Consider the following 135400-nt stretch of genomic DNA (forward strand, 5'->3'; position numbering starts at 1 on the left):
TTTCAGCGTGATTGCACAGCATGTTAGCATGTTGGGAACTGTGCAGGATCCTATACCAGAGTCCGGACCACAGAATGCCACGGAGATGCAAATCTACACCGTTCTGAATGTTTGGGAGTGTCCTTGGAGATACAAAGTTAAAAATGTTCTTGTTCGGTAATAGTGAGCTGTTGCAGTTTCAGACAGTAAGTGCTGAAGGCAGGGGTTAAGGCTGGGTCAGCATCTACTGATGCAGAGGATTAGCTGTTCTTGCTTTGGAAACCTGTCAGAAAACATATATTCCTGGATGGTAGGGTGGAAACTTTACACTATCTTTTCAAGTGTGTATTTTCTCCAAAAAGGCCCAGGACCTCTTTCAGGAAGGCTTCAACTCCATCCGTTCCTACACTGAATGCGTTTTAAAGAATTTCCTGAGTCTCTTGCTCCTCTCTTGGTCAATAATACTCTACAGTCAGCAGTACTAAATGCTCTCAGAGAAGGCCACAGTTGAGGATGGATATTCTACCATGCCTTGGCCTAAAGCCAGTCTGCACTCAGTCTAGAACACTGGCTTTAAATCAGAGTGTTTGTGAGTGGCTTTTGTTGACTGGATTGGCTGTGGATCTGTTTGAGGACAGGGTTAGTGCCATGTGTCCAGATATGTAGCTTTTTCTTTTACTTGAGTTGTATGGGTAGTTTCAGAAAGGAAGAAGGAATTCTGCTGAGTAAGTTAAGGCCATTTTTCCTGGGCCAGCTGATATCTTGAAGGAAGTTTGTTGAATCACCTCAATACAGAGACAGGGACTGGGCTGAACAGATGAAGTGCATGGTCCAATGCTTCAGATTAGACCTAGGACCCCTCTGCACAGTGTGCACAAGCACTTTGTGAAGTGCCAGACACCTTGTGACATACATGACTGGTGAAGTGAGCTGCTCATTGGCTTGTAAAAGGGTTTCACATCAATGCACAAATGATACAGCATGTGATAAAAAGTGTAGAGACCCACTCAACCTGCAGCTTGCAAAGTTTATTTGCACATCTATGGAGGAAATTTCATACCTCCCACTGTGGACAAGCAAACAGATATTTGCAGATGCATATTCTTCAGTATCATGACTTTTTGGACATGAGTGCACATCAGAAAATGTACATATGAATACTTAAGGTAGACTTTTGGGCAATATTAGTTCTAAAGATCAAAGAAGGAAACAACACATGATCTGTGCTCCAACAACAAGGCACTGCACAGTGCAATGGGTTCACTCAGAGGCAATGTGAGAGCCATTCTGCCGAATGCAATGAATTTGATCCAGAATTGCTGAGAATAGAAATGTACCCATGAAATGCTTTCAGATGAAGAGCAACACGATACATTTTATGAATTAGATACCAAAGCAGAACACAGAGAAGAGATGAACAACACAAGGCTGCAGAGACTCTTCACACAAAACAAAAAAAATTCCTGAAGGTAAGAAAGTAAGAACAGGGAAACACTAAATAGATTTTTCTGGGATAATGCATAGTCCCCATCACTAGTAAGGTTTTTGAGAACAAGCTTAACAAACAATTGGTAAAGTGGATGATATCTGAAAACTATATTCATGTAACGGTTCATGCTTTGTGCAGAGGAGGAGACTAGTCTAGATGACCTCCGAGAGCTCTACCAACCCTATTTTTCAAGCCTGTAACAGTGTTTTCTTTACCACCCACCTTATCAGCACTATAATCAAGTCATGACTCAGATTTATTGGTGTAACTAATGTCAGTGAACAAAGCTGGCTGGCTGTGTAACAGTCCATTGAGTCGTTTCTGTTCAGCACAGATTTTTTACATAATTGGACCCAAATACACTGCTATAGAGAGGAGGTGGTCACTCACCTGCTCTGGGCTTGCCCAGTGAGCAGCACAGGTCTGTGGAGTGGATCAGATGTGAGTGCAAGGTTGCCTTTTTTCCTCTGTCCCATAAAAATCCTATTATGCCCTTGTCATTGTATCGAATTATTCTATGATACAGTACAAATGCAGGAAACCTTATCATTATTTTTTTTTATTGTTTAAATGTAATGGCCCAAGGTAGGACAGAGCCCTCCTGTGCTGCAAGGCAGTGGAAACATTCATCACAGAACAGCTCCTGTGCAAAATGTGCATCGGGATGTGGGAGGAAAATTTGCAGCATTCAAATGCATAACCTGTGGCAGGAAGCAATGCTGAGATAATTATATGTGCTTGATACTATTCCAAGATTAGGAGATTTAAGTATCTCCACTGCTACAAATTAAACAAGAGGGTTAAACTGGCCTGCCAGCTCCTGTTAGCCTGGATCCAGAAGAATAGTCCTTAGTACAGGCTCTGGCTTTGACCAGTTCACAAATTTAGATTTGTTTGAAGTAAAATATAAGTAGATAAAATGACTAAAATGGTTTTGAAGAGTGAATTGTTAGACCTTGAAGTGGAGATATGCAGCTATCACCCTTGTGAATTTGTTGGACTTTTGCCCTGGAAGTCTAATTACATCCATTTCTCATCAGCTTGGGCAGCTGAGTAATAGCTGCAGCATGTGCATAGCAGAAGGAGAGCATTCTGCAAACCTGTGGAAATTACTTCCACTGCAGTTAATGGGACTCTTCGTGTGAGTAACTCTTTACAGGATTAGATCTTTGGCTTTAGAGAAGAAACATCAAAATCCATCAGTTGTTGAAGAAAGGGGGAGAGCTAGAGGCTCTGATTACCTCTGACAGCTTTGACTCATTTCTGATCATAAGGGGAAAATGGTAGAAGGCTTAGTGAAGAAACAGAACTGCTGTTGGTGAGAAAACTTTGTACTGAACCTGCCAGTGGTTGGTTGCGATTGAAAGGACCTAAATGTGGGCAATGATAGCAACAAATGAAAAACATTTTATCAGGCCAGATAGTATTGAGTTGCTCTGCTCTGGGGTCAACATAATTTCCCATTTCTGAGTTATCTACTGGATAAAGTAATGCTTAACAGTTATAAGCTGCCTCAGCTGGAGCAGGGATAGTTCATATGCTTTGTGGTAATTTTAAATAACTTCTTAGGGAATGTTTTGTTTCATCTGTAACAGCTAGCTAGAGAGTTTCAGTGATTTATTTTCAATCACACCTTATCAGTTTAAGGTTTTAGGAAAGCTGTGAATGCTTTCTTCCTGGGGGTCCTGAGCCTTTTTTTTCTGTATTGTTGGTTTTGTTTGTTTGTTTGTTTGTGTTTGTTTTTGTGTGTTTTTTGTTTGTTTTGTGGCTCAGTGTCGTGGTTTAACCCCACTCATTTCCCAAGAGTAAAAGTGAGAAAACTTGCGGGCTGAGATAGAGGCAGTCTAACAGGGAAAGTAAAAGCCACATACAGAAAACAAAATAAGGAATTCATTCTCCTCTTCTCATAGGCAGGCAGGCATTCAGCTGCCTCCAGGAAAGCAGGAGTCCATTGCACAAAATGGGGAGTTGGGAAGCTAAATAACATCACTCTAAACATCCCCTCTGCCTTCTTCTTCTCTCAGCTTTATATGCTGAGCATAATGCCATGTGGGCATCCTTTGGGGTCGGCTGTCCCAGCTGTACCCCCTCCCAACTCTCTGTGCACTCCCAGCCTCCCCACTGCTTGGGTGGTGTGAGAAGCAGAACAGGCCTTGCTGCTGTGTAAGCAATGCTCAGCAATAACAGAAATATCTTTGCATTGTCATCTCTGTTTTCACCACAAATCCAGAACATAGCACCCTACTTGCAACTGTGAATAAAACTAACTCTGTCTTAGCCCAAACCAGCACTCTCAGGAGTACAGATCAGTTCTGTATAAATTCACTTTCATATTGGTCAGCTGGCATTTAGATGGCAAGCTGGCATCTGTCAGCAAGGGCAGTTAGGAGCATGATGCAAACTCAACATAGTCTAGCACTAAAGAAGTGGATGAGAAAAGAGGTTGCTACTTATTTATGTGGCTTGAAAGTTTTCAACTTCAAGGCTGGAATAGAATCTGAGGGGCTGTTACTCCAAACAGATGTAGTTGCATGACTGTTCAGTACAAAAGGGGAAAACCCCATTGTTGTCTGTGCTTACTTACTGGGATTTAAGGGTATGTGCTTGGATATCTCCCTGTTGTAGAGGAGGGAGAGGCTGGTGCATGCCCACCATTCTGGGAGCTGCCTGAGTATGCACCCAGACACAGAAGGAGATTTTGGCTTCTCTAGCCTAAAACGAAAAGCAGATTTCCCTCCTCTTCCTGTCTTGTACTACACGTAGGCTGCTAAGGCTGGGTAGTCTGATGCAACATACCTGATTAGAACAGCTGATTTACTATAGCAGTGGGGTGCAAGATGAACAACTTTCTGCACAGTCTAGAATTGAATGAGACTGGGACAAAGGAGGAAAAATACAAGATTGTAATTGCTTATTTTTCTTCAAGTAAAGTGTTATTGTTACCAATGTCATCAATTTAGCTGTTGGTCTCCCAACTGTTTTATATCATAGAACATTGGCTCCCAAGTAAAGGAAGCAAAAAATCATTGTACAACATTTTTATAAATGCATTAATCATTCTCATTCAGCAACATAGCAATTTAATAATTCCACGTGCTTGAAAACTGATGTTTTTATGGCAACATACATTTTTATAGTGATAAAATGTCCAAGTTTTAAAACTGAGCCATAATTTCGATATTAAATACAGGCTTTGTGAGCAGTACCGCGAATTGCCACACGATGGCAGGATGATGACATGTTAAAGCAAATATCCTCAAGCACGTTGTGGTAGTCATAGCAACTAGTTTGAAATGTAGTCTAAATATGTTTTGCAGAGAAAAATATTTTTCATTTTGCATTTGGAGGTGCAAGTGATGTTGCCTATTTTTTTTTTATTTTATTTTTTAGATAGTCTTAAAATAAGCTGCATGGTACAGGTCTGACATTCTATTTGATTGAAAAAAAACAGTTAACATGACACAAGGAGTTCTTGTCACAAGCCTTTCAATGGAAATCACAGAATATTAGTTTTCTGTTGACGTGGTTGTTTCTTTTGTTTCTTTGTTTGGGTTTGGGTTGTTGTTTGTTTCTGTTGGGTTTTTTTAGGTGGTGTGGGGTTTGTTTGTTTTTCTGTTTCTGTTAGGGTTTCTCTTTTTGCAGGTCCTTCTTTCCAGGAAGCCTTATCCTTATTATACTGCAGCAGACCTTTGCTTCTTCACATGAAACCAAAGAGCCTGAGTTCCTCATCAGTGAAGAGGAGCTGCGGATAGTGGTGAGAAGTATTTTTCATTTGCTCCTACTGAAACTGTCTTAGGCATCCAAAAAGTCTTTGAGCCAAATGTCAGTCAAAAGGCAACAGGTTTATCTTAGTTACACCCTCACTGAAAGAGGTGTACGTTTCTTACAGAGTACAAGCGGAAGAATTTCTTTACTCTGAGGGTGACTGAGCACTGGCACAGCCTTCCCAGAGAGGTTCTGGGAGGCTCCTTTCCTGGACACAATTCAAAAGCCATCTGAACACAGTCTTGAGTAGCTGTAAGGATCCTGTTTGAGCAGGAAGGTTGGATCAGATGATGTACTGTGATCCTTTCCAACCTTGAACATTCAGTGGTTGTGTAACATGAAAACAATTAACAAAATCTGGACTGGTTTTGATAATTTTGAAATAACCATGAAGAAATTAATACGCTAAGTCTTTGGTGTTTCTGAGTATTCAGACAGTGGCAAATTGCTTTCAGAAATTAGTTCTTAAAACAGCCCAAGAATTTGGTGAAAATCTTTATATTATGATGTTTGGTTTTCTGATGTTTGGTTTTATTCCATTCACACATCTGTCTGTCAGGAAAATAATCCAGATACTCTATTATCACAGCATAAAGTCAAGAAAGAACACCACCTAACTATGACTTGGGCCAAAAACAGTGGCAGGTTCTTCCGTGAAATCCTGGTGTCTCTGCTTTTGTTCTTGTGAGGATGTTTCAGGACTGAGATCTCACTCTGCAGAAGCTGAAGTTAGCAAGGAAGGATTCAGTTATACAGGATACATTCCCCAATGCAGGGGGAAAAAGTTTTAAACAAGCTTAAAAACTTTTGACTGTGGAAAATTCAGACACTTTGTGATATTGAAACATCTTGTAATCTCAGATTGCTGCAAACCTCACATTTCTAGTGTTTTCACTTGAAATGATTGGAAATCATGTAAGAATTGCCCCTCATCACCTGATACTGCTGATTCTAATCTTTTAAAAACCTGAAAATTTCTACATATCTCAGTATATTCAAAATGCTTTGGTCCATATTCAGTTTGAGAGGGGAAAAAAGGAAGATTTTGCTTATATCCTGTCCTCTGTCTCTCTTTGCCCAGCTGCACTAGCCTTTACCATGTAGGACTGTTATGCCAAACATTTATGCAGACAGATTATTCTTTCCCACATTGTCATGTTAACATTATTTTAGCAAAACCACACATTTTCTGAATATTGATTTTGACATTAAAATGTTATGATTTTGGGTCTAACTCTAACAGAAGAGACAAACAAATGAAAAACTCTCAGCCAGTGTGTGCAGAATGGCTGGAGGGAAATGAGGCATCTTGCTTTTTAATGGAAATCTTCAACTCCGTGTATTCAAAAAAAACTGTAACAGCCTTAAAACAGAGTTGTTTTGAGGTTTTGTTTTGAAGTTTGTGATTACCATCATATATATGCATAAAACATTTTTGTTATTCACATAGTAATTTGCATAAACACCAAGGCTTTATCTCAAAATGCTCATGAAGAAAGCTGTTATGTTGGGTCAACTGGAAGTTTTTCTCCGTTACTGTAGGGATTTCAGTTAATTAAATTCAAAGAATCTATTTGACTGCTAATGCCTATTATACTTCAGATAAGAAAAAAAAAAACAAAACATTTTTCATGAGTCTGTGAGGAGAGACACTGCTAATGTACCTCCTGAGCTGTAGTCACAATACACATTGAAACTTAGGAAGCATGGCCTGCCCAAAGGTTGACTTACTATTTTAGCAGGGCATACCCATCTGTAACGAATGGCTCTTCTGATGCATTTATTGTATAAAAATGAGCCATTTTTATACAACTTTTAATGCAATGGAAGTCTGACTATAATATTATACTCTGCGTGTGACTTACTTAGTATAGCGTAAAAAAAAGGAGGAGGATGCAGTTGCAGGGTCTTTAGCTAAATTATCATTCCAGAAATTTTCTGAGAGTCAGTAAGAAATTAAGAAAATTTTGTTGTTTGTTTGTTTCTTTGGTTTTTTATAAGTTTTGGGTTTTGTTTGGGTGTTTTTCATTTTTTTTTGTTTTGTTACTTGTGTTCTACTACTTTCTGATTGCCACTTTGGTTCTCCTAACTGAAAGAAAAGCCCTGGAGTGGCCACTTCCTGACTTATTTGTAACAATATAGGAATTCAGATGGAAAACTAGGTCAAAATCATGTAACAGCTGACCCAAGAATTTGAAACTGATATAGCCAGGAATCCCTAAATGTCTGTATAAATCAGAGCTGATTTATACAGGGGGACATAACCTACAAACAGTGGAGATGCTTTTACTCTATACTGTTGTTACTATATAAATGTGACCACTAAAGGTCCACATTTTCTCACAGGCATCTTCCATAAATCTCTTTGTGAGACTCCCCAAAATGGTCTAAGCTGTACTTTTTAAGACAAGACAGCTACTCCATTTAAGAAAGGAAGTACTAGAAATCGTATTCTTTAATATATTTAATAGTATTCACTCTACTGTCAATATATATCTTAGAATCATGGAATCACAGAATGAGGTCTCATGAGAGTGGAGTAGAGGGGGCAAACCACTGCTTCTTTTGATGCAGCCCAGGCTATGACTTGCTTTCTGGCTTGCAATCACAGATTACTAATTTAGGTCTAATTCTTCATCCAGCAGTATCTCAAAGTTCTCCTCTGCAGGACTGCTCTCAAAGATAATTCTATAATGTTTCAGGATTCTTACCATTCAGATATTGTTTTGCATTAGACATTCCACAAAAAATACACTAATATTTACCATTAAAACTAATTTTTATACAACTTTAAATCTTTTGCAAAGTGAATAATAATGCAAAAGGCACCCAGGGTCAGGGACTGAATATGTACAGATTTTATAGACCTGAGGACTTGAAAAGACTCAATTGCTGTCTTTGTTTCAAAGAGACAATTTGAGACATTGGGTAGGTGAAAGAAAAGAGTATAGATAGAGTAAAGGAAATGTGAGCTTGAAAGCCTGAGGAGGAGAGAAAATTGGAAGAGAAAAAAGATGATACAATCCAATTGAGCAGAAATAGAAAACAAAAAATCATCAAGAGACTTGCCTTTAAAAGAGACAGTAGAATGAAGATATATTTTATAGGATGCTATATTGGATAAAAGGAGGCCTAAAATGAAAAGATATGTGCAACAAAGGCATCCGTCAGATAAGTTTCTTCTCTTTCTTTTCCTGGCTGAGGGCTTTCAACCCTTTTTGCATTTGGTTGATTGCAAAGTATCAAAGATCTCAGAGGGTCACAGTCATCTTTGGCTTTTGTTGGTGAGAGGTCCTATTGCATGTTTCTCCTGCTACAATAAGACACCTTTCCCTCAAGAGGAGTAGGTGGAAAGCTATGCAGGCTCCTTTCTACCAGTACATGGTAGAAATACAAGAGCCAGAGTGTAGACTACTATGTATCCAGTGGGCCAAATGCACTCTGGAGTTATTGAAGTAGAGTTCAATTCTTACTCAAGAGACTAGGATTTTAGCCAATATAAAGTTTGATGCAATGTTGATGCTCTTCTTTTCTGCTATTTTGTGGTTTTATTTGGCAAACTTCAGCTTTTCTTTCTCCACTTTTCTACAACGTCACTAGATCTGATCTTCTGAAATGTTAAAATGTCAAAAGCCTTACATCTAAGTGATGCTCCAGACACAGATGTATCATAGTCCTTTAGAAAGCCAAGCCTGTTGGACACTGGTTCACTCTCAGTCAGATCCTCACAGAGTGGCTGCTCCCTGACATGGGCAGCAATGTGCTGGGGCTACTGCTGAGGAGACATTGCAGGGAGAGCCTGAGCTGTGGGCAAGGCACAAAATAAATAAATAGACTATTCCAAATCAGTTCTACTAATAACAAGAGGTTGTAAATTCTTTCCCTAATGAGAGTTTCCCTGCATTAGGAGGCAACCATGCAGGGACTGATGGATCCAGCACTCAGAAATTCATGTTCAAGGGCTACACTGGGGAGAGCAGTGTAGCTAGCAAAATATAAAGAGTTTTTGCTTTTTAAACCCATACTACAAAAAGTGAAGTCAACATAACCTGGCAACGAGCACTCATATCCCAGAAAGCCAACTGTATTCTGGGATGTATCAAAAGAAGCACGGCCAGCAGATCGAGGGTTGAGATTCTGCCCCTCTGCTCTTGTGAGACCCCACCTGGATGCATCTGGCTCTGGGGCACCCAACATAAGGACATGGACCTGTTGGAGCTGGTAGGCCACAAAAATTCTCTGAGGCCTGGAGAATCTGTCCTATGAAGACAGGCTAAGAGAGGGTTATTCAGCCTAGAGAGGAGAAGGCTCCAGAGGGAACATATAGCAGCCTCCAGTTCCAAAAGGGGGCTTACGAGAAACCTGTAGAGGGAGACTTTTTACAGGGGTGAGGGGTAATGGTTTTAAACTGAAAGAGATTAGGTTTAGACTAAATTGGAAGAAATTGTTTACTGAAAGGTGGTGAGGCACTGGAACAGGTTGCCCAGAGAAGTTGTGACTGCCCTATCCTTGCAAGTATCCAAGGCCAGGTTGGATGGGACTCTGAGCAACTGAATCTAAAGGAAAGTGTCCATGTCCGTGACAGAGAGGTTGGAAGTAGATGATCTTTAAGGTCCCTTCCAACCCAAGCCATTCTATGACACTAAGGTCCCTTTATGTTGAAGGAAGACTGGAATCTGGGCCAATGTAGCTGCAATCTTTCTGAGTTTGCTTCTAAAATCTTTGTCTCACCCTTCATCCTCTCAGTTTAATTATTGTAACCCTCTCTTTACCATGGCTGCTTTGTACTTTCACCAGCAATCTGCCTGGGTGCTGTTTTGTCCATGGCAGGTGCCTCTTTGGACAATAAGCTGAAGCTTGATTGAGCTGTACTTCACCTCCACCTCATTTCTGCTCTGCTGTCTCTCCCCTGACTGCTCAGTCACTGTGTTTTTGCACATTTGTAGGGGTGCTCAATGCTTTTTTCAGCACCTCTGTCCTCATTCTCTATCATGACCTCTTTTGTGTTTCTCTGTACTCCAGGATTGCTGAGACAGAAAGCCTAGGACTGACTATATGTCCTTCCCTCTTTTGCTGGGGGATTATTTATTCCAGGAAACCTGTTCTATTAGTCTCAACTATCCTTGTTCTGTTGTTTAGAACCAAGCACTTATCCAACAGTGTGAATTGCAATTATACATGAATTATACAATGTTTCTGCCCTGATTTTCTCTCATTTACGTAAATGTTAAGCTGTAAGCACATTTTGTCTTATAAACATTTTCCAAACTTAAAGATGGGTGCTTTTGAAAGCAATTGATGACTAAGGACACCAGAGTTTTGGAGAGAGATATTAGTGCCTGAATAAAATTTAAATTTTTTTAATATCTAGTCCTTACTTCATGGACATTCTGATTTTCTGCTGTGGCTTAGATTTGTGTTGATGTCTGGCTGGTAAAGGTGTGGGTAGTTAGAAAAGAGCATATGGACCATGTTGGTTCACAAACTTGAAATCCTGATGCAATTGTGATTTTTATTTCTGCTTGTATTACTCAGACCAACTTTTATGTAACGTAAATATGTCAGGACACGTATCTTGTCTGAGTAACAAATCATACCTCTGTGTAAGCATGGCTTCCTTTACTAAGCTGTGCATTACTACATATCCTAGAAAACTGTGTTTAAGCAGTTTAATTCCAGTATTTGAAATTCATTTTCAAACACTCATTTTCAAATCCTAAGATGGGCCAGTATTTTCCTTTCTTTCTTTAGGGAATACACATTTTATCTTACCCTTTTCTCTATTTAATAGAGCACACATTACTCTTCAAAATGTCTCATTTTTTCCTACAAAACTGAGATGATGATGCTGTTCATGGCATCCTTGAACCCATGAACATGCTGTTCATGGTCACAAAAACCAATACTGATGTAAGAAATGTGCTCAGACCTGGCCTACATGATGTTGCTATTTCATCTGAAGACATCTTTCTCTCCATGCCAGATAAACCCAGAGTTCTAACGCTCTTGCTTTCTTCAGCCTTTAGCTACTGCCTAACACTTATGAGTGAGATGTCTTTTGTATGTTGTCTGTGAAACCAGTTTGTGCAGCAATGGAACTCCTTTCAGAAGAGTGCTATATAAATTTAAGTCATTAATGTTGTCATTATCCAAGGACAGAAAAGGATGAAAATGTGCATATATATATATTTAGTGCTGGTGTAACTACACAATTCTTTAAACCTATTTAAATATTATAAGTTTGGTATAATGGTGTTTAGTTTTAAATTATTTAGTTTTAAACAAGAATAGATGCAGATGGTTTATGCTTCTATTAGTTCCATTTTAATACAGTGCTATTAAACTAAGTAAATTTTAGATTGGAAGGAGTGAAATAATAAGATGATTTTAAAAAGAACATAGAATAAAAAATGAAAATCATAGAATCGTAGAATGACCTGGGTTGGAAGGGACCTGCAGTTCCAACCTCCCTGCAGTGGACAGGGACACTTTTCACTAGAACAAACTGCTCAGAGCTCTATCCAACCTGGCCTTGAACGTCCCCCTCCATGAGGGGAAACAGGGGCAGTTACCAATCTCTTCCTCTTGTGACCGGTAACAGGATTCGAGGAAATGGCATTAAACTGAGTGGGGGAAGGTATAGGTTGGATATCAGAAAAAGGTTTTTCCCCCAGAGGGTAGTTGAGCAGTGGAATGGCTCCCCAGGGAAATGGTCAGCGCCAAGCCTGACAGAATTCAAGTGTTTGGACAACTCTCAGGCCCATGGTGTGATTCTTGGGGTGTTCTGTGCCGGGCCAGGAGTTGGACTCGATCCCTGTAAGTCCCTTCCAACTCAGCATATTCTATGATTCTATGATTCTATGATTCTACTTCCAGAGATGGGGCAATCACAACTTCTCTGGGCAACCTGTTCTAGTGCCTCACTACCCTCACAGTAAAGATTTGTTTCCTAATGTCTAATCTAAACCTACTCTCTTTCAGTTTGAAGCCATTCCCCCTTGTCCTGTCACTATATGGTCTTGTAAAATGTCCATCTCCATCTTTCTTGTAGGCTCCCATTAAGTACTAGAAGTCAAAAATTAGGTAACCCTGAAGCCTTCTCTTTTCAAGGCTGAATAATCCTAGATCTCTTAGCTTTCCTTATAGAAGAGGGGCTCCATCCCTCTAATCGACAGAGGAAGTGGCCCTCCTCTGAATAGTTTGGTGTCCTTTCTGTGCTGGGGACCTCACAGATGGAGGCAATGTTTCAGTTGTGGTGTCACCAGAGTATAGCAGAGGGCCAGAATCATCTCCCTTGCTCTGATGGTCGCATTGCTTTTTATGCAGCCCAGAACATGTTGGGCTTTCTGGGCTGCAAGCACACATTGCCAGCTTATGTCCAGTCTCTCATCCATCCCAAGTCCTTCTTGGCAAGGTTGGTTTCAATCTGTTCAGCCCTCATACTGGGAGTTGCCCCAACCAATAACTCTGGTTACATAGAGATACTACTTTCTTAAAGTAAAAAATAACATTAAAACTGTACCTGCCTCTAACTTTTTCATCTGCTTCTATTTTTTTTATCCTGAGATCCCAGAAGCTTGAAACCATAATAAAAACAGCTCATTAAAAATATGTCCAGTCCATCTACTTCTACAATAGGATTATTCATCACCACGTGTATTCCCCATCTGGTAGTAAATGGCCACCGTCTCACTTGCAAATTGTTCCACAGTTTAACCAGTCATACTATTGAGAAGATATGACTCCAACTCAATCCAAATTGTCTGCAATCATACTGCTTCCTTTCCCTTGTTATCCTGAGTAGTTCCTTCCCACCCATGTGTTTAACCTCTCCAAAATATTTGAGGATGGCAATCAGATCCTTCTGAGTCACTGCTTAGCTAAGCTGTATGCATTTTGAGCTTCCTTCTTTTCCCGTGTAAATCTTTTCAGACATTTAACCACTTTTCTCCTCTTTCTTGTGAAATTCTCAACATTTAATGAAGTCATTAGAAAAATTGCACTGGTTGGGCATGGGAATCACTGGGAGGTCTCACACAGTTGGTCTCTTCAGTGACCTGTGTTTGGCCAGAGCTATGCTATGAAGCTAGTGTTTTAGCTACAGAAAGAAGTAAAGTTGCAGCCCTGTTAAAAGCCAGTGCTTACATTCTTACTAGCTGCAGTATGGCCAGATTAAACCATTAAGGGTATCACAAACAGTGTACAGGAAATAATATGTTTTGCAGTCTTCAGTGGTTGAACCATAAATTTATTATATTACTGGTCTGGGGAACTGTGTGTGACTAGATACACAGGAAACTTTGCTAATTATAAATATTCTATGGAATGGAAAGTCAGTAGAATTTTTCCTTAGGAGAACTGATGTCAAACAACATTTTTGAAAAATATTTTGATCAGGGAACTCACTCTTGGCCAGAGAAGGATCCCAGGAAGCCAGGCAGCTGGTCAGCAGTTTTGACTGCTCCCTTCCCAGTGAGTCTTGTAACCAAAAAGCTGTCCATCCTGAGAGATAAGGAGCCTGGAAGATAAGACAGGTCACACCAGCCTCCCTGCCTGTTTTCGATCAACAATTTTGACAGGTCCCCAGAGAGTATTGTTATTAAATCGTCAGTATTAGCAGCCAGAAAATGTCTGTCAGAATATATTTTTAACAAGTTGAACTTTAATTCTTCAACTGTCCTTCACAGGCAATTTTTCATTCCTCTTTCCATCAAAATGTTTTCAATTTGACATGCCAAAATGATCCTTTCAAAAAAACCCCCCAAAACTAAAACTTGTAATATAGCAAATATAAAATCACTTATTACCTTTTGCATAAAATAGGTGATCTAACTGGTTTATTATCCACAATGATTATTTACCAAGTTATTGAAGCTGTATGAAGAGAAAGTATGAAACATTGAAATGATGACATGAAATGATAACACTGCCAAGACTGTGTCAGGTAAAGTAACTGCAGGAAACTGCTGTAGTGCACATTCAGACTGTCCAGCCTCACTATGTTTGCAAGGTAGAAGCACGAGACAAAGCACTTGGAGAAGCCAATAGCACAAATTAGCATGTCTATTAAATTGACCTACATTCCACAGCAGTCCTAGCTCTCATAAAAAGAGCAAATACCTTTTTTATTTCTGCTTTGCTTTTGTTAAGGAACAGCAGTGAAGTTCTTGTTCCTAGTTTTGCTCAGAATTTCTCACAGATCTAGGATGAGAGTCTTGCCCATGACTGTTTGGGACTAAGTGAAATTGGTGTCGTAAGAAGACAAGGGGAAGAGGACAATGTCCCAGTGTCATGGGGACAACACTTGCAAACAAAAGGATAGAAAAAATCTCCTATTTGTTTTCTTGGACATGTCTCAACAGAATTGAATTTTTCTTTTTAGAGTTGTATAATGAACATAACATTGATGAAATATTGTATCTGCAGCATACTGCTTATGTAGTAGTATATAGTTTTCATGCTTCTTTCCCCATATAGCTTAAAATATTGTGGCTCCTGTGCTGGTTTTCACTGCAATAGAGGCTACATCTGAGGCCATGGATAAGTCTATGCCAGACTAGGTACATCCCGAAGCACCTGTGGATGTGGTTATGTCTGTGCCACAGTAGATGTACCTCTGAAGGGATTGCAACCCAAGGATAAGTCCATGCTGATGAAGGAACATCTCGAAGCACCATGCTGCAACATGGATTTATCCATACCTTGAAGCATCAATGCCTGTGCTGGAGGTCATGCTGGAGCTCTTCAAAGCATTTGAGTTGCATGTTGCAGAAATTGCTATAGCAGGAACCACCTGGACCAATGGAGGACAAATCTTAGAAGAAGCAGTGCAAGTGCTGGTGGTGAACAAGGAGTTGGGGGGGACACGTCTGGAACAGCTGACTCCCACTGACCAAAGAGATATCCCATACCATATGATGCCATGCTCAGCAATAAAACTGGAGGAAGGAGAAGAGGGGACATTCAGAGTTCAAAGTATTTTGCCTTCCCAAGTCACAATTACACCTGATGGAACCTTGCTTTCCTGAAGATGGCTGAACACCTGCCTGCTGATGGGAAGTGATGAATGAATTCCTTGTTTTGCTTGACTTGTGTGCACAAATTTTGCTTTACCTATTAAACTGTCTTTACTTCAACCAACAAGTTTTCTCACTGTTGCTCTTCCAATTCTTTCCTCCATCCCACTGGGGAAAGGTGAGTGAGTGGCTGGGTGGTGCTTAGTTGCCAGCTGGAGTTAAAGCATGACAGCTCCACCTACTTCCATCATCCCAATTTAGAAACCTCTCTAATTAGGGAGAGTAGCAGGAAAAACTTGGAGTGTACTCAAGGGAGGGGACAGGTGTTGTTGGGCCAAAAGACAAGACTGAAGGATGTAGCTATAGAAAGATGACTGCATCTTGAGGCATGTAGTCACACCTAAAGCAGTGGGAAAAAAACAATGGGAGAAGGGACAAATGGAAAGAGAAGATCAGAAGTCCAACTCTGTGGGTGTCTGTGAGCCTCTGTAAGAGACTGCAGCCTAAGAAACTCTCCTTCAGAGCCTTTTCCAGACCATGTTGTGTTGTTACTGGATGATTTTGCATGTTTTATAATGCTTCAGTGAAGATGTGTCTATCTTGGCAAATAAAACTAATATTGAAAGTGCTGTCACAAGCACCAGTAAATTACCTGCTCTAAATCTTCATAGAGCCCTTTGCCCTAAGGAGCAGCAGTTTAAGGTTGTAGAAGAAGAGCTGGGTCTTGTTGTCAGCTGTGGGTGGGAACAGAAAGGAGAAATGCTCTGTCCATCAACTGAGCATGGCACTTAAAAAATCCAAGCAGGTCTACAAAGAAATATGTGTTTATACTGTATTCTCTTTCAAAGCAATATTTCCTGAATTAGCAGAACTTTCTGTGGGTCTGCATTATAGCTCAGTAATGGTCTTCAGCGCTGCAGCCATCACCCATAGGAAAGGGGTCTGGTTACGTGGAACAATTATTGTGAAAAAAGTTAGGAAACAGAGGTCCTGCCTTTGAGTGCTGCTTTGGTAACTATCTGTGGGGAGAGACCTACTCTGTTGGTTGGCTTTTACTTCCTTCTCCTTCTCCTTTTATTGGGACAAATGGCAGTCTGGTGGCAATACCCTTGAGAACAGCAACACAGTTAGGTCCTGCTGGCACGGTGGAAGTGGTAGGTTCTTCCAGAGTATGTGTATTGTAGAATCAGTGCTCTGAAAGCTGGCAGTTCTACCAAAACCGGGAATGTGAAGACTTTGGGGTTGTCCTGGTAGAAACTTAGGTTATTCTTGGCCTCAGGTTGTTCAGTTAGGTATGAACTGACTGGCTTTGAGCATATAGTAGCAGTCAGGGAGCCTGACCTTTTCCATTATTCCAGTTTCAAGTCCACAGACTTACTTCTGAATTCCTAAAGTTCAGTTTGTTACCTATGTTTGACTCAAAGTATGAAAATGATCTGGAAAGAAACAAGAGAGAGGCTAAAAATGTGGAAGGTAAAAATGTTCATACACAATTCCTAAAATCTGGCAAGTTTTAGGAAGGGAAATAGAAGACACATTGCTGTTTATTTTCTTCAGTGCATGTGATTTTTTTTATTTTTCTTTCTATGCTATAAGTAGGTGATATTGGTCCAATTCCTACAAAAATACTTATTTAGACATATTTTATCTTGTTTACTCACCTGGCACCACAATAACAGGTGCCCAGCTGTGAATGGACCTCAGGATGACACTTTCATTTCTAAACAGATGATTTCTAATTGGAATATCAATGAATGTTTTGTCCTCAGGGCAGAAATGCCATTTCCTAAGAACAGATACTTTCTGCTCACAAACTCTGGACATCTTTAAACTATTGACTCTCACTGCTATGAAACCACCTAACATACACACATCTCCCTAAACCAGTTGGAATTGGATTCAGATTAACAGATTCCTCCATTTATAAAAGTAGTGAATAAAAGTATGTTAAGGAAACCCTAATTTCAGAAACAGATGCATTCTATTCCTGAAGTTTCCTGTTTTTTTCTTTTCTGAATACACTTGAAGTTTTTGAGTGTCTAATGAACATAGGGAAAATTGGATATTAACTATAATCTGTATTTATTTTTGAGATACCTGATATAAAACTGCATAAATTTGTTTGTATCCACTAGAAAACTATCTTTCTTTTCCTTATACTTTTAGAACTTCATAGTTACTGAAGTATGTCTATACACTGAATAATCTAAGCAAGCCTTTCTCTTTTCTATGTTGATAAAATTATTCAAGAAATCTCAGCAACTATGTATGTAGATGGCTAAATGCTGACATTTAAACCACTGAAAATTATACAGCAACTACTAATATTAAAAAAAATTATAACTATGATGAATGAAGAGCTGTGAATTAACATTTAGAAATTCCACAAGCATGGGTTTTTATATGAATGAGTATAAAAGGTGAACTGAGATATTTTTAAAAGCTTTTATTTTACGTCAGCAGTGTGTCAAAAAGAAATTATTTTGAGCATGCCCTAATATCATAGTTGCAGTAATTAGCCCTTAGGTATGTAAAAGGGACTGAGGTGGGGGGTTTTTTTGTTTTTTTAATGGGAAAGTTTTCAGAGCTTCCTTTTTACTGACTCTAAACACATACCCTGAAGACAAGAGAAGGGAAGATCATGGCTCACTTAAATAATTTTATGAACCGCTCTGTTTCTTTAAGTTCTTTAATGAAAAAACTCAAAGCAAGGCTGTAATGTGCCACATAATTGTAAGTTTTTTGATGAGGTAATCATAGGTGGTTGTAGTAGAAAACCACATATTTGAAAGGGCAGAGGCAAAAACTATTCCTGAAGGTAGAAGTTAGAGAGGCTTATAAAAATACAAGCTACCATAAAATAACATTATGATAAAATAAAGTTAAAAATAAAAACCTAAATGAGTGAAGTTATATCTACTAATCCCATGCTAATTGTGATAGCTTCAAGCTTTGTTCTGGAGGTCTTGGTCACTGGCAGAAATATTTTGGTGAAGTAAAGGAATTTAGCTGCCTGAGGGATCAGTTGATGCAGGGGTAAGTCTAAAAGTCACTCAGACTTTGGGTGCTAGCTTAAATTCCAAGCAATACTTACACCAGCACATGGTTGTCTAGGGGACACCTTGGAGCAGACTGAGCTCCATGCTATAAAATATATATCACTACAACTGGGGTGAACGACAGTGAGTGGGTTCATTGAATTTGGAGGCATGTGCAACTGATGTGAACATAAAAGTGAAACCTGAAGGAGTCGTGTCCAGGTGCCAGTCCATCAGGCTGGTGAGTGTCCAAGAAGGGACACTCCCCGAGGCTGATGACACACGAAATGTAAGGGAAAAGAAGTCCAGAACACAAATTTTTGTCACCCTTTAAAGCTTAGCAATATCAAATGTTGTCAGTTGGTAGTTTGCTTAATGTCAGTGCAAAGGATAACCTGTTATAGGCTATTATTGAAGATTAACATAATCTTCCATCAAGGCAGGGGGGATGTGCTAGATGTGAGTTTTTCATTTTGAGGACTCAGTAAATTCTGTGAAAAAGAGTTCATTGGAAATATCCTTTTAGTTCAGCAATTATCTTTGTCTGAGCAATGACTCATTTGCTCTGCACTGAAACCCAACAGTATTAAGCATAGCTGTTCTCTTTCAAACTAGAAGTAGAATGTGGACAGGATCACTGGAGCTGCTTTCTTCCATTAAGGGCAAAAAAATGTCATAAATGGCTGCAAGTGTGCCATCTTCCTGTGCTACCATTGCCTATTGAAATATTTAATTTAACACATTTCTGAAGTATGCTGATTGTCTCTTACTGCTAGCTTACCATTCCTGCAGTTTATTTCCAATACCCCTCTTCAGATACATTGGGTTGCCTGTGATGTGATAATGTGTTTAGAAATGTGACTTTCCTTCTCCATGCTAGGCAAAGGGTGCTTTGCAAATTCATGTCCTAAAACAACACCACCTTTACGCCACATCAAGACCTCCTCTGTCAACAGGAAAAAAAGGGTGGCTGTAGTCAGAGACTTCTGATATGCAGACCAGATCCAATCACAGGGAAGTCTGCTGTCTCCCAGGGACTTGGTAAGGGACAATATCGGAAAACTCTCCAGTCTAGTATAGGGATTTAGAGAGGTAACAATGACTAGTAGTTTTTGCAGCAGGATGTACCATAGAAAATTACTGTGCTACAATTTAAAGAAATCAGCTAAGCAAAGTCAGGAAAAAACAAAAAAAGGGAGCTGAAACAGCTGAGCAGGCAACACCAGCTTGATGCATAACCAGGAGTATTGTCTTAAAGAAGTTCATAAGCCAGTCACTAAGAACTTTGAGGGTTCCAGCCACAGATGACCACCAGAGACCACCAGTGAAGTTCCTCAGAGACCTTATAAGGATATACATATAGGCTAATAAGTCTTGGGAAATGTCTTAAAAATGTAACAGGAATGTGGAAAACAAAAACGAACAATCATCTAATGCAGACACAAAAGCTGTGACTGAGAGGTCACGGTGTGCATTTTGGCAAACTGATTCCCAGGGCACCCAGCATGTTGAAATCATTCCAGCACACTGTAATAAGGAATGCCTGCCTGTTAAAACTCACAAAATGCATCTTCGAGGTTTCTTTTAAGTGCCACTTTTAGGCAGCATAGCAAGGCCCTTGGATTACTATCCACTATCAGTTGTTCAATCCGGCAGTGACAAAATAGCAAAGAGAAGTCCAAGAATCAAGGGGCAAACCAATAATGCCAGTGTCATTAGGGGAGTCTGATGTAGACCTCCCAGCCTAGAGTCAACCCTGAAATTATGCAGGATCTGCTGCTCAAACTGGATCCCTACAAATCTATGGGGCCTGATGGGATTCATTCCAGAATCCTCAAACAGCTAGCTGATGTCATTACAAAACCTCTCTCATTGACTTTTGAGTGGTCTTGAGAATCCAGAGAGGTCTCAGCTGACTGGAAGCTGGTGAACATTGTCCTGATTTTCAAGAAGGGCAAGAAGGAGGACCTTGGAAATTACAGGCCTGTCAGTCTTTCTTCAGTGATCGATAAAGTTACAGAGAAGATTATTCTGGGAGGTATTGAAAAACACCTAAATGACAACATTGTCATTGGTCACAGCCAGCACAGCTTCATGAGAGGAAAGGCCTGTTTATCCAACCTGATTTCCTTTTATGACAAGGTAACCCACCTGGTTGATCAAGGGAAGCCAGTTGATGTCATCTGTTTGGATTTCAGTAGAGCTTTCAATACTGTCTCTCACAGGATCCTTCTGGACAAAATGCCCAGCACAGCTGGACAAACACACCATGTGGTGGGTGAGCAATTGGCTCATGGGATGAGCACAGAGGGTAACAGTGAATGGGGTAACATCAGGCTGATGACCTGCCACTAGTGGGGTTCCACAGGGCTCCATCTTGGGGCCTGTGCTCTTCAACATCATAAATGACCTGGATGCAGGACTGGAAGAAATACTAAGTATGTTTGCAGATGACACAAAACTGGGAGGAGCTGTTGACTACCTCAAAGGCAGGGAGGTTCCACAGAGAGACCTTGACAAATTAGAGGACTGGGCAATCAAAAAACCATTCAACAAGGGAAAGTACTGGATTCTGCACCCAGGATGGGGCAACCCTGGATGTTCGTACAGACTGGGGAATGAGATACTGGAAAGCAGTACCATGGAAAGGGACCTTGGGGTCCTGGTCGACGACAAGTTGAATATGAGTCAGCAGTGCCCTGGCAGCCAGGGGGGCCAACCATGGCCTGGGAGACATCAGGCAAAGCATCACCAGCCAGTCAAGGAAGGGGATTGTCCTGCTTTGCTCTGCACTGGTGCAGCCTCACCTTGAATATTGTGTGCAGTTTTGGGCATTGCAATATAAGAAAGATATTAAGCTATTAGAGAGCATCCAAAGCTGGGCAATGAAGATGGTGAAGGGCCTTGAGGCTGAAGGCACTTGGAGAAGTTCAGCCTGGAGAAGAGGAGACTGAGGGGAGACTTCATTGCAGTTACAACTTCCTCATGAGGGGAAGAGGAGGGATAGACACTCATCTCTTCTCTGTGGTGACCAGTGACAGGACACAAGGGAATGGATTCAAGTTGTGTCGGGAAAGGTTTAGGTTAGATATTAGAAAATAGTTCTTCACCCAGAGGAGGGCTGAGCACCGTAGCAGGCTCCCCAGGGAAGTGGTCACAGCACCAAGCCTGATACGGTTAAGAAATATTTGAATAATTGTCTTGGGCACATGGTGTGACTCTTGGGGATGGTCCTGTACAGGGCCAGGAGTTGGACTCAATGATCCCCGTGAGTCCCTTCCAACTCAGCATATTCTGTGATTCTGTGCCTCTGTGTGTTCATCCTAGTACACAGCATTCTGTCCTAGTTTAGCAATGGCCTTTCATGAGTGGGGGAGCAGCAGAAGGGAAATAGAGCCATAACAACTGCTCTGGTCTGGTCAGCGAGAAGAGCAGAAGCAAGACCCAGTTCCCTGCATTTGGAATGTGTGGCATGTCTCCTTCAGATATTCTTCAGAAAGGGACTTATATCACGGGAATGACCCAAACACCTAAATGTTATCTGTGATAAAGGTGTTGTTCTAAGAAGACTCTGAAAGTAGTAGCCTTTGTTTGGAGATAGTGGGAATATTTGGGAGATGTGTGTTTCCACCTTTGTTTCCTTCCTTTCTAGCAAACAGCAACATTTTGTCAGCATTTAACATTTAGACAAGTAACACAGCAAAAGAGAGTTCATTTTCTCATTGTCTCTTGAGCCATTTACCTTCAGTTTCTTGCTGGTTCTTAAATGTCAGGTGCACAAAACATGCATATGTTTTTTGTATTTTTTTTTTTTTTAAGAATTGAGAATTTACAAACATAACTACCTCCTCTTCAGAAACCAAACCAAGCCAAGCCAGACCAAAACAAAGCTTCTTTTCCACACCAATCTTCCCCAAAACTAAGCTATCTGTTGTAGCAGTGGAAGCCACCATGGAAGAATGAATGCAGTTTGAGAGAAGAACTGAGAAAGAATTCAGTTCTATTTACTTCAGGAATGTTCACTAATATTTTGGAATCTTCTTGTGGGATATGATACCACAGGAAAGTTTCAGAAGAGCAATATCACAGTGTATATGCTGCCTGAGGGAAATAGTCTTTTAAACTAGATGCAATGGCTGTTAACATAGCTTTGCATAAAATGAGTGACTATTTCAGAAGTGAGCTGGAAAGCAGAACAATACCAATAAGAGCTGATCCTTTCACTGTTCTTGAAAACCATACCGGTAACTAAGAAGCTGTATAAACTTTTGAGGAATCCTGCCAAAAAAACATGATAAAGAATTCCTTTTCATTCATTGTTCTTGTTGGACAAGACAGGAGACAATAGATAAGGTGAGATCAAGTAATTATTAGCTATGCAGAATGAAAGGAATTGCTGGTTTATGCAACCAAACAAACACCTTAAAATAACAGTGTGCTAAACTTAAATTATTGCAAGGATCCAGAATCTTGTGAAAAGAATCTGGTGTATACTTAGATGATAATAGGGAAAGAACTCATTAGTAAAGAGCCTGTATGAGAAGCTACACTCAGGCTCAGTGAGGAGCTGGGAATTATTCAGAGAAACTGATCCTATGTATTCTGTAGAGCTATAGAAACAAATAGCTGTCAATCTAGTTCACTAAAGAAAATATGGATCTGTGGAGGGTGCGTAGAAACTGTGATTGTACTCTTTTATGGATAAAGGTTACTACTAAAGTTATGAAAAAGAGATCATTTTGAAAGACATTTTCTCTAATGTGTTGGAACAAAATTCGGGGCCTCTCTTAATTCTTATCATAAACTGAGTACCAAGAATAGAAATTTAACCTGACATGTTTTGAAAGTGATCGGATTTATAGGTCAGTAATTTAAAGGCTTAAAAACTAAGTCCCAAATGTTTAAAGGTATGAAGCTAGATACCTAAATGCCCTGGAGGATGTTGACTCTGTTGTTCAACTAAGATATATAAGCTCGTGTAAGCTTAGCTAAAATGTATACATTACATACATGTTCATACATTTTCTTTAAAGAAAAAGTCCTTCAGAGTGAACATTTTAAGATTTCAACTTCAATCTATAAGGTTGTGAAAGAAAAAAGAAGTAGTCATATCAGTATTCCTTAACTAAGAATTGTAATTTTATGCTTGTCCTGTTGTTCTGTGGCTGTTTTTTTATCTGCTTATCAAATAAAATAGCAGGTCACTTTGGGCAAAATTAAAGCTTGAAAGAGGTCAACCTCCTAGAAAGAATATCATAAAACTGTGGAATTTAGAGAGTGGAGGATTATTATGAATGATCTTAATTGAACAGATCATAGCAGTTACTGGGCTGGATTAACTACAGCTATCAGATTTTCTTCTGTGAATTGAAGGTATTTCTCAGTGCCTTCATATTTATTTAGGCAGTTCCCATGCATTTATTTCCATGAAGACTACCTGTGGTTGTCTGAGTGGGAAAAAAATATACATTGCTCACATGAACACTTGTGATGCTCCTACGTTTGCCTTATTGAATCCACACAGGACAGACTCTGCAGTAATAGGTAGAACTATGGTTTTCATGTTAGTGCAATTCCAGTTCCCAATGTCAATGAGTTTTAATGTCATATTGGAAGGCACAAAGAGGTGGCAAGCATTTCCAGTTCTATGTTTCTTTTCTGAGAACTGGGATCTCATTTTGAGACAAAAAGAAGCCAAAGTGGTTTAAGAAAGTCAGTCTGTGAACAATTGTTACTGTTCAACATATTTTCTCTCAGCTGCTGGTTGAGGTGTTGCTAGTTGCTCCCGCAGCAAAGTCCAAGGAAGCCTCCACACAGGTCACCATGGGCCCTGGAGCACCACTCTGCTTCTCTTGCAGGGACACATTCCACTGGACCAGGTTGCTCAAAGCCCCATACAACCTGGCCTTGAACACTTCCATTATGATCCAAATATCCCAGTCTCTTAATTCTATATTTAAATTTCTTATTTTTATATATCATACACCATATTTCATTGCTTCCATGCTGTGGCATTGCAAACTCTCTGTTTCTGTACTTTGATAATATTTTGGGGGAGCAATTTCAAAATGACCCTCAAGTCAATTTTATGAAATTACCCTTTATGGTTGTGTATTTTTTCAGTGAGTAGAAACACCTGCGTGAATTTATCTGGACTTTGGAAATGTGTATGAGGGGTAAAACACAAACCTGTGCATGTCTGTTTGGTGGTGTTATTTGTGCAGTTCCAGATGTTCAGAAAACTTTCTAGCTTTGTAAAATTCTGCCCTCATAAGTTTATTACTTTTACAGGTAATAATAAACTTACAATTTTAGCTGTTTTATGAATGAACTAAAATATTTGTAAACTATTGATGTACTATATACCACATCTTTCATGTTACTGTAGACCTTGTCCCTTTCACATCTCGCTCAATATTTTTAAGGGAGTGCAAAATAAATTTCCAGTAAACCTGGAAAGTGTTAACTCGTGAGAAGAATACTATGCTCTACTTTTTTGTCAGTGAGGTAGATAATTAACTGACTAAGTTTGGTACAAGTGGGAGATTAATAAAGAAAAAGAGGGGAAAAAGTACTTCAAAAAAGATTGAGAAACATTTCAGGTAGGGATTTGGTTCTGAGTGATGGAAGAGCTGCAAAATAGGTCATCTCAGACTGATATCAAGGGTAGTTTTTAGCTTTTCATATGTGTGATTAGCATCTGTGTTTCTTAACCAAATAATGAAAAAATTGGAAACTGTGTCAGAATTGAAGAAATAGCTTACTAAGTTATTTCTGGGACACTGCAGACATCAGAATAATATTGAGGTTAGAAATAGTTTTATGAAAGTCAGAGGTGTCTACATCTAAAATTTATATGTTTTACTTCCATTTTCATATGATCAAAATGGGGACTGTATAAGCAGAGCTGCATAGAACTAGTTTTTATTATTGACGTAAAATTATTTTGGTGACCTGAAAGATTTAAAGCAGGCATGTTTCAAGGTAAAAAATATTAGTTTAAAATGTCTTATAAGAAAAGACAAAAATATGTTAAAATTCAAATAAAGCTGTAAACTTAGAAGAGGGATCATGTTACTTAACTCAAGGGGAGTGTAAACAGACCCACACAACGCCATTGCACACCTTGGTGTACCCAGGACACCTGCACAGCTTTGGAAATGTTATGCAGGACTTACGGTAGGCCTTCAGTCTTCTGAGGGTGTAGCTGGAAGACAAATGACAGTGTCAAACGTGCTTGTAGATAGCCCTGCTGAGATAGCTGAATCCTTCCTTTGATACCGAAGAGTTAGAGGTCTCAGGCTGACATAGTCAGTCTCAGGCTCCCTTCAGGGTCAATAGGGAAAAATTGAGATATACAGAGGCCAGCTTTTCTAATCCTGAGGTAGGTCTGATGTATTTCTACCTGAAGCTGCCTGTTTGATGATAAGGAGAATTCTAGAGTGACTAACTCAGACATATGGAACTCCATTCATTTCTCTGCTCTGTATCAGAGTCCCAGTTCCATGTGAAGTGTCCCAGGGCTGCTACGTGATGCCCAACTACTTCCCTAGAAGGGTCCCTCCCTCAGTCCCACTAATCAGCTCCATGAAATGGCCTTGGCCCTATGGCAACTTTAAACCTTTAATTAATATACTGGCCCTAAGAGCTTCTTTTAACAAAAAGAAGTAGAAGAAGTTTTATAGAGAATTTTTATAGCCCTAATTCCTCACTCCCAACATAATTTATGCCCCTGCTCAAAAGAGACAGGGTCCAGAATGGAAGATATTGCAAAGACTTCTTGAAAAGGTGTAAAGTGAGCGAGAATTGGTTGATGCCCAAAATAGCCCTGGAGTTCAAAATGGGAGTAGTTTGCTTTAGTTGTGCTGAGTCACACAATTTATTAAATTGTGTCCCTTGTTAAAGCTTCATGAGACTCTAGAGGTACAACGCTAGCAAGTTGATCAGAGTTTTATATTTTATTATCACCTTAAAGAACAAAGCTGTCATGTCACTGAATACCTAAGCTGAACTCCATTTAGAATAGTAGGGGACATAGGAGGAAAGGAAAGGGTCAAACTTTTAGTGAGGGTGCTGACACTTGCAGAAAACAGCAGTGATCACAAATTTTACTTCGTGAAATGATTTTCCCCAGTCTCAGGCTGACTGTTGCAGATTATGGAAGGCTGGCTCCACACTGGGAGAAAACAAATGGTGAGAAAGATGTTAGCTCAGAAGAAGCAAGCCTAGTGAAGAAGGTGTTGTGAGTAATGTGATAGTGTGTGTCTTAGCTGAAGCTGTCAGCAAGGCCAGGGTACTGGAAACTGCACAATTCTGCGAAGTTTCATGCCATGTAAACCTTGTAAAGCTGTCACCCTGGTATGGCTGTTCACTTACTGGAAGGTAAATAGAGAACTGCAAATATTTCCTCCCATATAGTTAGATGTGCCTCCTTTCGAGTGCTTCCTGAGACTTTGGAGAGAGAAGGCATCATGGAGCAAATGGGTCAATATGATGAATGAACTGGGATGGCAGGCTTGATTTGGCTTATTGGCCATTCTTTATCCATGTCTGCACTAAACTACATCCACAAAGTTATCACAGCTCTTTTAGTTCTCCTGTTGAAAATCCTCCAATTCTCACCCTATGTTTAGGAGAAATTTATAGAGTTTATCACAAATGAATGTTTATCACAAATTCCAGATAATTTGCTTAGGAAGGGAGTATATGAAATTGCATAGAGACACTGTTTTGCTTAATGCCTCAATAGAGGAAGAAAGTATAAAGAAAGAAGAAGAAGAAAATACAAAAGATAAACTTTACATCAGATGATTTCTAATGTTTTAGTTTATTTCTTTATTGTCTTTCTCTCTTATGCAGAATCCTAGATGCAACTTCAGCAGAATACACACACTATCCTTTCAGGGACTAGTTGTGGCTGCACTACCTGTTTTTTCTTATTACCATGGCAGTTTCAACTATGGGAGGCACATATAAGCTTTCTCTGGGGAACTATAGCCAGGACCAAGTAATATACTAGAACACTGCTTTCAAAACAACACATTACATATTCATTGCCCTGATGGCACAAAATATATACACCAAAGAATAAAAACAAACCGATTAGAAGGACTGAGTCTTGGGCCTGATTTTTATTTTCAGCTTGTTCTGAAGGGAGAACTGGTAGGGAGAAAGCGATTGTGCAAATCATAGTTGGCTAAATATAATATTGGATTTAGTTCCATCCAATAGTCCTCAGCAGAAAAGAAGGGCACTTGCAGGTAAATGCTTTTGCTGCAACACAGATATCACACCCCCTAAGGCACAACACACAGTCACTCTGTGGAAATGATGCATGAAGTGTCTGGTTGGCTTGTCGAAGCTGAGAATGGCTGAAACATACTTAGAGCAGATGGTGTCTTTTGAAACTGCCAGCATGTAAGAAGTCTCTAGTGACCATACTGAGATTTTTCAAAATCCTCTGATTTAGTCAAATGTGAGTGGATTTCCATGGGATTAAAAAAGTGCACATTCCTGCCATCGTGATGATTCTTGTCAAATCTCAAGTACTTCATTCCACAGACCATCTTGATATTTTCAGTAAACACACATGAATTTTAAAAACTTTATAACATTAGCCTAACATATTTCTCTAGCTGCAGCAATAATTCCATTCTTTTAATGGAAACTTTTCCAACAAAATCAAGAGTGAGGCAGGACCAGATACAAAACTATCGAATCTGAGAAGTTAAAATGTTACAGGTTTACAACAGGAAGAAAGTCAGGTGAAAAAATAATATAACCAACTATGGGATTCATTATCAGCAGCATCTGTAAAAGTATTTCATAGCAGTTTTACAAATGTGTGGTGGTATAGTTTTTAATTAGGAAAATGAGTATATTTCAGCATCTGAGAAAACATAGGATATTAGATAACAACTGAAAATGTTTGAAATTTTGTGTGGATTAGCAAAATACAGGTGAGTTTATTACTCCTGGATTCCCTTCTTCAGCAAATTATTTCCATTAGGAGTGAGATCTGAAGTGTCCAGTAGCCACAAAAAACAATGATTGAGGCTCACTCAATATTCTTGCACATAAAACCTCTATGAGGTTCAATAATAGAAAAAATGTTCATATTATTGAAAAAAGTCACTTCCATCTCATTTGCAAAGTTCTTGATTGTTCTCCACTTAGGCTGTTAGTACGTTAACCTTGGATAACCCTTTGGGATTTAAAGCAAATTATATTCAAAAGTTAGCAAGAATAATTTCTGCTGGTATGAAATCAAGAAAATAATATAATGATTTGATTTAATCAAGAAGCAATATGTCTACCTACGCCACCTGCAGAGCATGAAATGTCTTTGTCTCACATCTCTTCAAGGTTTTCCTTTCATTGGCTGTTGATTACATGACCTCTGGCAATAAAGTATTTAATAGTATTATTTCCATCTGTCCACCTGGATCAGGTTTGTAGTGACGTGTTGGAGTTTGGGGTTTTTTTGGCCACAAACTAAATAATGACCTAATTTTTCATACAGTGTACACTAATTTTTTTATCTATTTGGAAAACTCAAATACAATTTAAATAATTGATCTTCTTTTATTTCTTTTACTGAAAGTGAACTTAAGGTAATAAAAAAATTGACTTTTACTTTCAAAAAAGCATTTTTAATTTCTTAAAAGTCAGAATAGGGTTTAATTTATATCTTCTTTTCTGTAAATTTGTTTTTAAGAAAAGAACCAAATCTTCTGAGTGATTCTGGAACACTACAAATTCAGAGATACAATGAGCCTCAAAAGATGATCTGTCCCACCTTTCTTCTCCAAGGACAGTTCAGTTATCTATAAATCAGTCACAGGCAGATGGTTGTGCAACGTTTTATTAAAAATACTGGTAATGGAGTTTTCACTGGCTTTGCAAGCCATAATTCCAGTATTTCACCATCGCAACATTTGGAAAGGTTTTCCTTGTGGTTTATCTAAATCCATTGATTGATATCAATTGATAAGCGCTGTAAGCCCCTAATAGCAAGGGCATTTTTTATAGTGTTTTCATTAATATGTTAGGTAGAAGAGAGTCCTGATAGTAGTAAAAAGGGTTTTCGGGAAGTTTTATTCCTCACGTCTTTTACTTGGAAAATGATCTTTTGTTAGTAGACTTGAACCTTATAAATTTTCACCTGTGAAGCTGTTTACACTGTGTTACTATGATAAGAATTGAAAGAAATAATGCACTTGTTTTTCATAGAGCTACATAGAATAGGTCAAGTGAAAATTCTGAGGTTTCATGACCCACATGTGACCCAGAGGTACCAACCATGTCCTCTATTGGTCATCTATCGGTCTTCTCTTTACTGTCCTGTGACTGTTGTGTGACCTTCAAAAATCACTCTTCTCTCCATCAAGGCAAGCGTTCCAGAAGCATTTAGATGATACTCTCAGGCACATGGTGTGACTCTTGGGGATGGCCCTATGCAGGGCTAAGGATTGAACTCAATGATCCTCATGGGTTCCCTTCCAACTTGGCATATTCTGTGATTCTGTAATTCTATGAAGGTCTCAGAGACTTGTGTAGCTAATCTGATAATATCAGGAAACATTATTTTTTTAAGTATTGAGATGAGAAATTTTATTTGGGACACTGTAATTATAACTGGTTTGGTTTCTCATTATTTATTAATATACAACATGGCTACTTGGTCAAAGCATTGTCTTTATTTCAGATTTTTTTTTTAGCATTAAACACTCGCCGAATTTTCATGACACTGGGGTTGCTTAGGTACTTGGATAACTTTACTGGACCAATCAATTTGACACTGACAATTTGTATGCATGTTTGACTCCAGCCAGCAACTAAGCACCACATAGCCTCTCACTCACTTACCCTTGGGGGAGAGAATTGGAAGATTGAAAGTGAGAAAACTCATGGGTTGAGATAACGACAGCTTAATAGGTAGGGCAACAGCCACATGCACAAACAAAGAAAAAACCAAAGAAAGATAAACACCATCACTCCAAAAATCCCCCCTTCCTTCGTCCCCCAGCTTTATATGCTCAGCATGCCACCATATAGTTTAGGATATCCCTTTGTTCAGTCGGGGTCAGCTGTACTGGCTGCATCCCCTCTCAACTCCTTGTTCGCCCCCAGCCTCTTCACTGGTGGTGCAGGATAAGAAGTAGAAAAGGCCCTGAATCTGTGTAAGAACTGCTCAGCAATAACGAAAACATCCCTGGATTATCAACTCTGTTTTCAACACAAATCCAAAACACAGCCCCATATTAGCTACTGTGAAGAAAATTAACTCTATGTTGGCCAACCCCAACGCAGTGCCTTATTGGTTTCTTAACTTTTAAGCTATGCTTCTTGGCCAAGTTAATCGATGGGGATTATGTATGTGGTCATAGGGCAAAGCTCATAAATTCCTGGTGGGGGTCCTTTAATCTGATTTCTGACATGTCCCTGAAACACTTCAAGTAGGCCTACTTTCTTCTCCTTAAACCTAAGAACTTCTGCTCAAAACATATTATTTTGTCCTAAAGTAACGTGTTTTATATTCAGATGAAGACAGATAGGTGGCACTAAATTATCTATTTTCCACCTCCTTTCTTCAAATACTCTGTTGCTTTGCACCTTGAAAGGCTCTGAGAAGTGGAGTGTTGACACAAAACCAGAATAATAGCTTTTGAGGATAATCATGCTATTTCTACCAATGCACACTTTCCTGGATTGTGCAGTTCTTAAGGGAAGAATTTCAGGAACAATATGAGGGTTTTTCCCCCCCAAAGACAGGTGATGTTATTAAAGAACAGAGAAGTTGCCATACAAAGCCATGTAAGTGCTGTAAGATGCAATTATTCTAATGTCAGTCATAGATGTTTCAAAGGAAAACATACAAGCTTTGTCATAAACAGAGGTGGTAAATTCCTCATTGTCCTGATCTAGAAGAATTAAAAGTTTTGTTTAAGACCTGCACCATGAAGATTTATATTTCTTCTAGAAGTGCATTGGTATGAGCTATTAAAACCCTAGAGTAAAAGTATCTCCTCATAACATTTTTGATTATGCCACAGTGGACAAAGTGATTTCCAAATACAGGAAAAAATGCATCTCTAAAGAACTCACATCCTCAGCTAATAAAAGAGATGATAAACAAAACATTTAAAATTTCTGTTGTCTGACCGAAAGTGAATCACTTTGAAAAGGTTGCAGTTATGTAGAGGAATGGGGGACAGGAACAGGCCAATACATTGACTCAGAAAATTCAAAATTAATCATTAGACTGGAAAACAGTAGAAATATGAAAGGTGAAATTGCAGAAGTTAATCTGACATGAAATTGCAGAAGTTAAAGCTCACTTGGTTGTTCTTGAAACAATTAAAAGGTGACCTTGAACATGTGCTCAGGTGAACTGGGAAGATAATTACTATGGATGATCGGAATGCCTGTTTTATATTTCCCCAGAACTGGTTATTATGTCCTTAAAACTGTGGTCGGCAGGAGAAAATTTGACAACAGGAGTCTAATGGTCTACCAGAGATCTGGAAACCAGAGGATGATTATGTGTAACCAGCAGACAGTGAAGCTCCTGCAGATTGACAGCAACGCAGTTAAGTGTCAGAATCTAGTCTGGTTTCTCTGTGTGAGCAATGTTGCTTAAAAAAATGTAATACAGGGATGGTTTGTAAGGAAGGAAATAGTTTGGTTTTTTCCCCTTTATGCTTGAAACAGAAAAAAGAATGATGGGTTGAAAGACAAAAGCAAAATGAGTAAAGTAAAACCACCAGTATAACTACATTTAAGAATACGTATTGTGTTCTTACATCTCCATGAGAAACCAGAAATAATTAATTCAAGTGAAGTGTGGGAGTATCATGAATTATCCAACATTTCACAACGGTAACTTTTGCTTTCCATTAATGACAGCTAACGTAGTTCTTGTCCACGAGGCTTTTCTTGTGGAATCAGGGTTGAGAGTATCATATAAAAGGTTGAAGAATGTGTTTTAAGAGAATAGATTTCAGTTAACTAATGTGATGCTAAATATTTTACATTACAGATTATGGGGAACGAGTCCCAAGTCAGTGGGATTTCACATGCCAAAGAGATCCACAAACAAAAACATTAGATTAGATAAGTCAAAATAACAGAAAACAGGAATATGCTAAATGTATTTTTGTGTTTTCTGAGCTTTCTTTAGCATATCAGATCTGCTGGCTGACCTTGCTTTGCACAAGTGGCCTTTGAACAAAGAGTTGGATTACAGATCTACTGGAATCTTTTCCAGCTTGAGGGATCTAAGAACTGATAAGTTAGAAATGTTCAAGAACTTTTCATATGTGCAACTTTACATCAGACAGAAATGTTGTCTTACATTATTTTGAAATGTCATTTTTCAATAAGATTCACAATGAAAATTGTGAACTCACACCCACTATTTAGTTTTTAACTTCAGATTTATGTAATCATGTACAAAATATGGATTATGATCAAGACCAGCTGGATCATGTGTTGCTTCCATATTCAACTAATATGCTTAGCATACAATCTACTTATGTCATTACATCTTTTAATTAATATTTCTATTTTTAGGGGGATCACAAATAATGTTTAAATGTTTCATTATCCATCAATGGCTTTATGGGATGATGTAACCCAGTGAAAAATGAAAACATAGGCAGATACAGTGATGGCTTTTATTCAGCTTTACTTGCATTCTGGCCGTTTCTGTAAAATTTCTGTTGAATAATGCTTCTGTCAGATACTACTTCTATGAAAGAATTTGGCAAGTACTACTCGCCGCTCAAACACAGCACCTTGGAGAGTATTCTGAATAATTTGTTGTAATACATTTTAAACTCAAAATCCAAAACAATTGTCAGGAAAGTTGATTTCTGCTTCTTAGTGTCTTAAAATCCCATAACTCTAAAAATTCTAGGAGAGCTCTGATATCTGAAACCTACAAATATAATTTCACCTTTTCTGCATTATCTTACCTTATTCTTCTGTTATGCCCAAAAGAATGCTAGTTCTGACTTCCATACTCACTGGGTATCTTAAAAGTATAGCTAATTTTGCCTTTGTGATGTCTGTATCTGCTCTCATTGACCCTAACTGGAGTTGCAACTTGTTTCTCATAGCAAAGATTTTAGCTTTTATGTTCCACGTCTTACTTCAAGTTTTTACAGTGACACATGTATATGTGCACAGTACCACTTTTTTGCCTCTTGGGAACTACCCTAATTGATTCTAACTGAAATTTTAACCCTTCTAAAGCTAAGTGAGTTCAGAGTTATTTTATTACAGTTCTGTTAGAGAGTAAGCAACTGCTAAAAGAATTGTTGAGAAATTAAAACAACCACAGTAATAGATAATTTTAGTTTCTTAATTACATAAATTACTTCTTGCCCCATTATTTTCAACACTACCTGTCTTTAGAACTTCACTTTTTATAATAACATCTAAAAAAAAAATCCAAAATTAAGAAATAAGAAATGTATTAAAATTCTTAAAATACTGTGGTTCATCCTTGTGGCAGCTCCTTTTTTGTGAGGAATCCTTATGGAGTTAAATGATTTTTCCGTGAAAGATGTTCCAGTCTCATATTCTTTTGATAATTTAATTTCTTTTTATGCAGTGCAGAAAAAATGAAGAAGTAGATATGTTTTCTTACTTGACTTTCTCTTCACAGCAGCTACTACTGCAACAGAGCTACTCCACTGGACATAATTGGGAGGGGGCAAATACGTCTCCACAAAGGGACTGCAAAGGAACCTGAAAAGCTTTTGTGATTCATCCTATTACCACTCTGAGGGGTGAAACTAGGTGTCCCAAAAGTTTCCAGTCCTTCTCAGCTCCAATAAGTCAACTTCTGGGAGCACAGAAAGCCCTCAGATTTATTCTAGTGATTCTTGCGTGTGGGTAGAAGTCAGCTTTGAAGGAAAACATAAATAAAAATTTGGGCTAAGAGTAAAGCAGAAAAAATCTTTATCAAGGTGTTTGTTTCATTGCTTTTCAGTAGCTTTAATTCTGGTTTTTTTCAGTATTCTATAACAAGCATTTGGCTCTATAGGAATTCTCTAATAGATGATAACTGGCACTGGTAAGACACGTTAATGAGTACAGTGAGTCAGACAGTTTCTACTGTTCTGTGTGCAAGTGACACCTACTGTTTTAGCAGTATCTATTTAACTATATTTTTATAGTGGTTTCAGTGCTTGAGGGGAAAAATTCTTGGAAGCAAGAGTTGCCTTTTATAGGCTTTAAAAAAAAACCCAACAAACCACTAAGATTCCAACACACACACACAGAGAGAGAGAGAAAGCAAAGAGAGAAAGAGGAAAATTTGATAGGAAGAAAAGCCTGACACAGAGGGTCATATGAAGAAATAAGAGACCATTGGATAACTCTTTCCCGGAGAGTGCCCAGGCCTCAAAAGCACCAATAAATCCTGAATTCTGTTCTGCACTTTTTGGCATAGCTTTCTGTGAAAGCTGGTGACTCTGCTTTATTCCTACTGCAGAATACTTCTTATCTGGGTGCTAAAGGTACTTAACAGAATGGTGAAACTGCATCTTGAAATTCCCTCGAGGAGAGGAAAGAAATGAGTCAGCCTTACACTTTTCTGAGAAGTTTGCTACAACCAGCAGACTATTATGTAAAAGAAAACCACGGATAGTTCACTGTTTTTAAAAAATATGGTATTTAACTTACACCTATATATTAATAATATGTTGTCTGTAGCAACATCATCCCTAACATCATCCTGGATTTATACACACATTTTGAATTAGAGTCCTTCTGGCTCAGGGTACTGGGTCTTTGGGCTCTTATGCTGATCTAACTTTCTCCTGATATATCATGTTCTGTGGGAAAATCTCTAAGGCAAGCTTCCCTCTTTGTACATTTTCCACACATTAGATACTGCAGCACCTGACCTAGAAATCTTTTTGTTCTTTAGTGGACCTAAGGGAGCTTGGAAGATTATCCACAGGGATGTGGAACAGGAGGGGAATGGAACAAAATGAATTATGACTGTGCCCATTTCCTGTATAGCATTACAATAACTGGAGTGTTGAGCTGGAATATACAGAACAGCCTCATCTGTCTCTATAATTGATATCTATTGAATTGTTTGAGACTGAACTTATATAGAATGAAACCCTGTGATCTTCTCCTATTTTGTATGCACCTTTATGAATGTTCAAAGACTGAAGCAACCAGGACTGAAGCTGCCCTGGACTGAGAACCAATCAGCATCTGCAATAATCTTGCAGAGAAAGGAAATAGTTCTGTAGCTATGACTCTAATTTTATCACATATCCAGCTGAAAAAGGGTGAGGGACTAACCTGAATCCTCCTCAAAGAGCAGTTTCTTTATGGAAAGAGTGACAATAGAATGCAAGAAGAGAAAGCCAAGAGTTATGTATGTGCAAGGTTAGAAACTTAACTTTTGATTTTCAGCACCATTTCAGAACTGAGACTCTTTTGCCTCATCGGATGTCCCTCTGGAAGGAACTCTGCATAGTCAGAAACACAATTTTTCAGATACTGTGGAATTCTTATGTTTGCTGAGGCATCATTTCTTTTTTGCTTGGGACAGCTTTGCTTGCTGACCAAAGGGATGATACTATGGTGAAGTGGACGTGTGGCTTTGTTCACCTGATTCTCAGGGAGCCCTAAAGCAAAGCAGAGCTCTTCAGCAGACTGCCATTTGTTTATTATTTTGCTTCACTGTGAGAAGACAGCTATTGCTGAACAAAAAACTTCTGGCTGCCTGCCTGCCTGCCTGATTTGCTGCCTGTTGTTACTCGCGGGGTAATAGACTTTGGGATAGGGTAATGGGGCTGCTGTTCTCCTTGGCAAGACAAATGACTTTGAAGGACAAGCTGATATCTGTGCTGCAATATTGATTTTTTTTTTCTGGTGTTCCATAACTGTGTCCAAAAGTATGCGCCATCCCATTACTGGGAAGGCTTCTAGCCCCATCTATTGTCAGCCTTGCTGGATACGCTTTGCAAGATTGCCATCAAACACAAATAATTTAGCCAAACTTCCCCCTGGGCTGAAGTTTACTATTGTGACACTGCTCAGGTTGATCATATTTTCTTTTAAATTTCAGACAAAATATTTAATATATTTTAGTGATTTAGAATTTTTTTTAAAAAATCAGATTTATCACAAGTGAAAAAAAAGGACTTCTATCTTCTTTCTGCCTCAGAACCAGGACATAATATTTGAGAAAGCAGTAGCTGCTTTGGAGGTCTCTCAGCCAGAACTATGCTTGAGCAGAAGCTACAAATAGAAACACAAGGATCTATGCTGTACAAAACCATTATTTTTCTTACTTGCTGTAACAGCAGCTTGGAGATGTATTAAACTGAGTGTCCTGGGACAATTGACAAATTTCTATTTGATCTCTGTGCCTGTATTGAGTCTGGCTGAGATGGAGTTCGTTTTCCCACAGCAGCCCTCACAGTGCTGTGCTTCACATCGGTAGCTAGAGAGGTGTTGATAGCACACCAGTGTTCTGACCACTGCTGAGCAGTGCTGGCACAGCATCAGTGCTGTCTCCCTAACATTCCACCCCACATCAGTAGGCTGGCAGTGGGCAAGACCTTGGGAGGGGCACACAGCTAGAACAGCTGACCCAAACTAACCAAAGAGATATTCCATACCAGATGATATTGGCTCAGATACAAAACCCAAGAAAAGGAGGAGGAAGGGGGAGGCATTTGTTATTTACAAAGTTTGCCTTCTGGAGCAACCACTACTCAAGCTGAAGCCCAGCTTCCTGGGAAGTGGTTGGACTTCTCTTGCTCATGGGAAACAGAGAATAAAATCTTTGTGTTTTTCCTTTGCTTGTGCATGCATAACCTTTGGTTTTTGCTCAACATACATGTTGTTTGCCATCTCATTTTCTCTCCCCATCCAGCTGAGAAGAGGGAGTGATATAGAGTGGCTTGATGAGACCTGCTGTCCAGCCAAGATCAACCCACCACAGCACCACAGGTCTTTGTCCTTAGTGGCATAGCATAACCAGAGTAACAACTCTTTCATCTGTCATCTCTCATCTCTTGAGGCTTTTTTTTTTTTGAAAATCCATTTATTTCTAGGAGAGAGGATCAGGAAGAGATGAGAGGAGAGTGGGTTTATATTACATTCTCTTACATAAGCATGAACACAGTGGGGCAAATTTTAATCCTGGTACTTCCTCAGCTTTTAATAACTGATTTGCAACATTCATAATGTGCTTTCAGTGTGGGGGGTTTTGTGTGAGTTTTGTGCAGGCAAACCCAGAGCATCACAGGAGCTAAGTATGTGCAAGGACAGCAACAATGCCCCATAGACCTAATATTTAACAAAACCCACAGCAGTGGCTAATGAAAAGGTGGGGAAATGCCTGTGCTATGGGAAGGAAAGTGGAATGTTCAGCTTTAGGGTACGATAGATTTTCTGTCAGGGATAAATAAAAGAAAATTGTTTACTCCTTATATTGTTTCTTTAGAAGTTAATTTTCTTTCAATTGTGGATTAATTTAAAAATGCCCTGAAAGTGTTGAAGAAAGAAGCTTCAACAGATAACAGTGACTGCTTAGGTAGAGATGCAGCGCTAATAAACTGGCTTGAGGCAGCCATGAGGTAAATTTTGAAGGTTTAAATAGGGATGTAAACAGTTGATTTGGGCTCCTATTCAATCAGCTCTGAAGGATTTCTTCACTGAAAGCAAACCTGCTCTCTGGAGGATGATGCGGCTCACTTATAGCTCCAACTACTCCGTAATTTTCCATACCAAACTTCTTAAACAGGAGCTTTGAACAGTCTACCTCCTCGGAGAAGATATCTTTCATGGCCCATTTAGCTATCTCTGAAAGATCATATGCCCTTAGTGAAATCAGCTACACTTCCTACTCCAGACCTGGATGAAAGTATGAACTTTCAGCAATTGTCAGAGGATTTTCTTTTATTCCTAAAGGCAAAAGGACCCAACACTTCAGCAGAGACCCTACTGATATGGACAGGGCTATAATTTTGCGTAGAGGTCCAATAAGTGGCCACGAAGCCAAATGTTACTGTCATTTTCACCATATACAGGATGCAATATATTTATAAGACCACATTCATCCTATCATGTGAAGTTAAAAAGCAAAATTCCAATCTATTTTGTCCATTTCTTTACTTTCGTATTTTCTTATTTTACACACCTCTAAATGTCTGATTTAAACCACTAAAATGCCTAAACTTCTAAATTCTTTGGTCTTAACTTTTGATATAGTTAATTTTTCTTACCTGTGATGTCTGAATGTGTGCTAGGCATATAACCAAAAGCTTGTCTCCCCTGTTTGTGACAAATGCAGCTTGGAGGACTGAGCTCATACCTCAGGCTATGAGATTTTTGTCACATCTACCAGGTGCAGTGGGAACAAAGTTAGAAATTCCCAAGGCAAGTAATGAAGTAATGTGTTGGTCTGGCAACAGAATGGCTGTTAGTCATGCAATGGAGATAATATAAGTATTGAAGTCAAGGTTTTTTGCTTTGAGTGGGACTAGGACAGCAGGTGTGGCACAGTACCATGAGGTGATTGTCAGATCAGTAACCTATGGGATGTGCTTTTGAGCCTGATGTGCCCCCATTTTGTCTGCAGGGAGCTCCGTGAGGAGGTGGGACTGCAAGTCCTCCTGCAACAGCACACCCCCAGTGCACAGGTGTCAAGGCTCATGTGTGGAGCGTGAGACTTGTAAATAGACATCCTGTGTTATCTTGCCACTTACCTTCACCCTATCTTACTACAGCTAATTCCTATGAGCTGAAAATCTGTCCATCTTTGTGTCTGACATGCAGGTCTCAGCTGGCTGGTGGGTCCTGGTGGGTCCCTGTGGTCCCCCGATGATGTGGGTGAGGCACATCATAGTCCCAGAGCAGTGAAGAAGCTGAAGTAGAGCTCTGAGGCAGAGGGGAGCAAGAGGGAAATCTGGCGCCTCTGATGAGTGTCATCACCTATGTCTTGACCTCAGTCTGCTTCTCCACAAGACATGTAGCTTGCTAGTAGAGGCATATAAAGCATCACAATATCAGCAGTGGTGTCCTCCTAAGCTGTTGGCTGGTGGTGCACACTGCATCACAAGGATATCCTGGGGACTGAAACAGGCTTGCAGGACTGCCCCTCTAATCCCAGTGCCTGTGTCAGACTGCCTGAGACTGCAGTTCTATATTGTTGCTTCATTATATATAATTTTCAGTCTTACAGCCCTGTTCCTGAATTCTGTTTTCCCTCTCTTTCTGCCACTGCAAAAGTCCACAAGACTTTTAATGGCACACAAACTCATTGTTTCTACTTCAAACTACACTGTAACTCCTCTTTCTGACTGATTGGTCTCTGAATTGGCAGAATCTCTCTCCCTGAGGGTGTTAGAGTGTTTGAGCAATCAGTGAACCAGACTATAGTATTGCTAATACAAAACCATGGTTGTAACACAGCACTTCATTGATCACCCACTGTTGGCCATACAATTCCCTTCCTCCTCCCTTTCCCACTGCTGTGGAGGGCACTGGGGCACAAGGACAAGCTGATGGGCTCCATGTCCCCTGAAAAGCCACCTACAGCTTTGAGAATGGAAGTTAGGTCTGCCATCACAGACTAGTGCTGCTCCTGTCACACACCATAGTATGGAGTAAAAGTTGGGGCTGAGAACTCAACATGAAGGGAGACACTGTTTGAACATTGAGTGGTTCTGGTTTTTGGTTTGGGCTGTGATGCTACTGATCTGATGTGAAATGTTGTACCTACACTGTGCATACAAAGACATATTATAAAACATCTTTACTTTAGAAGAGAGATGGAATTGTTAACCTGGAGAAGGGAAGGCTCTGGGAGCACCTTATTGTGGCCTTTCAGTTCCTAAAGAAAGATGGAGAGAGACTTTTTTACCATGTCTTTTAGTGACAGGACAAGGGGTAACAGTTCTAAACTAAAAGACAGTAGGTTTAGATTGGAGATAAGGAAGTAATTCTTTACTGGAAGAGTAATGAGGTACTGGAACAGGTTGTCCAGAGAAGCTGTGGATGTCCCATCTCTAGAAGTGTTCAAAGTCAGGTTGGATGCGGCTTTGAGCAACCTGGTGTGGTGGAAGGTGTCCTTGCCAATGGTAGGGGCTTAGGAACTAGAAGATCTTTAAGAACCCTTCCAACTCAAACAATTCTATGATTCTATGATAATAAAAAAAGCAACTTAGTTGACCTGTGTATCTGCTCAGGAAATGTCTTTTTCGAATTCTCTGCAACATTCTATCCACACTTTCTGAGTTCCAGATCCACTATAACCTGGGTTTGTTTTTTTTCCCTTTTAGGGCCTAGTACCTTCAGCTGGCACAATTTAAATCTTATTTTCTGTGAGACTTAATCAAATCAGAGCTTTTCATATCAAGGGCAAAGTGTGAGGGGAAGAAAGTTTGAAGAAGTCTGTGGATGTCTTGGAAGAAAAAAATTACTATAAAGATAAAATCTATTAAAAATAACCAGAAAAATCACAGTAACTTCTCATTACACTGACATGGTTTTAGGGTTGTGTTTCTAGAATTTACAGTTTGGTTTATGCTACTAACACAGACTCTTTTGGAATAAAGGGAGCAATGAGTCTTGGTCTTGGTTTGTTGTTGATAGCTTGGTTTGCTATTGATTGCCCTTGATGTTAAACCTTTATTTTCAAACTAGGTATTATACAGTATTATTCTAGGTATTATTCTTTGGCTCACTTGAATTAAAGCAGCATTTGTAGTCTGCCTGTCAGATAAAAATCCCCAAGGATTACTGAATATTTCCTTCAAAACACAGCCACAGTTAGGCTTGGGAGATGTGCTTTCTACAGGGAGTTGCCTGCCTCTGAAAACAGATCTGTTCTAGTCCTGGAGTGACTCTCTTAAAAAAATTGTATAATTATTTACATAAAACATCTTTCATACAAACTATTCCAGGATACTCTGCAGAATTAAAAGTACAATTATGTATAAGGAAGCTCTGCTGTCAGACAGTCTTGTACACCAGGTATTGATTTCACTGGTGAACAGTTTGAAGTCCAAAAAAAATCAATATGCAAGAAAGTTAAAAACACAAAGGTTTTGTGTCTGTCTACAAGATGGAAAGTTGGATGTTTCCTAAGCCCTGTGTTACAAAATAAAGACATGGTTTGTCACCAACAAGTTTTAGCAGTATGAATTTCAGATTATCACTAGTTTCTATAGCTCTTGTTCTCTCAATTCAGTGCAGTTCTCTCTTCCACCTGTCAGCATAATCATAGAATCATAGAATGGCTTGGGTAGGAAAGAACCTTAAAGATCATCTATTTCCAATTCCCCCACCATAGGCAGTAACAGTTTCCACTAGACCAGGTTGCTCAGAGCCCCGTCCAATATGACCTTGAACACTTCCAGGGATGAGGCATCTGCAGCTTCTCTGAGCAACCTGTTCCTGTGCCTCACCACCCTCACAGTAAATAATTCCTTCCTAACATGTAATCTAAACCCACCCTCTTTCAGTGTAAAGCCATTTCATAGTACACAATATCACAATACGTTACTGCTTAAAATTTTTTCTTACACTTGGTTACTTTACCTTCACTTCTCTCACTTCCCCTAGTAAGTTCCAATTTTGTTTCATTTCTGTAAAGGTCTGCTGTGTTCACACCTCTCAGCTCTTACTCAGGCTTTCTGCTCAAGACTTTTTATGCCATGACTTTTTTTGTAGTGTTCTCATAGTCCTGCTGTTGTGATGTTCCCTGTAATGTGTTGTTTGGTTGGGGCTTTTTTGGTTTTGGTGGGGGGTTTTTTATAACTGGAATTATTTACTAGGTAGGGCTAATAAATTTCAAAAATACTTTTCTATGAAGCATCCTTAATATCCAACATCCTAGAAAATGCATTCCAAATGAGGAAAGTAGGTTGCAAACTTGCCTTCAAACCAAGAATTCAGGCAATCTAGTTTCAGGTATCAAACCTGGGCAGTAATACTTAGATACCCCTTTGTACAGCAAGTAAAACCTCCATGGGGTCTTTCTGAGTCCTCAGTGGTTCCATGAGGAAATGTTATGAATTTAAACAGCTAAAGTTACATTTGAGTAATACCCTACAGCTCCTGTGCACTTCCAAAGGAAATGTTCCACAGTTTACAATGTTTACAGTCTACAGGGGAGTTTTTTGGTTACTGACAAAGAACACAGCAAAGACTACTTCTGCTCATGGCTATGCCATATCCTATTCATTTGGCCTCCTATTCTTTGGATTTCCCGTGAGTGTGATAGTGATTTAGAAATGTGCTGTAAAAATAAATTCAGTTATATATAGGAATGATCCTGTTTTAGAGTGAAGGAATCATAAATCAGATACACTGATAGCTATGGACTAGTTTAGAGACTGAAATCAAAGACTATCCTGCCTGCTGCAATATTATCTCCTTTTAATCAGTATTGCTGAAGAAGGAAGATACAATAAAATGGAGAATTTTTGCAATGACCACTTAAGGCATCAAATAAGTTTCATTAAAATCTATTCTCTGACATGTTTTTTTGTAACTGTATACTACGAGAGACTCACAATTAGGGTGTGACTGTCTTTTCAGTGTGACAGTATTTTAATAACCAATAGAAGAGCCACTGTCACCTAACAACAAATATATGGCCCAAGTATAGCCTTTACAGAACAGAGGCAATGTCAAACACAAAGGAAACCAATGAAATTCCATGCAGCTCTGCACAAAATAATAAACTGATCAGTAGATTAGATTTAGAAAAAAAACCCAAAACCATCCAAGACTAGGCAAAAGGTAAAGATATCGAATTTCAGCCTATCTTTAAAAATATTTCTTAATCTTTCACTTTCTTTCTCTTCCTGGAAGGAAATTAATTTTTTTCTCCAAGTAAATATTCATCTGGTGAGAATAGAACTTCATTGGTGATGGTGTGCTACAAGCTACCTTGGGTAAAAATGTTTTTGGAAGGGTTTAATGGGGACAGCTAACTGGAGATTATTTGCCTTGCCTCTTCTGAGGTCATGTAGATTAAGCTTTTTTTCCAGGCTTAATGTCACCTTTATGAAAGAAACATAAAACTTTGTTGAAGAGTATATTGTTCATCTTTGGGATAGCATAACATTTCTGGAAACATCAATGGGTTTTCAAAGGCCTTTAAGAGTCCTGCCATTCTTCAAGAAAACACTACTAAAGGCAGAAGCATGATCTTGTTCCAATACAGGAGGATAAAAAAATGTACTAGGAGATCAGGTTAGTTAAACTATGAGGTCTTCATTGACATCTAACCCAAGAAGAGAGAACAGAGAAAGTGGAAACTAGATCAGGTCACTAAGGATGGGTATAAAATGACAAAATAAGCAAGGTAGAAACAACATCAGAAGGACAAAGCACGAGTGAAGTGTCATGAGGAAACATCAGGAATGATATGGAATTCTCAGCACCTTCAATCAGTATATTAGAAGGAAGAGAAAGGCCAAATTCCAAACTTTTCTGCTCGCTAATGGACAGGAAAAGTGAATAGTTCAATAAGGCAAATTGTTATGTGGTTTTTGAGCCTATTGTCAGCAAAAAAGTCAACTGTGCCCTAATACAGCTATGGAAAAAAGCAGAGGTAAGGTCTCAGACTGCAATATGGAAAATACACACTAGAGAGTAAACAAGGTACATTAGATGTTTTCAACTCACCTCATCTGACAAACTTTTTGTTAAGATGCATGAAGACCTAAAGAAAGGAACCAGTAACAACTCTGTACCCGTGGGGAGAATGGATTATATCTTTAATGTAAGGAAGAAAAAAAGATCCAAGAAATAGTACAGTAATTGTTCTATTGTCAGTTTAACTTCAATCCCTGGGGAAAAAAAATAACAGAAAATTATATCATTAGAAAATTTGGAAAACTAACTCCAGGATGGGTAGCAGCAATAGACTCAGGTTTCTTGAGAGCAAATCATGCCAGACCACTAAAATTTTTTCTGTAGCAGCAGCTGGCTTTTTGGATAGAAGAACAAATATAAAATCAAATATTTAGTCTTCTGTATGATGATTGCCTAAGAAAGTTAATAATATCTGTCTCCTATTACAGCAACTGACAGACCTAACAGATTGGTGCGTTTGTTTCTAGTTAATTTATGCAGTTCTTTGAAAAGCAGCTGTTTGTCCATTTGATTTTCTTGGATTTTTAATCTTGCCCACAGAATGAAAAATGCACTATAAATTCAAACTAATAAAAGTAGTGATCTGAAAGCTTTGTAGGTATTTAAACCCATATTTTAAAAGTATTACAGGTAGTGGGACTGAGGCTAGATTTGGAGGGTGTACAACAGGTGAAAGAGCTCAGGATTGGTCTTAAGAAATACTGAACACGCTGCCAAAATCACATTTTCTTACAGTAGATTTTCTCACTTTAAAGTAAACTGGACCAAGGCCGCACCGCTCACCAAAATAAACACACAACAACAAATTACAAGCTCAAAGCAAAAGCTGAGATGAAAGGGATTTTGTATTAAAATAATTGGCCACACAGAAGTACAGACCTCAATATATGACTGCTTCAAACAATAGACAGTTAATATCAATACTTTAATGAGTATGCAACTGAAAACAAAAAATGTATGAGTGCTAGTTTCTGTGAGGCAAATGAAGAAGTTAATTGTCTTAAAACAGAACCTAAAAATTTAGTTGGAGCAGAAAGAAAAAGGAATTTTTCCTTCTGAAGAAACAAAAAGTCTTCAGTATCACAGTTGTCTGGATTCAAGATGCACATTTTTGGCCTTTATGGCCATTTCCTTTTTTAAACCGTATTGCTTATAGTTACCATGGCTACTGATCATGAACTGAAATCGCTGTGCAATGTAGTTTATTTCCAGCCATAATTGTGCTGAGGGTCTAGCAGTCAGTTCTCAGGAATTAAAGGAGACAGGTTCTAAGGCCAACGTGATGAAAGCCTTTAACCCCATGAGTGGTAAAATCTGCTGGGATTTATGGGCTGCTTGTTTTTGACTTACAAGGTGCATTAGTATATACGGCATCATTACAGATGTGGCCTATAGTGTAGTAAGTCTTATTATAAATTTCATCAGTTCATGGAGTTAAATTTGCTACTTTTGAAAACAAAAGGCAGAGAGCCAACTCCCATCCTTGAAATGCTCACCTCTTCAGTCCTAAAAAAAATTAAGTCATTTGCTTCCTGTTTTCCTGAGTACATCTATGTTTGAGTGGAAGTCCTTCATCTGTTTTGGCATTTGAACGGAATATTTTCTGTTTCCTCAAATATTAAATCTAACCTTCACATGAGTTGCACCTTGCTAAGCGAATCATACCAGCTCAATAGGAAATCTAGAAAAAAAGGAATGGACATGCTGGCAGACCAGTAATTTTTGTGTTTGAAGGAGGTAGAACTTTATTCTTAATTCTCATTATTTTACATTACACATGTGCAAATTATATCATTTTTCCTTATATATTGTTTGCAGTGGTAGAGGTAGGACCAGGTTCAACTTGAAATAGGGAAGACATTATTACTTAGTGGTACCCTATGACATTATTACTTAGTGCTGCCCTGTGACTTAAAACACCATAATAATTTCCTGTTTGCCTTTGTTTTGGTGATAGCAGCCCTATGCAACAGGCTTCACAGCATATCAGCTTGTGCTCTGCTCCGAGGATGAGTCAGGCTAAAATAAGTATTCTCTGGGACACCAGTGAGTCAATGATGTTCCTTCCAGCTAAGAAATGTGTCAATGCCCCACCATAACCTCTTAATACAGTGAGAGACACTCTCCTTCAAGTGTGATAAAATGCATGGGAGAACTGCCTATTAAAAAAAGCAGGATGTTACTTGCCTGGCCACCCACTGATGTGGGTGACACTCACAAGCTCCTGCTCAGCTGACTGAGTTCTGGAGCCATCTTTTTGTCTTTGTAGTGACCTTAGCATAACTCTCTGTTTCCTGGGGTCACTGTCCTACCACACAACATCTTTGGTTTAGTAGGGAGGAAATAACCTTCATTTGAAACCTGCTTCTCTCTAGAGAGTTGTTGTCTACCTTGAGGAGATAAAGGTTGTAAAAAACATGGAGACTGTAAGTTGAAAATTAATTTATATTTCACATTTTCTCATGGTTTTCTGTTTTTTTCCGGTGTTCACATTTGTGTCTGATAGAGTTTTTGCAAGTGATTGAAGAGATTTTGTTCTCCGGTATAGATCATTGCAAACAGAAGGGCTAATTCACAGAATTAACTAGACCCAGATTGTTCTCACTGAAGTACCTCTGTGCAATCTGACTGTGAGAAACTGAACAAAATAGTCAGTCAGAGTCACACTGTACAAATGTGAAGTCTAGATTTCCAAGCCCCAATGAACTAAATTTCAATACCACTTATCCACTACATCTCAGTGCGTCCTCATTACTGTAGGTTTGGTTCCCATAGTAAGCAGCCATACAGCAACCTCATGATTTCAGTACTGAAAAGGCAGACAGAATTCAGACTACTACTATACCCTATCCTTCTGGGGACAACTTGCAAACAGACTATTTATGCAATCCTGAACCTATTGCATCACCTTAACAATGAGGACATATACTGGTATAGGTGTCTAATACATATTCATGTAAGCATCTAAAAGCTGGATGCCTAACTCGGACCTAGTTACTTAAGGTTCTCTTTGCAGTTTCTGGAGTGGAAAAGTTACCTATGGAGCCACTGCACTCCAGGAAAGGCGTCTAAGACCGAGATCTGTTAGGCAGCTGAATTGTCACTCAGCTTCCTACAGAGTTCTCTTGTCATTCTCCATCTCTCCTGGACCTGTGCTGTTGTTGTGCTTTTCTGCACTGACTCTAACCCTCAGCAGGTTCACCCTCTTTGTTCATCCAAGAGCAGGTGTTCTGGTTTAGGTCTCTGCCATGCTCAGTCAAAATGCCTCACAGAAAGGACTCACAAGAGGTCAGAACAATACAAGCAGTGGGAGTATAAGGGTGGATATGTGAGGGGATGGGACCCTACAAGTAGCCCACAGTTAGTTTGGCTTCCTGCATTTTGGATAGGCAGGTGCTGGGCCCATATTAAGGAGTAGATCAAACTTTTTTCTGTCACATCCACAAATTGGCCCAAAGCCTATATCTTTGTACAAGCTTGTGTCCAAAGTCTGTGAAGGTGCTAGGTAGATTTAGGCTTTTATCTCAAGTTGTGCACTCAGAATACAATTATATTCCCTGAGTATTTTCACTTACCACTGACTGTAGTTCTCCTGGGAAACAGGCCACCTGAAGAGGACTTATTTAACTTCTTCAAGCAGTCCTCAGAGAACTGCTGGAAATCCAAGTTAATTCATTTAGCTTGTCTTTCCTCTGTTCTGAAACTCCAGTGCCACTCACTGTTATAGAGAAATCCTCTTGTCTCTATGAACCTTCTTCCTGTTCCTCTGTGCTGTGATCACACCAAATATTTCCAAACTGGTTATAAAAATCATCTATTTTAGCATATGTGGGCATCTTGCTCTACATTTCTCCTAAAAGTTTTCATAGCCTGTGTTCAAGTGTCTCGTACATCACTAGTTCTCTGCATGTTCTCTTCTATTCCTGGGGGATTTTAAATGCCTGCTTTTGTAACACTTCTCTCATGGAAAGCAACATTTACACAAGATTGACTGTTTCTCTACAGATTCATTGAAAGGAAAACGGACAACCCTCCAAACTGAGGTCAACTCATGGTCAAAGGTCTGCAGAGGACCTTCTGGTAGATTTGGAAGCTTGTTGCTGTGATACCTGACTGCCTGCCTACCTACCCATCACCTGCTGTACAAGAGGTCAGAACTGAAATTAACCCAATGCTTTGCTTGAAATGACACTGGGCCAAATGCCATCTTCATCTACCTTGCATAAGCCTAAAGCAACTTAAGAAACAAAGAGCACACTTCTAGCTGAGAGAGAGCAAAATTCTCATCCTTCACTGAAAACAAAATGTTATATGTCTAAAGAACCTTTTATAATAACTGTGAAGGAAGCAGCTAATACTACACACTAGAGAAATAAGTTACAGTAAAAGAGGTTCCTTATATATAAAAGAGGTGCCTTTCTAACTACCTCATAGTAATGTAGTCAAGTTCAGTTCGAGTGTGGATCTAGCAGTCCTGCCAAAATGGAGAATAAAAGGTAATTTCTCTGCTTTTTTTTCCACTAGTCACTTTGAGATTGCAATTTTTAAGCTAATTATTCGATGACAGGGATCAAAGGCAAATCAGTTAAGTCACTTCCCAAAGACAGCTTTTGATAATGCTCTTTTCTGCATTCTTCTCTGATTAAAAATATTAATAAATTTGATCATCTAAAGAGAAAGAGATGGGAATGGGTGGGGAATTGAAAAGTATTTTAATGCAGATTGGGTTTTGTTTATGTAGATTGAGCATAATTATGAAAAATAACTTGTTTTATTTTATAGAAGAGATCCTAGACACCCTACAGATAACACATTTCTAATGCTAATATAGGCAGCTTTCAGTCTCCCTTCTCTGGACTAAAAGCCAGGGTGATATGACACTCCTCCAATGTATAAGTTTGAACAGTTGATTCATGGGATCATAGAATCCCCATGATTCTGTTTCATTCTAGAGATTGGGTGGGACCTCTGGAGGTCATTTGTTTGACCACATGCTTAAAGCAGAGCCTTGTCCAGCAGAACTTTGAATACTTCCAAACTTGGAGATTCTACAGGCTGGACAACATTCTACTGTGCTGGACAACATGTTCCAGCACTGAACTACATATATTTTCTTGCATCTAATTGTAAATACTCTTGTTGGACCTGTGCCTGTTGCCCTTGGTCTTTTGCCGCTTGCCTCTGTGAAGAGTCAGGCCAATTTCCTTTACAGCAAAGTTGGAATTTACTTTCACAGGACAGCTAATCCTTGTCCCTGTTCTCAGGAGAACTAAGAACCCTAATATTCTCCCCAGCAAAGGTTTCCTAAGATTATCTTTAAAACCTCCAGTAATGAAGATACCACAACTTAGGTAGCTTATTGATGCTTATTGATCTCTGTGCTTAGGAACACACTCCATAACAGCTAAACTATATCTTGTCCAGCAGAAACTTAATTATTATTATTTCCTTTCACTCCCTCAAAATGGAAAGTCACATATCGCTATCCTCTCACTATATTTTCAATATTGGAATTTTTATCATGTTCTCCCATTCTTCTTTTTTATTCCAAAAATAAACTGAATTACCTCTGCATTGATGGATAGATCATATTTTCTAAATCTCTCAGTATTTTTGTTATTCTTCTTAGTGTGGCTGCATCTCTCGTAAAGTTTAGTGCCTCAAGCTATATGGAGACAAAAAGATTAATTGCTTCATAAGTTCTGCAGAAGACAGTTCTGTTCATTTGGGATAGTGATTTGCTTTGTTTGTAACATTGCATTGTAGTTCTGTCATGCAGTTTAGAGTCCACAACAGACTTTAATACTCCAAGGTACTGTTTTACTTATCTATCTTTTTTTTGGTCTTTTTTTTTTTTTTTCTAATATATATATTTATGTAGTTGCCTTTTTCTTCCTATGGGTTGGTCCTTGATGTTCAATAATTTTTAGATTGGGGTTGGTTTTTTTTGTTATTGTTTTCAAACCCTTTTTTTTCGCTCTAAAGTAATTATCTTGAATTCTAATCCTGTCCTCAGTGGTGTTTAGTCTGCTTTGTGCATTGTTGTCTACACACTTTGTAAGATATTCTGTTCCATCAACCTTTCCATTAATCAAAATATTCATTGGCACCTGGGTGAGTGCCCTGTTAGATCTCACTTGAAATGCTGTGCCAATTTGGTGTGATCTACTAATATTTACTCTGGTATATTTTGCTGCAAAGCCACCTTTTGACAATTTTATCTAGATCATTTTCTCCCATTTTCTTGAAATGATGTTAGAGAATGTGAGCACCTAAAGCAATATTTGGTGGAAACTGAGACCCTGAGCTCCAAAACATCAGTTTAAACCATCCTCTTTAGTAAACACTCTGAGAGTACAATGTTCCCTAACCCCTAGATCTTCCCATTTCCAAACACACTCTGTGTAGGTGAGAGCCAGCTCGTGTTTAGATCCATACAGGATCTTGAAGCTATACACAGGGATTCTGGCCATACATTCACACACACAGGGATTCCCACTTTCTGAGAGGCCTATTGAGACGGGAGCACATGTCAACAAAATCTTGCCACAAGACATTTTTCTTTTCATCAGCATAGCTATATCCCTTCCCTGCACAGCAACAGCTTTGTTACAAACACTCTTCTTTAAGCCTCCCTGTGTCTTCTCTATGGATTTGCCAACAGACCAGTGTCGACTCTGTAGGTGATTTTCTTACACCTCTAGACAATACAGGTATGCCAGCAAAATCCTGTGGCGGAGGCCTGGCTTCAATTTCTTCAGTTTCAAACAATGTGTTTGCTTTTAAAAGCCTCCTCCCTTCCCCTCAGCTCTAAATTTACACTTGTCATTTGAGTGGTGACTCATACCCTTCTGACTCAGCCGCATCTAATCAGTGGCCTATTGAAAAAAAATATTTTTCTCTGACTTTGAAAAGCCGTGTGTCAGTTTGCACACTAACAGCCAACATGAAGAACAATCTAGACCAGACAGTCAGCCCCACACCTAGGCTCCAAATAAATAGTGCCCAACTGCATATTTGCTCCAAGCTTGTCCAATTCAAATAGTTTTGCATCCCTGAAAAGAGCTTTTTTATCTTTCAGTGACAGCAAGGAAAAATGATGCTGTCATTTTTCTTGCTGAGGGCTTCCTCCATACCAAGCCAATAGATTCAAAGAAGCGAGAATGCAGTGCAGATTTGGTAGTGGAGTCCTGTCCAAACACTGGCAATCTCTTCTTTATTTGTGTGCAGATGAAGTCTAAGTGTGTCTACACTAGCATTTTAGTTCAGATCAAGGCTAGGTATTTTAAATCAATGTCCTCTTATACTTCCCATGTTTTGTTTCACATCACAGAGCACTCATGGAAGACAGAAACTGGATTCTGTCTGGCTAAAACCAGAAGGGAAGATAAACTCTAGGTGTGCATCTATTTCACTACAGCTGCTAATGGGTATACACCCCAGAAGAACAAGTTAGAGACCCCCCTGAAACACATGCCACGTTCGTACAAAGTGTTTCCTCAACAGATCCATATATGTTGGGCTGGAGTAGTTGCCAGAGGAGACATTGGCTCTGTCAGTTGTGCTACAATTCTTCCCACCCAACTCCAAGTTCCTTAGGCGTGGTTACTGCCTCATCCTAGCAGTGTGTTTCTGCTGTTTTCCTAGCAATACACTGGTGCCTTGCTGAGCAAGTCCTCTCCAGGAGCTAAGTCATAGAAAAGTTACTATTTTGGGAAGGTAATTTCCTCTAAGGATTTTAAAACACCTATGTCAAGGTTAATCACTCTCTTGAGGTCCTCTGTATTTCCTCTGACTTTTCTTTGTGTTCTGGAACTGATTGTGATTCAAGATGAAATGCTCTTTTAACATTCTCATGTTATCCTGCCTTTCACAGACTTACAGTTCTGGTGGGGCTTTTCCTTCCTCCCGCTTATTTGTATGTTGAAAACCGAGTGATGTTCTGTAATCACTGAGATTTTCTTTCATTCAGCAACTAAATTGCAACCACTCAGCCTTGTATAATGAAAAAATCCCTACCATAACATTTATTCAGTTTTGGCAACTCTTTATACCAGATTCTTACAGCTAACTTCACTTATCCTATACAATGCTTCAGGAGCTGAGGCACCTAACTTAGAGCAGTAGATTTCAAACCCTAGGCTGCCAGATTTCTATTCGCTCAGGAACACCTAGAAAAGAACTAAAACTTGAAAACTCATTCTGCTAAAAGTGCTTGAAACATAAAACTTTTCCCTTTGGGCCATTAAAGTAGACAAAAAGAACTGTTCTTATTTAATGGCAGATAATAACTAAAAAAGCACTTGTGTATCCTTTTTCTTAGGTAGCATAGTCTAAAATACATGTTGCAGCTTTACAAAATAAAAAAGTTCAAATTAACCAGAAAGGAAATAGCTTCATTGAAATATCTATTTCACAGTATGCTCATTTAAAAGGGTAGAAAGAGATTGTAATAGTTTTTATGCCAGCATGGAAATATGTCACAATCATCAGAATTACTTTAAACTGCATCCTTAATTATGAAGAGTGGCCAACGATGGCTGCCTGTTGCCATATTCATAATTTCACAATCCTCACAGATTTCTGTAATGCAACTTTGTGGAATTTATGAAATATGACAAGAGAGAAAGGATTGGTAGAAAGGAGCCCATTCAATGTAGGTGTGTCATTTAGACTGTGCAACAACGAAAGAACAATTTAGTTTCTGCCTAAGGAGGATGGCAGTATAAGTCTCTAGAAATTCTGTAGGCACTTGACAGCATCCAGATTTCCTGCTCACAAAAAAATCTAATAAACCAAAGAAAGACAGTGATAATGTCAATCACAAGCAACGACTGATATAATTTCTACGTGTCATTGGCAGCACACCATAAAATGCAGCAGACTAAAAATAATTGAAAAGTTCTCAATAATTCAAACTAATAACCTAAATTGTTGTTAGAAGAAAACAAAATATTAATTAGTTTCTTTTTTTTTCCTGATGAAAACTCCTTGTCTTAAAAGTCTGAGATCTTTTTACTTGATGACTTGCTTCAAAGATTAGCACAAACAAAACAACATCTGAAAATGAAGAATATATGAAGGAAAATTCTATATTGATGTTATTCTCATTCTAAATTCAGAAGGATGAATTCCAGAATTTATATTCAGAAGGATGAGTCCCAGAATTTTAAAAGCCTTCTGAAAGTTCATAATTACTTATTTCAGTAGAAAAATTCTTTTCACAAGTTATTATTAATATCTTTAAAATTAACAAGAAAAATAATAAAAATAAGGAAGCGCAGACATCAAGAGAGATTAATTAGAGATATAGAGCCATGTCTCACAGTTTCAGGGTTCTTTTTTTTTAATATATTCTTGTTTAGAATTTTAAATTTCAAAAATCTTTATGCAGACAAGTTTTGTGTTGAGCTTTGAAGTTTTTTCTTACAGTTCAGCTTGTCCTTTGTCTTTTACTTTTGAAAACTGAAACTTTTTCCTGCCTACAGAACCTCCAGGAATACTTCAGCAAATGATAATTTTGACACATGTTCTTTCTTATGAATATACATGTGTTTTTGCTTCTCTAACACCATTATTACCATTGCCTCAAATTCAGTGCTTTCAAAAAAAAAGTTTTTTGACAGTGTACAACACTCACTGGCTAGTACTGAGTTATAAAGAACTTCAAGAGAGCGAGTCTTTCCACTTTTCTTATGGGAAACTGAGAAAATGAAGCAAACAAAGGTTGATACACTTACGAAAATCTCAAGGATCTAAAGATGAATTTTCCATCCTTGAAATTCTCCAAAATTTGTCGGTTGAAATTATCTCTGGAGTCCTGTTCAAGCTTCAGTTACTGTAATATTTTATTTTTTTTTTTCCTAGAGGATAAAAATTCTGAAAAACATATTTTTCCTTCTCAGACTGCAGCAAGCTCTGGAGACATATGCAAACCTCATTAGAAGAAAAATAAGCCTTTTCCGTCAGCTTCTTACCTGTCAGCATGTCCTAGAGGTGTGCAATTCTCCCTGATTATTTCCCTGGGAACCTCAATTTTATTTGGCCTATAATATACAGGATAAATGAACCTATAGCCTTACCTCACATGGGTTTGATGAGAGTGAAGAGACTGCAGGTTATGAAGTAATATGGCAATAAGGTTAGCTCAATAACCATGTAATGCCATCACATATCCTGAGTTGCTGCAATAAAAACATACCTACTTATTCACTCAGATATTTCTGAATGAGGTATTATCCCAGGTACAGTGGGAATTGCATCTCACATCATGAGCATTTTCCCAGTGATGGGCTTCACTTCCTTCACCTGTCTGAAGGCAGAATCCTGTAATTTGACTACTGAGAAAAGATGAATGTGTTATCTTGGTTTTCAGTCATGTGGAATGATTCAAGGCAGTTTCTTCAAACAATTCTTGTTTGCTCAGTCAAAGGTATGTAGCAGATATAGGGTAGTGGAAGGTTTATGTGTCTGAGTTTTATGCTGAAAACTTCTTCAACTCAAGGTGGGGACTGATACAACTGCCTAGGCCATCCTTTACAGCCTACATCTCTGTCAGTCTGTTCTTCCCAAACAGACCAGTAGGCTAATTCTCTTATCTGCCCTCCCGGAGAAGTCCATTAGCTCTTTAATATTCATTTTATTAGGTCTAAGCCATATTACTTTCCTAGTACCTGGTAAAAAAAAAAGGTTTCCAATGAATGTTCCACCTGTGGTTGTCTTTCTCTCTTGGAACTGTTTACCTTATGACTATAATTTTTCTTCTTTTTGTTTGCTTTAGAGCTCCTTTATTTTGACATTCATGTGACAGAATAATAGCAAGTGATGGAATAAATTTGGTTATACATATTACTCATAGAAATGATATAGATATAAGACTGTAGACTGCAATTGTTTCTTGAGTGATGAGAGGGCATGCTGTGGTTAAAACCTAATGTGCTGATAAATAAATTGCAACTGTCATACTTTGATGCTGTTCAGATATTGGCAGCATCTTCCAAAAGGCTATTTTCAACAAGTCATTGAAAGGGGAGAATTTTAATGGATCACCGCAAATCAGATGGAAATGGATTTGGTTGATTCAAATACAGAGGGTATGAGAACAGAGTGTACATTACAGACACTTCAGTCAGATAATCAACCTTTACACCAAAGTGCAAAGGATACTAAAAACTCACATAAAGCCCAGAACTTCTAAAGGTAGGCAGTATAGCTGAGAAATGGTGATGTTGCACAAAGAACAGTGAGACAGGATAATACTGCAGAGACACATATTAGTGGGACCTGTATCTGATGACATGTCTACTCCAACAGTGCAAGTTACCTCTGCAGAAAAATAAAAACATAAGGTGAGAGGGAGAGGAAGAGGAAGAGAAAATGTAGGAGGGAAATATTTTCCTTGTGTCCACCCAGGAAGAGTAGAGTCTCAGGAAACTATTCTTCTCTGGGGAGGCAGTGGCTGTCCAGTGCAGCAGATAGTAGGGATGTAGACAAGGACACTGATGCTTTTTGTCATGTTTTTTCCCTAACACTATATACTTTTCGTTGTAAGCCACTCATAGCCCCCATTGTTTCCACTTATAGTGCTATTAGCTCTGAGTGGAGTATATATAATAGGGTGCAAAGTTAGCATGTTGGTTAGTGTGCACATAAATGATTAGATAATATTGTTTGATTGTTTAAATTGCTGCTCTACACTTTGTTATTCAATGTTTAGTTTTCTCAAATAATAGCTAAGGTCTACAAAACAGAGGTGAGAAGTGAGGATAAAGAGAGGCAAAGTGGTAGTTGCTTCCCATGAGAACTCACCCTGACAACACTATTGGGGTTTTGAGATGCAGGGCCACAAGGACAATGCAAGAATAAAAGCAGAAAAGTCCCGCTACTGAGACTCTTAAAAATGCATGTGAAAAAGTACAGTTAAGAATAGTGTAAGGCACTGTGCAAAAGCCAAAGCCATTTTTTCATACATTTCTCACGTTTACTCGTGAAATATCAGCTAACTCAATAAACATTCCTATTCCAGTTTTACCAGGACTTCAAAAATTATTTTTATCACTTGACAGCTATCATTAGCAGCTTCTCTAAATGGCCATTTCAGCCCCAGGTGAATGCACAATTTTATATAGGTAGATGCACAATCTTATATTTGCTATGGTGCCTATAAAAAAATTGCAAACATATTACTTCCACAGCATTTTTTTCTGAGTTGTTTTAACCAATTATTTCCTAGTCACCAGGTGCCTGTTTACTGTAGCCTGTTGCTGTTGAGTTTCTTTTTCTAAACTTAGAAGGCCCTTAAAGCAAGGAATACCTTCTTACTGTGTATTTGCAGAGTACGAGCCCACCTGAGGAAGCAGGCAATACCACAGTACAAATAACAAACAATAAAATATTTCACTTGTTGTCACAACATTTATGACAGTTAGTGCAAAGCAGTCCAAGTTTACATGTTATCAGCTGTTCTGTACCCTCTTCATTAACACTAGTCATGGATGAGCACTGGACTAGTGGGTCTTCTCTGCACAGAGCAAGAGCAAATTGCACCACCAAAGCACAAGAAATGCCTTTGCATTCTTTGTGGGCCATCATTTCATCATGTCAAATAATCTCAATGAAAACTGATTAGTAGACACATATTTGTGAGAGACATAGTGTTAAAAACTGATGGGAAGACTGAAATTTTAATTAAAAAAAAAAAAAAAGATCAAAACCCAAAAACTTGAGGTTCTCTCTGAGATTCCTCTTGAAAGGAATAAAACTTCTGTATAACTTGTCATTCTGTGCCAGAGCTAAAATATTGGATATGATTTTCATACAAATGTGACCTTTCATGACATGATTTTTGAAGAGTTTGACATCTGAAAAAGAATGAGGTTCAAGCGGAAAATGGTGAAAGTGGCCACAAATGAATATTTGTTAAAAGGTTTTACCTTAATGGACTGTAATGAATATAAAGATATGCAAAACTATTAGACGAACAAATCCAGTTGAGATGAATTAGAATAAATTAAAATATTGCTCGACATTGTAATTAACCTTTCAAAATTGCAAGAGTTATCATTTAGTTTGATAATATTCAACTCTAGCCCTGAAAACCAGCAAGTGCTAAATTTTACACTCAAAATTTTTCAAATTTCATAAATTTAGAGGAATTCCTCTGACTTAGTAGAGTCCACATGGAAATTGGTGTAGGAGTCTCACTTACGCTGTCTCTTCCCTAAATTCCCTCTAGTGCAATCACTATAACTCCAGAAACAGCCCACGTTTTCCTGTTTATGCTTTTTTCAAAAAGCCCAGTCATTTAAAAGCCTAATCATTTTCCAAGCTGGTTGTTACTACCGGTAGCAAAATTGCATGTTTGCTGTGCATAAAAGCAGAAAACCCAAACCTAGCCTTCTTTCATAACTAGGTTTTTAGAAAGAAAAAAAGTCTTACACCCTGCAATCAAGGCTGAATATTATATAAAGACTAAGTACTTCCACAAACTAAGGAAGAGGAGATGAATGGGACACTCTAGAGAATTTTATCTCAAAAGATCCTATAGCACTTTCTATATCAAGATAGTATATTTCAAAGCATTTTAAAAGGGTTCATCTGATGAGCCTGGTGAGAATAATTCACATGTGTACATCAGGAACGGGGGGAGATATGCATTAACTTCAAAACTAAACTTTACAATTCATATGCAGAACTTCAAAACTACAGTAATTAGCCACTAAATCATATTATGCTCACAAAATGCTGTAGTTCAATTTTAAATGACTTTGTCCCTTGGACTTGCTCTACATCTGCAACTGGGTGCAGTCTCTTCCATGCCCCCCAAACACCCCTAGGTTACAATCTTGTTACTCTAATTCCTCTGCACTGGATTTTTTTCCGTTTGACTCTCTGGCTCTTGCAATCCTTTCCCTGTGAGGGTGCCATGGTCTAACCACAGCTGGAGATGAAAATACCATGCAGCCACTCACTCACTTTCTCACCAACAGGACTGGGGAGAGAACTGGAAGAGTAAAAGCTGGAAAACTCATGGGTTGAGATAAAGACAGTTTAATAGAGAAAGCAAAAGCCATGTACACAAACAAAGAAAAGCAAATAATTAATTCACTGCTTCCCATGGGCAGGCAGGTGTTCAGCCACCCCTGGGAGACCAGGGCCCAATCACACCTAACAATTACTTGGGAAGACAAATGGCATCACTCTAAATGTCCCCCTTTCCTCACTCTTCCCCCTGGCTTTATATCCTGAGCATGATGTCATATGGTATGGAATATCTCTTTGGCCAGTTTGTGTCACCTGTCCTGGCTGTGTCTCCTCCCAGCTTCCCACGCACTCCCAGCCTCCTTGCTGGTGTGGTAGTACAAAAGCAGAAAAGGCCTTGGCTCTGTGTAAGCACTGCTCAGCAATGACAAAAGCGTCTCTGTATTATCAACCCTGTGTTCAGCACAAATCTAAAACACAGCCTCTTACCAGCTACTGTGAAGAAAGTTAACTCTTCTCCAGCCAAAATCAGCACAGAGGGGTACATCACTTTGCCATAGTCAAGTAAAGCTTCTCAGTCTTCCCTTCTGGGGCAGCAGTGATTACAGACTTGCAAGCTTGAAGAAGGGTGGTTGTCTCTGAGCTTTGTAGCACCGTGCCACAAGCAGCCAATGAAGGGCAGGGTAAACTGCATCCAGTCACTGCAGCCCAGAGATGGCCTGTGCTCCTTACAGAAGATGCCTGCAGGATTTCCCTATTAGTCAAATTTCAGTGATGCTCTATTGATACCTGGAAAATTTAACGTATTGTGAATTGAGAAAATTTCTGGTGAAAACAGGAAGACAACTGACAGCAGAAGACTCCTTCTACAAAGACATTTAAAATTTCTGCTCAAGCTAGAAATGATCTGTTAAACATTGGCAAGATTTCTTCATTCACAGCATCAAAAACTTAATGGGGTTAGAAGGGATCTTTCAAGATCATATTGTTCAAATCCCATGCTCAAGCAGAATCAGCTAGAGAAGTTGTCCAGAACTATATCCACCTGGGTTTGGAATATCTTCATGAATGGGACCTCCACAACATCTTTCACAGTAAATGAATGTTTTTGTATGTACAGATGGAGTTTCATGTTTCAGTTTTGTGCCCATCAGTTTCTTGTCCTATCACTGGGCACTAGTGAAAATAGCTTGACTCCCTCTTCTTCATTCTCTCCAATCAGAGATGTCTACACATAGATAAGACCTAGTCTGGGCCTTCTCTTTTTCCAGTTGAATAATCTCAGCTTTCTCAGCCTGTTCTTGTGTGCAAGATATTCCCTAATCATCTTAGTGGCCTTTCTTTGGACTCATAAGTCCATGTCTCTTCTCAATTCCATGTCCACTCTCTCTGGAGTGCCAGGACTAGACCTGGCACTCCAAATGTCTCTCATCAGTGCAGAACAGAGAAGAAGAATCACCTCCCTCCACCTGCTGGCAATTTACCTTCTAATGCAGCCCAGGATGGCGTAGACTGCCTTTGCTGCAGGGGCACATTGCTGGCACATGGTCAGTTGGTTGTCCACCATGACCCCTAGGTCCTTCTTTTAGAGCTGCTTCCCAGCCAGTCATTGCTCAACCTCTTCTGGTGCCTGGGGTTACTCCTCCCTTGATGCAGGACTTTGCATTTCCTTTTACTGAAACTCATAATATTCCTGTCAGCCCATTTCTCCATCCTATCCAGGTCCCACTGAATGGCAGCCCACTCAGTTGGTCTATCATCCACTCTTCCCAGTTTTGTTTTTTGTTGTTCATTAAGCAGCAAACAGGAAGCTTCTCCATCAGAAATGGTCAGACTATGTCAGGTGAAACTTAAAAGAAGAAAAAGGTTGTTCAGAAACAAAGAGACAGCATGGAAAACTTCCACCCAAACCATTAATAGTCTGCAAAGCAGCTGAAAATACAACAGGAAATATCAGAATCACCATTATTACCACTGGAGCTATCAGCTCCATTTGTCATATCCTGATTGTCGCCACTGGCAGAAGCAGCCAAACCAGAACTCAGCACACCACCACACTGTGTTCCACCAGTCACTTAACACTGAGCCTGAATAAAACGGGAATGACATAATCGAAATGTGCAGCATGTTGGAACAGATAGTCTTTTTGTCCAGACATTTCTTATCTTTGATGGTTTTCCCTCTTCTCTCACTATCTATTTTTTAACACAGAAGGCAACAAGACATCTGAAAATTTAATGTAATATTATGACATGCCATGTATATATAGAGTGCCCCAAAATATTAAAAGGACACATTCATTCACACTTATCAGCTCTGCCTTGCTAATTTTAAGTCTTCAATCAATGAGGTAATTTATCCCTCTCTAAAGAGGCTACTCTTATAAGAAATTTTTAGAATCATAGGATCATACGATCATCTAGGTTAGAAAAGACCATTAAGATCATAGAGTCCAGCCATTAACCCAGTACTGTCAAGTCTACCACCAAACTGTGTCACTAAGCACCACATCTACATTTCTTTTAAATACCTCCAGGAACAGTGACTCCACTACTTCTCTGGGAAACCTGTTCCAGTATTTGACTACCCTTTCCCTGAAAGAAACCTTCCAAATATCCAATATAAACCTCCCTCAGTGCAACTTGAAGCCATTTAATCTCATACTATGGTTCACTGTTCAGAGAAGGAAGGACAATAAGGCGATTCTTAATGAAACATGGATGTACTTCATTCAGCAGCTGAACTTTGAACAAAACAAACCAGAAGGTTGAAAAAGGTGGGCAGGAAACTTAAAGAAGTGCCGAGTCGCCTTTGAGATGTGACTTAAAATGGAGTAATGGCACCACAGCTGATCAGACTGCTGTGAAGTACTGCCTTGTGTTGGAGAACCCCAAGAGACTTCTGACTAAAGCAGACAAAGACAGGGTAGAACATTTTCATCAAAATGCTTGCAGTTTATTATGCTTTAAAGAGAAATCTCCTACTTTGCTGTTGGGCATACAAGCCTTGCAAACAAACAAACAAAATCAGATCAAACGTTAGATCGCTCTTCACTTGCTCCCAAACAGACTCTTAAAATCTGCTGATAAACATCAAAGGAGAAACTGATTTATTTTTTGCTCAAGTAGAGTGTCTGGAGCTTGTGTTTTGCTAAGGAGTCTCAACTGAAGCATAGCAAATTGTGAGGAAATGATACCTCTTTTACGTGGCACTGATTATTTGTGTCTGTGTGTGTACACATGCTGCTCCTGCTCTCTGTCAGCTGGTTTGAGGGTGTTCTGTGAGCCCCTTCATCTGCCTTATAAAACAGAAAAACCCTATTTGAGCTGAAAGAAGGATTAGATTATGTCTTTCCCTTGGCAAGTCTGTCAGCAACAGCAGCATAAAGGTAGGAATACAAACCCAGGAATGTCTGTTTTCTTCCAAAAAACCATTGTGGAAGTATGAAAAAAAATGTAAAGTTGGGAAAAGAAAAAAAAACAATGGGAAAGCTTGTATTACACCACTGTCTGTCCATTATCTGTTCCCGTAGAGACAGATCTGACAGACTAGACAAGGCCCTGTGAGGAGACTAAATAAATAGTGAGGGTCACAACAGTGGGTCCTTTATTTGCAGAACAAAGCTATGAAATGATGGAGTCCTGGCTTCCTTGCATGGTTAAACTGTTTTAAAGATTTTTTTTTCTTGATGTAGGTAAACAGTCTCATCTAATGGTGACATTAATAAAGTAGGTATGTTAAGGGCTGGACACTATATTGACAAAACCAAGACTGCAGGGCTGGAATCCTACTACCGGAAAGATAAAATCATTTCCATGGTAACACTGAATAAATTGTTCCATGAAAAAAGAAAGAGGAAAGGATTGTGACTCAAACTAGAACTGCTCAATCCAACTCCTAAGTGAAAAACAAAACAAAACAACAACATTTTAAGCAGGAGAAGACAGAAATATAGCATACGCAAAGTGTCTTAATAACCTTCCTCCAGAAAACTTACTACTTTCCTGTGCCTGTAGTAGCCAAGTTTTCTTTTTTTGAGACTTCTTGAGTCTTTGGGTAAATCAGTAATCTTTCCTCTTCCTCTTCTATTATATAATATTTGAGAAGGTAGGTTTTGGGGTTTTTTTGGGGTGGATGGCGGGGATGTTTAAAGGAATATCCCAGGCTGGGACCCTAAGTAGAGTATATGTCATATCTCATTGGCTTTAAAATGACAGCCATCCAAAACAAACAACTTATGACACTAGCACTGACCCACTGCAGTGGTCACTTCAGCTGCCTCTGAATTCATTTCAGCTATCAGTGTTCAGCACTGCCATAACGAGGAGCAAGTGGAGAAAAAAAATGCTAATGTGGCCTTTTTAGAGATGAACTTTCACTTAGATCCACAAAACACGTTTTTGTCCTGCTGATCTCTTCTTATTGTCTCTCAAAAGTAATATCTTTGGGTTAAGAATAGTCAAGTGTTTTCCCACATATGTTATCAGCATGAATTAAAAGAAAAGATTAAAAGAAAAGGAAAAAATAAATAGTTTAAACTTTCTAAATACCTTTTACATACTGAATATGTTCAAATATGGTGGGGGTAGAGAGAAATGAAAGGCAAGGAATGTATAATTTCTTCTGCCTAAGTACACTATTTTGTCCTAAAACCTGTGTTCTCACATATAGCTAAATAGTAACTTCATAAATAGTTTTCTTTCCTCAGGTGTGTCTGACCTGGCCTGGATTTTCAGATGAGTTCATGTGACAGCAGCAGTGCTGTGGTGCCACATGGTGCCTCATAGCCTGCCATCCTGGATGGATAAATCTCTTTGTATACGATGGGAACAGTTCATACAGGTTTAGTGACCACACAATATTTGTTTTAGGTGAAAGCCATGATTTCTGAGTTGTTTGCACTGTCTAATCCTCCATTCTGTATCCTTTCCCTTGTTGTGCTCTGGCTGAGCACATCTTAGCACTGCAATGACCGTGCTGTCACTGAATTTTATGTTCCTTTGCAGAAGCTTTGTGTGTTCACTAGGATACTGTAGCCTGCATTGTATATTTGGTCTTCAGTTTGCTTTTATGTGAATGCTGTTGCTTTGTCTTACCAACCATTTATTTTTAATTAGTATTACATTATTTTGTAGTTCTTCCTATGAGTCACTGCTTGTTTTCGCGGTATGGTACATTTTCACTTGGCTTTTCTTGTCTGCAAACTTTGATATAATGATTTCCCTAGCCATAGCTATCACAAATGACTCCATATATTGAGTAACAACCATTATAAGTTGGGGTTTTTTTCCCTCAAAATCTTCCTTTAAATATAATTTCCTGGTTTGTATTTGTGCATTTTGCACATACTTGGTGCTATCTTTCCTTGTAAATTTTTGATCTTTTCTACTTAGAGTGTTATTTTTCTCTACATCTGTAAGAGAGTTTATTCACTAGGTTTGTTCATATCTGTAACCTTAGAGAGTCTGTATGTTCTCCATACTTTCACATACAAAGTCTTTGTCCCTTGTTCCTAGTCCCTTATGAAGTATTTAATCTCCCAAGGTCTAGGAGCTGCACGAATTGGTGACTAGTGGGGTTTGATAATGGGAGGATATAGCATTTCCATAGATCCTCGATTACATATGTCAATGCAATCAAGCACTGGGTCCTTACTCTGCTGTCCATATAATGCAATGTGGGTAGAGCATCTGACAGTGCAGTTGATCTCACTCTGTTTCCTTCTTTTCTCCTGACCTCTTTCCATTTCCATTTGTATGCATGTGAAATTGTGTACAATTTCTAACTATATCCCTATTTGGGGTCATCTAATCAGGATACACCAGCATAATAATTATTTATCTTTCCTTTGTTTTTTTGCATTTGTCTACATTTTTCCCCCCATTCTCTTCAGCCTCTGATTGTAGATCTTGGAAATCCTGATAAATTGCTGTTTCTGAAATAATTTTCAGGATTTTAATTCTTCAAGTGCAGAAAGAGTTCAAGAGGCATTGGCACAATACTCTTCTGCACATGGTGTGACTCTTGGGGAGGGTTCTGTGCAGCACCAGGAGTTGGACTCAATGATCCTTGTGGGTCCCTTCCAAATCAGCATATTCTGTGATTCTGTGATTCTGTGATTCTGTGATTCTGTGAAAGATATACAACATTTAGCCCTTGTGCAACACTCTAGATGTGTTTTCACAGTAAGCAGCTGCTGAAAGCACTTACTGTTCAGTGCTGCTAAATTAAAACACCAACCACAAACACCTTGGCAAACCTTGAGATCCATAAACCTGACATCAACTCGTAGCAATCAAGTGCTCTTGAACCTTTCTTGCTAGAGTTTATGTAACTATAGTATACATTAGCTTTGTCCATAAAGCATGTAAGCTTAGGTACAGCCTCTCTCTAAAAGATTTATGCTATAACTTTAGAGGTAGAAAGCTTCTGAAATGGCTGCACAAATGTCAGTCTGGGTCTGACTTCACAGACCTGCATACAGACTTGCACAGTTCAAAAATTAGTGCTTTAGAGCATAGGGTCCCTGTTGTGGAGGAGTGGAGAAGCTAAGAGTACTATCCTCTTTCACGGGTTACAAGTGGGAGGAAGTGCTTCACAGCATACAGCATTACCTTTTTAAAAGGCATTTTGTTTCATCAAACAATTAAATTTTTAAGAATAACTTGATTCCCTACTCAGAGGTTTACCTTAAAATTATGAAATTATTTTGATGAGGATATACATTCCTTGTTGGAGTTCAAGTTAAAAATAAAACCTCACCCTTCAGTTAACTTCTCAAATTATTAGATTATTTAACATATTGTTCGAAGCTGCTGCACTATACTGCAAGGGTCAATAATTGGAATGGGCTACCCAGGGAGGTGGTGGATTCATCATCCCTGAAGATATTTAAGAAGAGACTGGATGTGGCACTTACTGCCATGGTCTAGTTGACAAGGTGGTGTTGGGTCATGGGTTGGACTAGATGATCTTAGAGGTCTTTTCCAACCTAGTTGATTCTGCGATTCCATGTGATTCTGTGATGTTGTAATTTCAAAGTCTTCCAGAAGTAGCTGCAATTTCTCAAATGATCAAGCAGTTTAGGAGCTTGGATCCCACTGTCAGAGGCAACAGACACATTGGAGCCTTAGTTCCTTGATTTACAATGCTGTAATGCTCTTTGCTACCTAAACCATCCTTATGGATGAAGCTTAAGCTCCTACATCTTTAGAGACTATTACACTAAATCAATCTGTACATGCTTTTCCCTTAGTTGTTGGGAGTCCTGGTAGAAGTTTGGCAGCCTGTCAGAGACACCTGCACCCACGTGGAAGAATGGGTACATTCAACAGGTAATTCATCTCTCCTGACTGTGTTCTTATGAAGCCATAAATCACATTTTGAGGAGACGTGTCTTTCCATTAACTGAGTCCATATCCCAAACTTCTAGTTTAGACCAAATGTCTTTTCGAGGACTTAAAGTTAAGAAAGAGGAATTTCATTGTCAGTCATTTTCTTCTAATTCCCTGCCACTAAAATCCAGGAATCTTACCTAAACTACTGAGGCTGGTGTCTCTTCATTTATCAACATCTTCCCCTGAATTTGGTTATTTTTTAATGCTTGCTTTCTCTAGATTTAGCGATGGGGGCATACAAGAAATGTGATGCATCATGTCCTCTGGGCAGAAACTGACAGTATGTGGCTTTCTTTGCCGTAAAGAGCAGAAGAAGGAAAAGCCATCTGCAAACCAATCTGCAAACCAAAACAATGCTCAGAAGGGCATGACAATGTGTTTCAGTGATCTCCTGTTTGAATATTGACTTTTGTACTACCTGTGAAAGCACATAAAGCATTTGGAGAATGAGACAGGCATTGATTAGCTTTCCACAGCTCTGCAGGTTCTCTCCACAGCTATTCATCTTGTTTGGCAAGTGATTTGAGAGGGCTGTAGCAGGAACCTTTGGGGCCAGCCTGGCAATATCAAACCTGAACACAGCTGAAAGGTACCAGCAAGAAATGTTGAACTGGACATTTTTGTTCATCGGTCTTAAATACCAAGTGGTGTGGGGGAAACTGTAATTTGTGGGAGGCTGTAACTATTTCTTGTTCCTTCCCGGTCACGAGCTCAGAGAGTCCTTGGACATAGAACTCTGGAGTGGCTGTATACTACTCCATTGAGGGTGGTGTAGCAGAAACATGAGGTTCAAATCCCTCATATTCATGATGGTGTAATCAAACCCTCACACAGCAAAGGTTTCAGGGTGTCAGGTGAACAAATCTTTGCCAGGCGAGTAATGCAGCTCACATGTACTTTCCCCCGTTGTGTTCCTGCTGCCTCTCCTCTGCAGATTTCAGTTTCCTTTGAAGGAACACCTGAGCAAACCATGTGGCTACACCTATGCAACTGCATTTACAGCTGAGCATACTGTGACATCTCAGCTACGCTAAAGAAGTGATGGCTCAGGGTGGGTTCACAATCCTCTAAAAGATCCCTGCTGTGGAGGTGGCAATGTCTAGGAGAGGGGTGAGCAAGGTAGCTGATAACTGGGATAACTGCTTCTGGCATCTGCTGCTGCACTTGCTTGGATCAAGTAAGACTCCCAAGGAGTCAAAGTTCTCCATATAGGGCAGACATGGACATCCAGACATGCACACATATAAACAGCACCCTGCACACCACAAACTATAAACTGCAATTTTAAACGACCCTTTCCCTCACAGAAGCCATCTACCTTATGGCACCACTCAGGATCTCGCCTCAGGAAGTTACTCATGGTGTCTAGGATGATCACCTCACAAGAGGTTACAAAACATGTCAGAACACAATATATGCTTCAAGTAATTTGTACTCCCTCAAATAAGCTTCACTATCTTGTTTTAGATATGGTCAGAATATACAGTGATATGCTGAGGTGCCTTAGCCCAGAATTTGAAACGCACCTGTGAGAAAGTTTATTTGGACCCCTTTCCTACCCTGGAAATTTCTTCCTGCTCTTATGGTTGTACAATGAACAAAAAGGACAACAGTCTGCAGTTCCACTTAAAAAGTTCAGCTTCAGCACCTGCCATCCCCATGTTGCATGGGGAGGGGTGGGAATCTCATCAGATTTCCAGTTCCTGTCCAGCTCCAGCTGTAACCTTTAAAAAAATGCCTTGAGGTGCAATTAGCTGCTGTACAGTTTGGTTTGGTTTTGTTCTAAGTTGCCTGAGACTTCAGAGTGTAAAAGACTTTCAGACTACAGGGATGCAATAAGAACAAGTTCCTTGACCTTTTATTCTCCTTGTAAATCATTTAACGAAGCAGACTTCTACTGAACTTCTTTAAGACACCGTCTGTTCCAAATCTTTGCACTGCCGTTTAAGTATCAATCAGATGATTTAGAATTACTTTACTACAGATCAAGGCTTTAAAGGAAATCTGAAGTATGGAACAATATCTCTTGTAACCATCAGAATATATTATAAGAACACATTACTGATAGGTTTCTTTGGAGGAGGGGAGATGATGAATCTGTACATGAAATGTACTAGCCACACAAGAATTTACTGCCTTTGTAGGGATGGGTATGCAAAGGCAGACATCAACAGTGAACCCAGGCAGAGATTCACTGTGGTGGATACTACCAAAACAATATTTTATAACTGCTCAGTGTCACATATGCTTTCCCTTGGCTGTTCCTATTAACCTTTTTTGCCCAGGTGCTTCCCAGTAATTGAGATTGCTCTGTCATGGTTTCACTGCAGTTAATCTTACATGATGATGACCATGGAGATACTAAGGATTTATAGAGTTCAGAACAGGAATCCTGCTGTAACAGAAACCATAAAAAAAGTAACAAAAGTTACTGGGGATTCCAAGTACCCAGCATAGTCTATTTGTTTTAATAGGAGTCACTAACCTTTCCCATCTTGTACCTTTTTGCATCACTGGGACAAGGACTTAAGATGCTACATTAGGATGAAAAAGCTGATCCTTTGCTACAATTACCAAGGGTGATTCTTTATCAAAGGTGATCCTTTACAGCAGTAATCAGATCTGCAACTATGACAGCTCAAAAAGGAGAATACAGAGATGACCTTTATGCCCCTTTAGCCTTGATTCACTCTTGTTGGGAGAAAAAAAATGAATTCTGCACTAAAATTAGACTTTTATTGGCCCTCTGTTCAGAGCTGAATTTCCCATCAGGCAATGGATCTCTAGGGAGAGTGTCATATGACACTGATGGCCTGGTTTACCTTTTCTAAATAGGAAACTTTTTATCTGTATTTTAACTTTACCTGCATTTTAATTATCCCTTTGCATAATTGCTACAGAAAAGCAGTATGCCTCATCCTTAGCCATTTCTCCAATCTCTGGGAATGTGAGGTGATACCAAATATTAGCATCGATTACTTGTACTGAAGTTCAAAAGTTTGAAGATAGTTCTAAAAGTTATTAAAGAATAATATTAATGTGTTTTACTGAGATAACCAAGATTACATTTGGGTATCTTCAATTTTAAACTGAATTCTTATGAGAAACTCCAGGAAAATTTTATCTATCAAAATGTTCAAAATTAATCACTCTGACTTCACTGTCTTAACAAGGCAACCACGCGAGAACTCTAACTAGGCTGTAGATTTTCTTCCATGCAGACTGATGAAAAACATTAATGTTATATTACCACCTTTTCAGATTTGCTGGCACTCACTATGTCTGGGGGAGAAAAAAAAAGATCCTGCTGCTGCTACACACTCCACAATTGCCCAAAGTTTCAGCAGGAGCAAAGCCTCCAGTCTCTGGTGGTCAGTTTTGGCAGTACTATGCAGACACTTTCTCCCCCACTTCAGTTGCATTTAGAAAAAAACACTTCTTTGTTCTCTTGCTGAATTTACAATGGTTCCAAAATTTTCACAATAAACAAGTCTGATTTTGGGCACTGTCATGAAACTTGTGTGCCTTAGGTTCTATTGTGGTTTGTTGTCTGTAATGAATATTTGAGAGAAAAAAAAACAAAACAGCATGATACTCTACTACTTTCAAGTTGATGAACAGATGGCAGGGCAGTGAGATTATCAGATTTGAATTCTTCACATTTAATTTGTAGGCTAATGAATATTGAACAATGTTAGCTCAAGTAAGATGCAATGAATATACTTAAAGGGAAAGACTGTTTACAGGTATTAAATACAAGTAATACAACCATAGGTCTCGAAGCTGCAATATTATACATCTAACTAGCATATCTGTCTGTAGAATTTCTCTTTATATATATCTATGTGCTTGTAGCATTTGAGAAGTAAGTTATGTTTCATATACTGATTAGTGTATTCTGCATGAAGGACTATTATCAATTTACATTGAGTAAACATCTGTATAGAGAGAACTGATAAAAGAAACCTTCCACATTTCCTTTGTCTCAGTAGCCTTTGTAGGCATTTATCATTCTGTGAATATAGAAAAATGGGTCTTCTGAGTTGCAAGTACAATTATTTTATGAAGAACAAAAGCCGTTTCACAGCCACCCACTGTTTGCTGACTGTGATACCTGGGCACCACTTGGGTCAGAAAGGAGAAGCAACCAGATTTAAATCATGCTTTTGACATAAGCATGGCCACTAATTTGACTTCAGAGTGTACTGGGATCAGCGACGAATTAGATATAAGCCATAATCCCTACCACACTCTTAATATGTGAATTTCTTTCATATATGTGTAGTATCTTTCATTTAGATGCTGCCATGTTCATCATGCATAGGTTGCCCTCAGCAGCCTGGAGCTTTAACTGTCAAAATCAAAGGTGGGGAATGACACAGGCCTTGGTGTTGCTCTCAGCCTCAGCCCTTCTGTGTGAGGCTGGTTCCCCAGAGCGATGCCCTTAACCATTGGTGCCTGGCACAGCCATCACCAAGAAATTACTACAGTGATATGTTTCTGACAGTACATGGACACATCAGGGTTGACTTTGAAAACTTAAAAGGTCTCCTTACACTGAACTAATGTTTCTGCCACCAGCTACACTGAGGTTCTTCAGGCTATTGTCAATATATTGCTTCAGAGAGTCTGGCACAGGGTGAGTTTTGTCATGGTAGCTTGTCATTTCAGTATACAGTGAGAGTTACTTGTCTGGAAATCCCTTTAGAGATGATGGACAGAGATGAGCTCCTCCAAGATGTGATTCACTGAACCAAAGAAAAAGTGTTGTAATGCCAAACTGCTTCTCTGCCTGCATTAACTCTCTCCCTATGGCTGTGGAAGAGTCCAGAGAGTTAGTTGAACACACAGTTTTTCAGTTGACTAAAGCGAGGTCAGAATTAGGAAGAAAACAGTATCTCTGGGAATTCTGACTGGTTCATTCACTCTTGAGCACACTGACATGAGGATAACTGACCACATTATGATGTCAAAACATGATGTCTAACGAACTTTAGTGTGAGTTCAATCTCACCCCACACATGTACCACAGCACTAGAAAGGAATAGGAAGTAAAATAGGATCAGATATGAAACTGAACCTACTAGAAGCCAAAGAGTCCTTTAATTAGATATCATGCTACTTATCTAACCTTGAACTTTGCCAAAAAATAGTATTAGTGTATTCAGGAAAAAACTGCCAGGGAATCAGGTTTTAGTGCTGATGCGTGATAATGTCTCATCCAGAAAATGGAATCAACAAAAAAGGGTCACACTGCCCTTTCGTTGGCATCAGTTCAGTCTACAGGATAATTTCTACAGCAGTTCTAGAAAAAAAAAAGTATTTTCCAAAACATCAGTGCCATATTCTGCCAAATCAGTTTTGTCAACTTTCATTCCTTCTCATTCTTGCTGTGGTTTCTTATGTCTTATTTGATGAGCTCAGGTGAAAGGCCAGCCAGAGAAAACACAGCTTAGCTGAAGTTGAGAGTAGCTTTGAAAATCTTCATCAAAATTACCTGCAGTGAAAAAGAATCTCTGTCTATGACTATGTAAGTGACTCTAAGGTCAACTGTAAAAAGGGAAAAGTTTTCAAATGTAAGTTTTGTACAAACATCTGTCTTTCACCCATTTTTCCACCCCTTGTTTCATAGTTGGTGGCTATCATATACTGGTGGGCATCATTTTTTTAAAAATCTGGATAAAACTATACTATGCCAGGTTTATTTCTATTGTATCATTATACTGTAAACAACGTGTCAGATCATATTGCTTGCCCTGGAATGACACAGTGTGACTAAATTACAAATGATTGCTCCTCCCAAGAAACTCATAGCGATATATATTATTTCCAGCTGGAAGAGCCACTGTGGATTCATACAGCAATTTTCACAGCAGGAAAACAATAGCAAAATAACGTGGACTAATGAGAGAAAATACAAGCAGTCAGCACTGCCAGGTAAAGCCTACTGCTTGTGTTTGATTGCCTGGGAACCGTTCACTGACATAGCTATTTTTTGACAGTGTGTTTTTCCTCTATGCCATTTGGGTCTGAGGCAAGTAATTTACCAGGGCTGGGCTTTTTTCACTGAAAAGCATCTTTGCAAACACTGAAAGAAACAGGATGCTACGGATTGTAAAAAAATGATTTTACAAGGGAGAGCATCTGCAAGCAGCAATTTCTCCACTAAGGTATTTAATGAAGAAAGGAACAGGTGAAGTGAGTCCTTGCAAACTGAAGCTAATGTTTTTGTGCTTGCAGTTCTGGCATTTCCTTTGCCCCACTGGAGCTTGGAGACAAAGTCTGACTAGGCATGGCTCAGATAAATCTGCTCTCAGGTAGCTCATGCTGCCACTGTTAGCGGTAGAAAGTAATTAAAGTAATTTGCTTATAAGGAGATGAAGCTCTCTGTATCATTGACTGAGTCAGAGGTGGTAACTTTTAGTGGAGGAAATGGTTCATCTGAGGGGTCCTGTGAGATGTGCATTGAATATAGGTCACAGCAGGTTACTTTGATAGAGGAAAAACAAGCTTTCGCTGCCATCCTGCAAGGACTGCCCTGAAGAACCATCAGCCTTCAGGAGGTTTCATTTCACTCTCTACAGGATCAGGGTTTCACTCTCCAGAGAAAAGTTAGTGCTTTCAGGAAAGAGCCTTAGCAAGTGCCAGGATCTCCTTTAATGTTACACAATACTTTTTTTTCCAAGGGAAAAAAGTTAACTTTCATTGTACATGCAGCTCAGTTACTAGGAGTAGTTATCTTGTAAAATGCTCCATGGACAGTGCAGTTGGTAATTAAAGGGATTAGTGCCTTTACTGACAAACTTGAAATGGAGATGCAGTGTCAACTGACATTTGGCCATGCACAGTTGGTATTTCCTTTTCTAAACTCAATTGTTCTGCAACCTGTGCTCCTGATCCCTGGTCATGTGCCTTGCAATTATCTGAATTCACTGATATTGACATTTGGGTACCTTCAGGGATGTCAAACAAATACTTGTCTGACAAGCTGAAGGCCTGCCTCATTGCTTGAGGAGGAGGGACACAAGTTATATGGGCACATCCTTGGAAGCAGACTGCAAAAGAACAACTTTCTCCATCTGTCTTCCTTTGATTCATACTATCACACGAAATGTTTTCTTGTCACTTGAAATCAATGGGAAGAACCCCAGACCGCTTTTCTTCCTGCTCTCTATTTATGTCTAGCATTTTCTGGGAAAGAACTTTAGTTTCTGTGGTTATTATCATCTGGATGACTCAACTGGATGACATGTGAAAATGATTTGCTCAGAAGGAAATAGATATGTGTCCAGCCATACTATCTTCCACAGTAGATTCAAGTAGAGAAGGAAGGCCATTGCTAACTCAAGCACTGACCTCCACTTCCTAAAGCTATGTGAGGTATCCTTATGCAAGCTGTAAAATTAGCAGCTTCCAGTATTTCTAGTATTTCCATTTTAAGAATTTTCTTTACCCAGCTATTAGTCTGGAATCCCCCCCCCCCGGTGAGTATTGGAAGGGAGCATTTATTATTCCCGTCCTTTGCGGTGGTACCTACACAGCAGCAGAGCCAGTGCTCTTGGCTCTCAGGGTGCTGGCAGTGGGGAAGGTGCTGGTTCCCATGGAGACTGTCTGCATCTCAGTGCAAGATGAGGGGAAGCCAGGAGAGATGGAGACAGAGGCACTGTGAAGAGCCAGAGCATCCTGCACACTTAGTCACCCTGCTGCTGGGTCATCATGTCCTCTTTGTGGACTCTCTCGGTCTTTTATCTTTGCCTTTGCCTTTGAGACTCTTTGTCATCTCTCAGACAAAGCAAAGCAGGGTGTTTTAGTCTGTTGCTCCCCACACCTGTGCTGGGCTTACCTGAGTGCATGTTCTCTGAAGCTGTGGTCTCTTGGAGTCATTTATGCTCAGTCTTGCTTTTCATAGTATGAGCCCCATCAAAAATACTTATATTTACATACTAAATCTGGAGATAATTTTCACAGTTCAAGACCCTGAGATTAGCTCAGTTTGTTAGAGTACAGTGCTAATAACACCAAGGTCGTGAGTTTGATCCCCATACGGACCATTCACTTATGAGTCGGAGTCACTGATCCTTGTCAGTGTCAGACTGTTCTGTTATTCTAGATGTTAGTTCCAGATGTCATCACAAGATTTCAGTGAGGGCATCACTTGAACAAAAACGAAGGATTGTTTAAGATTCTCCATTTTCTTTGTTTTAATTATCCAGGATATAAAATTGTAGCATTTGAAACAATATTTACAATAAGGATTTTGAAAGTAACTTTTCCATGTTGCAAATATGGCAGTTGAAATTTCTACTACAAAGAGTGTTTTTTTTAATTGTTTTTATTGATGGTTAGTCAATTGATTCACTGTGGCCTGAGGACTTTATTTTACAGTAGAGGAAATCTAAACATTGTCAGCATCAGGCTGCATTAGTGACACACAGAAGAGTTGCCTGGACTATGCAAGTTTGAAACCTAGTTAGGAAGCTTAACTAAGTCAAGTTTAGTTAGGAAAGTAAAGCTGGAAGAGGTGATGTGGTTTGGGTTATTTGACTCGGGCAGAACCAGGTTCTTTGTGCAAGGTATTATCTGTCTGAAAGATCTTCAGTGGAGGAGATTCTGCACCCTCAGTAGGTAGTGTCTGCTAGATTTCAATGCACTTATAGAATCATAGAATGGCTTGGGTTGGAAGGCACCTTTAAGATCATCTTGTTCCAACCCCCTTGTCCTGGGCAGGGAACCTTCCTGTACACCAGGTAGCTCAGAGACTCATTCAGCCTGATCTTAAACACCTCCAAGGATGGGGAGTCCACAACATCTCTGGGCAACTTGTTCCGGTGTCTCACCATCTTCACAGTAAAGAATTTCTTCCTAATTTTATTCCAAACCTGCTCTCCTTCAGCTTAAGGCCATTCCTCCTTGTCATGTCTCTCTACCTGACCACGTGAAATGTCCCTCTCCAGCATTCTTGTAAGACCCTTATCATTAGGAGTTATCTATATGCTGTCGAACTTCTAGGCAGGAAACCTGATTGTAATTAAATTCTACTTTAATAGCACCAGCAGACTTTTTATTTGTCACTGAAGAGAGCTCACGAGAAGAAATTTGACTTACACCCATTAAAATGTCTGTTGTTTTTCCCACTGTGTGCTGTTTTGTTTTTTGCTCTTAAAAAAATACTTCACAAATATTGTTTCAAAGAATGAATTGTAGTGGAATATTTGGCTTTAAACAATGGTATTGCTAGAACAGGCACCTCAAAAGCTTGTTGGAGAGAAGATAATTGAGGGAATACTTAGCAGTATCATTCTGTGATGCAAACTATATAAGGTTGCCGAGGCAGGCTGTACTAAGGAAAAAACATTCAAGTGAAGCAAGAAGAATTTGGTGGAAATCTGAATATTTGCTCAGAAGTATTTTGCCTAAGTAGGAAAAGTATGATATCTATACTACTGATGACACAACTAAAGTGGGGACAATGAACATGGTACAGAATAGTAAGGGAAATAAGACATATTCTGGAAGCAGAAGACAAATATTAAGATGAGCCAGGGAAAAACAAACAAACAAAACTCAAGACAAAACAAAAAACAAAACTAAACCCCAAAACTAACCAACCAACCAAACAAAAAATCCCACACAAACTTAAAACAACAAAACAAAAACAACTCACACAATTTTTTTAGATATCATCAATGAAGGAGCCATAAAGAAGATAATCAGAAAGTCTACAAGAGGAGAAGCCCTTGACTGGTATACTTTCAAGCATTGCACAGGATCTGGTTCATGATGCATAACTGAAGGTTGGACCCACTTTATCATAGCAACCATCTCTGTAGGAAAGACAGAAAGAAAACAGTCTGACATGGGCATTTTTTTAAAAAAAAACAGGATCTGAATAAAAAAAAGAGGACATCTTGAAAGATTACCAATAACAGTGAAGGGAAGAAAAACAGTGGAAGGAACCATTAAGAATATTTAATGAGACCCAAATGGTGATTCAGAACCTATATACACTCTTATAATTAGGATTTCACAAAGACCAAACACATGCAGAAAAACAACTCAGATTGCAAAATAAAGATACTGGATGTCAAAAAGCAACCTTCAAAAAGCACAAGTAATTATAAAAGGCAATGAATTCGGTATGCAATTTATGTATATAAACACAATGTTACAAACCAGAAAAGACTTCCAGAAACAATTTGCTAAATCCTATAAAAAGTAACAAAATTTTTAAAACATCTAAAGAAGAATGTTTCCCAGAGTCAGTGAGACCAGTGGAAGATTCCGAGAGCGTAGTGGAGCTCAAAAATTTTGCACAGAAAATAGCCATTGTAATTTGAGGCAAATTTCCTAACTAAGCTAGTTGAAATGGGACTTGTAATTTTCCAGGAGTTCAGCTTTCTTAACACTGCATCAACTTAAATAAATACAATTGCTGCTTTGGAAATTCAGAATCTCTACCCTTACAGATTGCAATTACCTAATCTTTTTACAAATAGCCATTACCTTTCAAGGTGATAATTTCAAAATGCAACGTTACAAGAAGATATAAGAGTGTTGGAGATACTAAAGGTCTATGATTCCTCAGAAACTTGACAGAATTAATGCAGTGGGAATGATAGGACTGAATTTAAATTTGTTTTCACCATTTTCAACTATTTAAATGTAAACAAGAATGTACATGTGTGCACATAGGCCCACACATTTCTCCTTATAGTTCCTTCTACTTCATTTCCAAGAAGACTTAATGTAAACCTCAGCTGGATAAAACTAATCAAAGTATCTGTTTCCTCAAAACTTTATTTGCACATACTACTTCTAATTTTTCTTTTTCTAAGCATCCAGTAAGTAATACCAGAAGTCTAAAAAAAAATTCTATCTGTTGTAATAGGATTCAAGGGTCAATAAAAATAAAAACAGTAATAGCATTCCTTGAAAAAGACAGCTAATTACAGTTCTGTGAAGAAGAACAAGACTGTAAAATAAGTACCTGCTTCATTAGCACTCTCATTTCACATCTATCATGCAGAGTCCTTATACAGCTAAGCAAGAGTACTTTAACCTAAATTGGTTGACATTTATTGGCAAAGACCCTGCTTTAATGCCAGCTCCCTCCCCAGAGCTATTTCTAACCCTTGCTTATATGTTTTCTCTGCCTTCATTCTATTTCCTTCTACAGGTTTACAATGTGGGATAAAAGCTCTTTAGTCTGGTATTGTTTAGCATTGTAATCTGACCTTAACTTTGATGAGCTAGAACAAACAGACATAATCCTCAGAATACAGGCAGGAGGCAGAAATCTATTTTAAAAATCATCAGGACTAGGTTTTTGCTCTCAGGAAGGACTCTGGTTGCTCACACGTCACTATCAAAAGTAAAATGAGACACATGGAGAGATTATCATCCCTGCTCTTTTTTCCAAATGCTGCTGTGACACCAAAACCTAAAGACTGCAGGCCCTAGAACCTGTGTGAGCCATCCCAGATCAACCATTCCTCTCCCAGACTGTTTCTGCAGGTTGGGAGCTCATGTGTAAGAACATCTCTTAACAGAAGGTCGGTTGTGCTCAGAGATGGACTGTGTGGAGAACGCAGAGGTCAAAATGTAAGGACATGCCAAGTATGGAGCTAGGGTGAGGAGATTCATAGTTCATCCAATCTGTATACCAAGTGGCACAAAAATTTGCAATACTAATGCTCACAAATATTACATATATGCTCAAATTAGGAAATCATGTTTAAAGATAACCCTCCCTCCCCAAATAATCCACTTTTGTTTTTCATTTAGTTTCCAATTTCAAAGTTATAGGTTTTACATCCTGCAGAATTTTTCTGTAGTCACAGAAGATAGAAACTTGTTTATGCAACTCATAAATGCAAGCTGAGACTCCTACATAATTACAGGTCTCCAAACAATATGCATACAGGAGCTGGCAAGTCCACGCTGGTTAATCAGTTTTAAGATGGAGCAGCCTTTGAAACAAGCAGAGAATCTCATTACCCAGCTGCATAAATCCATGGTTCAGTCACATCTTGAACTGTTGTGTGCAGTTTTCATCCTGTGATCTCAGAAAAAGAGGGTATAACTGGGAAAGATTGAGAGTAGTGTGATAGACATACTCAAAAATATACTAGTCAAAATAGTATATTCAAAATATTAAAAAATTGGAACTATTCTTGAAAATACAGGACAGTTACTGAGTAAACATTAGCTTAGCAAAGAGACAAGTTGGACTGAGAAGTAGGGAGAAGTATCACATTAAAAGAAATGCACAGAGTTACATTGGGAATGACTGCTCACAGTCTCTGCCAAAGCAGAACTACAGGATATCAGAAGTGAGCAGATGGCAGACTCAGAGCAAATGAAAGAAATTGATTTTTCACATTGTGCAGGTAAACTACAGGTTTTTTCAGATGCAAAACATCTATGTGAGTTCAAAAGATGCATGAAAAAAAATCAAAAGGAAAAAAACCCTCAGGGCCATTAATTACGAAGACACCATCTCAGACTCAAGGAGCCCTTGGAGCTAGAAAAATATTCTAAGGAAACATCATTATGTTTTTGACCTTTTCTTTTTCTCTTCTCTAAGCATCTGCTTTCGTGTGCGTAGTGACAGGATACTAGGAAAAATGGATATATCCATCCCATGCTCTGAATCCAAAATCTTTAGTTTGTGTTTCAGAACCGCCAAGAATCATGAAAATTAGATGTAATCAAATGCCCCTCAAGATTTTTTCCCCTGCAGGAACAGAGGAAACAACTGCAGAAGGTATGATGTGGATTCTGATTAAGTTTTTCCCAAATATTTCTATGAAAATAAAAAAATTACCTCCGGGGATCTGAGTCTTTTTTCCCCCAGGAAGCTCCGAGCATTGCTAAGGGACCTTTAAGTGCTAGGGTATGCTCAAGTGTAAAGGATATGTGAGATGTAAAGCTGCTTTGAAGTATTAGGTCACTAATCCTTTGCACCTATGATAGTGTGTTTCTTCTGAGTGTCAGAGACTTCCTTGTTTACAAGGGCACTGCTAATTCCAGCACAAACCTTGTGTGAGTTTGCTTTAAGCTATGCCATGAGTCCTGCATGGGTCCCAAACTAACTCACACAAGCATAAGCATAGCTCACCTCCTCCTGCCTCTGGGTGGGAATCACACCTCTGCCTTGGAGCAAATGATTTTGTGAACTGAAAAGTTTCTCCCACGATGCTAGGAGGCAAGCTACCCTTTCACAGTCTGGTCCAGGCATCCAGCTTTTGCTTCTGGTTTTGCAAGGCAAAGGAGACCAGAGCATTTGTATGAGGGAGAAAGAAGGCTGTGAAGAGTGGATCTATATGCCAGCATGGATAAAAGGAATAACAAGGTCTGACTCTGGAGAAGTGGGCTGTGGGGTCAGCTGTAGAGGTGAAGCATGTGTTTGGAGAAATTAGCAGTTATGAATGAAGAGTGACACTAAGACACACTTCACACTGAGAGGTGTAAAGTTAAGAAGTAGCATAAAATTTCTCATTTCTCCATTTAATCAAAAGACTGCTTCATAACGTTAAGAAAGCAATCAACCTACAAATGATGTCTCTGAAGGAATAGCTAAACATTATTCACAATAAAAAGTTCATCTTCTGTGAAAGATTGAAATAGTAATCAATTGGCACACCAATATCTCTGCTGATATTTGTAAAGGGGAGTTACAGAATTAAGGCAATATATAGTATATCTGACATGAAAGTTGGCTGTTGTCTCAAAATATGTAACCTCTGGCTGGGATGAGTAGGTAGATAACCTAGTGCTTAGCAGGCATCTCTATTCCAATGCTTCCTCCATTACTTTGCAATGCACCATTTTGCTTTCAGTCCTCAGATACATATTGCTTCATCTAAAATTAAGTTCCCTGATTGTCTCAGTGGGTATCTTAGGCAATATTTGAAGTAATTATGTCACTTCAAAAGCAGCATAGGAAAACAATATTGTTCCATTTTATTTCTCTTCACAGCTGTCCAACCAACATTAAAATAAATCAGAAGTGCATTACGTTCAGAGCAACAACATGAATATAAAATCTCTCCAGCACAGCAGAAGCCATCAAACAATTAGCAGGTGTCCTTATGACTAAACAAATATATTTTGCACTTCTGGATCAACCCAATGGGAATTAACACCACTGAGAGAAAAAAAATACTAATCTTTAACGGTGTTAACAAGTCATATAGTACAGATTATCCCATAATTACTTCAGTAGTTATTTTACAGAAGATATGTGCATTTCTAAAATTTAGCACTTCCATGTAATCCTGCTTGGCCTGAATGGAAAATCATTTCATACCTTCTTTGTTTTTTTTTTTACTTTATCATCTTTGTTGCTTTGGTGTCCTCTGTCATGCTCCAGGAAGATGCTTGCTTAACATAAAATCTGGAAATCATAGTTAGGTCAAATTAAATACAAAGATAAAGTGTGTAGGTATGCAAGTATTTAAGAAGTGAATATTGGTTGTTATAATAAATGGTGCCACAAGCTGAGCTACAGAACACATTTCTTGGGGAAATATTTTTTCCCCTTCATATATTATGCCTTCATATTCCCATGATACCACTTCTGAGACTGGGGAAACCACAGTTAGCACAGTCTGCAAAACTGAGATGTAGGTAAATACAGAAATATATAAAAGGCAAATAATGATATTACTGATCAGTGATGTCACACTGGACTTATGACAAATGAGAGAGGTACCACCATCAAAGGTGTGACTGGAGCCTCAGCCCAGCATACTGCTAAAGCTAAATTTAACAAAATGAATGAGTTTCAGAATCAAGTGTCAGTGGATCATGGTTTACCTATGAGAAAGTTAATCAAATGAAATTAAACTCAATGAAATTAGAAGGTATTTAATTTGTGTCTCATTCAGAACATCTAAGTAGTATTTTTACTGTAAGATAAGACTGTAAGATCAAGATGTGGTCATGAATACATTCGCATTTTATCCATCAATGTTTTTAATGGTTTTTTTGTGCTTAATTCTTGTACATTGTTAATAAAGTAAAAACAAAAATTACCTATTTATTTCCTATTGTGTCTATTGCTTTGTTTTTAGTGGCAGCTCTATAAGCAAATAAACACTCCAGAGAGTTGCTCATGATGGAAGTTGGACTTCAAAGATACAAATTGAAGCCTTCAGAGCCAGTTTAATATGCATAATGTGGTCTGATGAAAAATAGTATAGCTATGCTGTGGTGACCAGCACTGCTTAGCATTCATTTGGATTTCAAGCTGCAATGGAGGAATGGTGCAACATTTGGATACACAACATTCATCAACACAATGAATAAAATGTAAGCACCTTCTCTTTTTTCTGTGATCGTGAAGGAACAAAAAGTCCAAATCTTATTACAGAAGTAAAATCAAAGACAATTTTCTCACAAGATGGGTTGTTATTCACAAAGCATTTTCAGGAGTCAGCTGAGAGGTGAGAACAGTTGTTCTAATTTTTCTTCCCTGTTGCAATGGGCAGGGCACTTCTGTGCTCTTTTTCCCTGTTTGTAAAATAAGGATAGAGCAATAATGAGTTCTTCGGTTTTATGATTCTCTTAATGTTTGCATAGCACTTTAAAGTATCAGGAGTAACATAGAAATAATAACTACTGGACATATAGCAAACACAAATACTTCTATTTCCAGCATTTTACCTTTTATTTGTTCAATATTTTATTGAAATATAACTTGTGATTTTTATGTAATGAGAAATAGATTACTAGGTAGCATACTAAGCAAAAATTTGGTGCGGAACACTCTAAAACAATAATTCCATCCCAGAAGAAACTAAGATATTTACAAGATCTTTTTACAATAAAAATGAACCATTAAAAATTTGGCAGGGATTCTCTGAGCATAATTGCAGTTGTGCTTGTTTCAAAATGCCTGTTAAATCTTATTCACCAGGACTGTAACACTAACATGCCTCTGCCTATGAGAAAATAATTTAAACTATTTTAAATTGAAAATTTAGAGCTGTTATAATTAATTGTGAATCATTAGAAATGGATGAATTAAAAAATAAATAAAACCACAACAAAACAAACCAAGATTGTTTATAACATAACAGATCATTAGCAAACTGCTGTAGAATCCAAAGATTTGACAGAGAAAAAGATATATCACAGGCATAATCATCTTTTATATAAAAACCTTAAATTTTCTGTCATATCCTCCAGCACTGACTCTCCCCTGGGGTTTAGTGCAACCCATCCCCACCTGGGTTTTGTAACTCTCAGTAAATCTTTATGAGTGTCACCTACGCTTGGACCACAGAAGAGTTCCAACACACTTGCTGCCCACTGATTTGGTTTGTCAGGAGGAGTGATGGGGATTCTGTTTGGGAGGGAGAGTGATGAAGGTGTACATACTATAGGTATCCCTGTCTGTTCAAACCTCCTTTTTATGATCAAGTAGTTTTTAAGATTAAATATGGGTTTTTCTCTGTGTTTTAAGCTTGATAAGCAGGCTTAGCAAGTGTCACAGCATTCTCATGGACTTATGTGCCTGGATAGGTACCCTCAGAGAGGATTTTATGTCTGTCCTAGGCTCACAAGGGTAGCAGTGTGACAATTAGAAAAGGGCATACCAAAAAATGTTAAAAGGTTTTCTGCTACGTAATGGCCATTTTTTTTTCTGTCTCCAATGTATTACAACTGTATGCTCCTATCTTCTTGGTATTAATTTGATAACAAATAACTCACTTATACTGGTGTTTTGTATGATCTTCTCCTAAACCCCCTCCCCACATTATAATTTTGCACATACACACCTTTAAGACAAAATTTTCTGTTGAGGTTCCCATCAGCTAAAAAATTATTAGAACAGCCTCAGCTATCTTCTCTCATGTCACTGGAATTAACACAAGAAAAAAGAAAGAATATCAAAATATATGCATGGGATTCTATCAGACAAATGTTACCCTTGAAAAGCTTGAGTAATCAGCATTGATAACAGAGGAATGTAAGATCAGATCTGGTCAAAAAGGACCTCAGTCATACTGTCTATGTACCTTGAAATCAGACACGTTCATAGAGCCTAATGAATCCGAACCTACATATTTAGTAGAAATCAACTGACATACAGGCTTCTTGGCTAGTTTTACAGTCGTGTATTCATTCAGCACAATCTCATTATACTGGAAGACTGTGGAATGTGGAAAAATGTGGGAATCATTCTGCCAGAACAAACGACTGCCTTACATTCTGCATCTCATTGTTGGAAGTCACTTCCAACAGGAGTTTTACATAACAGTTCCTGTTATGTAAAAAGCAGCTCCAGCATTGGTTGGGAATAGCCTCTGTGCTGGAACAGCAGGGTTTATGGCTGCTTTGTTCATAATACAATTTCTGCAATTTAAAAGAGAGCAATAGACCAAAGAGGAGAATACAGTCAAACTGTGGCCAACGGAAGTGAATAAACTCTGTCTAAATGGTAATTTAGAGACACCTTAGCGTTGACTTTAAATGTGCTTTAGAAAGTGCTTTTCATAAGGAAGATATGTGATTAAATTAAATTCCTCTCCAACAATAGTTTACAGCTACCTATTATAAGCTTGTGAAAAGTGTCAGTGGAGATACCGAACACATCTCTTGCCAATTTGAACTTCTCTTAAAAATTAAAATTTCTATACATTTGCACAGTATTATTCTGTTTCTGTCTAGTGGCACTTTCTATTCTATTCTAGAGTAACTTTAATTACTATATCTATAATTTCAGCCACATCCTAATTTACCATATTGATTGTCCATTCAGCAGTGAAGTTGGTTGATTATTTATTTTTATAGTAATAGTGTCCAAAACAGTTAATGTTCAGCTGACTGCACAATTTCCTCACTAGACTGGTTACGGTTTCAAGTTGCACTGTGTAAATCTGGAAGTCTGTACAGTGAGAGAGAAAACCAGATTCTATGTTCATTCTCCTGCTTGGAAAAATATGCTATTTTTGATTGCATGGGAACTCAGAGTCATGATCCTTGCATGGCCATTTAAAGTCTGGGAAGAGAGGTCTGCGCATGGATTTGTGAGTCCCCAGCAAACACAATCACTCTTAAGCAAATTGTAGAAAAGCTGTCAAGTTTGGGGATTAAAACTGCTTGTTACTGATGGCTTGGAAGGAAGACCATGCCTGTGAGAGACATGAGCTGCTGTGGGTTTATTCTGCCATTTCTACCTGCCCCAAGCTTGTCACTTGCCTCTCCCGCTCTCTGGCCTTAGCTCTGCTCTGCAGCTCCCAGCCCAGGAATATCAAAGGAAGCAGATGACCACAAGCAAAGGGGATGTAGAGGTTGTTTCAGCACCCCACAGGCTGAGCAGGCTCCCCACAAGCAGGGCAGCATGGGCTGTAGTGACTTGCTCAGGAACAGACTGACTACCCATTCTGCCATGATCTTGGTTCTAGGAGGTATTATTTCCTTCCCTTACACCCAGACCCTTAACAAATCTGGCTCCCTCTTTCACCACAGAATGAACACATCTTTCAAGGCACCATGAAGGAAGAGACACGCTTTTCTGGGCTGGATGATCATCAATATCTCCAGCTTTCTGGATATCAACAGGAACCCAGGCATTTTGGTTATTATGAAAAGTGTGAGTGTATTTGTCTCAGGACTGTAGTGCCAACATCCATCAAACAATTATTTGATTTTCAGGTGGGTTTTTTATGTGTCCCAATGCTGCATTTCTCATCTGTGAAGGTTCTCTATAAATATCATAAAAGCTTGGGCATGAGAAAGTCAAAGAGCCTACTACCTGACTAACACGAGAGAAGTGACCTGGGCATTCCCTTCATCCTGTTGCAAGAAATGCCTGAAGGAAGAAATTATTACATTCTGTAGATGGAGATGTCTTTTTGTTGAACAGCTGCAGGCACAAGTTTTTAGTACACAGCTAATAATCACCATCCTCCTTCCAACTTGACCAGATGAAATTTAAAGCTACTGTCATTCCAACTCCACTCCTTCCCTCCTTCTCTACTAAGAAAGGAAGGATGTCCCACCGTTACTTATGAACCCACAGGGGCACCCGATGGGCTCACTGGGCTATTTGGACACACACTGTTGGGCCCTGACAGGTAAAATATTTCTATTTTAGATTACTATATATAGTCTTTGAAACTGTCCACAAATGTCAGGTACCAGCATGTGCACATGCCTCCTGATACAGCCACACATGGAGAAAAAGTCTTTTAGTGAAAATGTCAGCAAGTCTGACATGGAGGAACAGGAGAGACATTTACTACTGTTCTTTTAGTAAAGATAGAAAAAAGATTTTGGGAGAGTGAAAATTAGTGATGTGGGACATGAATGTATAAATGAAAGACAAATTTTAAAAGCATCTACAAAATGTTCTAGTCCGTGGGAAGTGAGGCCTAATTTGGATTTTAAAGGGATAAATACATTTAAAATTTAAAGCTCGAGTGTCCTGTTTTTTAGAAAATGGTCTGTCTGCTTAGCAACATCTAAATAATCTATGACACGTCTCCACACGATGGGATGTCCTGACATATCAATTGAGAATTACATGGCAAAAAAAAGGTCAGTGGATCACAGCATTTAAAAGGAAATAATGAACTTGCTACCACAGATAAATCAGAAAGAAGTCCCTCATTCAGAAACAGGGTTGATAGCTAAAAAACATGTGTTCCTTACTTTACAGGTAGAACTTTTTAGAGCTCTTCATCAAGAATATGATGTGGGGTAAGTAATGGCCATTAAACAACAGACATTTTGCCCAAAAATACTACCCTAGGATGAAATGAAGATCCATTCATTGTTTTGGAAGGTGCGAAAAATATGAGCAGAAAGGCAGAGTAAAGGCAGCTAAGGTGATTGCCCCTGAGCCACCCTGCTGCCACATCCCTGAAACTACAAGGGAGTCCTGAGATTTTATGTTTATTTGAAGGGAGAGACAACTTCTTCCTGCCAGTTGGAATACGGGTATGACTGGGAGCAATTCTGATGTGCTTGCTAGGAAAGCTGACTATGCTCCCCTTCAACAGGTGTGGATGCCCACCAAGACTTCTTTATCCCTGACAATACTCAAAACATCTGTGCAGGTCTGTTTGTTGGATAAAAAAAATTTCATCCTTGTACCTGTCCTTTGTGGAACTATTCTTCCAGCATTTGTCAGAATAAGAGGGATTGCAGAAAAACCCTGCAGAAATTGTTTAGCCTCAGACACTTGCAAAAATAACAATGCAGATCAATAAACTTCATATCCTTTCCAATTATAAATTATTCTCAGAAACTACTGATAAATGTTTATGGTGTTTTTCCTTATTTAATAGATTCTCTGGATTTGTGGTCATAACATATTAAAATGTATTCTTTGTCATTAGAATAGTTTAAATGAAAGCAATGTTAGTTCTTGTAAGTTTTGTTCTAGAGACTGAGTGTTCCTTGCTCTGATGCACTGCTTAGTCAAACTTGCATGAAAAGCTTAGCTAGCAATTAAAGAATGCAAGCGCTTTCTGAGTGAGGTGTTGACTAACAATGCAAGAATCTCAACCTTATGAGGTCATCAGCATCCTCAATTTAAGGGACTGTCACTATAAATTCCTTAATTGTGTCAGGTCCACAGAATGAGTCAGGAGATAAGAGTTTGCTATATTAACTCCTTGGACGAGGACCTACACTACGCCTACACCTACACTTTGCCTAAATTTGGCAGAATTTAAACAACTCTGCAAGGCTAGGGAACAAGAAGTATTTCTCTTTCACAGCAGAACATGACTTACGAGAGTCCTGAAAGTTTCTAGGCACCTCTAAAGTCATCCCAGACTCATCTCTGTTCATGGTACCTAAAGTACCTCCCACATGTTTTAGAAGCTCCTTGGTCTGGAGATCTATAAGATTTTCTTCTTCCTAAGCACCAGTGAAAGTCAAAGGTTATTCAGAGAGGTGATTACATTTAATTCAGTAAAAATTATGTGACCATGCCTAAAATGTTCTGATATGTTTATTTAAAAATTTACTGGAGCAGGCTTGATGTATCTTTTTCCAGCATCCAAATGGCTAGAGCACTTGTCTCAGTCAGAAGAAACCCAGCTTGTATTTTCCCTGTTTGAGGCATTTGAATCCAAAGCATATACACTGATCACAGTTACTGCAAGAAAAGGCACTTTCTGCAATATCCCTTGAAGCAGAGGCACTGCACAGCTAGTAAAGCTGGAGAAACAGAGTGCAGTATTATCTAGTGGTGAAGTATTCAGCCCAGATTAAGTCCAAAGTTCTCCTCCTCCTAGATTTTTCTGTATACATTGCACTAGATAACCACCAGATTAAGTGACAGTAGCAAGATACCAAACATTTTGCATCATTATCTGAATCTGCTTTTCAGAAATCCCATTGTCTTAATCAGTAGTTTCTTCTTCAAAGTGAGACATTTGAAATTAAATGGCATATTTTAAGAGGTGTCAATATCTATTTCCATCATGTTAAATTTTTGCTACTCCTCCTCTTCCAGTGAATTTGAGTGTTCAGTCTCTGTCCTAGCATCTGAAAGGGAGTCCATAGGGGTACACATGATGCTTAGTAGCCCTGGTCAGGATATACAGGAAAAATCTACAGCCTGAGCTATTGCAGTTACAAACAGGGAGCAGCCAAAGTTTGCAATCTGTTGCAAAAATGAGGGAACCTAATGAATTTTTCAGGTACAGTTAAATCTAATGGTAAACATAATGATGGTTAATTTAGAAGTAAAAAACCCTGAGTTTCTATTTTAGGGGAAGGTAGAACAAATGCTCACTTTAATATTTAGACATCCATTAAAAAAAAAGTAAAATTTCAAACAAATCAAGACCATTGGCCTCTATGACATATACACACAGATTAAGAATCACATCGGGAAGCAGGCAATAAGAATATAAAAATATTTCCAGTTCAGGTGTATATATTTATGAACATCTGCCAAGGAAATTCAGTCGTGATTTAAGTGAAATCTCCATCCCAGTTCCCCTCACTAAATAAAATTCTGAGAAGCTAATTCTGCCTATGCAGTTTATTGTGAAGACATAATACCTAATTAAGCACCTGCAGTAACAAGACACACTGATTTACACAAGTGGTCAGATGTGATTTTCTAACAGACACACCAGAGGGGGTAAAAGACTGAAAAAATGGTGAGCCATGAGCATCCCAGCCCAATTAGCAGGATGGGAACTGAAATCCTGTAGAATGTAATTATTAATCATGTTGTCATCTTAAGACTGAACACAAACAATTGAGCAAAGCACACTCACAGTGTTTACCCAGTCTCAGCAGCACACTGCCTTAAGATACGCCAAGAGCTTCTTGTCATTTTATATTCAAACATCAGGATTACTCAGACACTAGGATACCACAAATGAGAATATAGGACCTATGGAAATCATAAGAGAATTGGACCAATGTCCAATATTAAGAAACTTGACTATGAAGTGATGGAACTGGGTAAGGGACAGTTGTCTAACTACATATACAATGAGAAAAGATCTATAAGAAAAGAAAAAATTAAAGATATATTGCAGTAAAACTAGTAAAAAGTTTGTGAGAAGTCAGACAGTGTTTTACAAGTAATACACAGAGACATTTTAAATATCATAGAGGCTTAGAGGTAAATAAGACAAAATTGATGGCAACCTGGATGCTGATATTTAAAGACAGCAGTTTGATAAATTATGAAGCAGCAAAGGCTTGTTTAAACCAGATATTGATAAAATGAAATCTAGATGTCATCAGTGGTATAAATATTAAGAGAAAACAATCTGAATATGCAGTATGATGAAATTAGAAACAATAAACAGAATAATCAGATATTTAACAGCTAGTGCTCTAAGGCTGTTACAAAATTATTAGGTTATATGAAGATAGCAGATGAATTGGGTAGATTTTAATTACCCATTTGATGTAGCATCCCATGAATACTTGAAAATATATTAAAAAACAATTGAATAAAATAATTGTTAAATAGTCTGAAGGTTGAATAATGCTGTGATAAATGCCAACTGATTAGCAGAGGAAGCCCATGGTTTGCTTAAGACCACTATCAACAACTTGACCCTGTCTTTTGAGAAGAAACTGTGAGGAAAAGACTGTATTTCAGCTTTACTCCAAAATCAGATGACATTGGCTAAAGGTGATTCTGTGCCACAGGTATGTAGTCTGCAATGTAAGTTGTGATATGAATGGCTTAGTGCTTAGTGCAGATTGACGAAAACAAGCCTGTGTTCATTCAGCAGAGCAAAGATGCTCATTCACTGTATCCATAGACAGCACATCATTCACTGACATAGTAAAGACTGATTATGGTCGAGATTATGCATAACAGAGAAGTGATGACCAAGAAGATCAGCAGAGGCAGAGAATAATGAGAATAGCAGCCCAGATGACTGGAAAACTTATTACACTGAAAGTAAGTCAAAGATGCATGAAATGGATTAAGAACTGACTCAGAGATCCATAAAAATGCTGCTGTGCACAGGATTTAGGTGTGCTGCACAATGTGAATACTGCTGCTTAAAGTCATGCACAGTCCACAATAAAGTTCCTAGGGGAACAAGCCTGAAAGTGATTTTAGAAATTTGCTGTCTGGTTGGGGTTCCTTCACTGTGGCTTTAGAGAGAAACATCCCCATAGAGCTCCATACTTTGGTCTTTCCTATTTTCCCTCTTTGTATTTTTACAATCTGACACAAATTTAGCTGCTCTCTCCATTGACATAGTTTATAGATTTAATGTTTTAATGCATATCAGCTGAAAACTCCACATATGCCTCTGGTGCATCTTTCTCGATATCACGATGGCTTGTCATAACTAACAATGCTGCAAGAGACCTTTGATTTTCCTTTCCCCATTTTTTTTTCCTATGGGATCCCTACAGGCATCACCATTTACCCTGCTTGTTTCTTGCATCTACCAGTGAGAAACTGGATTGGCCCTGACTTAATTTTTCTGTTTATCCTGTATCCAAAGTTCTTTCTCCAGAGCTCTCAGGCTCTTACATAGCGCACCTGCATGGATGTAAGTCTTTCCCAGACTTTTGGTGTCTGTGATTAATTATCTTTTTCTCTAGCTGTACTGGCAGAGGCAAACCCAGCCTGCTCACAGCTGCTCCCCTGACCACCATCCTAACCTGATGCTTTGAAGATAACGTTCTTCTGCAGAAAAGCACTGCTATTCTTCTCCATCTCTGTTTACTGATCGTGTCACACATCAGCAATCAACTTTCAAGCATGGCAGAGTATGGTCTTGTTAGGTCTCCCTCTCATGGTATCCATAAATACATCAGATCAACTCAATTTTCCTCCTTCACATTCTCTCCTTTAAGTTCTTCAAGTTGATTATTTCAAAGAAAGCAAAATGCTTGACAACAGCAAAGATTTTTGCCTGTTACTCTGTCAAATACTCTCATTATTCCCATATGCTTCACTGTGTGCACCTTCCACGTAAAAATTACCCATTGTGTAATTTTTGAGATGCAGACTCTTTTGCGTGTGTGTGTGTTTGGTTAGCACTTCTCAAAAGGAGTTCTCCACACTGACCTTGTTTCTAAATTCCACAGGTTAAAAACCCACCTAGTGTGAACACAACCAGAAGAACAGCAGATACCTGAGCAAGTAGAAAAGCCCAGTGACTCTGTTCTGCAAAGGATCCCATATTTCTGAAGCAACCACACACAACACAATACAAAATAGCAGGAAATTTTTCAATCTGTCAGTGTAAGCCTTTTTTTTACCCTCTTCACCATGTTATTTAAGTGTGTGCCTACTTGCACATTGTCAACAGCCCCTGCAGATACACACTGTATGGCAACAGTCAGTGAGACACACAGGAAAATAACAGTCCTAAAACATGTTTCTTTTTACTGTATAAGAAATAACTTTGATGGCTGCTGTCACAGTTGTACACACATCACCAGATTTGATTTTTTCCTTTCACTAATTGACCACCAGGGTGCTCCCTAATTAAATGTCCCCTCCTATAGCTTTATGTTGAAGGTATACATTAACCATATTCTCAGGAGTGCCTGCACTGCAGTAGGTCTGCATTTGTTCTGAGGTTTTGTATGGTTTTGCTCATCAGAAAGCAAATAGAGGTGCTTTAAACCCAGGATAGAACTCTTTATCATTTGTGTATCTAAAATTTACAGTACAGTTTTGAAAGGGATAATTGTAAATCTAAAGGGGTAATTCTCACTAATGTTACTGAGAATGTACTTTCCCTGGCATGTAATTTTAAAAGGTTGCCCTAGTGCATGTGTATTTTAAGCATAGACATGCAAATAAATCATCCTTTTTCCCCCCCGATACCTGAACAACAAAAGCTGATTTTCTGACATGCAAACCTACAGCTGCTGTCTGATCTTTTAATCTGTTACATATGCTTCGTCTGATGCTCTCCCTGTAGGAGAACACAGAACTGCTGTAGACATCATTATGCCTCCCGATCTGCAAATTCAAGACCTGTGCCCTCTTACACTCCCAAAGTTCACAGGGGATCTTAATCAAAGCTGCTTAGTCACTGGGGATTTAAAAAATATACTGTGCACACTCCTCTGGCCACTGAACAGTAGGATTTTGGATGCAGCTCACTCTTTTTCTGCTTATCATTTTAATCAATTAAAAGGGTTGTCCATCCTGTCCTAATCTCCCTTCAACTCTTACTAGATCAAAACTCCAGTTGATTATCATTGCAGATTAACAGGATGTCAGACAAATGTTAATTTAGATGCTACAAAGTCAGTGTCAGCATTCACTGAACATCTCTAGGGTCGGCAGAGATGCAATGAATATGATTAAAAAAAGAAAAGGAAGAAAGTTTGAGGTATGGCTATTTTTGTTTTCTCCAAATCTCAGAAAGACATGAAAGACTCTTCCCACCACTCTGCTTAAGGAACAGAGATGGGGAAAAACTGTTTACATTTTACTTTTTCATACCCTGACAACACAAAAAACCAAAATCCAAAACATATTTTCTCCTCTTTTCCTATCACACACAATCTAGGAGCCAAAAAATACCGCTGAAACTAGTAGGTTAAAAGTTAGATTACAGCATAGAATAATAGCAAGACTGGATGGTCTTATAGAGTGCTTCATAGCCTAGTTAGAGCACACCTTATTTGAATAAATTTAGGATCTGTCTTTTAGGAAAAAAAATCCACAACATTTTTCCACAAGAAGTGGAGTACAGTTTGTCACGCCAAACTATGTTGTAGCTTGTTGGTGCAGCTGTTCATCTCAGCAATCATATCTGACAAGTACGCCAGAAAACTTGGACAATCTAATCTTGATGATACTTTGAGAGCAATAATTTCAACTTGCCATTAGTTCTATTCCCATTCCCAGCTGTCCAGCTTTAACTCTGTCTGATTAAGGCGTTTGTGGACACCACTAGAACATGAAGTCCCTATGTGTGTCTTGAGCTAAGAAACACTTGACTTTACCAGCAGGACAATCTCTTGGAAGACTACGGGGATGGTTTCACATTTGTGCAGTGCTAGTGACAGGACCAATATTGATGTGGGGTCCACTTATGTTGACCCTACATCACAGAGAGAGTGAAAATTGGAAGTGTTTAAAGAAAGTTGCAAAACTGTTTTCTGTGTGACACACACGCCCAACACAGAGACGGAGACACTTTTTTTTCAAGACAAATTAAGCTACTTGCTTTCTGTCTGCAGATATCTATATGTGGAATAGACCTTTCATAGGAAAGAGGCCTTTTGTTCAGAAGAATGAGACACAGTGAGATTCAGTGATCAGAAGTAAAATATAAATTAATGACGTCTAGAAACAAAGTCTTTTTTTTTCTCTCTATGACGACAATTAACAGATGTTGTGTTCTCCACCACCGAAAGGCTTAATTCAGGGTTGAATGTATTTCTAAAAGTTATACTATAGCTCATTCAGAAATTATAGATTTGATGCAGAGATGTGTGCAATGGTACAGGATACAGCTCTTCAGCATGTATTAAGCATAGTATCAGACTAGTCCACAGCAAAGATGTATCCTTGCTTTAAACTTGTTATTCAGATTTAAGGTCTATAGGGCATATGGCTGCTAGACACTTGCTACCATAATGTACTTACGTTTGCATTGAGAAATTGTAGCCCATGACCTGTGTACAATATGTAAATACAGTGCACTTCTAATAAATAAAATAATATTGGTCTTTTGCTCTGTAGATAGGAGCTGTTACACAGCTCAAAGCAGAACTCTGCTAGGACAATACAAGGACCCTTGCTCTGCCTCATGTCAATACCAAGGCAGAAAATAGTTCATGAAACTTTCTCACCAGAGGCACTAATATATAAATTCTCTTGAGAACACTTTGAGTGTTTTTTTACAGCTCTTTTTGCAATATCCAAGGCATGCCGATTGTGTTGAATTTAACATTTTATCAGTACTTTTGCACAACAGCAGAATAGGCAAGGTAGAGTAATCCTCAGCCAGTCACAAGATCCAAACAAAGCAAGTTTCTGCATCCAACAGCAGCCATTTCTGTGGAGATTAATTTTCAATGTTCAAACCATCAAAGCAGGTGTGTATGAGGAAATCTGAATCATTAGGTCACGTCCTGCCTAACTTGTGGCAGGCTCTGGTGTAATTTATAGATAAGCACATGTACATATATGTTTTGTAGTATATATTATATATTCTATTATATATAATGCTCTATTCTATAAAGTTTACCCATAATATATTTAGCTCTGATAAATTTTTATGCATACATACATATATATCTTGACATTCTCTATATATTTTAAATGCGCCCTTCCTCCAACTTAATGAAGTGTCTTCAAGATCTTCATGATATAAGACAGGAAAGAAAGAATTTTCTACTCTCCTTCCTAAGATATTCATTTTACATACAATATTGTACATTAGGGTGCAAGTTTTGAAATAGACAAAAGCTCTGTGCAACCCCGTTGTGACAAAAATCTTTCAATAAATGTCAGGTCAGTGCAAAAAGAGACAATCAATAATTTTATATTAGCTGACGTGTTTATCTCTATTCATTGAATGAGCTCTGAAAATTCTTTATTCTGCACTGGCTTGTAATGGAAGCATTCTCAGTGAGTATACACTTCTGAATCAAGCAATCAGAGTAGTGGGCATAGTACTATCCTACTGTTTGGTGGATTTTTAATTTGCTTTAATGATGGACTCTGAACGTCAGGGTCATCTGTCTTTCTTGAAACCAATTGTAGTTTTTTCATGTGGTGACAGGATTTTAGTTTTTACAGAAGCAGGGCACATGTATTTGTGCAATTACCAAGCACACCTTTGTAACACAAAAAGCGTTTATGCTGAAGGTGTGTGCAATTTGGCGTACAGGTGGCTCAGTGAAGTGCCTGACAGAAATACCTAGGTCTTTTGGGGAGTATAGGACCAAGTCTGCAGCAGTAGATGTAGTCTTGTACTCCTCAGATCCTGTAACTTTGACAAACCTGTCTCTATCACTAGGGCAGGGTAACCGTCCCCTAGCCCTGATATGCCAGAATGGCATTCCATAGCTTAAAATTACACTAAACACTCAGCAATCAGGCTAGAAATAAAGATGTATCTTAGACGAATGTGTGAAGATGTAAGAGGCAAGTGTCTTGGCAGGAGGATGTTGCTGTGCCCATCTGTGTGGCAGATGTGAAGGGCAGTATTACCCTTGCAGCGTATCTCCTGCTCATCCTGCTTTTGGGGCCACACACACACTTCCTTGCTCTGTTTTGTCTGAATTTCCAATCCATGGGGATCAAGGAGGATGATTTGTAGAGTTCTGTGCATGTCCAAGCTTGCTTCTACATGGCACTAGGACATGGCTGGGGCAAAATGAGACAGGGATGAGATCTTCCTGAGTCCTTCAGGTGAGCCATACCTGGAAATGCAGGATATAAAAATTTAGATCTCCTTTCCACTAGGCCTATGTGTCTGCTAGGACTTTTTGGCTGAAGTTGTCAATGTTTGCTCTAATCCCATTTTTTGCTATTGTGCTAAGGCCTTTAATGCTTTAAGTATCTAGTTGTGATCTTCTCTTTCTCAGTCTCTGAGGGAGACTGACCTAACTCAGAAGACTAACACACCATGGTGAGAGAGATGAGCTTTAAGTCTTGCTAATCTATGTAAAAGCTTCAAAGCATGTAAGTCTGTATTAAAACCAAATCTCTTACCAGGTGAGCTCTCAAGCCCATTAAGAATGATTTGATTTCATTTTTCAATTATAGCACTACAGATTCTCCAACCTGAAATGCACACTGCTCCTACATACCTAACTGCTAACTAAGTCAAAATGCTAAAAATTCAAAACTAAGCTAACAAAACATCTCCTTATTTAAATTCAATCACAAGGAACTATTTGAAGTTCTCGAGAGATGCTGATCTTAGCTTTCTGTAAACCTACAAACGTCAATTAATCAACATCTGTTGATAACAATACACCACTGGGGAAACATGTACTCTCCTTCCTCCTTGTTCCCTCCCAGAGAAGCAGTTACCAACAGACTACAGTCATAGCCCACTGTACATTGTGGCCATCATCTTGTTAACATCCTGACAAAGTTTCTCCTTTCAAATTATATACTGGAGCAGTCTTGGCACTGCCTCATTTCTGAGACCACATATCCATATATCCCTCTAGACAGGTGCCTTGTAGCATTACACTCATAAATGTTTTCTTTTTCATTTTTCCTCTTCCTCAATTTTTCTTCTCCTCCCCACTGCAGGAGCCTGGTTCCTTCAGTAACTCCATCAAGAGACTTGGGATGTAGCCAGGAGAGCTGCCACCTTTTTGCTATCTTTCTTTTTTGTTTCTTTTTGCTATCATTCCTTGTTGAATTTGTGCCACTCACAGCAGAGGAAGGAGAGTCTCTTCATTGCATTTCAGAAGTATTAGGCAATCACCTGGAAGTGAAGATTGTGTTAATTCAAGGTTAAAGATTCAGACCACTGCAATTCACCACAAGCTTTCAAAGAGACACTAGGCATGTAATGCAGCATGATCCCCCTTGATCCAGATGAGGGGCTTAAAATTCTAGTACCTTCTTTTCATTGCTTTGTGGAAAGTTTTCTCAGTCTGACACACAAAAAAAAAAAAAAAAAAAAAAAAAAAAAAAAAAAAAAAAAAAAAAGTATTTCAAAATCAACTTCTTTCAGAAACCAAAATTCACAAGATTCACAAATTGTCTGCCTCTGATTTCAGACTTCCTTATGTTTTTCATTGATTTTTTCCCTGTACCTTTTATTACCTAAGTCAGAAGTTAAGTAGAAAAAGCATACCACCTATAATTGTATATTACACTGTTCAGCATTTAATTTTATTTGAAAAGAAGTATAATAGTATTACAGTTAATATCTATAATGAATTATTCAGTACAGTTTCATATTGTGAAAAGTCACCAAAACACAGAAGCAGGAATTACAATCATTACTTACACATGGTGGGTTTTGCTCTCATGGTAAGTGATGCAGGAATTCAGGCTGGCGAACTAGACAACCTAGTGGCTTAATGTATTTTAATGCAGGCAGGGACAGCTGTGATAATCTCAACGAGCTTCTGTATCACAGGCCACAGATTTCCACACTAATACCTTCCTCCCAGCCAGCAAGGCTTTGGAGTGAGCTGCAGGGAAAGCAGCTGTGCTGTGGCAGTGTGTACGGCCCACAGCAGGAGCAGCAGACTCCGGATATCACAGTGTGTGCCTTGCGTGCAGCTGTCCTTCACAGGCTGGTCCTAATACAGCTCACTTCTCTTTTTCAGAAGATCATCTATTCCATTCCAAGCTCTCCTGCATCTTCTGCAGTTCTTCATAGCAGTACAGAGCAGGGATTTGCTGAAGTTGTCAGTCTGCTCTTCTCCTGTGGCATCCCAGGAAATCCCCACATTCACGTGAGGCCTAGAATGCTGCTGGCGCAGTGCATCATCAGTTCCAAGTAGTAAAGGGAAGGGGTAGCTGTGGTCACTTCTGTCTGCAGCAAGAACTGGCCAAGATTTTCAGCAATAAGTACCTAATCCATCATTAGGCTACTTAGTAACTGACTGATTATTAGCATGTTTAATATTCTGAGAAGAATCATCTGGCATTGTTGTGACAGAGAAGGGTCTTCTGATTCCTCAAGGCTAAGGTTAGATATGGCAATCATGGTAAACTTCCATGTACTCCTGCCCAGCACAGGCCAGAGACCTTCTCAAATTGCAGAGCAACAGAGGTTTGCCTCTGCAAACCGGTGAGTGGTATTTACACCTGGCCAGTAGCTTCCTGGGGAGTCACATCTTCTATGAAGGACTTCCCATCCAAGTGTGATGCACTCAGACATGACAGTGAATCCAAGACCAACCTCAGTCAGTTTTTCCAGTGCTTCAATTACCTTCCCCAAAAACATGCCTCCTGGGTTCTGGTTTGAATTCTTCAAACTACCAACTCTGTATTTTGTTTTGCTTCCTTATTTCATTTTGTTTCCTGGCTCTGACATTGGCTTTCCTAAATAATCTTGGGCTACTCACTTAATCTCTTCTTATATCAATTCATCGTTGCAAGGAGGAGTTTACAAAATTTCTCTTTCTCTAACCTCCTTATCATGTCAAGATAAAAGACTCCCTTGTGTATTGATCTTTTCTGCATCTTGATACACTTTTTCAAGTGAAAGAACCATTATTTCAGCTATGGCTTGTATAGTTGAGCTAGAGTAGACCTTAACAAAAGTTATTTTTTGCATTACACATATCAGCATCTTTGCAGCTTTAATGTTATTAATGTTGCAAATTAAGAAACTGAGTAGGTAGCTGCACCAAGTCTTGATTGTTGCAATAACTTGCCTTCTCCCAGCACACATCACAGCACTTACTCAGCTGCCTAAAGAAGCTTCACATCATCATCACTTAGTTCCTGGATGTCCTACTAGATCTCTTATTTTATTGCTTTTCTACCTGTATGGCCAGTAATACAAACTTTTATCAAAATCCCCTCAGACCCTTTTGACCTATCAGATGCATTAATCAAAGCACAGTTTTATTACAGAGACAGAATTAAAAAGAAAAAAGCAAATAACTCAGAACAAACAATGGCACATTAATAATCCCACTAAAGTACAACAGAGATCTTTATAGGACTTCATGGAGGTGTTATCACAGACATGAGGCTGTAAGGACTTAAGTGTTTTTTTTATTTTTTTTTAAGGCCATCTTACAGAGCTGGAAAACCAGATCAACTTTAGGGGACACAAGCCCTGATGTGTTTTATCCTACAGCAACTAGAGATCTGGTCTCTAGCTCGAGTAACGCAGAAGATACAATCCCGATAGTTTACCCCTAGATGGCACTGCTTGGCAGCCTGGCTTCAGCTCCCATCCTTTGACTTGGGTTCATAACCAAGGTTTCGACTTCACTCAAGGTTGGGTGGAGAAGAGGACAACGAGATGAGGGAATTAAATTTCTACTACTCTTGGCTGAAGTGGCAAATATTCGCTTGTGTGATACTTGCAAGTTAAAGAGCAAATAAGTCTTCAATCAAAATGTTTTATAAAGCAGGAACTTCTATATATGTGCGTTTGGATAGTGGTCAAATTTTTTTGTGCATGCAGCAGATACTTATTCTGCCAGGGCTCCCTGCTGTTAAAACTAATGTTTCAGAGGCATTGAGATAGGAAGGTGCATTGTTATAAATTTCTGATCTATTTGATTCTACTGTAATTGTAGGGAACAATGGTTGATGTGACATATTTTTCCAAATTAACCACCTTTCCCTTTATAACTTGTCATGGTAGAGCTTGCAGTTTACCTTTGTGTGTTTTAAATTATTGATCAATATTTTAGAGCGTTTTATATTGCAGATCAGAAATTCCTTGTGAAACACCTGATAGTAAAGTGATATCTGAATATTTAAGCTGTTTGGATTTGTTTTACCTAGATAGATTTCTCATGAGAGGATTGCAGTTCTTCAAGCCTATGTGAATAGTTGGATCAAGTTTTGCAGTTGAACAATAATCCTAAGTAATAATCCATTTTTTAATATCTGTAATTATTTCAGGTTTAATTTGTTTACTTGTGCATTTACAGAGAAAATACGGCAGAAGAGGAAAATATCTTTTTTTGAGGACTAACACCAGATATCACCCAGTTAGCAGTAACATTTGCTATAATCCTTTCCTAATCTATCCCTAGGTTTCCTTTCTAGCCCACAAAATGCATTCGTGAGAGTATATGTACACTACATCCTTTGCACCCTGTAGAAGATGGTCAGCCATTCCTCCTCATGATTACAAGTAGTAGCAGAAGGCCCACCATGCTCATGCTTTTAAAAATAACAATTAAAAAAGCTGTGATTTTTCTCATAAAATGTGTCAGCCTGTAGCTGGGCTGTTTTAGAGGTAATCCTGAGTCAGCCTCCTCTGGTAGTGATTCACCTTTCTCTATTACTTCAGCCCATTCCAAAATACTGAGTCCACTCCAGTAATCTGGTTACAGGAAGGGTCTTTTGGGGTTTTAAAGGACTTCTAGTGTCACTTTGTTGTTACCAAAAGAGTAACGTGCATGTAAATTGTGGGCTAGACTTCCACCCTTTTCCAGCTCTTCTCACACAAGCATGTTTTGTTGGGTGAGGCAAAAGGGCACCCAGGCAGACTCCTGAGGCCAATCAATGAGCTACTGAAGAAGACCACAGAGACTCTGTGTGTGTATACCAATCAAGGTAATTATTAATGAATTAATAAAAAAAATTGTTAAAAATGTCCTGTCGTCAAATTTTGAAAATCAAAATCTGCATTTAAATAATTTGTTCAGCATTTTAGTTTTAATTCAGTTCAGATAGCTCAGAAACAGCACTGAGCTTTGAACCATGATAGGAAAGAGCTAGGAAAGGGTCTGTGTTGATACTGATAAATGTACAAACTTGTTTTTTCACATCTTCCGATATGAAGCTCTGCTACTTGTCTATCAAACTACTTGGTAATCTTTCATGCTTGGCAATCTTTTTCAACCTTCATTACAGAAGTTCAATGTGGTACCAAATATAGACTTGTAACACTTGGATATGGGCTGGAGTTCTTCCATAATCTTCTTTGGCAGTGAACTGCAAGTTAAAAGATTATAAGGCTTAGTGAATAAAGCAGCAGTCTTTCACCTGCCAGACAGATTTCTGTCTTAGTTTAACCTTGCTTTATGTGATGACTTTGATTTTAGTACGTTTCTAAGCAGATATGAACTTTTGTAACCTGAAACTGTTGTACTATGTCTTGGCTAAAAGGAGAAGCTTGGTTCTGGAGCCTGCAAATTCAGGTCAAGATTTAAAACAACACACATTTTTGAAGAATAGATCTATACATGTAGGAGAGGATTCACACAGGTACTGAGGTGCAGTTCAGATATATCTTCAAAGGAAACTATGCTATTTGTGCATATCAAAGACAAATTTTAAGTATTAAGTTCAGGAAATGTTTTCAGCTCTGAGTACCATTTTCTCAGAAACTCCTTGCCCAGTGATGCACTGAGATACTTGAGCACCTCCTTTTCATACCTCACGAACGGCATCCACTACTCAGTTCCACAGGTGCTGCCATCCTAGTTTTAGGATTACATATCATCTCAGTTACAGGGATGTAAGCACTTATGAATTTGTTTATGAATCCCTGTCTTAGTGTTTTAAACTGCATATGGATTAAACGATACAGCTTTGGGGCCATGATGTTTGCCCACAGGACCATATGCTGAATTTCTCTTTGTTTCTTTGACCTGGAAGAGAGGAGACTGTGATGTCTGATACCACCTGGGTTTCTAGTCTAAGAAATGAACATTGTACTCAACTTGGTTTTGGTTTTAGTTTTGTTCAGTATTCATTAGAAAGTGTTAAAAAGAGTGGATTACCTATGAGATTTCCAATTAAAAGCATCAAAAAGTGCTGGCGATTGAAATTCTGGTGTCTAGTAGTGAATGTAGTGTGTTATTGTAACTCTTTAGGTCCTATCTTTTTATTTGGCCAATAAGTCCCCCACAGCAGCACCGGAGAACAGCAACAGTATTGCGATGGTGGGACAAGGAACTGCTCTTCTGTGACAAGGACAACGCTACAGTTCTCACAGTAAACATCTAGGACAAACCTGCTCACGTTAGAAACTGGTGTCAGCATTTCTTGGGGGAGACAGTGAAGCCTCACAGCTCTGGCAGTGGTACCCATCCTGCCTGGTGCTACTGGAGATGGACCTTACACGTGGAAATAAGTGGCTCATTTTGTCTTCAACACAACAATTTCAACCAGTGCCATAGTAAACCTGAAGAAAAATTAATGTGAATATGATTTTGGTCAGCCTCTCCCATTTTACCTTCAAAATTAAATTTACTTGCTGAGTAAGACAGAATGTGAAGTTGTTCAGTGCTGTTCAAAGCCAAGGAGTTTTTGTTTGTGTGAATTTGGTGGAGCTTCAACAACATCATTTTGTAAATTATGTACTTAATATTTTGGTGGCTTGAGAACATGACATATAAATTTCTGCCAAGGTATATTTCACTAATTTGAATATTTTTAGAGCTTGTGTTTAATAAAACCTTGTTAGCCACAGGCCTACTCATTGAGGGAAAAAAATTAATTAAGTATTAATTATTTGTTAAGTCCTCTCCTGTTCCACAGGCACCTCCAGACCTCCAAAATAATCCAAAGTATGTTCAGAGGTGAAATTCAATAGGTCAATAAATGAGCACTCAGACGTACTTCAGCTTACAGAGCTGAGGCAGTGCCATCCCAGTAGCTGCTCCACACCAAGTTCCTCATCCTGAGAGCCCACCTGCACAACCTGCTGCTAACTGCAGCATTTTCATCACCACGTGTGCTGCAAAGTTTAATCTAGGTGTGTCTGAGGCCTCTGCAAGCAGCTGGACCTCTGATCTGAAACTTTAAATAAAGCTGTAATACTTCCCTTTTAATGGGAGAAAGGAAATAGAGAAGAAAATAAAATTCAATGGAGTTTTTGAGAAATGTTGATAATGCAGTAAAAAGTAACTCTTGAAATAAAATGTTGTTAAGAGGCACTGGTAAGATGGTACTTGTGGATAACTTTGTGTCTAGTTATCCATCAGACTTGCAGTAAATCCAGAATAAATAATCTGACAGAATTATACCTTGATGACTGATATTTAATAGCTCATTTCTTTCTGGCATCTGCAGAATGCTTATGGGGATAATAGCTATGTAATAGAATTGCTGACAGTGGTCAAAAATAAAAAAAAGTCAGGCAGAGAACCAGAGGCAGAGAAAATACTTCTATAGGTTTTGGTTGTGTTTTAGAGAACACTAAGTTGCGGGAATACCTTCATGTTTTCTCTTCAGACTGGTCCTGTGCTAATGCCAAATCAGGCTCAGGAGGTGTTTCAGAAAGTGCTGGCTGGCCCAGGTCAAAGTCATGCTGGCAAGCAGGGCAGACATCCATGGCCTCTGAGCGCTCCCACTGCTGGTTAATTCATTAATATAGATACAGCCTTCGTGCCAGTTCCCTTCTCTTGTCAAAACAACATAAGGGAAAGACCTGATGCTGGGTTTACCATAATACGATTAAAGAAAGCTCCTCTCAGAGACAGTACAACAGAAAAAGCTTCTGTATCAGCTTCTACTTGCCTGAAGTTACTACCTTGATTTCCAGCCCCTTCTAATATTAGGAAATTTATAGGCATCATGAGGCAGCAATTTTTGCTGGCACCACAGTCACAGAGGCAGCTCCGCTGCAGCTTCTCTTACAGTTTTGTTTTGCTCCTCTATGCTAATTTGCATAGACTGTCCATGGGACTCATGATGGAAGAAATGGCCTTACATCCTCTATAGGTATCTTGGTCTTCAAAGACCCCTTCCATACCTCCACCATCTTCTCCTCTGCACATTCACAACCCTATCTGTCTCAGAAAAAGCTTGCTAATTTACTTACAGACAAAGAGGCTGCACAAAAAAAACCACCAGTACAGGACACGTTATGGAAAAATATTTTTCCCCATCAAAGAAATGCCCAGGACAGATTCACACTGGTACAGTCAAGAAATTTTCACAAATAATGGCAATTATTCTTTTTTCTTGCAAACTGCTCTATAAATTCACCTGGAATCTAGGTCTTCAAATTCAAAACTTTTTAGTTTTTTTTAGAGTTCAACAAAAATATTGTTTCTGTTTTTAAAACTAACACCTTACGAGATACCAAGAATACTAAACCAGTTTGTGCATTTTCTTTTATAAATTGTTTAAACCTTCACTGTTTATCTTTAAAATCCTGGATGTTCTTATTTAAGACTTGCAGTCTCTGGCAAATCAACTCCTAATAAGCAATCCAAGTTCCAGAAAGTTTACCAGTATTTCTCTGAACAGCTTTGTGGCAAATCTTTGTTGTTTATAACTCACAGTTCAAGCTGTGTGTGCACCTGGGGACTTTCACGTCTCTTTTGAGTGATCAGGGGAATGCTCAGGACTTGAGGATTTGTCGAAGGGTCACAGCTCAACCATTTATCCTCCAAGAAACTGCTGTGAGTCTGCCTTCAAGTCTTTGGGTGCGTCAGATGCCTGGTACAGGCAGTACAGTGGCTGACCCCAGCCTTCAGTGTGCTTGTCAGTGAGTATTTTCAGGTATTAATTCTTAAGACCTTTGGGATTAGAAGAACAGTTTTCACATTTTCTCTAAGGAAGATATAAGGGAATGGTGTTAGCAATATCCAGGGTTTCATTTGAAACTATTTCGCTTGTGGAGAGGTATGCCTTTTTGGGAGAGGTACAACTCAGTGCAAAATTTTTTGCTTTCAATAAAAAATTATTTGTCTGTAAGCTCAACGTAAGTGTAATATGTATCATACATTTCAGATTTGAAATATCTTTTGTACAACATGTTTACAGATATCTATGGAATGCCTATAAATACTCACATGCCAAATGTATTCAATAAACATGCAAGAGTACAGATCAACACTTCAGAAAATTCTATTCATCTCTCATGAAAGAGGGAAGCTTTTTTATAAATATCTAAAATATTTTTAATGGTCTCATAGCAAGAGGCAAAGAATGGGTAATTTGCTGATGACAATTTTATAAGTCTATTTGTTCACGGCTATTTATAAACTTTTGCTAAACAGAGCTATATAGAGCCAAGCAACCAAAAGTTACACCACTGTGTTACACTGCAGTGTTTCAGATGGCAAGAGTCGAATCCTAGTTCACATCATAAAAATAGTGCCAGCGAGGATTGTATAACCCTGTAATCTGCAGCCACAATACAAACCTGTGCTGGCACCTGTGCAGTGGAGCTTTACCTGCTTCAGCTGTAATCCGGAAACACGCTCTAGGTGAAGGATTTGCAGTGCCAGGTCACTGAGGGATCTCTTGCTTTTCCTGCCTTGGAAAGTCATCAGCCTAATGAGTAACTACATCTGCTCTTCTCATGACTATCCCCAAAGGAAGATGTGTGGCAGCAGCTGTAGCAATTGTAGCAAGGTTCTGGTCACCAAAATGCTTCTCCAGAAAAGCATAAATCCCACAGAACCCTCCTTTTCAACTGATTTGTGTCTCCTAAATACCTATAGATTATTATGAATTTAGCTGAAATCTCATAGTAAATAATGTTTGTGAGACAAGGCAAAGGCGATTCAGTTCTCCAAAGAGTGGCTGGGGAAACAAATCCTCATCCACCTACTGGTGTCTCAGATGTCCCAGTACTGCCCAGAGCACAGCAGAAGGGTATGAAGTTTGACTCCCTCCCATTATTTGTCACCTCATAAGTGGGTACCCTGGGCAGGAAGCATGACACTCTTACTGGTTCCTTGTGCAACTGCTCTACACTGTACAGATAGTTAAACATTTTGAAGAACACGGGCCACCAAGTCAGAAACCCCTTTCAAGGGAGGTGTTGCACCCAGCAGGGAAATAGATGGGTCTTGGGTGTTGCTTTAGCTGGAGGGAAGTATGAACACTGAGCAGTGACTGAAACTAGGCTAGAGCTCAGTATGGTTTTATTTCTGGATGTTTCTGAAGGACCAGAGCTATATACATATGTAGATGTTTCATCATTGTAGTCATGTTAAAAATAAATATCCTACTTTATGAAACAAAACAAAATAATTTTTAATAGTTGAAACAGAATGGAAGATTTGTGAAAGCATTTGGCATGACTGTACTGCCTACATTTGCAAAGCCAGTGTATTTATAGAAGCCTAAGACGAAATAGAAAGTTAAGTCCAGGTCTGATTCCTTGATCTGAACTTTGAAACTGAGGTCAGAAAACTGCAGTGTCAGTCATGAAGAATGTCTGAGCCGGTAATCAAGAGCAGCACTTACACATTGCCCCTCTTCAGGTGTGTGTTGTCCTCAGCACTCAAGATCTCTTACAGACTACTGGGCTTTCTCATCACCAAACTTTTAACTGAAAATGTGAAAAACTACTCCCATTCTGTGGGACAGCTACCAGTGCTTGGGAGATCACCTGGATAGAGCACCAGTTTGTGGGGAGCACTGTGCACTGTAGGAGGCTTTCCTTGAGTAAGAGCCACAGTGGATGATGCGGCCTCTCTTCCTGCAAACAGCAAATGCCTGCAAGTGAGGATAAAGGAACAAAGGGAATGAATGGGAAAACCTGTGGTCTGGGTGAAGTTAATTACTCAACCACAAGACAAAAACTGAGGCCAGTGTAACAAGGAGAATAAAAATAAATCTTTGCAATAACTTCCATGTTGTAGTCTGTGGCTGACACTTTCAGATCCATCAAGAGTTTTAATCATCATACAGAATGCTGACATTTATAGATTTGAAAAATTGTCCATGGCTGAGCAAAGAAGTAAACTGATTATGATCCTGGATTCATTTTGGGCTGGGAATGTTTATGAATATATAAAGTGGGTATTCAGAAGACATGACATAATTTTTTTCTTTTAAAAAGTCACTGATCTTTAGCAAAAGGAGTTTTAGAAAACTAACAGAAATAAGTCTTGATAACTCTTCTACAGAATCATTTTTAAAAAAGGTTTCGTGCCAGATGTTCCTCAATCTTCGTGTTTAATGAGGAGCATGAATGTCAAGAAGCAAATATTTGCATGAAGGAATTATGGTAGCAGCTGTTTAAGTGTAATGGACTGAATACAGTCAAAATAGTGCTGTGCTATTAATCAAATACTTCTGTGTTTCTAGAAGGAATAGTCTGCACAAGTGTGTGTTATTACTTGTGTGTAAAAACATTCCTAAATAACTTTTCACTGGACACCAGGAATAACAGCATGTGAAGTTGCTTGACATCCACTGTGTTAGACCCTCTGAGTAGCTCCTGCTTTCAGAAACATTGCATGAATTTCAGTGGGAGCCATAATTTGTCATTATAGAAAAACTCGTCACAACCTTTTCTGAGGTGTGTCCTCCACAGTTTGATTGTCTGCACACCTTAGAATGTAAGAACACCTGAACTGGGTTCAGACAAATTGTATCTACCTTGATCCTAAGTATTGGTTATTTATGGAGTATAAGAGGAAGACATGTGATATTTCTTTAGTTATCTTCTTTGCTTACAGAAAGCTGCAGATTAGAGACTTCCTGGACAAGGCATGGTACCGGCATCTTTGTATTGTGAAGCTTTATTGGACACTTTTTTTCTATTTTCATTTAATCTGCTGTCAAACGTACTCGTACTTTGGTATCTAAGATTTTTTTGGCAACGTATTTATTTGTTGTGTGGTTTGAAAAAGCTTGACGTGCTTGTTTTGAACCTGTTGCAGACTAATTACCTTTGGTGTGCTTTGGTTTATCTTGCTTGAAAGACATGCCATACTTTTGATCATTCTCCTTGCTCTTGTTTGTCTCTGTATCTTAGAGGTGAGGTAACCAAACCCCAGAATGCAGGAATGTGATGAGTTTATGTGCTATTATGATGACCTTTAAATGCTGGATCTCTAGTCCTTGCCTGATAGTACTTAATCATGTGCTTTCATTTTAAATTATAGTGAGTACTATATGACATTTTCATAAAACAACCCACAATAAATCTGATCCATCTTTTTGCAAAGTAATAGTTAATGCCAGGCTTATTTTTAGTAAGTGCATTTCTTTGCAGTTGTCAACAATTATTTAGTTCAATATAATTCTGTAGATCTTTATGATCAGTTTTATTTTAAACTACCATAAATAGTTTTGTAAAGTCAGAAAACTTACATATACTTATGTTTTGCGATGACTTTATGTAACCCCTTTTCTGGGTCATGTATGAATGAATACCTAGCAATATAGGTCCCAACACAGCACTTTTGAAACCCACCATTTCTTCCTGTCCTCTTTCCTATCTTTTAGCCAGCTATTACAAATGCAGAGGGCCTTCCCTTTTACCCCATAGCAATCTATTTTCTCTAAGAACTTTTTAGATGGGTATATAATCAAAAGCTTTTCTGAAATTCAAGCCTAGTAAATAAACTAGCTTTGAGATAAGCAATAGTTTAAAGAGTTATCCAGGTACTGAAACAGGCTTGGGACCTGTTAATTTTTCCTTCAAAACCTACAATAATTGTCTCCTATTAAATGTTAATAATTTGTGTATACTGCTAGTAATATTATTTATTATAGCTTCTACTAATATGCCCAGTACATAAATACGACTTCCTAGCCCATAATTTCTCAGATTTCCCAGGAGTTCTTATTAAAAACTTGTCTTCTATGTGCTCTTTTCCTTTCATCTTGTACTGAGGCCAATTTAAGTGATAGGTTATCCACCACAGCTGAGAGCACGAACAACTCAGTTCTGAATTATTTAAGATCCACTGGGCAAATGCTATCAGCTCTGGCAGTGCTCTATTGATTTTTTTAAAATTGTCCTAAAACATCTTTAGCTGAGAGTTTTGACTGAGATGGTTCCCCTATTCTTTCTCCTGTAAAGAAAGGTTGAGGGAGTAAGACTAAGCCCAGGCTCTGACACACCGTCTGCTGATGGAAACATTGCACTTTGCTTTTCTGCTGCTTCTTTATCATGACTGAGAAACCCTTTTATGACTCAACTAACTTTTGGTCCTACAAGTCTTCTAAGAGGTGTGTTATTTCTGATATGGCTGGAAAATGTTTATTACTAGCACTCATGTCTTAAAGTGGCTGTTCCTTGAACTCATTCATTTGGATAGGAGTATATTTATTATGAGCTTCTAATCCAATGCTTTTATGCAATCTCCCTGCCACCTACAATCATTTTGTTCTCCTAACAGGACTTTTTCATTTCCTTTGATTAAACTATATCATTTTCATGCAGTTTTGGATTTTGAAGGTAAGAGATATTGGATTGTGGGGCTAGGAGTTTTTCTCCTGTCTTCTGGGAGCTTTTTTCAGTTCTACATGGCTGCTGGATATAAGTATATTACAGTCAGCATTACAAGATGGTTGTTTAATAATGCTTCAGACTAGGACCTGTGAGCTGATCCCATGAGGACTACATCAAGCCACGCTTCTCTGCTTATGAGTTTTGTAACCAGCTGCTCCAAGAGATAGTAGCTTTAAAATATCTACTATGCTAAAAAATATAGCCTCAGTATAATGTCCCATCAATGACCACAGTGCAGAAGGAAGAGGGGAGAAATGAGACCTGTCTTTATTAACATTTTCTGCCTTTGTGGATTCTTTAATAACTCCCTAAAAGCAGTCACAGTCCAGGTGGTCTGGGTGATTATAGGATAGTTTCATAGTGTGCCCTTCCTATAGGTCTGAAGTTGCAGCTGATGGAGATCCTGTGCGATCGTCACGAAAGAATCGAAAAAGATTGTAGGCAACTGATCAAATTCACTCATTTCCTTCCAGACTTTCATTAATGTATAGCACCCTTCCCCTGTTGGAACAATCCATTCTTAAATACCTATTCTCTCATCTAGTTTATATATTGCTATTTCAATTCTCCAAGATTATCTTCCTTCTATCAGATTTCTGCATTTGTACCTATGTACCAGTAGCTATATTTCCTTGATATCTCTTTGAGCTGGTATAAAGACCTCCTTGGTACATACACTTGTTTATGCACTTAAACAAGCTTCAGTCTTTTCAATAACCAGTGTTTTTTGGAGATGGGATGTATCAGCAGCAGGTCTTTAATTGTTTCTCCCAGAAGATAGTTCAGTGTCAGTGGTATTTCCCACTGCATACACAGAAATGGCCACTCAAGTCTACAGATAATGGCTTTCCTTTTAATGAAAAGGAAAAACAAGCCCTTGTGTGCTCAGCATACGTCCAGTTCCAAATGCTTACTGTCCTGTGAGACAAAGGATAGTCTGCTGTCTCAGCTTCTAATCTGTTATCCTTCACATCTCCACCACTGTGTCTTTTAAAACTGTGTTTCAAGTGAAATAAATTTAGTCAAAACATTCAGGGGAGAAGGTGGTAGTATTGTGTCCCAACAAAAAAAAACCAAAGAAACAAATAAAAACCAAACAAAAAACCAAACCAAACCAAACCAAACCAAAACAAAAAAAACCCCAATCAAACAAACAATAAAAACCCCAAGACTCAATCAATCAAACAAACAAACAAACCACAGCAGAGGAAGTAAGAAGTAGGTTTTTAAATTCAATGGGAAATATTTCTGAATGGGTTAAATACTGAATTATTGGCATAACAGACATTAAAATAATGCTGATAGATGTGAAATGGAGAGACAAGCAAGGGTGAAAGGAGGAAGTGAGAGCTGATATATAATTGTAGCTGTTTCAGATGTAGAAATGTCATCCCAATGTGCTGAAGGATGGGGAGCTGCAGGAAGGTCTCAGAAGCAGCATGCAGAATAACACCAGGGCTATGAAAAGCACAAAGGACTTCAAGAGCTTTCTTTTCAGAAAGGAAGAGGTAGATAGCAAGGAAGCCATGAAAGTTAATATTTTCTGGTGTCTTCTATCTTTTTATTAGTTTCATCCACTAGAAACATGGCATGAGATAGATAAATTTAACATTAAACAGTAATCAGCTTTTACCCCATGAAAACAAGGAATGGCAAAAGCACGTAAGAAAGCAAATACTGTTTCCTTTCTTGGATTTGTTACTGAAGAGCTTGACAGAGATCTTCATGTGAGAGATGTTGACTATTTGGTGGAGCTTCCAGTAGCAGGCATAAAAGAGAAGGATCATGGAAAGACATGGAAGATGTAGTCTCTGTTGTCTTGAAGACAGGAAGGAAATATGACAAGAGTTATGTGCAGATGTTAAATTAAAGGATGGATTTTAAAGGCTGACAAGTCAGACTTGAACCTGCTGTGGAACGTGAGAAGACATTAGCAGAGATATGTCAGAAGGAAAACAATTTAGCCTGAGTAGATATGAAATGGTGTTTGGTGGAAGGTGTTTGGTGTTTGGAAGGAAGCTACGGTCAACTGCTTGCTAGAAAATAGAATTCCATTCATGATGATGTACAAGCATTTCAGGGAGTGGTTGTAACCATCCATCTAGTCATACTGAAGATGTAGGAGGAAAAGAAACACCTATGTTTTCTGATTAAGTACAATATATATCTATACATCCCCTTACACAGTCCCATTTTGCCATGTGCTCTGGTGTTGTCACCCTGGCAGAAGCCTGGCTCCCCAGGTCACCAGCAAGAGGCTTGGTGGTGATGGAGGGGGAACTCTTCTCATGGCCACCTTTTAACAAGCAAAGTTTGCCTTGAAAGGAGGCTTTCATGCTATTTCTTTCACTACCTTGGTTTTCCACGGATCTTCTGCTCAGTTATTGAGCTGAGATGAACTCAGCAGTGCCTCCCCCCTCACCAATCACTGCACATTTGAGCAAGCAGAGCTGTCAGACACTGCCTCTGCTACAAACAGGCAGTCAAGAAAGTAGCAAGCTTTCACCCCAGTGGCTGGAGGTGAGAAATCAAGCAGGGGAAATACAAAGTTAATGCATTAGTTTTTTGCTTGTAGGGTTCAAAAGCAAGAGTGCAGTCCAAAACTGCACCCTGCAATTGATGCCAGCTATTATTTAAGAGATGTATAAAGCTCTGTTATGTATCTCACCAAGGAAAGCAAGGCAGTTGTTTCCTCAGTGGTAATTATATTCCAGCCTGTCATTTTGTTTAATCTATGTATGACTAGTTCTGTGAATCTTACACATGTTGCAAAAATCTAAAGATATACCAGAGTATTTTTGCATATTAGTGACACTCTACTTACGATTGGAAAAAACAAAGTTAACGATGGGAAGAGTATTAAGTAATGAATGTTTATTTTTAGGTATAAGTTTATTTAAAGAAAAGTTAGATTTCAAGGCAGAAAATAATTGTTTTACAAATAGCTACTTAAGAATGTCAACAGGATGTTTCTAAAGGCTTGATAAAAATGATGTAACCTATAGTTCTAATTCAAACATACTTTCTAATATGCCAAAACAGCTGATTTCCCGTAGATTTCATGTCAGAATTGAAGAAGGTTTTAATATCACAGCTTTCACTGACACCTCAGGAACACTCCAATATCCCACCACTATGGCAGGGTGAACCTGTGTGCCAATGTGCAAAAGTGAGACTCATCCTGACAGAAGGTGACCATTCAAGAAAGAGCCCTGGCATCTAGACAAAGCCAAACAAAGAACAAAAAGAAAACAAAAAAAACCATCACAACCAAACAACAGCAACAAAAAACCCAACAACAACAAAATCTACTGAAAATCACTGACTAGCTGCTGGGTTATGAAAGCTGAAGTTAGAGAAACAATTTACTTTTCTCCTATTCCGGCAAAAAGAGTAACTGGCCTATGAGCACTGAGGTAAGAAAACACAACAAAACCCTTTTATCTTACTCATTTCCAGTGAGAACTCTCTGGTTAGGGGTGACAAATAGGCAGTAGAGTTTGTCTAACATTGTTAGGAATTACAAATAGGAAGGTGCCTGCTAATGCCAGCATTTTATTTTATGACGTAGAGATGGAGGTTGGTAGGAAGAATGTTCTTGTCAAAAAAATCTAGCTCGTAGAATACCTGCCCTTGTTATAGCCTACTGTCTGCTCTTAAGTCAGAGGGAGCCTGTTACATCCCTTTACACAATTTCTGCTACCTTGCAACCATTTTCAGGAGAAGAGTTGATATTGTCAGTTTTTAGCTAGCAAAGGCAGTGAAAGTTTGACATAATAAAAGTCTAGTTGTAATTTTCCACTTGACCCATAGCTAGTACTCACTGGATTTTAATGTGCTGGTTCTCTTTCTCTGAAAGCAGCTCGGGATATTTAATTTCAGTTTCTCCAGTCTGAAATCTATCTAATGAGAAGGATTTATTTCTGGATCAATATTTTGTTTAGTCTTTTTCTATAACCATAAAATGCATGCAAATAAGAAAAAAAAAACAACTGTGATTGTTGCATCAAATACTCCGGATATAAAAAGTAAATATCACCAACATTTTGTTTTGACTTTAGAATTCAAAATGAAATATTTGTTTATTAGAAAAGTACTTCTAGCTGTGAACCAGACTCATCTGAGGTATGTCCTCAGTGAACCACAGTGACATACAGCATCCATGACAGCAGTGGAGTTATATCAGGGGAAATTTTTATCCAGCTAGCACTATATAAAGTCTTTTTTCAGTGAAGGACGTCATCATCACCAGGTGAGGAGAAGAACCACACCCTCCCTGAGAGCAAGGACTGCAAGAGAGTCTCTGGGAAATGGGATGAATGCCTTCCTCTACTGCAGCTACTCATATGGGTATCCCTTGACAAACTACTTACTTTCTCGTCTCTAGCTTCCCAAGCTAAAACATAAAGACAACAACCTTTCTATATTTCATAAAAATGTTTTGAAGTTTAGAATATAAAAAGGTGAGATATCCTGGTCCCTTCACAATAGGCCATGTGAGTGCATAAGATGGATGCTACAGCAAACAGAACCTCTTTAGCCCGGTGAGTTACCATCATTGTGTTAACAATAGCCTTCGAGCAGTTTAAATCAGTCCAGCAGTTTAATTACCTAGGTAGCCTCATCTCCTCAGATGGTAAGATTGTCAGAGAGATAGACAACAGCTCAGCAAAGGCATACAGTGCCTTTTTGAAAACTCCATAAAAGAATCTGGTGAAATAAACACCTGAAGAAAAGGACAAAGATCAGTGTTTACAGAGCCACTGTGCTGCCTACTCTCTTGTATGGTTCCGAATCCTGGGTCATCTACCGCCACCACCTGCGTCTCTTAGAACGCTTCCATCAACGCTGTCTCCGTACAATCCTAAACATCCACTGGTCAGATTATGTGACCAACACATCTGTTCTAGAACAGGCAGCAGTCACAAGTATAGAGACCATGTTGCTGAGAACACGTTGTGATGGGCAGGGCACATCTCAAGGATGAAGGACCACCGCCTCCCTAAGATCTTGCTTTATGGTGAACTTGCCACTGGCTGCCGCAAGAGAGGAGCCCTGAAGAGAAGATACAAGGACTCCCTGAAACAACATCTCAGCCTTGGCCATATTGATCACCATAACTGGTCTACTCTGGCCTCCAATTGGGAGGTCTGGAGACACACTATCTATGTCAGTGCTGCTTCTTTTGAGAATGCATGCAGGATCACTCTTGAGGAGAATAGACAATGCAGACAGAATCGTGTCTTGCTGATACCGAGTCTTTCTGCTGTGCCTTTTGCAACCAGACGTGTCTATCTCACATTGGCCTCTCTAGCCACCAGCGCGTTTGTAGCAAATGTGGGTAGAGTCCTTCCCAAATCTTCGTTCACGAAGCCTAGCCATGATGTTAACAATAAAACAGCTGACCTCCTTGACAGCAAGAGAGATAGTGCTATCAGGAAAACTGTCATTTCCCTGCTGTAACGAGAATATAAATCTCTCACAGTATGTTCAGGCTGGGTTTGAAACTGAAATACCAGATAGCAGCATCTAATACAGCAGGTTCCCTCCCGAGCATCAAGAAGCACTTTTTTACTGTGAGGATGAATGAGCACTGGCACAGGTTGTTCAGAGAGCCTGTGGAGATTCCATCCTTGGAGATATTCAGAAGTTGTCTGGACATGCTCCTGCACAAACAGCTTTGGGTGGCCCTGCTTGAGCAGTGGTGTTGGACCAGATGACCTCCTGATGACTCTGCCAACCTCAGCCATTTTGTAATTCTGTGAGATTTCTGTAGCAGATGTCAGATCTGGAAAAGATAGGAGCAGATTTCCAGCACTCTTCAGTTAATGCACTTAACTGATGGAAAAAGCTGTAGGTAGTTTTCCTTCAGGCAAAAATCATTTGGGAAGGTGTGGTGTGGTATTGGCTGGAGAATCCTAAGAGTTCTGATATCAGAATTGGGATTTTAAAATGTTGTTCTACATTTACTAAGAAAGAGACATGAGGACTTAACTGGGATATACAGATTTAGGAGGCTTTATGACTCTTCTGCAGTCACTGTACTCTAAGAGCAGATAACATTTCGTACCCCTAGGAATTGAACTACTGGTCTCATTATCATTGCAAAGTTAATCACCATTCCCATCTATCTGTACAGAAATCTTTTTTAGGAAAAAAATATAATATTTTCTGTAATCTAAATGATTTATAATACTGAGAAAAGACTTTGCTCGAGTTTATTTTCCTTGAAAACTTTCTGTTATCATTACCAGTCTCATAATGCATTGTTTTGTAGGTGTAAACAATTTAAGAGTTATACATCCATACACTACTCCTGAGTGTCACACTTCAGACACATGCAGTATGAATGTGGACTCTTTGACAGCAAAGAATAAAATTATGCAAAGTGTAAATTTAATCTTTGCCTAGTGATTGCCAAAATTGTGATATTGACACTTAACAATAAGCTAGGTGTCATAAGTATTGATATAGGACAATTAAAATACTGATGCTCTTGAGCACATTCTACAGGGAAAATAAATGCAGACAACAAAACATCCAACTGACTAATTTTTCTAGATATGCCATAAGGGGAAAAAAATACAAAGAACTAAAAAAGAAGTCCGTGGTTTACCAGCAGAAGGGCTATGATCTCATTGTATGAGAAGCAGAAGAGGATGCAGTTCTTTCTGGGAAGGCACTAGTCATCTTGTCCTAGATTTTGGGGTGATTTTACAATATCTGGTTGAGTAAATGAAATTAAAAAATGACAGTGCCCATGTGGAGGGGAGAGGAACCTTTTTTTGTTTTAATACTTCCTACTGTCTGGTATGTTCAAAAGGACACTTTTTTTTGAAGAAAAACTATTTGGGGATGCAGCAAGCACATTACATTACTGCAGTGTGACAGTCCACAGCTGAGGCTGCCAGAGCCCCTGAGCGTTCACACTCACTGTACATTAGTTCCCTCCCTGGCTCTCTTTTGGAGTGAGCTAAGTATGGGGACAGCTCTGGCATAGTGCACCTTGTAGATGTGTTTTGCCTCACAATATATGTCCATCCCACTCCAGAGCACGCAAAACATATAACAGAAGTCATAGCATGGTGCAGATCCCAGCTACTTATTTTAAAGACCTATGAGATATCTGCATTTAACAGACTGCTTGGAACCTTTGTGTTATTAAAAACACACAGCTGACTGCGGGCAGTTTAGGAAGCTATGGCAGGACATGCAGGGAACCACAACTCTGGTCCATCCGCTGTTGGATGATGAGCAAACATGCCCTGTGCATTATATCCCAGCAAAGAGGCACAGGGGCCTGCCCACATGCAGGTAATGTTTCCAAATATTCCTCATGAAGGTGTGTTGAGTGGCTTAAGACAGAGAAAGGGAATTTATTACTTCCAGGTATGTAGGAAGGGATTTCTCCAGGTCAGGGGAAGGTGTTTTGTGTCCTGCAACATGAGAAAAACTGTGGCACTATTTCCTAGCATGGATAACCTCACCAAAAACAGTGCACAATAACCCTTTGAGGAGAGGTCTGATGTGAGGGCACCACTCAGGCTCACAAAAATTGTCTCATAGTTTAGCGGCTTAGGATACTGAGCCCTACTGAAAGTCAATGAACTTGAGCTCTTAAGTTGATTATGTGCTACTGCCCTGCTGCAGAAAACAGATTGCTCAGTACAATCTTCTTGATGTTAGTTCTGCTTACTAGCATACATTGCAACCTCACCTCATAACTAAAGAGGTCTACTTTTATTGTTAAAGACATTTGAAAATTACCACTGCTAGATCAGATGCAAGGACTTCCTGGACTGTAAATGGACAGATATAGCCTACTTTGACTCTGGTTTTTTTTAAGCTGAGCATTTCATAGAGAACAGATTGCTCTTACATTTGGCAACTGTCCAGGGGACAGGCTTTCTATATATATAACACACCTAATTCATAACCATGCAGCTAATATGTACTTGTTATCTAGGGGATTGAATTTATGCACCTAACTCTTTGTAACACTAATTGCTCTGTTGTAGGTTGCAATGTAAGTCCTCTGTGCAAAGGAAAGAAAATAGATTTCTTGCTTACCTGCAAGTTAGTCGAACACAAGATTAAATTTATGCAGAGAAAAACTCTCTCTTGATCATACAGTGCTAAAATGTAACTTCAAGGCTCAGCTTGAAGAGAGGGTAATGCAGAACAATTTGTCCCAGAGGGAGAACTGTGAGGCATTCTGAGTCTTGGAAATGCTTGAAAGTACTTCAATGCCTGAGACTCTCACTATACAAGAGTGTACCTGCATATAAAAGGCAGACAGCCCATGTCTCACTACCCAGCATCTTTGTTTGGTAACCTGGCATAACCTGGTGATTAAAGAGAGCTTGTCTCTCCTCAAGTAGCGCTGACATCTTGGGGAACAACACCTGCAGGGCGTTAGGGAACAGAACAGGAGGGGTGAGTATTTTCTTTAACTAGTTTCTTTGGTGAAAGGTTGACTTTTGCAAGACACCCTCAAAACCAGACAGAAAGTAGCCTCTTGCATTGCATCCTCCCCCTTTCCATCTTCTCCCTTTCCATCCTCTCCTTTTTCACAGTCTCCCTTTGCATCCCCACACAAGAATCAGGAAGACTTCAGCTTACAGGGATTCTCATGAATATGCTGACTTCTTAAAAAGGAGTAATAAAAAAATGGCCCCTCATACAGCAAAATCAGGATAGTGGAGATGAAAGAAATTAGAAAATAAAGCATATTTCATTTGGACCATTTTGGGACCCTTAGGCAATTTTGTTTCTTCCACACACATCCCCACACAGAGCTTTAAAGAGAGAGTAAGAGAGACAGTAAATAAAAAGGACAGACTCTTTCTTCCTCCCTTTTAATTTCATACTATGCTACAGCAACTCATGCCAGAACTAAAGCCAAAATACAAATTTGAAATTTTTATTTTAGCATACAAAAATTACAGCTATTCTGAACTGATTTTTTTTTTTGCAGGAACTTAGAGAAGAAGAACATTTTGAGATGGTTCAACATCCACTGCTCCATGTAAGGAGTTACTGCAAGTCAATTAAAAGAATTGGTTAAAAATAGTGTTCCCTTGATAAAGGAGAGCTTTCTCTCATTAGGACACATTGCTACGTTCTATAACCTTACAAGGAAACAGCATTATCAGCTAAACTGCCCCGGTTTACTTTCTTTTGTCTAATTCTGTAACACCCACGTGTCTTACACGGGAACCAGTTATGGTAGGTGTGGTGGAGTATTTTGTCAGTATTTTTCTTGGGGCCTGTTGTAGATGAAAGCAAAGAAAAGGTATCCAAATCCAGGGAAAAACAAGCAAATTATCTATTTATAAAAAAAGGCTTATGCTGTTTTAGGACAAAAATAAAAACAGTTTAATTTAATAGAAGAAAGAAAGGAGATAGACCATGCAAAGCAGCAGAATTAGGGGAAAGTTACTTGTATGAACCAATATGATTGAAACTTAGGGAGCTATGGCCCTTGAGAGCGCTCCTTGAGCTGCATCCCTAGAGAGGTGGCCTATCAATAATGTCTCCAGGATGCATGGATGAAACAGAGATATAGGCACACAGGCCTTCAAGAGCCTTTGCATCACCAGATCCACTTACCTGCTCCTGCAGACAACCGAGTTATACCACACTGTCCATTAGTTTATAAAATCCATCTTACAGCTAAGGTGGATCCTGCTACTGTGGCTGAGATTTCTGTACAGTAGTGCTGCACAGAACAATGGGCAGGTTTGTTACCTCCTGCTTTGCAGGGGTTTCCCCCTGTACCCTTGTACAACTTCTGTAGGCTCTCTCCCATTGGGCTATAGACGGAGAAGATGCTCCTGATCACAGTTATAGCTTGGGCTCAGTAATCAGGTTGCCTGTATTTTTTGTAAAAGTAAAATCTGCTAGTGGACTGATTTATTTTCCAGTAAAAACCAGATATTTTAAAGTGTTACTACTACTGGAGCTGCTAAAAGTGAGAATTTATGGTGTAAATACCTGTTAAAACTTGATTTTTCACTGGGTCGGGCAAAATGAAACATTCCATTTCTGGATGAGATTAATACAGAAATTTTGAAGTACTTAATTTTGACTTTACTGAATATTGACCTGCATCCACTTTAAGTGACCACAGTATTTCATGAGATTTGTTGCTAAAAGCAACTCTGTGATTTAGACTTTTTCACTGAAATACATATGCCATAATACTGCTCTCACATGCAAGCAATTCAGAGGCAGTTTAATGCTCAGCTGACATGACGCAGATCAATTCAATTCTATTTTCTTCATGGTTTTTTTCTGTGTTCAGGTATTTCCTTCTAAAACTGAAATCAAGGATTTCTTTCATAACACTTCAGCTTAGCAGGTAACGTAGGAGCTCTCTTCATAGTATCTTTGCTGCTGCTTCAGCAGCAGAGAGAGAAGTTTGAAAGGTGCAAATTGCAGGGAGACATGCAACATTCATAAGCTTTCTGACACAGCTTTGAGTCCTGTGGGAGCTTGACATATTTTTCTTACAATCTCAGAGCAAGCAAGTACAGCAAAATGAGCCCACGTGAGAAGCCCACTGTTCAGAGAAGTTGCCTTTCATGCCACTCTGCAGTCACCCGTACCTGCTCCATCTGCAATGCCTCGCTGGGCAATGCCTTGCTCCCCCAACTCCATCTCAGAATTTTTAGCCGTAGGCTTTCAGTGGTTTCTGAGCCAAGCCCATGCTCCATCTTACCAGTGCATGGCACGCAGAGTGATGGCTGCTGGTGGGAGAGAGTATAGCAAATGGGAAACCGAGATTCTAAGTTTGCCATTCACAGAGCAACTCAGCTCAAGCCAAAAAGTCCCGAATCCATTCTGGGAACACTTAGCACTGAGTGTATTATTCCTCAGGCTTCCCAGGCAGAGCTTGCACATGAACAGATGCTCCAAGATGGGCATGCAGAAGAAGCGCTCCCATACTCTACTGCAGCTCCTTGCAAGATCTCCCCCCTGACCAGACTCTCTACAGACCACGGGATCTACTCCTGCACCATGCACACTGGAGTTAGCTTTAGGAAATGCTGTGGGGAAGTAAGATCATCAACCCACAGAAGGGATTGGACTAGGAGCAGACCCCAGTCCCCTCAGGACTGACAGGTCGTTGCCATATTCCCCAGGAGATCCTAAGAAGGTCTTGCTCTACTTTGTCAAAGTATCTGCACACATTCTCACCCTTGGCTGGCAGAGAGCTTTTTAGATATGTCATATAAACATGGTGACTCTTTGACTCATACAGGTTTTCTGTCTTGTTCTGTGTGCATGGAGGTTTTGCTGTAGGGCACATGAAAAAGCATTATACTTTTGCCCATTAAACAACCAAGAGCAAGCATCTGCCTTTCCTGTTGTTACAGAGTATTGTCATGGTTTCATGGAAGAAAACAAATATGTATTTCATCTTCTGAAATGATTTTACGTGTCCCTGGTTCCTCCTTATCCTGTTCTTGTTAGAGAACAGGAGCACACATTTATTTGCAGTTGGTGTTTAAAAAGTCTTTCAAAGAGTCACACAAGAATTTTGACACCTAGAATTATTATTCCAGGGCTAGGATATTTTTTTCCCTGCTCCAGTAGCACACAGTAGCTGTAAAACTGCCTTCACTACCCTGCTCTTAGGGATTTCTCTTACATGAATCCACAGTTTGACATAATTTTTCTGGAAAACATGTTGATCCCCAAAGAACCAGTTCTTGCAGCCTCACTCAGAAGTGTGCCATATCATTAAATTATGTTTCTCATAGATTCCAGTGCTGAATATTGCAGCAGCTTTGTATCAGGTTTTAGTTTTCGAAGGATATCTGCAACTAATTGAATGTCCATGTGTCAGCTCACATAGTAGTTCACCAAGAAGCCTATAACAAGTTATTTCCAGGGCAATCCTTCTGGGTCAGCAGTTTGCACAAAATTTTCAGATACAATTAAAATGTTTTATTTCCCCACAGGCCTGAGGAAAACAAATGAAAGAATCCCTGTACTCAGTATGTCTCTCCTTTGGAAATTTTTCATATTTCTTGGGATCCAATCTGAGATACCTTCTTTAAAGTTTAGTTTGGGCATTTGTTTTTTAAAAGTTTTAAAGAACCATTTAGTTTATGCATTCATTAAGTTAGATGAAATCTGGTCTTAAAAAGGTGGAGACTACACCTGACAGAAAATCCATGAGTAGGTAAATTCTTTGCATTCTTGCAAATGCAAATACAAGTTCAGATGCTGTTTCTGTAAATTGGAAGGCAAGGTCCTATTTTTTGAGGTTATTTCAACTGTGAGTAACTTCAAGGAAATTAAGACCCTTGATGCTAAGAGACATTTAAATAGAGGGCTTTTGAAGAAATAGTTGCAATATCTGTTGTCTATTTCCTACAACATTCTGGGAACAGCAGATTCACTGAAAGGCCTTTAAATTTTAAAGAGTAAAGTATTAAAATGAATAAAACACTACAGAATCCCAGGTGCCCAGCTAAGATTCCCTGCAGAAGAAACAGACCCAAAAAGAGCGGATTTCTTTGTATCTTTGATGTGAAAGAAGGTATAATGAGCTCAGCAGTATTAGTTTCTAAGGAGATACATGCAGAAATTAGCTCCATTTTGCTTAATAAACTGTTAAACAAAAATGTTTTTGATGTTAGACTTGATGAAGATGAGGTTTTAAATCTTCTTATCTTTCTACTCTCTGAGATATTCTTAGTTGAACAAAATAAAACTCATGTCTCTAAACTAATGGGACACTTTTCAGGATCTTACTTTGTAAAGATTATATTAGATCTAGTCAACATCTGTTCAATTAAAATGGGTCTTCAATTACAATTAAAATTTTTCTAGAAATTTTTCATTTTAGTCAATGTTTCTATAGTCTGGTGCTGACAAGTCAAAGTGACTCAGAGAAGTTCATGCCATCTTCATATAAACTGTCATTTTCTGGAGCTTGTTAAAATTTTGGGCTTGGGGAGATTATTAGCAACATTTTTACAGTGAACTTTACCCTTTTTAAACAAATCTTTATGGATTTAGGCTTCATTTTATCATGTAGAAACTAAATCATTGGAAATCTAAGAAAGAAACAAATCAAGTGGCATTTGAGTAGCTTAAATACTTATTTCTTCATGCCTGACACATGAGTGAGATACTCCCTCATTCAGACTTGTTTTCAAGTATAGACAACTAGAACCACTTCCACAGTGAAGATGACTTTCTGCACAACAGATGCCCACCCTTGCCTGCAGGATCTGTGGGACAGTAAGGCCAGCAGAGGTGGTGGGTCTTCCCTTGGGGCACAGGGTCACCCATCAGTCCTATCCCCAATGGCAAGGATTTGGATTGACAGGAATCTGAACATGAGCCAGCAGTATGCCCAGGTGACCAAGAAGGCCAATGGCATCCTGGCCTGGATAAGGAACAGTGTGGCCAACAGGTCCAGGGAAGTGATTCTTCCCCTGTACTCAGCGCTGGTGAGGCCACACCTGGAGTACTGTGTCCAGTTCTGGGTCCCTCAGTTCAGGAAGGATATTGAGGTGCTGGAGCAGGTCCAGAGAAGAGCAACAAGGCTGGTGAAGGGACTGGAGCATAAGTCCTGTGAGGAGAGGCTGAGGGAGCTGGGGTTGTTCAGCCTGGAGAAGAGGAGGCTCAGGAGAGACCTCATCACTCTCTTCAACTACCTGAAAGGAGGTTGTAGCCAGGTGAGGGTTGGTCTCTTTTCCCAGGTAACTATCAGTAAGACAAGAGGGCATGGTCTTAAACTGTACCAGAGGAGGTTTAGGTTAGATATTAGAAAGAATTTCTTTACAGAGAGGGTAATCAGGCACTGGAATGGGCTGCCCAGGGAAGTGGTGGATTCTCCGTCCCTGGAGGTTTTTAAGATGAGACTGGATGTGGCACTTAGTGCCATGGTCTAGCAACCGCAGTGGTAGTGGATCAACGGTTGGACTTGATGATCCCGGAGGTCCCTTCCAACCCAGTTGATACTATGATTCTAAGGAATGGCACACTGTCAATAGACCTGCTTTCAGCACAGTCCTTTAGTCACGGTGAGGGTATTTAATGAGGAAGAGCTGAGGTATCTCATCATCCCACTGCAGACAGCAATGTTGGCACACTCTGCATCCTTCCAGAAATTTTGCAGCATTTTCAGGCACCTTGATTTCAAGTAACTAATACAGCAACTTACAAGACTAGCTTTATTTTACCTTGATAATAGTGATTTGACATAGAGTTGAAAAGTTTAGTTGCTAATGCCTGTTTAGTCATCAGAATACATTATTGATTTGTTAACATACTAAATATTCATCTCTGTGAGAAAATAGGTTTATTTAGGATATATCTACACCTGCATACATGTCCATAGATGCATGCTGATTGTATGCTTACCAATGAGCCAAGCACTGAGGAGGTGCAGAGGAAGCCATATTCTGGTTCCAGCAGTAACTTCTGCATGGAGCTGCTGGGAGAGGTTTCCCCAAATCCCTGGTGACATTAAGCACCAGTAGGCAGCCTGTGGCAGAGCTGCGACATAGCAAAGAGGTTTCACAGACAACAAACCCCATCTGGCATTGCAGCTGGTACCTTGCTGGTGAGGCCTGATGCTTTACTCAGCATTCACCTCTTCCAGGAGCTGGAGAAAACACTAAAAGCAGAGATCTTTAATGCATCAGCTAACGTTTCAAATAGCAGATATCTCCAAAGCTTCTACAATTCCTTCTATGTCATTCCAGATCTAATTATCTGCCATGTCATTCTCATTTTATTCCATAAATAAATAAATAAATAAGCAAACAACCTTTAGACCAGTGGAATAACAAATGATGTCTTTTCTTCAATGACTACATTTTTCCAGCTCAGTGGAAGAAAATTTGCTCTGTTCTAGTCTCTCTGCCTCGTTAACTCCAGAGATCTGATAATGGTTTTAATGTAAAGGAATAATGTTAGGTTTTAAATGGGAACACAATAAAACATGCACAGGAATAAATTAACCTGTTACATCCCCCAAATGATTACTTGCACTGACTTGGAATTTGCATAGACAGGTGCCTTACAAACAAGTGCACAAACTCGTGGTTCAGCTCTGAATATTGAAAATGGATGGGAAATTCCATCCCTACAAATGGACCCTATGATGACTGTCTTCTGATCTTGCTGCTTCTCACTGTGTCTTCAAATCCGAAGCAGTGCACAGTAGCTGTAGGGAGTAAAACAGGGCATAGTAGGGCTCAGCAAGGCACAAAAGCACATCTTTTGCTTGGAGCATCAAATGCAAAGGCAAGCAGAATTAAGGCTTTTCTTAAATCAGAACAGTCACAGCTCTTATTTCCACTCCAACTCCTAAAGTGACTGCTGGTCAAGAAATCTCATGTTCTAACATAATCTTTGAGCTCCGTTTTGGGCTTAAATATGTGTTATAAGAACAGTCTCTTGATTGAAAGGTGGTAGCAACATATCAACCCTTAAATGTAATGGAAGTTGTGAACTGACATAATCTTTATCTCCAAAATTAGCTTTGGAGAAACTTCAACCACAAGAAGAGTGGATTAAGGAGAGCTGTGGAAGAATACAGGAAGTGTCTGAGAAAGGAAGAACAAAGCCACTCTGGGACATCACAAAAGGAGTGTGACAGTTTGAATTCCTGACTGAACAACTTAGAAGTCACAAGGCAATGGGCACAACAACACAGGAGGTTTCATCTGAACATCAAAAAACACTTTTTCACTGTGAGGGTGACTGAGCACTGGTACAGGTTGCTCAGGGAGACTGTGGAGACATCATCCTTGGAAATATTCAGAAGTTGTCTGGAGGTGATCCTGGGCAATTGGTTCTAGGATGCCCTGGCTGAGCAGACGTACTGAACCAGATGACTTCCAGAGGTCCCTTCCAACCTCAATCATTCTGTGGTTCTGAGAGACACAGCTATCAGAACAACTAGAAAGGAGCTAATTTAACAATTGCTAGGTAACACCACCTAATAGGTATGCATTTGCAATTCACATGAGGAACAGTTTCCCACTGACCTTCAAGTGTAACCTCAGCTAGAGTATAACTATAGATCAGCAGGAACCTCAAAATTGGAAAGTTACAAGTTGCGTGTAGAAAGTGGAATTTAAGAGAAACTGTCTAGCTATGCAACAACTGGAAACAGATCTGACGGATCCTCAGGAAAAAAACCCAAAACATATGTCCAAGAAATCACAAACCAATTAAGGTTTTACCCAAAATACAGTTCCTACAAAGGACTAGTGAAGCAAAGTTTTTTCCACTGTTCAAGGTTGGTAAAACTGTCAGCTCTGCATGAAGAGCATGGTTGTCCAAATTCCTTCAAAATATTCCTGTTATAACCTTTCAGTCATAATGAGCAAGAAAAATAAACTATTGTTTGAGAGAAGAGGAACTGTCTGAAGGTCTCAGCAAGGTTCAAACAAAGCAGTTTATCTGTTCATCTATTCTCCATTCTTGCAAGGTCTAAGCATACCTCACGGGGCAAGGTGTTCCTGAGGGATATATGGGCAGCAGTAGAACATTTTCCACTCCTAGGGAAAGGAAAAAGGCTACTGCATTTATGTGTTTTCTTCAGGATAGTACTGAGGACTTTTGAGGACATTTTGCCAGAAATCTTCTAGAAAAAAAAGACGTTTGGAGGAGCGGCTTGTTGGGTTTTTTCCCCAAGTGTAAGTATATGAAATACCCCATACTGAAGGTCCTGTTTGGTGGTGGAAGAAGGAATTATTCTATAAATCAAGGAAGCTTCTGGTCCTTGGTCTAAGAGAGTGCATGTGGTGGAGGTCTGTGTAGTGGAGGCTAGCTGTGGAGCTGGACCTCTGGAGGCATCAGGAAACCAGCCGAAATCACAGACTGGGTTCACAAGAGCATAAGGAACAGGGAGAAAGGCAGCAGCTGCTCAGTTTGCCATCTGGAGTCTTAGGAACATAGGGTACACATCTGTGTTTCTGAATGCTTATCATCATCACATGCTTTGTCCTGAAATTGCTTCAATACGTACCAGAGATGTACTGAGGTTATCTCCAGCTAATCCAAGTATACAGATCTGCAGTGGGTAACTTTGTGCCTGTCTTCCCTTAAAGGCAGCAAGCAGGACTTGCTTTAGAGACTGTGCACATCCCTCCCTCCTGGTGCAGTTGGAACCCATATCTGAGTCACCCAGCACTGCAATGTCATCTCTTGTGGTATGTAAATATGGGGAAATGATACTCATTTTAGGAGTATCCTAGTCCACCAGGCTCATTCCCAGACCTTTGCATGCATGAGTGGGAATTCCAGGTTTGTCCCCTGATGAAATACCCAGCTCTGCAGCAGGAATCTGATGTGGTGACAAGACATATGGTAACTGTGGAAAGGCAACATGATGCCATGACATGCGATGCCTCTATTCCACATCTGCAAGAACAGGAGCACCATCAGTTGCAGAAGTATCAGATTCTTCTCAGATAGAAGTGTGAGGTCTGAAACATGTTACCAGTTCTGTGTCAAAGCAAACCATCTTTTGGAATTGAGACCTTTATATCCCTGGTATGGGTTAAATCAAGTTTGCTGCTGATCTAGGAGCTAAGCAGTGCCTCTCTGATCTTTTCAGAACTATATCACCCACTTTTGGAAAAGCTGAGTGTATAAGAATCAACAAACCTGTGTCCTGTCTATCATGCAACTGCCCAACACAGGTTTAGTTTGAAGGTACAGCACTTCTGAAGATAACTGTGGATGATTCAGAGCTCAGGATTTGCTAGTGACCATTCCCAAATAATAAAACATCCCTTTTAGCTTGGTGGGGGATTTTGCCAACATGCATGTTACTTCCCAAGAAGGCGCTTCAGAGGCTTACTACTAACTCTGAGATGTTGTCATTGGGTCTTCATTCAGGTGGGCAAATGTTTCTTAGACAACAGACAATCAAATTCCTCTGGTTCTCCACAACACAGTATCTCAGGGAAACCCCCCTTGCAGCAAAAGCTACATAAGGTTTGTAAAAACCCCGACTAAGAAATCTGTTCCCCTTTCTTTTACAGGTCAAGTGGTGACATCTTCCACTCATGAAAAGTGATCCACGGGTAACTATTTCCTCTACTTTTTCAGAAAGGAAGCCAGTTGGACATCGGTCTCTAAACTCCTTCATTTGGCCACGGGTGGAGAGAGCTGCACAACCAGGAGATGACAATCTGCACTGTAAACATAGACTCTGCCCTTTCCCTGCCTTGCTGTTGGTTTAGAAGCCAAGTGAATGCTTGAACCTGTCACAGCAGGAAACTATGAACCACAAGGACAAGGCACATCTCCTTCAGCGTCCACTCAGAGTTTGTAGAAGAAGAAAAGCTAGACCTAGAATCATGTCCATCTTGACCCCTCTCCAACCATCTTGGGAGTGTTAGAGGCATCTAAGGATAGATAGGGCAGTGGTGCTACCTTCAAATCTGGCTCTTTCTAGTCACCTGAAACGGAAGGTGCTGTTGAACCATCCTGCACAAGGGACAATCTGTGCAGGGCCACATACCCATTCTAACTGGAAAATTTAACTCAGGCTCTGCCTGGAGTGCTTGCTGTCTCACTGTGACTCTGGCCATGAATAGCAATATATTGTAATGGCACTTCTCATCTGTCTTCAGAAATATTCAACACCCAGTTTTGGGATGTGCTGTCAAATGCAAACCCAAAATTATTAAAAGTGACTACTGACACTGTGCATGTGCTTTTGAGCAATTGTCCTAAGGTGATTAAATGAACTTTATTTCTTTAGAAAAAGAAAAAACGGTAACAAAATATGTATTTTTGTATTTAATGCACAGAAACTATAATTAGAAAACTAAGCTTTAAGATTAATAAAGATTGAAGATTTTTGACTCCCCAAGAAGGCAAACAAAAGAAAAAGAACAAACAAACTTCTGTTTAAGAATGTAAATTTTCTTAAGCAGTTGGGTAAATAGATCTGGGAGAAAATGGAAAAGGTCCTTTCAGCCAGGTTGCTGAAAGAAGGTAACTCATACAAACAGAGCTTTCCTCCTGCTGCTGGATTTTTTTTCTGCTAAAAGAAGCATAGGGAGAAGGATAGGATGACAAAAACCTGCTTTATCACTTTACCAAAAAAAAAAAAAAGGAACTTCTGAAAGCCTCATTTTCCCAGTCAGCATGTGGCAGACCTTCCTAGAGGTTTCTCTTCTTCTCAGTTTTCCATGGCAAAGGAAACAATCGTTCAGCAGCTTCTGAATGCCCTGGCAAAGTAAGCAAGTGTAGTGAGCAGAGGTGGAGGAAACTGTGAGTTATTTATGAGACATTTCTGTACAAATCTGTATTTTACTAGCACATGATATCCCAAATTAGATGTATCCTAGAGATAGCCAGGCACTAAATTAGAAGGAGGATCAATTTGGTATGACACACCTTGTTCAAGTTGTATGCCAGCAGGCAATCAGTAGCTCTCAGGAAAGATGCCTTCTTTCATTCTGAGAATTGGTATGAAGCATACTTCTTTTCAAGTTCTTCAGGTTTTCAGAGAATGCTGGTGTTATCAAGCAGCATATTGAAGAATTAAAGAAGTTCTCTTTCATATAGGATGTAGCTGAAATGGATGGGATTCTCTCACAGGGTGTTGGGGGAGCCAAAATACCAGTGCACTCAGAAGCTCAACAGATTGATGGACAATTAATATGCTGTAGTTCAGATGCAACTTTCTACTCTAGAGATCTCTAAACAGTTGGTTTTTTGTGGGTTTTTTTTTTTAGCAATGGAAAAATTATAATAGGGAAGGAGAATAAACTAAGCAGCAATATCCAGGAAGACATACATAAAAAAGCATCATGCCTGTTTTTACACATATTCTTCAAGCTTTACGTAACTGGGTGGTGCTGCAAACACAGCTCTGTGGGAAGTCTTTTGGTTCATTCTTTGCTTTTTATGTTCTTCATTGTGACAAATACCATTAGGTACTTGTGTGAATATAAGATACATCTTATCTTGATTGCTTCATAAGTGCTCAGCCACCAAGGGTTCAGCTCACTTCCAGCCAGTGGTAAGAGCAACAAGTATGCACACATCACAGGAATCACTACTTAGGCAATGTTGATAGACATATCTGAAAACCACTTATCCACTACTAAAGGCCTCTATCTACAATGTTAGCAAGTTTACCCTTCATTTAAGCAGTGTCTTGAGGTTTACATGGCTGCATAAGAATTCTAGTAGGTAGGAGGGCAATTTAGGCACTTGTTATTAGAGTCGTGAGATTTCCTAAAAAAATTGCAGGATAAGCTTATGAAAGTTGCCACAGCTACCTAGTTAGCCTTTGTTATGACTTGACCCAAAAAATGCAAAAGTTCACTGATCCGTTCAAGGCCTACATATTGAATTCCTTCACCCCCAAAAAAAAGCCCCAAAGAAGGTGAAATTGCATACAGGGCAGTCAGCAGGTTTGGTGTTTGTGCTTGTGCTTTTTTAATTGAAGCTAACAGCTCTGCCTGCAAGAAGTCAGCTGACAGAGATCCAGTTCTGCACAATTTACAGTTTGTGGACATACAGATTAAAGCTGACTGCAGAGTATGCACAAGCATTATTTTTTGTGAAATCATTTGCCCAACAGCTGCCTTCTTAAGAGGAAGAAGATATAAGCTCATTCCGGTTTACAATTGATGGAGGAAACAAGAAATCCTTTCTGGTGTTTGGGTGGAAGCCAGGCATGAATGAATGAAAATGTAGATCTACATTTTTCTCACACTGACAAAGGATGTATGTCTTTTTCTCTGCTTTGGTGCAGGGAACAGCCTATCGTCAGCTGTTTGAAAATCAAAACAGATTTTTGAAGGAAGCTTACCATTTATTGATTCAAGAAGCATACTAAAATCCTATCAGCAGTACAAGACTTGAAGAATCTTTGCTCAAAAATCTCCTCAAGATTTAAGAAAAGAACTTGGGAAACAGAAGAACCATTTCTCTAGTGAATGATTGTTCAAATTACAGTGGAATAAGAGTTAGTGAGAAAATAAATAAAGCCATTCCCACCATTTCAGAACTCCCATTTTGCTAATTATGAATGTTTCGAGTTCTGTACTAAATTTAGGAGTTCTGCATGAAATCTTGGCTCTACTGAAGTTAATGGGAGTTTCTGTCATTTCGAGGAGGTTCTAAATTTAGCTAAATGAATTTTCTGCTCAGTAGTTCAGTGCCTTCTCATGGTTTTGCTGACACTAGACAAACCTACATGCCCTTGCATTAAACAATAACAGACAGTGATTTGTTATTTCACATTAAATGCTTGTTTGACCCAATATTTAATTATTATTTCCCACAGCGTAGTTTATTTTCATACATCTGAGAGAGGCCTTTATAGTTTGACAACTCTGAGCATGTTCCTACAAAACTGGCTGAATATATTCAATGTTGAATACATAAAAGTCTCAGTTATGAAGAAGTTCAGAGCCTCACAAAGCAGAGTGATCTGTAAATTATAAAACTGTGTAGTTTTGACGGTCCTATATTGAGATAATCTGTCTGCTGGGAGTCTGAATATTCTTTCAAAGTCTCATCATCATGACTAGGCTTTGCAAATGAAGATTTGAGAAGGACTCTATCCACGCTTGCTGCAAATGCGCTGGTGGCTAAAAAGGCCAATGCGAAATAGACAAGTCCAGCTGCAAAAGGCACGGTGGAAAGTCTCCTTAGGTGGTATTGGCAAGACACTGCTCTTTCTGCATTGTCTTTTCTCCTCAATAATGATTCTGGACATGTTCTCAAAAGAAGCAGCAGCATTATGAATAGTGTATCTCCATGTCTCCCAATTGGAGGCCAGAGTAGACCAATGATGATGATCAATATGGCCAAAGCTGAGATGTTGTTTCAGGGAGTCCTTGTATCTCCTCTTCAGGACTCCTCTCTTGCGGCAGCCAGTGACAAGTTCGCCACACAGCACTTAGGGAGGCGGTGATCCTTCATCCTTGAGACGTGTCCTGCCCAGCGTAGCTGTGTTCTCAGCAACATGGCCTCAATACTCGTAACTGCTGCCTGTTCAAGAACAGACACATTAGTCACGTAATCAGTCCAGTGGATGTTCAGGATTGTACGGAACCAGCGTTGATGGAAGTGTTCTAGGAGTTGCAGGTGGTGGCAGTAAATGACCCATGATTCAGACCCATATAAAAAAGTAGACAGCACAATGGCTCTGTAAACACTAATCTTTATACTTTTCTTCAGGTATTTATTACACTAAACTCTTTTATGGAGTTTTCTGAAAGCACTATATGCCTTTGCTAACCTGTTGTCTATCTCTCCGTCAATCTTACTATCCGAGGAGATGATGCTTCCCAGATAATTAAACTTCTGGACTGACTTGGGCTCTGATTTGCCAATGGTGATATGGGGATGATGAAAAACTTCCTGAGGTGCAGGTTGGTAGAAAACTTCTGTCTTCTTCAAACAGACTTCCAGCCCAAAGAGCTCAGCAGTGTCTGCAAAGCAGGATGTCAAATGCTGCAGAGCTGCTTCTGTGTGGGCAACAAGGGTGGTATCGTAAGCAAAGAGCAGCTCCCGGACAAGATGATTTAAAGTCCTAGTATGGGCCTTCAGTTGCCTTGGGTTGAATAGGCTTCCATCAGTATGATATCGAATGTAGATACCGTTTTCTTCATCATGGTCTGCTGTGGCCCTTTGGAGCATCATGATGAAGAAGACGGTGAATAGGGTTGGTGCAAGAACGCAGCCTTGTTTCACACCATTGGTTATAAGAAAGGGCTCAGAAAGTGCATCACTATATCTGACTTGTCCACACTGATCCTCATGAAGCAAAATGTTAATTTTAAGGAACTTAGGGGGACATCCTAATTGTTCCAAAATCTGCCATAGACCTTTTCTGCTTACAGTATCAAAAGCTTTGGTGAAATCAAAAGTTACATAGAGTCCTTTATTCTGTTCCCTACACTTCTCTTGCAGTTGTCTGAGAACAAACACCATGTCTGTGGTGCTCCTGTTTCCTCTGAAACCACATTGGCTTTCAGGTAGAAGTTCTTCTGCAATAGCGGGTATTAATCTGTTTGAAAGTATTCTTGCAAGGATTTTACCAGCAATGGAGAGCAGAGTAATATCTCGGTAATTTGAACAGTCTGATTTGTCTCCTTTCTTCTTATACAGGGTGATGATGACTGCGTCAGGAAGGTCTGATGGTAGGTCACGTAGTTCCCAACAGCACACCACAAACTCGTGAAATCTAGCATGGAGTGCTTGACCTCCATGTTTCCAGACTTCAGGTGGAATTCCATCAACCCCAGCTGCCTTGACAGTTTTCACCTGCTGTATGCCCTTAAGAGTTTCTCCCACAGTAGGGGCAGTATCCAATTCATTTTTCACCAGTTGTTGTGTAATGTACTGAATTGCTGAGTCTTAAACTACACGGTTGGTACTGAAAACAGTCTGAAAATGTTCAGACCATCGATTCAGAATGCAGATTTTATCTGTGAGAAGCATCTGACCATCTAAGTCAAGGGCACTGAGTAAAGGGCTTTGAACCTGGTGTGTAGGTCTGTAGACTGCTTTCAAAGCCTCATAGAATCCTCTGTAATCACCCGAATCTGCACATAATTGAGTCTTTTCTGCTAGATTGATCCACCACTTGTTCTAGATATCTCAAAGTTTCTGTTGGAGCTTGCTGAATGCAAGATGAAAGGCTGCTTTTCTTACATGACAAGATGGCTGAGCAAGGTGTGCTTGGTGAGCAGTTCTCTTCTTCCTCAACAATTCCTGGATCTCTTGATTGTTTTCATCAAACCAGTCCTTGTTCTTCTTGAAGGAGAACCCTAAGAATTCTTCAGAGGACTGCAGGATGCTATTTTTAATATGTTGCCAAAACGCTTTGGGAGAGCGATCTATGGAATGATCTTCGAGTCTAGTTTGAAGATTTACCTGGAAGTTGTCTCTCACTGTAGCTGTTTGAAGATTGTTAACTTGGAGTCTCCTCCTTGGAATACCATCCCTTCTAGGTTTGAACTTAAAATGGAATTTAAGTTTACAACGCTCAAGGCGATGGTCTGTTTGACATTCTGCACTAGGCATCACTCGGGTATGACGAGCATCGCGAACATTTCTCTGTCGCACCAAGACATAATCAATGAGGTGCCAATGCTTGGATCGAGGATACATCCAGGTTGTCTTCAAACTATCTTTCTGCTGAAAGATGGTGTTGGTAATGGTGAGCTGCTGCTCCACACAAGTCTACTAATCTAGTTTTATGCATGTTAGACCCCTCTCTTCTTGTGAAATGGGAGACTTTCAGAGATAGAAGAAGTTTGGTAATTTGCTTATTTTGCATTTCCTTCTGAATTAGCCTTGATGAAAATTGTAAGTTATGTCACAAGCTGCTATGTGTAAAAAAATCCTTCTCTGATCCTCAGAATTTCCACTGGTGAAGTCGGGCCTAAATTGGGTAACAGAAGGCAAAGACTTGGGGATGTCCCCAAGTAACCTGCACAAAAATAGACTAGTAAGAGACAGTGGTAATGACCAAACTGTAATATTTTATGATGCAGAGGTAAAGAACCAGAAATTGTGTGGACAGGCTCAAGCTAATTGTATTCATCTTTTATAATATATTATTTGTTAATAGGAAAAGGCAATACAAACTGTCAAGACTTAAACTCCAGGAGTGTTAGTGTTGATGAACCACATGTCCAGGCCAACTTGCGAGAAAAAGAAAATGTGACAGGAATTTCCTGGGGTTTTTTGAAAGCTGCATCTTACAAAGAATAATTGTGCAGAATATCTCAAATCAACTCTAAATGAGATAGTAAAACGGTTTGATTCCTTTAGGAGGAAAATCAATTAGGGCCACAAATGCATCTGTAATGCTGTTGGGATTCAGTCTGGTACCTTTTTAGTTTGGCTTTGGATCTGGGATTTCTATTCTGTCTTTTCTGTCACTAAAATAGCTGTGTGCCTTACCAACAGTATTCTATGCCTCCATAGCTCTGCAGGTAGAAAAGGCAAAATCAACTTATTTCCTTTGCAGAGGGTACATTTAGGATGAGGCACTTGGAAACCTAGCTTTCAGTGATATTTTTAAACCTATATGTTAATGACTGCCCCAGGAAAACATGGAAAAACAAAGCTGAAATTTTGCAAATCCGTCTTCTTGTGCATCCATAACACATCAATGGACTCAAACATCCCAACAGGTCCCATATCCCCAAATATGTGCTGTGCTCTCAGGCAGGTTGTCTTCAAGGCAGCTCCATGTGCAGGTGTGTGGGAGGCACATGACTGCTCCAAGTACCATGGACATAGCCAGCCTCAGTAGGAGTTATATGAATTGTTTCTTTGGAATTAATTGCCTGTGTGAATTACCTGCGGGCTGCTCCTGATGCCTAATGAAGAGATAGATGCAGTCTACAGACTTTAGGCTCTATTTCCACACAAGATAGGCTTATGTGTAATAAAATAGGAACCCACTGGAGGTACTTAAAAACCTTGGCAGGAAATACTTGAGTCTCAAATTTCAGAAAGCTGAAGAGATCTTGGAGGACATTACACATCTCTCCCTTCTGTGTACTTTTCCCAGTGTTGATTATCATCAAAGAAGGATGATGGACTACACAGGTCTGCAATGTGACTCAAATTTTGTTTGCAGATTTCTTGAACAAATACAAGGTGGAGGAACACAGAGTCTGATGGCAATCAGACCTGGGGTTTGGCAGCATTATCCTAGCTTGTATTTGGAGAAGAGTCTATAACAATATCATCTTTATGGTTTTTATATACAGGGCAGCAAAGGTGCGGGTGGTACTTAAAGCAGTTGTATATGAGACGTTTGGTAAATACAAAATACAGAGGTGGAATTAAGGAATTAAAATTAATCTATGAATGGTGTTTAGTGATTCAGTCTCCGTGTTCTCCAGGGCTGTCATCCCTGAACCTCCTGCACCTTCCATGAAGAGATCCAGCAGTCACAACACACTGGTCTAACCTGAATGTCCCACCTTGCTCTCTTGAAAGACTTCATAAGAGTCAGTCTGTCATCTTGGAGAGTGAAAATAATTGTTCGTCATCCTCTTTAACTTGGATCTTTCTTAAATGAGTAAGCTGAATAAAGTCCTGTCAGTTTTCTGACAGCAATTTTACCCAAAAATATTTTATCTATCTTGGTAGTCAAATTTCATCCTTCTTCTCTACTCACTCATCATACAAGACAATCAGAAGAGCAAATCTTGAGATCCTACTTCATCTTAAATATTTTTATCCAATATGTATCTTATCAGAGAAAATGTAAGGGCAACAGTAAAGGCTAAAGGCATTTAATACTAAGAGTCTGTTGCCAAGAGAAGCTGTTAAGAACCCAAGGAGACATTGATCTTTTTACACATTGAGTCTCTTGAAAATTCAGTTTATTGACTTATCAACTGATGTAGTATGCAATAGGGATGTTCTTGCTACAAGTTTTATTTAGAACTGACAGATCCCAGCAAAGCCAGTTTTGGCTTAATTCTGTTCATACTGATGTAACATTGAAAATCTGTTGAGAGGCTCAATTGAACTTCCTGTTCAGTAATAGCTTCATTTCACAGTGGAGTTTGATGGTGGTAACATGAAACCTCATCCAGGTAAGAACCTTAAAAGATATGAGGTGTAGGTTTGCATTCAAACCTTAGGGCTTGGCCTATCGCTCATTAAAAGATACTGGTTATGATTCAAAAAGTCACTATGGTGAATGTGTTGGACCAGCTAATATAGAGGTGAACAATTCATGCACTCAAAAATACAGGTCTTTTTGGTTTAAACTCCTAAACAATTTAAAAACAAACATTCAGCTATAGAAAAAATCTAAATTTAAAAAGGGCATTTAAAGTCTGTTTGTTAATGAACCCTCCCAACACATAGACTCAGTATATCATTCTGAAGCCAACTTAGAGTTCAACAAACTCAAAATTAATGAATTTTTAACTTTATTTCTACATGTCACAAAATATAAAACAGACACCAAATATCCCATTTAAGTTATTCTACTGTTTTGTCATGGAAACAAAATGGGGTTTTGCGTGTCATTGATGAAATTTTATTTTTTGTTGTAAACAGATATATTTCATCTGAAATTACTGTTGTTTACAAAGTTGAAATCAACTTTCTAAGCATGGTGTAGGAAAGCTATAAAAACTCCTGGTGGGAACACCAGAGCAGATATTATCTTAGCTGCTGGAGTATGCTGTAAAATGCCTAGGTTTTAACTCCCCATAAATCTGAAAAGAGACTTGTAAACTCTGCTCTTCTTTGTATTTGGCCTTTCCACTGTTTGTTTTACCCTGTTATGGACTTAGGCAGAGACCACTGCGAACATCACTCAAAAGACTGAGCAGTAAGAGCCTCACCTCCAAAATGTGCCAAGAAATATTTATAATCTTGCAAGGCTGGGATGTAACCAGACTCACGCTTTTTCTTACTGAAGCTTTAACTACACCTGGAAAACCAGATTTTACCACAATACTGAGGTGTGGTTGTTTATAGCATGTCTGTGATAAACACAGAATCCAAAACCAAAATTACTGCATGAAGAAAAGTGTCCATGACACCGTGTACAGTTATTAAAGACTCATCTCAAGTGGGGAGTAAAAAGCTTCAGCTGAGGTTTGGAGCTTATGCAAAGAAAAGAGATTTTCTGCACAGTTTCTTGAAGGTCTTTAACAGGATTGAAGTTGAAGACACACTGAATTTCCATAAATCACACAATTTCGGTAAGTGTTGTGAATGCTCAATATACTCCTTGATCAGTCCCAAGCTGTGCAGGTTGAAAAAAAGCAAAGAACTGAGGGCAAAAACACAGAAC

General features: G+C 39.1%; 1 long non-coding RNA gene across 1 annotated transcript; it reads left to right on the forward strand.

The window, feature by feature from the left end:
- Window positions 1-5059: 5059 nt before the first annotated feature.
- Window positions 5060-80615, forward strand: LOC113996363. The gene is made up of 7 exons (XR_005563432.1): window positions 5060-5222; window positions 31734-31878; window positions 37204-37280; window positions 47949-48093; window positions 65179-65257; window positions 77988-78086; window positions 80398-80615. It is a non-coding gene; the product is annotated as an uncharacterized LOC113996363 (long non-coding RNA).
- Window positions 80616-135400: the final 54785 nt, after the last annotated feature.

The sequence above is a fragment of the Pipra filicauda genome, unplaced genomic scaffold (genome assembly GCF_003945595.2).
Source record: "Pipra filicauda isolate LSUMZ 115617 unplaced genomic scaffold, ASM394559v2 scaffold20_size4479445_pilon, whole genome shotgun sequence".
NCBI lineage: Eukaryota > Metazoa > Chordata > Aves > Passeriformes > Pipridae > Pipra > Pipra filicauda.